We start from the raw sequence: 144,179 nt of genomic DNA on the forward strand, positions 1-144,179 counted from the left end.
AACATTGGAGACATTTATGGCACTTTTCATCCTCCAGAGAGATACCTCATTCAAACACTCCTATTAAGCCCCAGTCGCAACCAGTCAGATAGTCCACAAGTGAAGGCTGAACGCAGGCTGTGTGGGCTTGGTATGACCGTCATTCAGCTCACAGAAACTGAAACTTTTCCCTTGCATCACTTTTCTGGGATTGACATTTCTGATGTCAGTATCTGCACATTTTCCCACAAGACAGGAGAAGATAAACATGATGTTTAGATGAACAAAATTAGGATTTGCCTTTACATGTAGTGTTGCATATCACTAATATTTAAGGAAGTGAACAATGTAAGCATACTTAACTTTGTATATCAAAATATAAAATTCCTCCCTGAATGAAACCAGTTGAGATCTTCTCAATCATATGGGCATTGATCAGTTTCCAAAATTTTGTCTAGGAGCAAGTCTTGAATATCCAGTTTGTGAAGTTCAGTGCATGGTGGAGCACACACACAAGAATGTTTTCAGGTGCTCCCCTACAAATTATCTTAAGCCAATTGAAAACGCAGATTAAAAAGTAGATGAAAGGAGGCTAAATCAAAAGACCATGAAAGGCAAAATAAAATAAAACCCAACAGAGGTAGGAGAAGAAAATCAGAAATGACAGCAGGGGTGGAAAAGCAGAAAAGATAAGAGAAGGACAGTGCATAAAGCAGGCAAAAACAGACAAAGGAAAAATAATAGCAATCACCAGGTGCTTATATACCTGACTTTTCACTAGAAACTAAGTGGGACAGCCAACGTCAGAGATGAAATACAGGATGTGAAAAATGCAACAGTTCCAAGAAGAACATTCATTCATCACTCCTTCACATAATTAGTATTTTCTACTATTGCTTTTTGGGCTAACTGCACAGATCTGTATTATCCATAATACAGAACCTACCATACAGAACAAAATATTAATGTTGTTAGTACCTATCTGGTATTTTGTGTTCTGGATGAATATCACCAAAATACCTAGATGCCTGATGAATATAAGTACATGATCAATCACTTAAAATTAGTTGTTTTAGTTTTGCTTGCTCAAGTCACACTTTGAGTATGGTTTAGAGTGCAATGTTTTTCTCTAATTTTTTTTTAATGGGTGTATGGTGAAGTTGACAGCACACTGCTGGATTTGTCATCTGTGGAGTAATGAAGCAATAGGAGATGGTCATAAACTACCATTAGTCCTAAGATGAATCACAATAACCTCACTGCAAGTCTTCAGAAAATTTTGTCATTCATTTAATGTGTGTCTGGGCATCTCTAGTTCAAGTCTGTCTCATGATGATGTCAGTGACTTAAGATTACTGCAGTTTGCCATCACCTTTGCAAATAACTGTAATTAATGTTTCTGATGACAAAAGTAAGAATCAAGAACCTGCATTTTTGCTTTTCTTTTTTTTCTTTTGTCTTAATAGATATTGGAGAGTTGTCCTCTAGCTTTACCTTTTTCTTTAAAGTCCCTAATGTCATCTGTTAATGATGTTTCGTCCTTTGCATGCCTTTGGCTTATCCCTTGAATCTGGCAAAAATATTTTATTTGCTAGCAAGATTATAATTTTGAGGAACAGATGTGAGTAAGACCTGATCCTACCAGCACATTTCGTATGACTCAGCAAGCCAGTGGCGAATTGACAAATTAAAAAGGGTTTAATTCTAACACTGTTGCCTGGAAAATGAAGACCTTCAGTTTCTCAGAAGTCAGTTGAGTTGAGTGCATTTAATTTTAGAAATCTGCTAGACCTGATTCTGTTTAATTTTTGTTTTGTGGGTTTTGGTTTTTGTTTGTTTGTTTGTTTGTTTTGTTTTTGTTTTTTGGGTTTTTTTTTTTCTGTGAGTGGGTCAAATCAGAGAGTTTTTGAGCTATTTTTGGCTCTGACAGATCATTTTATAGACTGTATTCCCCAGGGCTGGTTGTGGATTCTCCAAAGAGCCTCAGCTGCAGGGAGTGCTGAGGAATAGAAGATAAAGCATGCACACTGCCAGTCTGCATTGTCTGAAAACATCGACATATCCACAAACACACTCTGGACATTTTAAACAAAATATCAAAGACAGCCAGAGGGAGTCAAGCAAAGGAGGGAAACCATGCCAGCACATTCCCTGAGGCACTGATAGGAGCTGGGAAGCTCCTCAGTGTTCAAGTTTAGTGCTTCCCTGCAGCTTTGGGTGTCTGAGCTGCCCTAGAGCCATCAGCTTAGCAGAATAAACAGGTGTAGAGCTACCCTCCTCTCTACTCGTCCAGCTATGTCAGTCTGCACATGTGTTTACTCGCGGGAGTCATCAGGTGGATTTCAGCTTATTTACTTGTGTGAATAGTCTCCCATGCAAGCATATTTGCTGGAGTGATGGACATCATCATAACTAAAACACTTGAAAAGATACTTCAAGAAAAATCCAGTAGGTGGCATAAATAAGCCGTACTTTTTTTTTTCTTTTCTTTTCTTTCATTTGTACATGTGTGCTGTTCTCTTTCATTCATTCTTTATTTTAATCCTCCTTTAACTTACAGAGAAGCTGAAGTTTTGTTACTTGGCTTTTAAAGCACAATCCCCCAGACAAAGTTTTGTATTCGAAGCGGAGGATTTTCTTGATGCTTTTTGGCAGCGTATCGGTTTTTTCCTCCCATTCTATATTCATGTTTCTAACTGTTTCTATTTTCAGGTTATGCGACCTGTAGGTCTCAAACTGCCAGTGCCACAACAAAATGAAAGGTTTTCTTATTGAACATATATCTGAACACAAACCTTGCCTTGAAATGCTCAGTATTTACAAGATTTTAAAGTTGGCCTTCCAGCTGCTCTCTCAGACACTTCTCTGATGATATATGGAGTATTGGCCCCAGGAACATTACTCCAGATCAGTGAAATCTGATGGCTTTTGCTAAAAGTAATTTCAATCAAGCTGAATCTTTCATTCAGACGTAACATTTTATGTACTTCAGTCTTCCTTGCTCCAAAAATATTTCTCTGGCATGGGCATTTAGGGATCTGGAGTTTCAGTGTGCTGCTTTGCTCTCTTTTCTTCAGTCCTTTTTCCTTCAGGGTTGTTTTTTGTCTGATTGTTTGTTTTTTTTTGTTTTGTTTTGTTTTTGTTGTTGTTGTGTTTTTTTTTTTTTTTTTTTTGTTTGGTTTGGTTTTTTTTTGTTGTTGTTGTTGTGGTTTTTTTTGGGTTTTTTTTTTTTTTTTTTCCATATTTTGTTTTTTTTTTTCCTCTGGTGCCCAGGGCTCCACTCTCACTGAGTGAACAACTAAAGCAATTTATAGTGCTGCTGGCATTTGGCTATTTGCTGCCATTCCTCAGTAGTAAGGAGAGTACTTAGGGTGGTGGTCCAGAGCCTGCCAACAGTGAAAAAGCTGCTGTGCCTATCTCTGCTTAGAAAGACCACTGGTTGTTAGCAAGGTGGGACAAATTGTGTATACTCTTCAGCACCCTCAGTTCACATTAATTTCTCTTGGAAAAAATCCATAATCACTAGGAAGATAAGGTGTCAGGGGGCCCTTCTACAAAGAGTGCAAGAAGGAATGTTGGCAAGGGGCAGGGAACAGCATCACGTGTATCCCTAGGTGGAGAACAGGCCTGCCATAGCAGCTGACATGCATTAATGGCCTCTGAAGCAGTGTGTTTATTCATACTCTGCTTATTGGTATTCTCCCAATAAGCATAGGGAAAAAGAACCTTTTCTCATCAATAACTTCAGATGAGCCACAACTGAGAAGAGCCACTGGCAATGGGTGCCTAAGCAGAAACATTTGTTTGTAAGGTACACACTAATCAGAATCTAGAGTTTAATGGTCCAAATGTTAGGGCTATGGTAAAAATTACTTAAGTAAAAATAAAGAAAACCCTGCCTGTTACAACAAATGGCTCTTCCCCTTCATGGCTAGGAACCCAGCCAATGAGATTGGCCCATACTACTCAATAAAAATAGGATTCGCTGGAAACAAAATTCATGTTGTTACATTATGCCAAATATAACACAAAACCAAAGCAGTTTTCAAGTTCAGTAAAGCAAATAGAATGGAGATCTTTAAAAAATGTATATGTTTATCATGTTGCCACTCTGACTAGTTTTACTAATAATATGCATAAAGAAGGGGAAAAAATTACTGTTTTTTACACTAACACCTGCAGATGTAAAGGCTGAAGAAAAAAACATTGACAGCTCCTTTGAAATTTCAATCATTGTTAATAATTGACTTAGATAGCTGTTTGAAGGCATTATTAGGTGCAATGTATAAAATAGAAGTTAAAAAGTGAGTGTGGAGAAAACCACTGAACTGCTTCTTCTCAGTATTCATTGTTCATTTTAGGCACACTTGAAAATTAATGGGACCCAGTGACTTAGAACATTGAACACTGTTGCATGACTCATTAAGCTGACATTTCTAACATTCCTAATTCACAGAGTAAGAATTATAGAGTCGCATAAGCCATCTATACATTTGAGCTCCTTCATCAGGGTAGCACTACTGAAGAGAATGCCCTTACTTCTGAATATCATCATCAATTCAGGTCTAAGACATCTGTAATGGAGCTGAGTTTGATAGACTGCCAGAATATGAAAAACTAAGCTCCATCATCTTAAAAATAGGCAACACAATTAATTGCTATTTTTAAATTTGTGGTCTTCAATGTTTTAATGGATACAGTTAAATTTTCACTTCACTGAGCAAACTAATTAGCATGTAAAGGAAGAAATAGATCATTGCAAATTATAAAGCACTTGCTTTATTATCTATGCCTTCTCTAAATGGTCCAAGTTTTTATTATTTTGCATTCTTGATCTTCAGAAACTTAAAACCATTGAAACTCTGTAATTCTGAAGGTTGGTTACACCTGAGGTAAGGGAAGGGGTAGGTTTTGCTATGTCATTTTACCATCCATCTGTTTTTTTATTTGTTGCTTCTAATTCTGATGCTCAGTAAAAGCAAAGTTATTGTTACAATATCTCCTTCTGATTTATTTTCATCCTTTTTCCTTAAGCCTAAATAAATATATTTTTCACATTATATACTTCTCTAGAGGAGCATTCTGTGAGACTTCCCATTAAAATCAGTGAGTGTAGCACACATGCTTGAGAGCAAAGTATTGTGCTGCTTTTCCCCCATTTCTTGCTGTTTCCTGTAGGAAGCCTTTCAGATCTACAGAGTGGAGCAGGAGTGTCAGAATTGCCTCCAGAAACAGCTGAGCTCTTCCAAATATTTTAATCAAAGTCAAATGACTGTTACTTAATCATCCATGCTGTGAAATGATTTGATGTGAGCTGCTGACCTTTTGTGTCTCCTAGCATGGGAAAGAGGCTTTCTTCTTTGCTGTCAGCCAGCCTCTCTTCCCCTAGAGCCTCTCTCATTCCAGTCTCCATGCCCCAGAGCCCCGACAGTAATTGGGCAGTTCAGAGGTGGTCCCCAAATGCTACAGACAGTGCATTGGGTCTTTCCCCCTTCAAGGGTGTGCTAGAAATCCAGTTCAGAGAAAGGACCTGGGAGATCCGGATTCCAGGAAACATATGCCTATCAAGTAAAGCTTTACTTAGTGCTATCAAGATACAGATAATCAGAACACTTAGTTGGCTTCCTTAGGCAACAGTTTTCTTCTATCACTTATGTTGGTCAGCAGTGTCGGGGTTGATGATCTCTGTACATCATATATGCACATTTGGTAATTAAGAGTAATTGAGTTCCTCATACTATTGATGAGAAGCTAGTAAGGAAGATGGCACACTGTTACAAATTATTTCAACTGTCAAGCTATTCATTTTAATTATTTTTTATTATCAAAATAATTTTATTATTTTAATTTTAATGTAATTTGTCTTGACACTGAGTTACCTTGAAAGGTGAAGGAAACATTGCATAAAAACTAATTAGACACCTTAATTTTATGTCATTCATATGCAAATAGGACCATTTGAAGATGCCAGAATAAAGGTGTTATGAGCCCAGCTCAGTCATCCAGCCAAGTCCATGAAAATATTCACATTGTCTGAGTAAAATATTGTTAAATATCCTCAGAGTTTGAAATTGTAAGAGATAGCACATGATGCAGCTGAGAACAAAGAGTATCTTCTCTGCATGATTGTTTAAGTCATTATTTTCTCTTGTCTGTTTTTAAGAAACCAAGGTATGGAGATTGCCTTTTCACTGGAAGCAGTTTCTGTGAATTCACAATAATGACATCTAAGAATATTGTTCATTAAGCACCGTAAGTAAGGTACACCTCTAGGATTGCCTGAGTCTTTATTATAAACATAATAGCCCATAATTCCTCTCTGCAGGACTCACTGTGTTATACTGTCTGAATGATACATACCTTAAATACCTGCCTGGATACTCACTTTGCTTTATGGCCCATCAGCTTGCTGATGTTTTTTTTCCTCTGTGTGAAGAACACATGCCAATTTTGAGTAGCTGTTTATTTTTATTTGCTGCAATGAGATGCCTCCTATCTTTTTTCAAAACAAATTTGATGAATAGAGTGAAAATTACACGTATAGACACACATATACTTTTTCTTTTTTTTTTTCTTTTTTTTTTTTTTAAAGAATACTCACTTGGTTACAATAATGATATTGTTAAAGTAGGAGCTGTTATCAAGGGTGGCAATGTTATTAACAAAGAGTATCTTGTACTTATCTTTTATTCCTATTCAAAAAGATACCTAAAAGAATTGTTATTATCAATATTACCTTCTAGGGGGCACCAATAATCTTCCTAAGATGGTCAAAATAACTGATGTCCCAAACCAAGTCATGTGAGATTGCACTGTTAATCATACTTTAGAAGTGGACCAATGATGGTGGTAAAGGGCAACAGCGGAACACTGAAATTCAGGAGTGGCCTTAAAATACTGGTTAATACAAGCCTTTTCTTAGCGGGGGACAGAAGGAGTGACTTCTGCACATTTAGTTCTGTTTAGATGCTATTGAAGTAGTAGAAAACACAACCTCATTATTATGTGAGACTCATTAGTTTTCTTACTTCAGGTACTTTCAGGCAGTCTGTATTATATTTCAGGATTAATTGTTTGGAATAGCTAGTTCCTCAGTTCAAGTATTTATGTGTTGGAGAAGTGTACCCAGCTCAGCTTGTTTTCATGTTTCTCAGTAACAGTGCATGCCAGCAACAGACCATTGGAAGCCCTGTTCAGGTCCATGATAGATGATAGCCTGTTTTTATAGGTTTGTTTCTACCTTTAAAGAACCTATTTTCTTGCAGGCTTGAGGAGAATAATACACAAACCTTTCTTCAGTTGGAACAGAGTTTCAGCCATCATCTTCACTACTGTTAAGTTAGGGCAAGTGCCCCTTTTGATCTGCCCTCTTCTAAGGGTGAGGGTACGGGATGACCTGTTTGTGTGAAATATGTCTCCTGCACTAGATTCCATGGCAGGTCATTTTGTTAGCATCCTCGAGAAAATCATCCTGTAATTTCAAGAAAAATTTAATTTCTAGAACAGAGATCGATCTCAGAGCCTGCATAGCTATCCTATACCTCTTGTGTAGACTAGTTCTGTACAAGAGAAACCCAAGATTTCTCAGAAGGTAAATTCAGGCTCCTGAACTTCTTCCATGTTGAATTGGGAGAAAAGCTGTAGAAATCTTATGGTTTAGTACAAGGTTGTATGGCAAGGTTTCTTTCTCTGTCTATGGAGCTTACGTTTCTGTTAGCAGTTGTTTTACAATGCTCATCCCTCCTTCCAAAGGTAGTTCTGGGCTACAGGGCCCAGCATTTTTCCATCTCCTGACACCAGACCTTAGGAGAATACTACTTGATCTCTTTGCACAAAATTTGGGTAGAAAGCAGTGGGCTACTAATTCAGCATTAAATTAGAAAATAGTTGAGACCAAGATTTGCTTATGTCAGGTTATATATGCAGCCCTGATATGTCAGCAGTTGAAAGGGGATTTTTAAAAGAGAAAGAATGAATGAAATAATACCAGAATACTAAAACAAGCAAACAAAACCTCAACTCAACCAATCAGAAAACACCAACCCAACCCCAAAAAGAAAAACATAAACAAAACCCAAACCCCAACAAACCTCTGTAATTAACTGCTCTGTCAGAGAATCTAGTTGTCTCCCTCTACACCCTGCAGCAATGTTGGATTTATCCTGTCTGCAGAGGTCTCCCTACTCCACAGAAAAGTCGTAGGGGAGGCTGTGGCGAACGAGGGTGGGGGGAACATCCAGCATCTTACGGGTTGCAGCTGGGCTCTCCTTCAGATATACAGAGCACTGTAGTGCTCCAGTGGGAAGGCACTGGATTTTGTTCACCCAGCTTAAAGGAGGCATTCACAGTCATGTCTATAGCATGTTTTCAGAAACTCACGCTCACACCTGTTTTCATATGAATATGTCTCTATGTTTTCAATTGTTGACCATATTCTGACCAAATATGAGTTGTGAGAAGGCCAGATGAGGCAGTTACTATATGAGACAAAAGTGGAAACAAACTCAATATTCATTTAAAAACTCACCCAAATTTCCCAAGAACTAAAACCTAGTTTTGCAGAACTAATCTAGAGAACTTTCTGTATCTCTTTGCCTGTCTCTTTGCAAACCATCCACATGGCTTATTATTTCAGTACTCATATAATGTGAGGCGTTCTAAATTCCTTATTTACAGGATTTATCTCTTATCAAAACAAAACTATTGTAATAAACGTCTTCCTTTTTTTTTTTCAGCTTCTATCTTTTTAGCAGCTGTTGTTTGTTCTGTTGAGGGTGGCAGACTTTGGACCTGTCTGCTGGAACACTGTGACTGTAAATGGTGTCAAGTTGCATTATCTCTTCAGTGTCAGGTGCCTCTGCTCCATCTGAAATGGACAAAAAATGTACAGACCATTTTTTTCTTCTCATCACACTGCCAGTTCTTATTTAAGCAGCTCTCTGGCAAGTTCTCTTTCAGCATTACAGATTTCCAACTTTCTGTCATGCCCACAAATTCATAATCTTTTTTCTCAGTTGCTTCAATCTGGTTTTGCTAAAATGAGCCTCATTTTGTAATGCTATGTTTCTAATCTCTTCCAATCTCTTTGTACAGCTGTTCTGCTCACAAATCTCCCAAATCAGCTTTCACTGCAGAAGGCATTAACATGCTTCTTGCTCCTCCTGCTAGACTGGTGATGCAGATTAAGCCACCACAATAAAGGGCCTCTGAACAGATGTATCTGGTTGGACTGGAAAATTCTCATGATAAATTTGCAAGAATGAGTGCATGGTGGTGGAGTGGGGCAAGCCATTTCCAGGGCCAGCCCCTGCCTGCACAGTATGGAGGGATTGTAACTGTCTGACTCCCAAGTTTCACTCATGCTTGGAACTGGAGAAAAGTTGCCTTTCCAGCCCCAGAAATGCCCAAGAGCAATACACGGGTGCTGCAGGATGACTGCCAGACACAGCAGGTGGTTTTTCATTCCTCAAAGAAAGGCATGATAGCATAGCCAGGAAGTAGAGGAGGATCTTTTCCTAGTCTACCTGTTCCACCATGACAAGTGAAATCTCATGCAAATGAAATCTCATGTCTTCTTCTTGGTGAAGATAATGTGGCTCAGTGATGAAGGACAGCATTACTGACGGAGCATGAACTAGCCTTGCAGCTCTGCAGCTAGACAAAGCTCTAGAGAACACAGCAGGGGCTGTTTCTGCAGCAGTACTAAAACCATTAAGTGAAAGACTGAAAAAAAAATTTACCAGTACATGTCTTAGAAATGCCTCTTTGCTACTGACATTCAGCTCTTAGAGATTTCTAAGCACATACACAGCTTTGAAAAAATGTTATCCCTCATGTTATCGAAATAATAATACTGCAAATGAGTGTAATGTTGTTTGGAGTACATGGACATTGAGGTTTGTCATTCACAGGTGAATGTATTTACCCATACTCTGCTTAATTATAGTGAGGCCCTTATTTAAAGGTCTCTGCATAGAAGTCCTTGAAGGGCAGTTTTGTATTGCAAGAAATATTTTTTAAAGACAGTTTATTTTTTCTGCTGTTGGCTAACTGAACGTGCAAAGATATGGCTCTCAAGACTAATGGCTACCACTTGCTCAGTGGCATAGGGTGAAGCAGCAAAGCACCACAGATAAAATGATAAAGAAAGGTGAATCAAGCTTGCCTGCAGTGCCCCATCTGCTTTAAGGCCCAAGGTGAAGTGCTCACAGCAGGCAACAGGCACAGCAACTGCCTAAAGACTCCTGTTTTCCCTAATGACCCTCTCATTCCTGAGATCTCTTCAGGGATGATGCATAGGGTGGGGGTTTTGGTGTGTGGAAACATGCTTTTTTTTTAACAGGAAGAACTTAGAATAGTTAAGGAAATAGAATACTTACAATAGAAGTTTTGAGAATTCATTAATCACCTATAGTAAGGAACCATCTGATATATTGGTAAAGGTTTGTTGTACAGTGTTTATATGGCCAGGTTTTGGTAGCAGGGCTGCTAGCAGGGTGCTTCTGTGAGAAGATGCCAGACTCTTCCCTTGCATCCACCTTCAGCCTGTGCACGGCCCCATGGCTGAGCAGGTGGATATATGGTGGAAGCTGTGGACCCTGTTGGAAGCCCAGTATGGAGCAGTCTCTTGGCAGGACCTGTGTATCGTGGAGAGAAGAGCCCATGCTGGAGCAGGTTTGTTGGCAGAACTTGTGACCCTGTGGGAAACCCACACTGGAGAGAAGAACTGCAGCCTATTGGAAGGATTAATGGTGGAGAATTTGTGGAGGACTGTCTCCCATGGGACAGATCCCATGCTGGAGCAAGGTAAGCAGAAGGAGAAGCAGCGGGAGCAACTTAATGGACTAATCCTATTCCAGTCCTTCTGTGCCACTGGTAGGGAGGAGGCAGAGAATTCAGTAGTAAACTTTGGCCTGGGAAGAAGGGAGGGGAGAGGGAAGATGTTTAAATATTTGGGGCTTATTTCCTTGTTATTCTACTCTGATTTGATTGGCAGTAAATTAAATTAATCTCTCTGAGTCTGTTTTGCCTGTGACAGTAACTTGTGAGTGATCTCTCCCTGTCCTTATCATAACCCACCAGACTTTTCTCTCTCTCCTTGACCATCAGAGGAAGGGAGTGACTAAGTTGTTTTGGTGGGCATCTGGTGTTCGGCCAGGACCAACCCACCCCACATTTATACAGCTGTAAGACAATACTACTTTGAGCATAACTTACTTATGTGCCTTGTTTTTGTTGCCTAACAACCTGGCAGGAAAACAGATGTACTCTTTTACAAACAACCTTAAGAAGTTGTTAGAATCATCTTTGAAAAACAAAAAAACCACCTACAAAATCTTCTTAGCATTTCCTGATTAGTTTCTTAGAGAGAGGTTCCCAAATATTTGTGCACGTAGCATGCAATTCTTCAGCTCCTTCAACAGCACTTTACTGACCAGTGATACTCAAGGTACTGATACACTGGATGATGTTACAGGAACTAAAACCAATAAGGTGGCTCAGCTTTAACCAGGCACTTCTGTTCAGTGTATGTGTGCACAAAGATACTACTGCCAAAGTGAAGCAAGGCAGGAATTTTTAAATGTACTTCCCTAGGCATTGCATTAAGCTGTGAGTAATAATAGCTAATACTTCCACAATTCCAAACTGAAATACAAAACAAACCTGAAACTGGGTAGCCCTTTCTTCTAATCTCACCGTGGCCATTCTTAAAAACACTTAATGTAAAATCCTCCTTGCAGGTCTTCCAACACTGCTCCTTGGCCCCTTACTTCTGTCCCTTGTCCCACATCAGGCCTTCAGAGACAGGCCCAAGTATCACCATATGAACTGAACAACTGAAAGCATCTCTTTTTAGAGAGGAAGTGTTTGTAGTTAACACACCTGGGTGCCCACACAAGAGCAGGAAGGGATGAAGTTTACAAGCCTGCATGCAGGCACAGAGTCCACTGAGGAGAGTTGTCTGCAGCTGCAGTAAGAGCATGAATGCTGTTTTGGCCAGCATTGCTAGTGCCTTTCAAAGGCAGGAAGATGCCTGTAATGTTTGGGCTGCTTCCCTTACAGGAAACAGCTAGTCCTGTGTGTCAGGGATTGACGCCAAGGCTTGCATTAATTCACACCATGGCTGAACTGGACTTCTAACAGACAGACATCTCAGCCAAAAGTATGAGACACCAGGAGAAATGCTCTAAAAAGCTATTTCTAGAATAATTTAAGTTCTTCCAGCCATATCAAGAAGATAAAACCTCTGAAACTATGTCTTGCAAAAAATGTTTTCCTCAGTTGTTGATTTTAGATGAATATTTTGTTGGCTAATTTCCATAATGTAAAACTCCATACCAGTAACTCTCCCTTTCAAGTGACAGACTCAGTGTATGACGATGTAACTGGAAAAAGACAGTGACATATTTTAGAATCTTGAAAAAGTGCCAATCTCTTATATATTCACTGACAGTCAGAGTTCAAAGGTGATGACAACATCAGGCTTGGATATACTGAGAGTCAATCATCATCTAACCTGAAAAACAAATGCCAGTGAGAGTGTGTAGGGGGAGCTCAGGTCAGAGCTGGTATGAATGGTAAACCCCTTAATCCCAGCACTGGTGATAAATGCCATCCAGAATTAGTAGGTGGAATTAAACTTGGCTTGCAGAGGGCATCAGTGGATACAAACACTTTTGGGAATCTCTTAACTATTTCCTGAGTATGAACTGTTTCATGTGTCACCTCTTGGAGCTGGCAAAACCATTTTAAGAGAAAAAAATTTGAAAGGAAGTTATTATTCTTATTTTGTACTTTTTTTTTTAAGTGCTTAATTCATTAAGTCTACCCTAATAGGATTTTAAGCCATAAATGACCATCACTGACTTTAGTAAAATAATCAAGTTAATTTTGTACTTTACATCTATATTCACTAACAAGTCCAAAAATTTGGTTCCTTTTGGCAATCTTCCTGATATGGCATACCACAATAGCCTACTTCACGATACAACTAAAACTGGGGTCAGTTTTCTTTAACAAGGCATTTTAGCCCAGGAAAATGAGGTTTTGGGGTGAAACTGAACATTGCACAGAAATGCAGAGCCCAGAGTTTCACCTAGTATTTTCTGAAGATTTAGGCAGTTAGTTTCTTTTGCTTACCAGGAAAATGGCACCTAAATAAATCCAGGCACTCCAAGTTACATAGTCTGACACTTGTATGGTGCTACGGTGGTCAGATTCCTCCACAGATTTCTGTCAATTAGAAAATGTTTTAATTTCTGATCTACCATTTGTATTCAGGATTGGGGGAAGAAAACAGAAGGAAAAAAGGAACAGAAGTCCATGTGGGAGTCTGTCTTTTTCCCCCAGGAGGATTAACTCTATGACAGGTAGTTACTGCTGTTGCCAGGGCATAGGGTTTGGGAATTGACTAAGATGAGAGAGTTTGTGGGATGCTACAGGAATGTTTATTCCACATTACTCTCCTTATGTTTTTGTTGCAGGTAAAAAAAAAGGTATTTAAGTACATTTAGTGATTCTCCCTGTATTATTAGTCACCGAAACTGGACTAATTGTTTTAAACCCTTCTATGATAGCTGCACATCCAGGAATCTCATCATGCCCAGGACTCCCATTGATTTGTGGAGGGAGAGACAGAAATCTGTTCCAACATGGAAAATAGCAGTCATGGCCCTCTGTTTTGGAAAGCCATCATTCATGGAGATTTCACATTCTTTATTTTTTTTTCTCCATTATGTACAAAGAAGGGGTTAGGCTACAGAATGTACAAATATCATGTGCAAATGAAGCTCAGTAGCACAGCAACAGAGATCATAGTTTAAAAACTATTTCTGGGGCAAAGACCTATTAGACATGTTACTAATTAACCTATTTCCTACAGCAATACAGAGGCACTACTGAAGAGGACATTATCGGGTACCTCAGCATACTCTTCATCAAAGTCAGACTTTGGAGCATAATCTACATGCTGTGTCTACATCACAGTGTCACAGAATCACAACATATCTCAAGTCAGAACAGACACATAAAGTCCAACTCCCTGCTCCTCTAACGATTACCTAGAACTACTGTCATGAGATAAAAGCCAGAGTTAAATGTATGATCACTAACTCCCTTAAAAAAGCACAAGTAGTCTAGTTTTGGTCAACCCAGTGCTAAATAAAAAATTATATTCTTGGTAAAACTGAAAATAGAAACGTCTTTGTTCTCCAAATTCTGTCCTGGCAGCATGTCTCTCTGCTAGACAAGAATTTAATCCTTGAGATATAGGCAAGCATGTATTAAGTAAGTGAACTGGATTTTCTGTAAAATTAGATTAAGTTCTGGAGAAAGATTAAAGCAGTCATCCATTTTCTTCACTTCTTCAGCTTGATTTGTTTATCTCTAGCCCCGTGTGTATTTTAAACTCATGAAGACAAGAACAGATTATCTTGACTTTGCTTTCCAGACAGTTGTTCTAGGGCAGGAAATGTCAGTTCAACAGATCTGAAAAAGACTCAAAAGCAACTCTTGCTATGCCCAAGCCAGGGAGATCCAACTTGCACTAATTCTGTTTAATGATAAAATTACCCAGATCCTAAGTGAATGAGGAATTCATTGGGAAGCTTGCACTACTGTTGTGTACTATGCGTGACACAACCTCAGGTTATTGGGTGGATCCCTATGTACGGCACCCTGCTATGCAGGACAGCCTGCACCCACTGACTCTTGACAGATGGCAAAGTGAGGGGTATTTTTCTGGTGATATGGGGTTTTTTGTTGTTTTGTGTAGGTTTTTTTTTTTTTTTTTTTTTTTTTGTGGCTTTCTTTTGGTGTTTGTTTGTTTGTTTGTTTGTTATTTTTGGCAGCTGCTGCTGCTCTTTGCTGTCAGTCTTGTGTCAGAGGGAACACCTTATTTTCACAGTAATTTGGCTTGCTGGCTGACGTGCCTCTATACCTAGCACGTAGGATCCAGTGAAGAGTGAGAAGAAAAGTTGGCCAGAGAGGTGCAAGAGTAAAAACTGACTGACATCAAGGGCACTGGGGTACTAGTCTGGCACTGGTTATCACACTGTACCTGCTGTGCTGGCCCAAACCATGTCCAGCCCACAGAGACTTCTTGGCATGCCAAGTCACCAAGTCAATGTAGGCCAAGTGAGAATGGCTTCAGTGAGTCCCTATTTCAAAGGGACTGTATTGGAAAAGCTGTTTGATAAGGACTTAGGGAGAGAAGGACAAAAGACAGAGAGTAACCGAACTGTTCAGATCCCTTGAAGGAAGGCACTGAAGTGTATTTCTGTCTAATCAGGTAGGTCAGAACTGACAAGGATACACAGGCACTAGCTTTGGACTTGGTTCCATGCCATCTAAAAAGCATTCCCTTCACCAAGTTGCCACAGGGCTACTTGTAAGATAAAACTCAAAGGCTTTTATTTCAGTTAACTACTTTTCAGTTCAAGTGAACTGCTTGAACACAGTCTGTCAACACCTCCCCAGGATGCTTCACATGGCTGAGAGAGGTCACATCTTAACCAAACAGCAAAGGGTGCTGCAGCCTGTGCAAGACAAGCAAAGGCAGATCATCTTGGGCAAAGTTCTTCCAGTCAGCAGGAAAAACCTCATGTGGGTACTGTCCAGTCCTCCCTGCCTTGATTTACCAATTTAGCTTGTTTTTCTGCTGCAGTTATAATGTGCAGCCTTTCTGGATGATGACAAATCACAAGTAAAACAGGAGAGAAGTAAAACAGCATAATGAAATTTTATTCTGAAAATATGGCAAGAGTCTAAGGCACTTCAAACATTTCAATACACTTGACTAAAATGAATGTGACAAGGTAATAGCATTCCATAAATATGCACCAAGATGTACACTCAATTACACTCAAGGGGAATATACAGCTGGTACCTCTAATTTTATTCTCCAATAAACATGTATGGAGCTTATAGACTGAAACAGTTAATAAAAATATGGTAACAGGACATCTGATTCTTCATGTAGGTTTTAATTATTATGGAATATAAAATGTTGAAAATACTGTGTGAGTTAATTTTATATATACTAGTATCTTTTATATAAAAAGTTATACATTATCCCCAATTAGCAACAACTTATTTAGTGAACTTCAGACCTGACAAGAAGCTCTATCCCCAATACCTACCCACTCACCCACCAGCTCAAGATCCATGGAACTGACTACATAAGCAACTGCAACTTCTGAATTTCAAAGTAATTAAAAACATGAAAGTCATGTTGGAATGAAATTTATGAAAAGTTTACTGTGATGAAGTCTAGGCACAGTAAATATATTTTAGAATTACTAAAAATAAGCCACTGGGACACCCCTGGATGGATAGCTTTAGAAGTCGTAGTCTGGACATAACATAAGGAAGGACAATCTACAACAAAGAAAAACAGGATTTATGCCAGTGTACAGAAAGATGAGTATGTGAGGAAAAGAACAGTTCTGGCTAAGTTTCTCCACTACGCACTACTTAACTACATACTTGCTTCAAGTTTACAGTTTTCTACCTTTAGCACTAGATCTCTGCTTTCACTTTGCTGGTGAGTTCAGGCACAAGACAATTACATTCAGTATCTGTCTCAGTAAAACAGTAACATTTAGCAGCTTAAAGATGGCATAGAGATTTTTTACAGATATTTATACACTACTACTCAAATGTGGCTCTGTGGGTGGGACCAGGAGATGTCCTTCTGCTAAGCCTAGGAGTGCCCTAAAAGAAATAAAGAACAGTTAATTAAAGATAAATTATTCCAGCCAGTGGAGAGAAAACACAATACTCAGAATTACTCTGTTCAATTCTTTACCTTTAATTGTACAGATAATTTCTTTTTTTTTTTTTTAATTTTTGGAGGAAAAGTGCCAGCTATCAAACAGCCTACTAGCTGCAAGTGCATATTGTTTAGACAGTGAGGTGTTTAACAGCAGTTTATCAGGAGAGTGAGTCAGGGCTAGAAGAGAGGTGCATAGCTGCCAAAACACCTAGAAGAGCTATGTTTCAGTTTCCAGGTCAATAATTACCATTAAAATAATACAATAGTACCTCTGCACACTAGCCAGAATCAGTGATAGTGAGCTATCTGTACCCCTTGGTAATTAGGAGGAGAAGCAGGAACTGTCTGTTGCTCAGCCAGACAGGCTTCAACCTTCTGCAGTCAACATGTATTTTAAAAAGTACATTCCACTTAACAGCACAGAAATTGTCTTGTGAATAAAACTCAAAATTTCATGTGCTGTACTGCTGTGCAGCTGCCAGGGAGTAAATTTCTTGTTTACATTTCACTATTATGTTCAACAGTAGCAAGTTAAAACATAACCTTACAGGAGGTTGTGTACTAACCGGTGACTGGGTTTTGGAAAAGTTGACATGGGCATACAGGAGAACTGCTATGTCCTTATGTCCAGCTTCCAGGGCTATTGAAAGTGCTGTGCTGCCATCCTGACAGAAGAAAGGAAGAAACAAGAGAATTAGTGCTTGTATGCTTTAACAGATCTCAGCCCACAGATAAAAAGCCCCATCAGCCCACAGAAAAGTGAAGTTACTAAGTGGAGGCCCTACTGCTCATACAGACAGGTTAATTTAGAGTCTTGTTTAATTTCTTTTGTTTTAAGCCTTGCACTGGTGTTTTATGAGGCAGTCCAGTTATCGAAGACTCATAATTTCTCTAAACGAGGAGTCTCGATTATTGCTGTGGAAGAATGAGCACACTATTATCACAGTAATGTTACATGTAGTGCTGTGCAAGACCAGAAGATTGGGTTGTCTCAGAGAAACTACGATGTCAGTAACAAGTAGAAGAGATTATAAGGGAGGGAAAAATGCTGGTCAGATATAATGATAACTGCCGTGTTAAAATGATAATTGTTGTGGTATAGTTCCCATCAACACTAGGAGAAATTGCACTCATAATTCCAAATGGTCTTTGATGGAAGTCTAAATACAAATGGGCTTTCCTAGTCAAATACTGCCACCTTAGTTTCTCAGAAGATACCATTGCTTTCAAAAAACAACAGCTGTTGAGGGTTCTGGAAGCAAAAAGTGCTATAGCTGAAAGAGTATTTTACTAACCTGCTTTTACTTACTAATAAGAGTATTTTACTGATTTTCCTTTGGACCATGTTTGGTCAAGGAAAACACAGATGTCAGGCAACCTGTGATATGAACTTGGTGCTTGGTTCACTGCCTGGCTTTTGGCTCTTGCACACAGAAATCTCTACAATAATGCCAGTATTTGAAATGTCTCACAGGGATGGAGCACGCATTCCAGCCACTGCTGTAGTACTGGTATTGGAATGGTTGGCACCAATTTTTAAATAGTAAACCCTTTTTCTAGCATGGGACACGATTGACAGCATCCACATGGAAAGTCTTCTTATGGGACAAAAGGGAGCAATTATACATAAATCTAATTGTCCTGAACAGACAGGGAGCTAGAAGAACTGTCTACTACAGTGCAATATAATGCATGACAAATGCACAGTTAACACTCCAATCAAAGTCAACACAGGTTCTTAAAGAGAGATGCTGAATTACTGTGGCACACATTAATGGGATGATACTCAGGTTACTACTGATCATGCAGACTGGAAAAACATCACTGTGACACTGACAATAGCCAGGGGAATGCTAAAAATCTCAATCCCACAGCACAGACAAATTTGTGAATAAGCAGCAAACTGTGCTTGGGAAACTATCAAACTGGCCACAGGAATAGTTAAGTATCATGTCCCCATAAAGACTGTAATTATTGATTTCATATCTGATAGTGCTAACATCATCCAAGCAGCAATAATCTAGACTGCTCCTGAAAATGTTTGTTAGACTGAGGTCTTCTTACATTTTCCTCTCCAGCCAGAAGTTTCACACCGCTAGCACTACAAGGAACTGAGCTGCCTCCTGCAGCAGTTGGGTGAATGAAGTGAAATTATGTCCTTGCCTCTCTGCAACAGCTTCAACAAATACCCACCCACTAAATCCAAACCCAGGCTCCATTTCTGTGTTCAGTGGGTAAAGCAATAGGAAGAAAGGAAGAGTATGCAAAAAATTTTGTTAACAAGAACATAGGAAGAAAAAAGCTAAGTCAATGTTTTCAAGCTTGAGAAATCTACAGAACAAATTGTCTGCTGACAATGTAGGCTGCAATGGTCCCTGCAGACAAGGAATATGCAGGTGTCTCACTTGGCACTGAAGTCACAGTCTTTATCCATTTATTGTCAGGACAGTGTAGCTTCATGACTAAGACTGAACCTATAATCTCAAAAGTCATGGTGTAGGTACAGTGGGAATATAATTTCAAGAGAATTGTAGGGCTGATGTTTGCCATAGGCACAGAAAAGCAACACAGTGAGGCCCTAAGTCACCAGATAAGGTCTTAACTGAAAACTAGAAAAGTCCTTTGAAAGGGGGAAGGAATGGGAGAGGGAAAGGTAAGGAGGGAAAGGGAGAGCTAACACATGTTTTTTTCTGTTCTGGCCACTAAACACCTACAGCTAACCAAAGAAATTGCTACCAGGTATGTCTGTTAGAAAAGTAAAAATACTAGCCAAATAATCACAGTACTTGCTACCAATTAAGCAGAAGATTCATTGTGGCTGGTACTCTGGCACTCTGAGTCAGACATTAACCCAAGCAGATTTCAGAAGCATTGAAAGGCAACTCACATTGTCCTCCAGGGTGCTGTTACACCCAGGCTGAGCCAGCAGAAGCTTTACAATCTCCACATGTCCATGCTCACTTGCGCACATCAGAGCTGTAGAGCCCTCATCATCCTGGATATTGACATCTGCACCACACGCCAGTAAAGCTTTAACCATGTCTATCCGGCCATGACTCACAGCTAGCATCAGTGCAGTCTGACCAGCCTGCATGGAGAGAAGAGGAAAACCCAAATAACTACAGAAACAATCAGTGACAAAGAATGAACACCTTTTTTTTTGAGACACTGTGTTTCTTCTGGGGGAAAAAATTGTTATTTTAAACAGTATTTTCAAGGCTTTGATTGCCATTGTTTAAATACCTCTTATGTATCATATATCTCACATTCACATAGTTATTTATTGAATTAATGGAAGATATCCTATTTTCAGACATCTGTAGTTTATTCAAAGGTGCTAAATGGTGCAGAAGTTGTAAATGTTGCCCAAAATTCAGTAATAGTTCTTTCATACCATGATCATTTTTAGAAGAGGTCCAGACCTGAGGCTCAACTGTTCTTCCACAGCTCCATTTTGTATATAGCAACCAAAGCCATACATAAAAAACCCACAAAAGATGAAAGCAAATGAGAGCAACATTTGAATTGATCAAGAGCAGGGATGGAAGCATGGAAGGAACAATAAAAAGGCACAGGAGTACAGCAGTAAGAACTGTGCCTTGTGAACTGTTTGACTGACCTGGCTGGCTTTAGCATTCACATCCCCACAGCTGAACAGTTCCTCCACTATCCTCATGTCCTTCTCCGCTTCCACAGCTGCAAGTGCAGCAAGCATGATGGGGGTATAACCAGCCTTGTTCTGATGATTTACATTACAGACATCTGCAGAGGGATGACATAATTTCTTCAGAAAGCAAGAACCCAAAAAGCAGTAATTGTGCTAATCAACTGAATAAACTGTCAGTAGACCAGCCTATAAAAAGAAAAAGTAGCAACTGCTTTCATAATGGATGCAATTCAAGGGAAGGTGGAGAAGAAAAAAATTAACAGAGGAGCTCTTGAGCCAGACAAAGAAAAGAATTCTTTTGTACTATGTGTACAACACAAGAGAGAGCACAAAGACATTTTATATATTATCATTTAGGGCTTTATTTTTGCTTTATTTTTTCCTTTTGTAAAAGCAAGTGGTCTGAAATTTAGCATCATATTCAGAAACACTGTCAGGATAGTCCCTAAACTCTTCTCCCAAAGGCATGCATACTGCAGAATAAAAGTGGTCCAGTAACATGGTCGGTGGAAAAGGTATTTCTCTTCAGCACAAAGTCTGTGTCTTTAACACAATTTTCCTGCAATTGGTGTTACTTTAAAAATCTGCAAGTGTACTTCAACATGTTTTGGAGCTGCCAAAAAAACCAACCCTTTAAATTAAAGACTGCTGCCAGTTCTACAGTGTATTTGACCACGAACAAAACTGCTCTGGGAACAAATACAGGCAAGTAAGTGCCTGCAACTTCACCAGTGCCAGCAACCGATATGAGTTCTCCTTTTTGTTCAAACCTTGCCTCCAGTCTGTTTCTGTTCCTAAAATTCTGCAGAAATTCAGCAGTGCTTATTGTTTTATGGGGCAGCAGGGTGCTCATCATATTGGAAAGCAGGGACTCAGATTTACATAAACATTATCTGCAGACTAGAGGTTAAATTGCACCACAGGTATCTTAACAAGCAAAAATGGTTCAGGAAATTCTTCAGACTTACGGCCAAAGGATTTTTTTTTCAGTCAAAAGAACATTTCAGAAGCAACTCGAGTGCAGATGTAAGATATTGCAAAATTTTTGAATGTTAAATAGATGTTGGTGATGATACCTTATAACCAGTAGACCAATACTTCTTTCAGACATCACTTCTGTGAAGCCACTGAAGCCAGAGAACACAACAGTCTGCTAAATGCATTACATCCTGAGTAATGAAAAACTTTCAGAAGTGTGTGCTCCTACTCTGACTAGACTACTTTAGCAGAGTGTGTTTTCTGAGGTCACATTTAGTTGCTTTTCCATATGGCTGAGGGAAACTGTTCTCCTATTTGTCCTCTTGGTGACTCTGCTTCATGCTATGGAGGATTCTCTCATCTCATCTTGTCCACTCTTCTCACCAAACAGACACAGAGTTTTTGGTCTAAGAATCTACCTGTGATATTACCACACTGCAAAGCTGACCACATATCTTGATTTCCAGCAAGAGATGAGCATGTTCCTGCTCCTCTGAGAAACCTAAGGAAGCAGAGGGGCAGCTTCCTCCTACCACACTGTGCTGCAGACCCAGCCTGCCCCATTTCACCATACTCTTGACATTCCCTGCATTCTCCTGCTGTGACTCACTCTTCCCAAACACACACTGCCTTCAAAAGGACCAGAGATTTCTAAGTGCTCACTTTCCTCTTGAAGAAGTCTCTGCATGTGTGACACATGTGCTAGGTTATCAAAGCTGAGATTTGTATCTTTCATATCCTTGTTTATCTGATGTTACCCTTCTGGATTTATGAATATTGCTTGGCTTACACTCCAGACGTGTCATTGGCCTAGTTAAGCTTTCACAATCAACTCTGACAGGTTTTTCAACTAGTTTAGAGAAACAAACTTCACTGAGAGAGCAAAACTAGAATTAAACAGATTAAACATCTGCCTCGGACCAATTCCAATGTGTGATACCTTCTGCTGGATGCCATCTGGCACAGAGGCAGATTTTCCAGAGTAGTAGATACTCTGGAGTCTCTCCTTTGCCACTACTCTTTCTGCATGCGTGTTGCAAGAAGATCAAGAAAATGAAGCAACAAAAGCAACCACATGAAGCAGCATGGACTAGGTCCATGAAGCATGAAGCTTATGGACTAGGAAAATGGTCTCTGTGACAGAATGCCATATTGCTCCAGTTTTTCAGGAAAGTAGCATAGATAAGTCAGTGTGATGGCCAGAAAAAACTTCTGCACTGCTCTAGACAATGCTAGACTAGCTTGTGTATTTAAGATGGTATATATACCTCAATGCATCTTCCTCCATCAACACCCTGCAGAGTGCTGAGCAGCAAGTGTGCTGCCTCCAGAGAAAACTGCTGGAGACTGGTGCTGCTGAACTTGGGACTACAGTGCAAGAGTCAGGAATCTATCTATCTATCTATCTATCTATCTATCTATCTATCTATCTATCTCAACTCTGTATATAATTTACTTAAGTGTTTTTTTAACTTCTTCAAGAAGCATCACCTCCAAAGCTAGTACTAGAAAAAAAGACTCTAGACTACCTAAGTAAGCCACCATATAACTGTTAACAGTTAAAACACCTGCTGGAAGAAGACCAAACTTGGCCTCTAGTCCATAAAGAATTTCACCCATGAGAATTGCAAAACCAGAGTAATTTAAAAAAAAACATAAAGCAAACTTACTTGCATCCAGAAGAAGCTTTACGATTTCAAAGTTAGAATGTGAGACACTGTAATGCAGAGCTGTGTTTCCATTTCCATCTGCCATGTTGATGATATGTCTGAGGACAGCAGAAGAAATCTCTTCAAAAGCAGTTATGTAGTCTCCAACCATTTCGGGGAGAGCTGACTTCTGACTTGAGACACGAAACCACTCATGCTGGATGGTATTTAAACAAAACCTCTGCCAAAACCAAGACAGAAAAATTTACATATGGACAATCTATTTTAAAGATTTTTCCATCCCATAAGTCAGCAATGCAGGTCAAATATTTTTTAGTCCAACATGGGAAGAAAGTATTCAGCTCACAAATAAGATGTACAGACTGAAGTGTCCCCTCTGACTAAAGTCTGCTTTAAAACACCGTTTACTTCCTCTCACTTCACCTGATTTTCACCACTGACAGCACAGAATTTCAGGATGAGAATACTCCCAGAATTAACAGTTATCAAATATTGGTGAATGGGAAAAAAAAAAGAGTTGTGCAATGATTTCCATCAAATACTTAACTATGTTTATAAATCACAAATAAACTCAAGACTTTCTCACTGGACTTAAAACTAAGTCAGATAGGCCCAGTTCTGAGGCACAAATTATCAAATGCACAAAGTATATGAGAACTGTCTGGACAGCAGTTCTGAAGAAAAAGAACTGATCATTACAGACGATTACCAACTGAACCCAACATCACATCGTAATGTAAAAGGTAAATACTGTTTTGGGGTGAATAAGATTTATAGCTTGCATGGCATGTGATGAAGTCCCTTCTTTCTGCCTAGTACTGGGAAGACAACACCTGGACTACTTTGTCTGGTCTGATCACTGAATGACACAAAATATTTGGTGGAAACAGTTTCAAAGATAAGCAGAAAGATAAGGAAGTCAAGGAAATCTGACTTACTGGACAGACAGGAAGGACTGGAGATGCTCTGCTGGAAAGAACCGCTGGGGAAAGAAACTGTGTAACTTTTGTTGCAGAAAAGAGGGAAAAAAGGAAGAACCTGTTCTTCACCTGAAAGCTCTCTGACTTTAGTAATAAGATATTTTAGTTGCAGTGAGAAGATGCAGGCTACACATTCAGGATAAACTTTCCCATGGGTATGGACTATGAGTGGGGGAGTAGGAGCCTCTTAGGCCAGGTGACTTGTGTGTTGTGACAAGGTCGGTAGAGCAGATCTCACTGTGAGCCAAGAAGGCTTCCATATTCACCAGCTCTGACTTTGAGACACTTTCTCTAACCTGGAAGGACCACTGTATCGTGCTCATAAACCCTCACCTGCAAGGCGGCCAGTAAATTCAAGGGCAATTTTGCAGAGAAGACATTCAGAAAGTTTATGCAGCCTCTAGTGAAAACACACCAGTAGCTCTAGAGGTGGTCTGTGTCTGGTAAAGAGAAAATATTCTACCCACATCAGTGCTACCTATGTATCTGTACTACATAAACACATTAACAGAGTATTTTACATCAGTGCTACTATAATGTGATGTATGTATTCTGTGAATATAGAGAGTTGAAATGCAAAGGTGGCCATAAACTGACACAATAGAATTTTAAAATTTATTTCAGGCACTACTGAGTGCAAAATAGCACTAAGAAACTATTTTTAGTTACAGTATCACACACATTATTAAATAAACAACACACTTTTAAAATTCAATTAATCCATCACATTCAAAAAGATGCAGTCCACAACTCTTTCTGGTGTAAACAGCAGCTACAAGAGCTGAATATACTGGAAGAGGCTGGGACACCTCATACAGATCCTTAGCTATACTGACATTTAAGCTGTTTGGACAAGACTTCTTTATCAGCAGACAAAGGACAAGAGCTGATTAGTCTGCAGCTTCTACCTACAAAGCACTACTTGTGCTGGAAAACACTTTAGGTACAAGAAAGAAAAATGTATATTCAAATTACCCTTCTAAGGCAGAGATCATAATCTGGTTTTGCCATTTTTGACACTTTCAACTCCAAGAGGACCTAAAGCATTTGTTGTTTGAATGCCTAAACTACTCCTGAAGGACAAACACAGAATTAAAAACTGTATGTCACAATTGTATGAAACAATCTTTCAAAACATTCACTGGAGCACAGATGTCAGAACTGGACACAGACAGTATTACTGTGTCATACAGACAACATTATTGTCTTTAAGAAGCTGCAGATGCTCTATAGTAGAAAAGAATGACTAAGTTGTTGCCTTTTATATCACTGCACAAGTGTAACAAATGCAAAATTCAATTTCATATTATTAAGCAGCGGTCCTTTGCTTTCAGATTGCCCTCACAGAGTAGCATAGGCAATCCCTATCTGAGGCATTTCCATTAAGGCAAATACAATTTTATGTCTTGAGATTTGAGTAGTATTTAAGTATTAACAATAAATCCTCCTTACTCTCTGCAGCACTGATAAAAACCACCAGTCCAGTAAACAAGACAAACAGCATCCCTGTGCTTACAAGACAGATCACCTAGTGTTTCAGAACAGACTCTGAAGTTTTTTCATAGGATGCAACGGAGTCTTCACCCACTGCAGTCTCCTAATGTGAGGCCTGAAAGCTGTCCACACCACTGCTAAAACAACAAAACCACAGGAATAATACAGGAATGCACAGGTATGTTGAAACTGTACTTTCATGTTACTGTTTTTATGTGTGTGCCTTGGGACAACAGTACTGAAGCACACAAAGCACAGGTATATTCTCTGGATGGAAATGCCGTGGTACAAAGAGCTTTGTGACTCTTGCGGGAAAGATGAAATCCTCTTCTGCCTAGCCACTGCAGTGCTGGTCCTGTAAAACCAGAAGTTACCTCTCCCTAAAGTTTTTCTATTGCATCTCAAGAGAAAATTTTCACCTGTATTGCTTACCACATCTTTGTTGGTTAATGCCTTGGGGTCATCTATGTTGTTTCTCAGCAGGTTACAGGCAGAAAGCATCTTTTCACTTAGCTCGTACCTGAGTGAGACAGCAAAATACATGGCATGTTTCAATCTTTATCTTAGCATTTCAGTATAGAAATATTTGTTTTTCTGCAAGTTCTCTGGGAATTAAAGTTTCCAGGCAAGCCATCTGCTCCTACCATGCAGAAGCCACTCTGGCAGCTCTTCTCACAGACATTCCCTCCACGCGGAATGGAGATGAGTGCGGGAAGAGCAACAGGAATGTAGAGGGGGAAACACATCACTTTCGTGCTGTAAGACTTGGCAACACTTCTAGTGGAAATTCTCACCTACTGCTGTGTGACTGCAGAGCACACTTTATATGCTATGTGCTTTGATTACTTGACTGACAAGGAGAAATGCCAATAGTTAATGCCAAATCTTAATTCTGTGATGGAAACAGAATTAAGCAGTGGGAAACAGCTCAAGAGGTGCCTCCTTGCCAGTTCCCATTCACTGGAACTAGCCCTTCTCATCCCACCCACTCTGGAAATTTACTCTCTTTCTCCAGCCCTCTTTAATTTTTACTCCCTTGACATTACAAATTTAAAAAAAGAAAAGTAAAGAAAGCCTGTGCCACATGTCATAGCAGGCTGTGGCCAGCCATCTTTGCCTAAAATCTGCACAGAGGATAATGGCAGTTTTTCCAGAAAATTCTCCCAAAAACCAGAGAAGCTAACACACTCATGTGTGTAAGATGGGCGTTTTAGCCCCTGTGTATTACAAGCCAGCTGCTAGTGCTAACAGAGCAATGAAATTTCCACCATTGCATGGACCATGGCCATACATGGCCACGTGCCCTGACTCTTCCCCTCAGAGGGCATCACCAGGGCAGTCAACTTGCAAGGAACGTGCTCCTTGAGTACAATGGCTATCTAAGCTGTTCTGATGCTCTTCTTCCCAATCAGCCCTTGCTACTGTAAATACAAATTAGAGAGCTCTTTTCAGAGGCTGCCCATCTTTTTATGCCACCTGTAAAACAACAGGCTATCCTACAGTACTGTATGAAGTAAGCTCAGGGCTCTTCAAATAACACACAGCTCCAGGGCCTCCAAACTCTGAACTATTAATTTCTGCATCTCTTTTATTTAACAGCTGACAATTACAGATAACTTGATGCTAAGCTACATCTCCAGTGAAACGTGACATTAATTTAATTTTAGCTCTTTTACTGTTATTATTCTACCTACATAATTTTCCAAATTAGCACACTGGCAAATCCATTATCTGTAGGATATCCTTTCACTGCCACGGTTCATACTTCCTTTTGCTGTTTGCTAACGAAGAATCAGTAAAAACTCACCACTTTATTCTTTCCATATGCCAGAAAAGCACAGCTTTGTCTGTCAAATTCTACCTTACACAGCAATTTGAAAAGTACCCTAAGACATGACATGTTGAACAAGTGTGTGATGGCAGCCTTGAAAGTGTATTACAGTAAACAATCTCATATCATATGAAGCACATGATCTCAGCGTCCTCAGTGTTGTACCCCATCATCTTACTGTGCCATGCCCAAGATGCTGTGGAAGATGCAAATGCAAGATGCACTCCTAGCAGCCAGCTGACCTGATGTGCATGGCTCAAGATTAACTTGTTTGCTTACAGACCAGGACATTAACAAGGCACTGCCTGCTCCCAAGCAAGTGCCAGTTGTAACCTGGGACAGCCTTTGCTAGGGGAGGCACCAGGGTCTTGCTGTTAATGAATCATTTAAAGTCAATAGGGTCAGCTGCTAGAAAGGATACCCTCTGACACCTTCTTCCTGCTCACACACAGTCATTTTGCCATGAAACTGCTTTTGGCTACCCACTTGAGGAGGAGGGACAGTGGACAGCAGTCGGCCAGTGTTGGGGCTGATGCTTTCTCCACAAGCACAGTCCACACAGCTTGCCCCTTGACACAAGGCAGAGGCGACCTCCTCAGAGGCACACTCTGGAGAGGGTGCAGCCTACCTCTCTCTGATTTCCACCTCCTCGGCCTCACACTCTGGGAGAGGACTGTCTTTCTCTGCTCCCATGGCACAGACCTCCGCAGCATGGGGGGTGGGCTGCTTTTCTTCTGTGTGCTGGTCGCAGGGGTACTCGTGGCTCTCACACTCCTCCTCTGAATCGGAGGAGGAGCTCTCCTCGGAGCTGGAGTCATCGCTGGATGTGGTCTCATACCTACAGGGAGAAGGGGCAGGGGCAGAGGTGCTTGTTCAGTGCCACTCTGCAGCAGTCAGTACCTGCTTGCACCGGCACAAGTGGAAAAACGTCCTGCAAAAGCTTTGTCCTGTTTTTTCCTCGGAGACCTCTTCTACTCACTGAACTCAGTGTTACTGGCAATGATATTGTCAGTATTATGCACACAGTGTATAATGAAAGAAGAACAATCTCTTTTTAAGTCTTACCATTTTGTCAGACCTTGCCTTATCCCCAAACTGAAATTACTTTGTTCAGAGTAAATTGTATTGCCTTACTAGGCAGATATAAGCACGGAAGCTAACAAATCTATGATAACTTTCCCTCACTATATGTAATGATACTTTTAGCTAATATGTAGGAAATTAGGTAAGTGAGATATTTAGACTATATACCGCACAAAGCATTTGTACTAAAGAAAAACTAATCTGAGGAAAGGGCTAGAAAAGCTATATAAAAACAATTGTATGAAACCATTTTAAAGGTCTTTGCAACATTCTGCAAGGGCAAGTAATATTCTAAAAGAAGACAATTTTCCATACTGTCTTCTGTATTTGTATAGGAAGTCTCTGTATATATTTACCACAAAGCCAGAAAAATTAATACTAGGGCAACAGTGTCTCTTGCTGTATTGTTTAATAGTATAATGCTGTGCTTGTCAGCTGTGCTTGTCAGCTACCGAAGATACGTACAAGTTTTTGTTACTACAGCATTGCCTGAGAAATGTCCTCATGGCTGTCTTGAGATTGTTTCACTTTCCTGTGGTAAATCTGGCAGCAATCTAATGTACAGGTATTTGAGACTGATGCCATATATGACTTGCAAGCACAAGAAGATTAAGAGGAGCTCAGCTGATCAATTCTTCCTTCTTATCCTTACACTCAGTGGTTGCACCTCAGCCTGAAGGACAGGCCAAACCTATGCATGTGTTCCTGGGCTCTTTCTCTTCTTCCCACTGTGAAAAGTGCTACAATAACAGATGTTTTGGATACAGGTCTCTTACCCGCCATTAATGCCAGCAAACTGCAGGTTCTTCTTGGTGTTGCTCAAATTCTTCTTCCCGTCTCTTTTCTTCATGATAGATTTGAGTGTGTTCTCATTATTAGTACATACTGTTAGGAAGGGAGATAAGTATACATATCAGTATAAATCTATAGCCAGCTTTGAATGCAGCAGCATTATGGTTGATTTTTCAAAACAACTCTATATATTTTTCAACAGCTCTCTCGGTAATTTACCATCTGAAGCTGGGTTTTCTAATATACATACAGTCATGGTTTGACATGCACATTGGAAATAGAGAAGGACAGCTTCAAAATCAGCTCTGGAAACTAGTTAAGCCTAACTTTTCCATCTTACAACATGCTGCTAATCTTCATGATGCTTTAGAAAACTTAAAGAAAAGACATGAGCTTTTTGTTTTTCTTTGCTATTAGTGAAAAACTTTTAACACTGAAATCAGTTATTCTGTTGACAAAATCTTAATTCTTAGTGTCAGACAGCAGCAGCTTCTTGCCAAAATGAACACATTAATACAGCATGTTTAACAATACATACAGCATACTTAACAAACTATTCAACAGGTAGGTTCAATCAAAGATGGTATTTTAGATTAGTATTCATAAAAAAAACTTTTAAACCAATCTTTATACCAAGGACAGGTAAAAATGCATAAAAATTTAAGTATTTTAAAAATTATTAACCCTTTATCTTTCAGAAGATTTTTCTAAGGAAGACACTAAACTGCATTTCACTGATGTGCTACAACCTGCCATTTAAAACCTAACCACTATCTGCAGACACATGCTGTCACACTGTGAATTTCCCCTCAGCTGCATCTTTGAGAGTATTGAAAACCTTTAACTGTATTTCATATTCAGACTCCACCAGCATGATGAAAAGTGAATGTGAGCCAGTTATTACCATAGAGACCTGAGGCAAGCTGATCATCCGTCAGATTAATTGGAGTGAGAGCTTTATCCTGAGAAGAAAAAGACTTCCTTCCCTGAGCAGCTTCCACAAGGGGAGTCTTCCTCTCCTCCTGAGTGGGCACAGTGTCCTGCTCCAATTTCAGCATTCGCAAATTTGATGTTAAGTGTGTATTTGCAAGCTGGCCATGAGGGATGTACTCCAAAGTAGCACCTGCCAAAGAAGACAGTAGGCATCATGGATAAGTCAAATGATAATATTTCCATCAATACTGTGATCAATAGGAAAAAAAAAAAAAAGCAAAAAAAAAGGAAAAAAAAAAACTTGTCCTTTAATATACTCTTTCCTGAGGACCTAATCGGAAAAAGACTGTGATAATTTTCGAAAAACACAAAAAAAGGCCATGCGTTTTTCTTTTGATAAAGACATACAATACAAGGACAAGCTATGAAAATATTTGCTTTAAACTGCATGAAAGGAATGGTCCTTCTTTTTCCTTCTTTTTCAGTATGAGCAGTGACCTCAGCTCCTGGCACCCTGGTCAGGGTGGGCTTACTGAGCTGCTCCTTGATGACATGCTTGAGGAGCACAGTATGTTCACAGGCTCTGAAGGTTTTTTTCTGCAAGAACAGTAACCTTTTCGTTGTACTCGTTTTTTAAGAAATGTCATTTTCCATGAAAGCAGAAATTTTCCCTTTTTTCCAGTACTCAAACTAATTCTGAAAGCTATGTGCTTTGTCCAGTTACTGAGACAATTGCAATGAACTCCCACACACTACTTTTTTTTTTTTTTTTTTTTTTTTTTTTTTTTTTTTTTTTTTTTTTTTTTTGGTCAGGATTGTACTGAGCTAGTAGTTGTATTTAAATCAAATTCCAAATCTTTGGGTTACACTTTTTTCCCCTCACTGATTTGCTGGCATTCACTCACTTTTGCCCATTGTGTATTCAAAAAGCAGTGCTAATTACACAGACTTCTACAGATTCCCCTGGAGTTACTCCAGCTGTGCTATTACAACTTCTCTACAAATCTGCACAAATGCTTTTGTTTGTGAAACATACTGAGAGTTTTTTTACACACATATGCCTCCCTAGTGATCTTGTTAGCATTCAAGGAAAAAAAAGCTGAAGTTTAACTTGCTTTAAACACTACCACTTTTTTTCCCTCCACTCTCTTCTTGCTTTCAATGATGTGTGCCTCTATATTACTTTTTGCCTTTGTATTTATCAAGAACTAAGGCACAGCCTTCTCATTCAAATATGAGTGGCACTGCACAGGGTGCAAATACACTGTAGTAAGGTAAATTCCAAACATTAATTTTTAGACACACAGCCACATCTCTGTCTAGCAAGCTGTTCATGTTAGACTGCCTTTCCCCGTTGTTACTTCACCTCAGTGAATTTTTCCTACAACAGGACATAACGAAGCTGATTTTTCCAAACACTGTCACTTCCCAGCACCACTTCTTCCTTTTTGATCCCATTCCCACCCAAGTCTCTGAACTTCTGATGAAGTCTCACCCTGCATGCATTTCCCAAAGCATCCTTCTCCAGCAGTGAGGCCTATTGCCTAGTCCCACCATGGCTTATAGCTTCTCCAACATACAGGGGAAGCTGTCTACAGGAAAAGGCATGCAGCAGGGTATTGACAGTCATGTCACTACAAGCACAGCAAAAAAGCTTTTTCTTAAGAGTGAAACGTGTGTGTGTTTTTGTGTGTGTGTGTGTGTGTGCGCGCGTGTAAGAAGGCAGAAGCTTCCCAGGGCACCCTGAGTAGGAGTAACCCTTCTAGAGACATGTCTGAACACCTGGGCACTCATGAAAAGCAAGAGGGAAGTCCTGCCCTCGCTTCCCCCACCACTCCCCACTTTTCAGTACAGACTTTGGTCAGGTCTCTTCCCAACAGCAAGCATCATCCCTCATCCAACAGCTGAAGAGAAGAGGGCTGCCAAGGTGATAGAACACCAAGCCAAAACCAATGATTTTTAAACTCCCTTAGCTGAAAATGAAGGGAACTGTCTCTTTGCTTGCTTGGAGCTGCGACAGGTACAATTAGAGTTTCAAGCACAGTAACCACTTCCAGCTGCAGCTGATGGTGGCTGCTTGGGCTGGTTTTACCAGGTCACCCCTTCTGCTCCAGACTGGCCTCTGAGGACATGGGAAGGAGTGAAGGACACCTGCTCTGAAGCATACAGGGACATGCAAAGTTCCAAAAATGCCCAGGTTTGCTTTCAGCAGAACTGTCTGCATAGTCTCCCAGACAACACAGTTCTCCTACTAAAGCATCTGTGACAACCATGGTGTTTCTGGAGGCACTGAGGGCAGGACTCTGGCAGGGCAAAGTGGGGCTCCAGCCTGAGGTGAATCAACAGCAGGACCTAGTGGACCCTTGTCATGCCCCCAAAGCCTGAGCCTAAATTTCCTTAGGTATCTCCCTCCTGCCCTGGGACAGGCAGGGGAGGGAGCTGCAGGCTAGGACAGACAGAAACGAGGACAGTAGCAGACCTCTCTCCCCTGACTCATAGCCTTTCCTGAACTTGCCACTAATGCAACATGATTTCAATAGGTTCCCCTTCTGGTACATGCATCATTGGCTGAGAGGCACCACACTGAATTCAGGATACAGGGCATGATGTCCATGCCTTCCAATGAAGAAGAAAAGGGTTCTGCTCATCTGGCCCCTGGCACCTGACAAAAAAGGTGACATCAACACTTGAGGGCAAAGAGACAATAAATGTGCATTAGGTAAAAGTGTACTCATTCTCCCTGCAAAGCTCTTAGAAGTTGCATGAACAGTACCCAATGATGAGGGAAAGAGAGCTTTGGGTCCAACTCAGTATTAATGCTGCAAGCTGTTAATTATAATTTAATATCAGCTCCCAGGCCTTCCCCTTTTCAAGACAGCAAACATGAAGACACTTGATAGCACTGAGTCTAATCACTGAGAAAAAGAGACAAAGGAAGGAGCTGTACCATCCAACATTATGGTCCATGATTTAATAGATTAATCTACTGCTGTGCAAACCAAAAAGCCAAATGAATCGAGTTCCTTCTTCCTCCAACAGAACTGCAGGGCTACTCTTATGGCTGGAGGTAGCGCACACCTCTCCAGTGTGGAAATGAAACCCTGGCTGAAGATCACCACCGGTCTACACAGATCCTAAAACAGACTGTTCCTTTTACTTCACAGAGATCTCAAGTATGCTTGAGCAGAATCCTTCTCCAGGTTGCAGTGCACAGCACTGACAGCATATCTGCCAACATGTCAATACTCAGTCAGGCACTACCTCCAGACAGAGACCCTTGGGACCCTCAGAGACTCTCCAGACAGAGACTTGCCTTGATGATATTCCTTAACTTACTGTTCCAGGCAAATACTACAGACTTGACATAAGTTTCTAAGTATTGATATAGAATAGCAAATTACAGCAGGGACTTGTCAAGAACTTCTAATGCATTTTTCAACATAGTAGAGGATTTTGGAAAACTTCAGGAGTAATTCAGAGACAAAAGTATGACACAGCAGAACAAAAAAACTTGCTAACTTCATCTGTACATAAACACTTATGCAGAAAGCTGCTCTAATCAGTTTCAGAGGGAAGCAAGAGATTGGAGCATCTTCAGGGGTTTAGCTCCAGTGGTGTGAAGGAATGAGAACACCTGTTTTTAATTTTTTATACAGAATCTCCTCTCATAAATAACTTGTGCTTCTTTTGAAAATCTCACCACTTTAAACCAGGGTGACATAGCAAAGCTGCTACAGAGAAGCAACAGATTATCCATGCCATTTCTGGCACCTTTAATATCTGTCTACTGTTATTAGGATGCAATTTTCCTTCCTAATTGCAGATCTTCCCTCACATTAATGACAGCACAAGTAGTCATGCTGTTAGCTCGTTCAGGGAACTCAACAGACTTTTATGAATTTGTGATGAACTCATGGGAACAGAAGTCTGGCCTTCACCTGCTTTTGAAATCTTCCATTTAGTTTGACGGAAGCAAACCTAAGTGTTATCATAAAAACAATTTAGCTTGACAATACTTTTATCCTACTGCAAACCAAGAGAAGTGCAAACAAGGCCGGGGGATTAAATACCATCAGGATGAGAACCTAGCTCTCTGGCTGGAACATCATAGCCTTCTAGCTTAAAAAAGCACACAAGCTTTTTTTTATGTGGTAGCTGCAAAAAGATTTTATTTTTAACCTTTTGGTCAGTGCCAGCATATATATGCACAATATCTTTAAAATGGTCAGTGATACAAGCTATACATTACCCACTAAAGGCAGTGCACAAATACTGTCTGGAGCATATATAGCAAGGAAATACTTCTCTTTTACACTGCATGATTTCTTTACAGTAACAATAAGCTCATTACAAAATGATTTTAACTGAAGTACTCTCCTCCAGTGTTTTTAAATTGTCATGCCTTAAAAGTGTTTTTTTAAAATAGAAATTATTTTAATCCACTTTCAATTTGGCCTACTTATCAGAACGGTAAAATAAAACCCATTCTACTAAGGTACATAAAAAGGCAGTAATGAGCAAACATATTATGTTTAAACATTTACAATGATTGATAGTAATCCATCCAACTAATGAATGCAGTACCTTCACAAGACTAGAGAGTGGTTTCATTGTAAAAGGTACTTTTGAGCCATTCTACATTAAAAGCCAGTGAATTTAAAGTTTCAAACCAAAAAATTTCCACACATGAGCTTTTTATACAATAAACTGACAGAAGGCAGATTCTCTTGGAGCCCAAGCATAGGCAGATGTTCAACTAGCATTTAGCTCTAGGGAAAACACTCCTTCTAATAGGATGAAGGCTCTAGTAAGAGAACTGCAAGAACAATCTCATTTTCACTCTCACTTTAACCATTTTCTCTGTGCTGAGAAGTTGTTTTTTATCCCCAAATTACATTGTGAACCCAGCTTGTTGAAACTGGAAGTTAAAACCAATTCTTTTCATTAAACATGACTGATCACAAAAGATCACACATCTTTGAAGCAGCTAATCATCTTATTTATAAAATGCTCTTTTTTCCAAGACAATTGTGCACGAGGCTTGGTGAAAGGCATCCTTCATCTCCCTGAAGAGTGGTGTATCAAAGCATCTCATGATGCTGGGCACAGTAGGAAGGTCAGTGTGGAGTACTTCTTTCTTTCTCATTCATGTGGATTTGATTTTATCAGCTGATGCTTTATTGTTGCTGAAATATGACAACACTTCCTTGGAAAAATGGGAATCTCTTGCTATTAAATATTCATAGCTGAGCCTGTTACCATGGGAGTGGAACTCCAAATAGAGATCAGTGCCTGAACACTACATCCCTTTGCCACACCATAGGGAGAGAACTGGGGCTCTGTCTAACAGACAGCTTAGCAGGCTGCAGATTGCCACTCTATAAGCAGCAATAAATTTGAAGGGAAAAATAATCTATAATCAATAGATTATTTTTTGCACAATTATTTGCATAATTGTGGCAAATTATGCTCTCTGCTAACTGAAGCAGAAGCCAGGAGATAGAGCAGCTTCTAGGTTCAAACACTACATGTAGTGCTACCATTGAGCCAAAGCAGCAAATATTACAACGCTAATAATGACAACAGTAACAAGCTTGTGTTAACATATGACCGGGGAAGGTACATCAAACCTCTTAGAAGAGGTTTATGGAGGCTGGTACCATTTTCGAACAGCATTTCAATTTGAGCTTCCCACGTTGTCACAACTAGCAGAAACCACCTGCCACAGTAAACATGCAGAGGAGGCACTGTATTCTCTGAGACATGAGCCAGACATGTGTAAATAAACAGTACTCATGTAGCTCTTAGGTGGGACCATCTGCATGGCTGTTTTGCATCATGCATGACCTTCCAGGGAACATGGAAAATGCTCCACATCTTCCCAGCAGACTGATGGATGTGTCCTGTTTGTAACACAAGCAAGAACATCTATACAGAAACTTGACCCAGTGATTGAGGTATGCATCTGTGGCAGCTGGAGATGCCTTCCTTCACCTGCCTAGACACAGGCACAACCACTGTGATTTGTTGCAATCCACAGCTTTACAGGATCACCATCATACCTGTGCCATATCAGCACAGGCTTCTGAGCCTCAAGCAAGCCCTGAGTCTTCAGCTGCAATAGTTCGTGCTGCCAGAAGACAAGTTACTAACCTGTCAACAAAATCTTCAAGAGAAAGGTGTCTCAAACAGAAGAGCTGCAAAGAAAACCAGCTTTCTCCAATTGCCTGCATTACAACTGACAGCACAGAAGATGACGACCATGTTTACACTGCCTCATTAGTCCAACACACCAATTTTGGAGAACCAGAGCCTTCTCACATCACCATCATTCTTTTGGTCTTTCCATTGTACCTCAGCCTGCTTCCCCAGCTCTGGTTAAAACTTAAAAGCGGAAAACCTTGTCAGATTTTCCACCAGATGGCACATCAAGATTTCCAAACCCTTTAGACATTCTGACATGACATGCTTCCTATTTTCTTTCACTCCCTGAAGTTTTAACTCAAGAAGCTGCCTCCTTCCTCATGATGACTAAGTAGTGTAATGCTTCTACTGGGACACTCAGTCAGGATTATTCTAAAATGTGACAATAAAACTGATATCTGAAGATCACTGAGGCAAAATAGCAATGCATTTTCAGGTAATTTTTCAGGGCAATAGCTGATCAGTTGTTCTTTAATGCCATTCTTGAAAACTCTCTGCTAGTGAAAGACAGCCACCTAGACTTGTGAAAAGACTTGTGAAAAGTCCATGTAATTAGAACCTGTACAAGTGACATTAGGCTTCTGGCTGGTATCTCGCAAAACAAATCATATGAGCATTAAAATATAACATCGTGAAAATTCTTTAAAAATCTAGTGCAACAAGCAGAGGAGATTAATGCACTTGCCTCCCTTCAGGCTTCCTATATACTGTCTAGTCTAAGAATATGGATCAGTTAGCATCTAGGTTTGTGACCCACATCCATATGTATAAGGTGGACACACAGGTTGCACAGTCCAGCTAACATGACTTTGCAGAGTGGAAATGTGCTCATCTGGCCAGCGGGTTTGAATTCCCTAAGGTCACTAGAGCTTCTGAAAGACAGTACATATGTAAATGTTAATAGCATTTGCCAAGTTACAGAAGGGAAGGTGATTATTTTGCAACAAGCAAAATACTAATTTTATAATAGACTTGACTCAGAGATCATCTCAGTGGTCTAAGGTGTCTGGAGATGAAAACTGCCAGCCTCTGACCTGCTCAGCAGGCTCCAGCTTTCCTGCCTGTGCCTCCATCACCTGCCACAAGCTGTGTCAGGGAAGGTGAGATGGCAGAGGTCCCTGCAGCACACCCAGTCTCCCCAGCAATAACAGGGAGATAAATATGTAAAGCTGAGAAGTCAACTGATGTACTATCTCAGAAGCAGCACAGACCACTGATCAATTAGAACGGCATACTGGTACCCAAATCATATGCCTCAAAGCTAGCTCAGGTATTTTTGCCCTAAAAGAAACTGGCCTCTAAGAGATACTTCCTAAGGATGCTCTTTGAATAAAGCATTAAATATAATGTTACTGATGCTAATTGGAAACTGACACTTCAGCCTGTTTTTTCTAAAAAAATGAGGTGTGTGCAGTCACACTTCTCTTAATAGCTTCAACTCAGTTGCTTATTTGAACTGAAGTGGAATAGAGACTCAGTGGTCTGAAGGCTTTTTGTGTTTATACAAGCTTTACAGAAATCAGTCTGAGATGCCAGGCCTAGAGAAAAGGGCACTGGCTGAGTTCACACACACACCTGGAAAGCTACACCAAAGAGATCTAAATGAGGAAAAAAACTTATTAAGAGTTCACAAGCTATCATGAAATACTGGTGCACGGAAAAAGAAAGGCTTTATTAGTTCCAATGATTACAGAATTATTCAAGTTAGTGTTTCATTCAGCAAAAAATCCTTCTACAGAAATATATAACACATGATCTGTAAAAGCGCAGGAAAGGGCAGCAGGACCAGCAGATAAATGTATTAAAGGCAATATTTTCAAAATTAATAGAAAGAGATAGGGTAACATTTCAGACTTAAGATCTTTTTTTCCACTCCAATTCTCCATGGGTCTAAACTGTTATAGACCACAGCTTGATTTATGTTTGCTGTCCAGGCATCCCTCACCAGGGACTAAAAATAAAGAAATTTTACACTCATCATCCACAGCTAAAGATAATGGCATTACAAGTTAAAATAAAATTATTCCAAAATAATTTTATCAGGAATGTGAAATCTGAATCGACGTATTAACATTTTTAGTAAATATGATCTGTTGCTCCACCTGTGTCTAAATGCTTTCAAGCCTCTTGACTACACATTTGATACTGTGCAGTAAAAGCTAGGAAAGGAATTAAAGATTTACAGCTATTGATAACTCTGGTTCACTGTTTTACAGACACTTTTGATATCTGCTAGATACCCTTATTATTATTATTCTATCAATACTTGTAAGAAGACCAGAATATAAAGTGCATACCAGAAAAATAATAATACTGCTTATACAGTATCATATTGCATGTATGCAGACAGAATATCATATGTTTTCCTTACTGCTACATAAAAAAGTTGCTTATTCCTTCACTGCGAGAACGTAAACCTTTTAGGTTTTTAAACATAGCTTATTACGTGGGTGGTTCTATTTAGCACATCAACAGATGTGCTAAAAAAACAGATTTACCAAGTTGCATTTTAACAAAAATAGATAAAATTTAAGACAGTAAGCAAGTTGCAAGAGCTTTATATAACTATTTGGATTAGCCAATAACATTATGCTGACATTAAATAGTACATACTCAGGGTTTTTTTTCCCTATTCAGCATCTACAGGACATGCATTTGCACCAGTCTTTGCAACCTCCTTAAGCTCATTTCAGTCACTGTATGGCAGGAGCAATAAGAAAGTATCTAACGTCACCACCAGGCACCAGTAATGTGGTTGGATTCACCAATATTAAAAAAAATGGCCAAGTTTTAAACTAGCCTATCAGACGTTAAAAAAAATTTAAAAGTACTCAACTCTACCTCAGGGAATAAAAAAATTCCTCAAAATAATTGTCTATATTTTTACATTAATAAATAAAAGGCAAGGAGTGTTTAAATTAAAATTCTTGCCTTTCCTGAGTGTCACCAAAACCTCCAGCAGTAGTTATGCCTTTCAAACACAAGGTTGTAACTAGGGATTATGACAAACAGTTACTGGAACAGAGAAAGTCCAAGATGTGGCTTCTGTGAAGTGCTCTGGAGTTGCCTATTATAAAGCAATCAGCCTGTTGGAATAGGGAAAGCACCCCACACCTCTCTATCTGAGCAGCACAAGCAACAAAGGCAATGTGCCTTTGGAAGAAACACTACAAAATCTAGGCAAATGTCTGTGGAAACAAGTCAGTTTGATATCAACACTGTAAGTGACTTTTGGCTCTGTCAAATCTTGACACTGTTGTTTTTAAAAACCTGCATGCCAAGTTTGAAATTCCAAACCCACAGGCATTAACCTGAAATACTCCTGAAGTTATAACATTAAATCAGCACATTGCACAGTGGTTAAAACCTTTCAAAATTTTAGACACCTCTCTTGTGTGGTCAGAACCATGGCATCATCATCAACAGAACCTTCAGAGCCTGCTGGACTGGGAGAGATAAAATCGCCTCTGCTTTTTCAGCTACCAGCGATGGCTTGAACGGAATACCCAATGGGCATTCAACAACAATGCTATGCTCTGTGCTTCTTTGGGGAGGGCTACACAGTGGCTTCCAGACTATTAGAGAGCCTAGGCAACTGATCTGCAGCCCTGGGAAAGAGCCAAACAATACGCCAGATGTGTGCCTTGACACTAGGCTTACCTGATGGGGTGCTTCTCTCCATGCACTGCTTCTGAAGGTCCAGACTACGCAGCTCCTCTGTACTGGCATATTTCATGACAGAGTTGATGGAGGTGAGGGTGCTGATGAGCTGTGAATTGAGAGATCCAATCTGGGAGTGGGGCTCCCCAAAGGCTTCTGCCAATTCACTGTAATTTTCAGCAAGCAGCATCTGCTGTTCCTGCAGCAGCTTCTGCACACGTTCAATGTAGTGATCCAAGCCTGTCCTCAGCTCAGATGGAGGCAGAGGGCTCTCTGACTGACCACCGACTGGGTCACACACAGACTCGCCCCCAACACCTATGCTCCTGGTGCCAGTTGGGACAACTGGCAATGGAGGGGGTCCACAGGCAATGCTCCTCATTTTCAGACCAACCAGGTAGTTCTCATAAACACTTATCTGTCCAATGCCACAGTCTTTGGTTTTTATTGCAGAAGGCTTTTCAAAGCCAGGGTGGCTAGAGAGCACGGTGCCCACTCCAACCGAACGCATCTTAGCAGACACGTGTATGTCCTTCACCCGGCCATCCCCTACTGCCACAGTCCGCAACTCCACACCGTCCGTGCTGGTCTGCTTATCACAGCTGCTTAGTGTGGTGTTAGTCCCACAGTCTGCCAGGCAGGCCACCTCCGTCCCAGTGCACTGGCTCACCATCTCCAAAGCAGTGCTGGTTTGCTGGCTAGCTGTGGAAGGCACAGCCATCACCATTGCCTCTGCCCTGGGTACAGCCTCTGTGGCTGTTTCACGGGACACGTGTTCCTTGGGTACACAAACCACCACGTTCACTGAGCAGTCCCCACAGCCCACAGACCTCACTGCTCCAACCGCCTGTGCCATCTGGCAAGGGCTCGGCACCTCTGATGGCTCCTCTGTGTTGACGCCTGTCTCACAGATGCTGGTCTCTGTGCCCACTGACTTATCATGCAGCTCCGTGGACCTCCCTGTACCCTGATCTTGCACCTCTGCCCTCTCCCTCACCAGCCATTGGCTCATCAGCAGCTCGGGGCCCACAGCCGCACTCCGTGTGGCAGGTCTGCAGGAGGTGCCAATGCTGCTTGTCTGCAGATGGTTTCCCACTGACGAATCAGCAACGTTCACGTGGTCTCCCACCATCTGGTCTCTTGTTTGTACAACAGCCTCCACCATCCTACTGACAACATGGGGTTGAGCCATCACGGCTTTATCCAACTTCTTTCTAGACCCAGCTGCCTGCAACTCCTGTTTTAATTTGGTCATTTCCCTGTCATGGGTGGTTTCTTTTAACTGAACCTCTAGTCTATAAATCTTCTCCTTAAGGGCTTCAATGGTCTGCTGCTGAAGCTCTATCTCCTTCTCAACCTCTGCAGACAATCCAAGCATGGCCTCTGTCACCCCAACTCCACACTCCCTCACTTCTTTCTCTGTTCCCACAGCTACTTCTTTGTGTTGCCTTGCAGATCTGTTGTATATAACGACATCGTTCATGTTCTCATCAGCACCCACAGCAACAGATCGGGCTTCTTTTGTGAGGCTTTCTCTGTTCACCCGAAGGTTTGCCGGACTTTCGTAGTTGCTATCTTGGATTTTTTTCTCCAGGGCTTGCATCTCAGCAGTCAGCTGCCTGAACTCCTCTATCCTCTGAGAGCTCTGCTCCACACTCTCCATCTCTTCCTCACAATCTATATACAGTTCTCCACCTCTTCTCACCTGAGACATGTGTTCCCATTGCTCTGCATTTCCTGCACTATAGGATCGCTTTCTGAAACCGTATACGTCATTTTGAGTGGCTTTCCTGTGGTTTTTGAGTTCAGCCATCATGTGCCTCTTCTCCTCCTGCAACACTGAAATTTTGACCTGCAGCACAGGAATAGTCTTGACTTGCTCCTCAAGCTCCTTGAGACGCTTGAGGGCAACTGCCATTTGCTCCCTGATGTGCTGCAGATGCACTGGGCTCACGTTGGTGACTGGTGTGGATATTCCCGAGCTCATGGGGCTGTGACGAATGGAACTACCCAATGAGGAGCTGAAACAGGCACCATAGTCGCCGTTCCCCTGATACCCATTCTGCAGGTGCTGAGACACTTGATTGTACCCACTGGATCCCACAAAAGAGGGGAGGGAGCTTGTGGAGCCCATGCCTCCAAAGCTGGAGAGTCGAGGCCTGCGGACATCTCCAGGCGTGACCTGCATCATCCTCTCCTGCTCCAGTCGCCTCCGTGTTTCCATGAGTGTTTTTGTTACAAGAAGGTTATGCCGAGGAGGCTGGGGGGAGGGAGGAGGAAGCTGTTTATTCTCTGGGACAGTTAAGTAGGTAGGAGATACTTCAAAGGAAACTGAGGGTTTGGCAGGGACAGGCAAGGTTACTTGACACCTCGTTGCCAAAGACTGCTTGTTCTCATCACTATTTGATGAAGAGAGGGACTCTGTGGAGGTCCAGCCACTGCACTGGCCACCAGAGTTCTTGGTACCCACCGAGGCTGGTACAGCTTTCCTCCTCTTTCTTATATTTAGTTTCTTAATGGTATTTCCCTTTTGTATATCATCCACGTACTTCAGAAAATCCAAGTCTAGCTGGTAGCCATAAGGTGTTTCCACAAAATAGGGGTCTTTCCGTTCTTTTTCATCTTCTCCATTTATAGTAACTTCCTCTTTTTCTGGAAAAGAATAAACAGAATCAGAATTCAGTAAACCACATACTCACAACACAAGTGTGGAAAGATGGGTGTTCACTGCATGCCTGAGGCTGAAACTGCTGCTGCAGCTCAGCAAACAGACCGACTTTCCGCTGACTGACCCTTAACACTAAATCCTGATTAACTTTTTAAAAGTTAATCAGTGGGTTTTCATATGCTGAGAAGTGCATACCCACATAAATGTGAACACATGCATACACAGAGATAGTGTCTGTTAATGAAGGGGCGCAGCCAGTATCTCAAATCCTTCCAACCCTTCCTCAAATCTTTCCAGTCTTCCTATGCCTCACCAAGCTTTCACACATGCTATGTTATCATGTAAAAACCACAAGATTACAATGTACCACACAAATAATCTGCAGACCAACTTCTCTAGAGGGTGCATTCAAGCAGGCGATGGGAACTCTGACCCCGCTCCTTATGCAACTGATGCCACTGGACTTTACACAGCTCTGCAGCGCTGTTTCATGGCTCTGGGAAGTGCTGCTGCCACAGCAGCACCACCAATTTGCTCTCACCTCTGCTCCTATTACTTCCACCAGCACCTCTGCCTCTTTCATTTTAAACTCCGTGAAGCTCCCACCACCACGACATGCAGCAAGATCCCCTTCCAGCAGGGTCCTGAACTCCGCTGCTCAGGGACAAGTGTTATACAAGAGGTGCACCCACCTGCCCACCAGCCGCAGGACTCACCTGTTCCTGAAGCAGTCTAAATAAAAAGTTCAATACATCTCCTGGGTTTTCTCAGGCTGCGTATTTATACGCAGCACTGCCATACAACCTGCTCCCCCGGCCTCATATTTGGCAGGAGGAAAAATACAAATAAAGGAAAAAAAAGAAAAACAACGGAAGAACAACTATTGCAAGTTATGTGCTGGAGGAATAATAAAAGCCAGCTTTCTGGTTACCTGACTTAGCCACATGTCTCTGCCCCCACACTGCAAATTTTCCAGCCACGTATGGCTGTCCTAGCTTCATGTGTCACACGCCGGAGCCCTGCCTCCCTTCGGCTTGCTCCTGCTTCACCCCATAAGGAAGAGCCGTCCTCCCCCGCGCTCCGCCCGCCGCGCTGCCCCCTCCGCCGGCTGCTACCGCGCCCGGGTGCGGAGTCAGCGCTCCCTTTCGCTTCTAAAAGGAAAGGTCCGGCAGCCGCGTCTTCTTAAAGGAATACAAGGGAAGGAGGAGGCAGGGAGGAGGGGAAAAAAAGAAGCTCTAGACTTACTGCAACTACAGGAAGTGACTTAATGTTGTACTGAAAAGGTTTTCGGGGGCGGGGAGGGGGGGAGCTCCTGTTTTTCCAATCTCCTTGGCATACTTAAGAATTGCCTGCAAACAGTGTAACTGCTTTCATGGTGACCCATCATGCTTTTGGCTACCGCAGAACATCTTGAGCTATGGCTGGGAGGAGGACTCTGCTCAGAAGAAACTACCATCCACGGTTCGGGAAAAGAGTAGCATAGAGGCACAGACACAGGCACGCAAATGTCAGACCCACAACAGTAGGGCCGACCAGGTCACCTTAGTACCTCGGTTCTGCAGTGTAGACAAACACAAACACCCCCACAGACCACATGTTTCTGCTGAAAGACCAGAGTGTCAGTATGGTGTGGTATTTACTTACAGATACACCCAAAATAGCTATCTAAATACCACTGGAAGCAAAAATACATGCATACAAAAACACTTCAGACACATGAGGACACCCAGCTCAGTGCTGTCCAGTAGGACTGCCTCAATGTCAGGCAGGAGAACAATCTCCAGGACTCCCACTGCCACAGAGAGAATGAGAGCATATTCTCTTAAATTACTCCTTTTCCTCACTGAAGTCAGTATTCTGTTCCCAGATTCTCATGCTGGCTCCATTCCCTGCAAACAAACAACTCTCCTTTCTACACCCCACAGTTCCACAGCCTAGACTGGTCCTGCCTGCACCCTAGGTTTGTGCCCACTCTCTCCTTGACCCTCATTCCCTGTACCCTTCTGGATTCTTTTTGCCTTCTCCTCATACTTTGTATTTCTCAACCATTTTCTCCCTGTATTTCTTAAATACATTTGCTTGAACCACCAATTATAGACCAAAATCTGGTTATACTCAGACCCCTCATCTCAGGTTTCGTTCTAGTCACTTTACTCAGCCCATGTAAATTCAAGCTCCATTGGTTTTACCTGTTGTCCCATTTTCCCCAGTTCCTTTCCTTTGCTTGTCTTGGTCCTTGTCTTCCTGCCCAGCAACATCTCTGATTTTCCCATCACTACACCAGTGAAGTCAAACAGTTTAGAGAAACTGTCCTTGGGCACAATGCGTAAGTGTTGGATGGGGGAAGGAAGAACAGACTCTTCCTCTGTGAAGGGCCTAGGACTCAAGAATTAATGCATCTTTGGAAAAATATTCATAAAACCTCTAAAAAGACATGCAAATCTCATGTTCAGTCATGGGAGTCAAACTGGGATCTCTTATGTATTTTGTTCTTAATGGAATTAAGATTGCTCAACAGAAACTTATAAAAAATAAATAGAAACAACCACACTGACACTGAATCCCTCACTAAACTTCTCTACAACACATGCAGACAGCTCAGTGTCTTCACAGTGGAATCCCTCTGGTCCTCAGCTTAAGCTGGCAGCACTGCCAGAACGCAGTTTTTTTGTGGTACAAGCACAAGACGTGCTTGGAGCTGAGTGCCTGCTGCTTCTCCTTAAAACAACCAGTGAGCATTCCACCCATGCGATCCCAGTATTGTCAACTGACTCCTGGAGAGCTTCTTGATACGTTAAGACAAATGAGGATCAGGCATGCAATCCACTACCACCAACACAACACTGATGCAGCATGCAGGAGCTGTGCCAAGCCTTTGTGCATTTTGTTGGCTCAAAGAAAAGGCCAAAATGGGCGTGCCTGCTAAACATGAAACAAAACAAAATGGATGGCTGTTTTGAAGCAATAAAAATGGTTTTGTTGGTTCCAAAAGGGGGGAAAAAATCTAATAAAAACGAAATTAATAAACACCTGGTAAAGGTGCAGCCTTTCCAGCCCTTAGGTCATGGATAAACCATGGATACACTTAGTTCCTAGCTGTAGTGGGTGCGTACCAAATGCTACACCAGCAGGTACCCCAGAGTAACCTCAGAGGAAGCACTGTCCCTTCATGTCCAAAGACCTCAAGTGAACTAAAGATTCCTATGCCCACACACATAGAAATATTGCAGCAAATACCACATAGTACAAACACTCTTGTTAGGATCCTTGTCTCATTTTTGGCCAGTTGATCATGGATACTAGTGAAGTTAGAACTATTCCCTAGCCTATGTAGTACATCAGGCAAGTATTAATCACATGTGCAGATGAACAAACACATACACTTTTGTCTGTATAAATGCTGCAGACACTCTTCTTTTCATAGAAAGGGAAGGTTGGAGAAGACCTTTAAGATCATCACTTAATGCAATGTCCAAATCCAATGAGACACAAACACATCATGTTTTAAAGCCAGTGCCAGTGAAGCAGAACACACTGTGAAGCATAGAGACTTCGTTGTGGTACTGTCATTATTAATGCATTTCTCCAGAAGTACACAAAGACTTAATTTCCCTCTCCCTGCTACAGGATAACCATGGGCAGGACACAAGTAGCATTTAAAAAATGTACTCCTCACTTTCTGTACTGCTGGGACTGGCTCTGTCCAAACATTCCAGTCTTGCCAATTTCTATGAAATTATATCCTATCCAGTGCACTACAAAAGAACATCAGTATATTAAAATATTGAGTCAGCTCTACCAGAGTCCACACTAATTATGGCAGCTTTCGGGCCAGGAGAACTGGAAAAAGAATAGAATATTTAGTTTCTGTGCTACAAGACTTCTCAGGAAGACAAAAGCAAGGGAAATGTGGGTACACATTGAGTTTTGGTTCTGTGTGCTAGAAAACCTTTATTGTAGAGCTTGCCTTGGAGGGGCCAAGAGGAGCAAAGAGAAGCAACTGAAGATGTATTTCCAATACTGCAAGTCTGAAGAGCCTTGAAAAATACAGATATCATATGTTGAGCCTGTTCTCCCCATCTGGTTATGATATCTGCTCTAATGCATTTTTATAATGGATCTGACTACTACTAAAGTAGTTTTTTAATTGGAATATTGTTATGAATAACAGTCTCCTTACAGAGTTATGGTGTAAGACAATTCATAAAGAATGTTGCACAGGAAAAAATGCGTAAGCAATAGTTGGCATAAATGGAGTCAATCTGTATTTTTGTATGCTCAACTTCAATTTAAAAGCTTATCTGGGGCAGGAAAAGGAATTAAAAAGGAAAAGTTCTGACTTTTTGATTCCTTACTAAAACAGAGAATAAATTGGTGAATTTCCCCCTTGTCCCGCAACCTCCAAAATACTACTTTTGTTCTTTTCTTTTTCTTCACTTAACTATATATAAATATCAGTCTCACCTTCTGAAAAGATCCAAAACTCATGAGGCCAACCACTTTAAAAAAAAAAAAAAAAAAAAGTAAAACTGAATATTTGACCATTTTTCTTTCATTCTCATTTTCAAGTGTTGGGATTTGAATATAAGTTAAACAAAACAATCACCATAAAACCTCTTGGAAAATAGACTTTAACCTTTCACACTCATTTTATCAGTTTTCTCTTGCTAGCAATATACAGGAGATGCCATGAAACTACTTGCTCCCCAGCGATTCAATCTAGGTCTCTATTGTTTTCAAAAGTGCTGCTGGGGAAAAGTCCAAAAACTGAAGTTGACCTAGAAGATTTTTTTTTTTTTTTAATTCCAAGAACCTAGAGAGAAAAACTTACAGAAACATCAAGTAATTTCTGTACTCTTCCAGACACAGCAGGAGCATCAAGTGTTTTATTTTTCTCTTTGCAGTTAAAGCACAAAGTAGTAATGTAAAGCATACCACAGGTGTAGAGTACACATTGTCCCAGTTGGCTGGTCGTCTTCTGCAAGGAGGAAAGGCATGATGGCACAGCAGTCAAGCCAGCAAGCTGCTCATGACCATACCCTGGTGCTGGCCTGAGCCACCCTTCCTGCAGCGCCAGGCTGTGGTGTTGGGATGGCCCAGCTCTGCTTGTACAAGAACACTGCACAATGCACAATCACCCAGAATGCTACACTGTAGTGTGGATGTGGCTGATAACACCTTAATCTCTTTTTCTGCCACAGAAAACCAATAAATACTGCCTTGCAAGGCATGTAATCTGTTTTGCTTATACTCAGCTACAGTCATGCTCCAAGCAAATGTGATTTAACTCCTGATGCACCTGATACTGTTGGGTATGGGGTACTACAGTCCAAACCAGAACTCCCCAACCAAAACAGACCCTGCTACCAAACCCACACTTACAAAGATGGAGGATTCTCCTGTTAGAAAGAAGCATTTACTGCACATTTTACTAATCAAATAAATCTCTAGTGTAAAATGTTTGCTGCAAATTTAATCTGAAAAAAAATAAGGAGAAGAAAACTGGGAAAACACTTACATATGGTTTTAGGTTACTTTTCAAAATTTATGTACCAATACCCCAGCTGGAGAGCTGAATTTTAAATCTGACATCTAAATATTCAGTGCTTAGAGTGGGGGTTGTAATCAGAAAATGGGGTATAGCAACTTCCCTGATAATAACAGAGAAGGGATGAAGCTACACCACTGTACAGTAAATGGAAGGGTTTTATTTCATGTTATAGATGCTTCAGCTCAGGTATTTGCAGTGGTTAAGCCACAGAGATGTGAATTAAGGACAGTACCTTAAGTCAATGAACAAAAGCAGCATCAGTTGAAGAGAGGTGGTTAAGATGGCTGCTGTGTTTTGCTTGCTCTGGGAACACAAACACCAGGGCACTGGGCTAAGATGGCCCATTTACCATGCAACATTGGTAAAAGAAGGAATTTAAAGAATTGATCTGCTCTTTTAATATCATGCTGTTTCTAGAAATAGGATGAGTACAGCAATAAGAGAAAAAACAATCATAGCCACAATGCAAATAACATTAAAAGCATCACTACATGCCCTCATAGAAAGTGCCTCTCCAGCTTTCTTGCAGACCGTGCCGTATGTCCTAAGAATGTTGCTGGAATGTCTCCCTGGAGGCTTCGCTTCTCCAGGCTGAACAACTCACACCGTCTCAGCCTGTCTTCATAGGAGAGATGCTCCAACCCTCTGATCATCTTAATGACCCTCCTCTGAACTCACTCCAGGAGGTCCTCTTATGCTGGGGGATCCAGACTTGGACACAGTATTCTGGGTGGGGTCTCACAAGAGTGGAGAAAAGGCAGAGAATCACCTCCGTTGACTTGTTGGTCACAGTTCTATGGATGCAGCCCAAGATGCAGTTGGCTTTCTGGGCTGCAAATACACATTGCTGGGTTATTTAAAATTTCTTGCCAAACAACATCCTCAAGTCCTTCTCCACCAGGCTGCTCTCAGTCCATTCTCTGCTCAGCCTGTATTTGTGCTCAGGATCGCCCCAATCCAAAACCTTACACTTGGCCTTGTTGTACTTGAGGACACAGGCCCACCTCTCAAGCCTGTCAGTCCTTAGGGATAGCATCCCTGCTCCCTGGAGTGTTGACCACACCAGATGGCATGGAATCCCTGGCAAATGTGCTGAGGGTGCTACCACTGATCACGTCACCAATAAAGCCATTAAACAGTGCCAGTCCCAATACTGACCCTGGCAGGGGGTGTCACTGATTTGGACATTGAGTTGTTGAGCCCAACTCTTTGAGGCCAGACATCCAGTCTATTCTTTATACATCCATCAAATCCATGCCTCTCTGGTTTAGAGACAAGGATGTCATGTGAGACAGTGTCAAATACTTTGCACAAGTCCAGGTAGATGATACTGGATCTTTGATCTTCCCTCATCCCACCATCCACTGTAACCCCACCATGGAAGGCCTGCACATTTGTCGGGCATGGTGTGCCCTTAGTGAAGCCATGTTGGCTGTCAGCAACCACCTAATTTTTCATGTACATCATTTTCAGGAGGATCTCCTCCATGATCTCACCTGGCACTGAAGTGAGACTGAGTGGCCAGCTCTTGCTTTGGTACTGGTAATCAGATGGGTCCACTAGTCTGGATATCCCACCGTCACCTCCTCTTCGGGGGTCAATTCCTCAACCACAAAACTACCTATTAACCTTGTAGAGGTTAAGAAGAGACTCTAGCTTTTATTCTTCTCCTTGGTACATGTTTGCCAGTTATGACAGAGCATTTTGCATTTTGGTATCACAAATAGAAAATGTTCAGAATGCTTACCAGACAGCTAATCAAAGGAGCATATATGTAGTGAATGGTGTTAAAATGGGGTCTTTGGTGTTAGAATGGGGTCTTTCAAGGTCACATTTCCCATTTTTACACCATTAAGTGTTTTCTTTCACATGGTACAAAAAGAGTTACCTACAGAATTTATATCTGAACGTCATATACCCACAGCTAAAAGTTATTTCTGTGAGCTAAAAGCAAAAACCACCTTCCAAAAACACACCCCTTAACCTGCTCTAAACTTTTCATGTCTAAAACTTTTACTTCTAGAATCTGTACTTGCAGCTCAAACAGAAATTCATTTAAACCAGAAAATACATACTATAAGAAAGTTGTGCAAATTAATTAATCTTAAATAAAGAGATAATATTTTTTAAGAGAAATATGTTCCTGGGGAAGTAAAAAGCACAATCATCTTAAGAATGACTGCAAAATGCCCCCCAATCAAAATTCACAAAATCTTCTTTATATTATTGACAACTCCCTTATTTGAGGCTGATAATAAATCTTATTTTTAACATACTTGAAATACTCAATATCTGGCAGTTTTGTGCTGGGACATCTTGTGTGTGCACCACCTCAAGGCCATTAACCACAAAAACTAAGAGGCTAGGCTGTTTTGCCTCCGTCCCAGTTTCTGACTCAAGCGGTCCCAGGGGCAGTGAGTGGCAGGAAGCAGGGCATGGGTGGGAAGGGATACAGTCATTAGCTAAGTGCCCCACCAGCAGCAAGGAAGAGCAGAGCAGAAACCATGGTGGTGACTGCTCCTATTACCAACAGCACTGCCACCTCTAGACAGAAACTACTGAAAACAGTGGCTACTTCAGCAAATTGCTGTCAGAAGTCCACCTGTGGGGTGTCCTGTGGCTTTGAGCATGATCAGCAGGTCCACTGTCAGACAAGTCAGAAACAGCCTTACTTGCATTTCACTGATGTGCTTCCCACATCATCCTCCACCAATGCCCCATTAATGCCCATGTCAAGCAATGTAACTGAGAAAAATAAACACTGAAAGCAAACTATGAACACGAGGTTGACTCCCAGTGTTGGTGAAGCACCTTGCTATCCTCTGTGACACAGGAGAAACCCCACAGCTCCCCTACCTCCCGTGGCAACCCTTGAAAACATGGCACACCTGCCCCACTCTTCCAGCAGTACATCATCTCCTGTTGCTTCATTATCACTTTTATATCATTATCATTTTATATCATTATAAAAGTGACAAAGGAAAAAAATAGTTATGAAGTCCAATCAGGAATCCACATAGTAGGCTGAGCTTCACAATACTGAGGTAAAAGGCTGGTAAAGCAAAAGAGGAGCAAACTCCTAAATTCTTCTCTTCCTTTCTTACTTATCCAAATCATCTCCCAAAGAAGTCACATATGCAAGCAGGGAGTTTGCTTGAAAATGTCTTTTAACACAAAGGTGCATCAGTCTTACCTGCTGAAGCACAAGCAAAGAAGGCTGTATTTGCTTTCTGTCCAAGAACAACTGAATCACAAAACCAAAATATTTAGATTTATAATGTCATTACCCTTCTGTGCTTATAAATCTCTGAAGAGGTGAGAAGTAGAGAAGAGATACATAGGGCTATTGTAGCAGGAATAACCATCAGGAAAGAACCTGGACTCCTGGGATATAAACCTGCCGTGGAGTATTAAAACTGATATACAGTTTCAGTTTTGTCTTACAGCTGTGCACAGAGTGGAAAAAATTGAAGAACTGTCTTCTGCAAGAATGGTTCAACAAATATTTGTTTTTATGAGTCCTGGAAGGACATTATTTTGTCACATGCTTACCTCCATAAGAAATATCGTTTATGCTGCATAATCAGTATGATATTTCAAATACTGGGAATTGTTCCCTCCTCCCCTTCTTTATATTAATCTAGTACTGATTCCTTCTATGGGATGTGTATTTCTTTCCCAACTTCAAAAGCCTAAATGATTTGCATTTGCCAAAAAATTTGAAAGTTTTCCCTCTAGATTTAAAATAGTTCAGAACAACAAACTGATTTTCTGAAAAAAAGTTTTAAAATAACTAAAACCAATGGCTTGTAACTGAAAGTCTATGAAAAATATTCAAAATTACCAACTTTGAGGGCAACAGCTGCTTTCTGCTTCTGAAGTGATGCTTTGCAGCAAATAGGTGCACAGCCCCTCTCCCTTCTCTAGAGCTTTCACAACACTGATCTTCCATGAGAAAACCTGGACTTGTTGAAGGAAACAAAATACTGTGTGTGTAAGGAGTAAAACAAAGAGGCTACCAGAGGTGCCTGAAATCCCAAGTGCAACCTCTCTTCAGATGGCAGCACTTGTGAGACAACCCGAGTAACCCAGCACCATTAAAAACATGAAAAAAAACCCTCTACCCATACCAGCTTAATATCATGTCAGAACATCAAGGGCTGGTTTTGGCAGAGCCAGCCCCTCACCCAGGCCCATTCGAGGGTCTCACTCACCAATCCATGAGAAGCAAACCCTGGATGTTACCCCGTTCAGTTTTTCAGCAAATTAAGGCTGAAGCACACTTTCCTTTGCCTTAAAGGGACTGCACAGTCCTGACACATCAGCAGGCAGGGAGCCCAGTAGTTGCTACAGAGCATTTATTTATATTCATTTGGAATTTCCTGAGACAGTCCCAGCCCGGCAGCCAGCCCAGCCCAGCGCCAGCGGTTTCCTTCACAGCACTTCACATGTTGTGCAATGCCTCTGGTTCCTCAAGGGTTAAAATACATTAAATCGGTAGCAGGACAAAAGGAACTGTACCAAGTGACACACTAAAATGATGTTGGGTTTCCGAGGGTTTTTTTTGGTTGGTTTTGGTTTTTTGTTTGTTTGTTTGGGTTGGGTTTTTTGTTTTTGTTTTTTGTTTTTGTTTTTGTTTTTTAAGAAGAAGAAGAAGAAAAAGAAGACAGATGTAATTCTCAAAAGGGAATTTTCAGTTTAGGTCACTTCTCTTCCACCCTGTGCTCTCCCTGTGCTCTCCCTTCCTCCCCAAGCCTTTCACCCCCACCCACCTCTCATTTCTCACTCCCACATGTGGACTGAGAGCACAGAAAGGTTCATTGATATAATTTGGGCAGAACAATTACCCCTGTTGTAGCCACCACTGCTTGCAATTTTGTCTGTGTTACATTCAGTCTTGTTTTATTTATGGTTCTCATATGCAGGTTATAATTTGAGGGATAAAAATAAAGCTTTTAGTATATGTTTTCTGTTTTTTTTCTGAAACATATCCAAAATATACAAGATATCCTTCATGTTACTAAAAGTACTTTGAAAACAATGCACAATTTTCCCATATTCCATTTTCTTGTTTCCACGTAACACCAAGTATTAACTCAAATAAGGATAACTGGGATTCTAGATGCAAGAAAACCCACTTCTCAGCCTCATAAAAATGTCCTCAAAGCCCCTCAGCTCCATCACTCTTCACCTCTACTTACAACAGTTGCTTTTAAAAGACACACTCATTTAACAAGGGCAAAGGTCCTAAGACTTCACAGGACTAAAGGAAAATAACTTTATTTTCATGTTTTCCATGCCGATTCTCAAGAACAGTTTAAAAAAAGTGTGAGGGGAACATGAATTCTCAAAACAATTTCCAAGTTCATTGCAAACTGGAAGAGCTGTGCTTCAAACAGAAGTAGGATCTTTTGCTGAATTGGCAGAAGCAAGGTCCAAATCCTCCACAATACCTTCAGCTAAAATTGCAGACTTCTAGTAAAAGTGTTTCCTGAATATCTTGATAGTTTCAGTGGCATTTAATATGAATCAAAGTAATATACAATACTTCCAGGCATCAGCTTTTGGTTGTTTCATCTATGTACCATCTTGTTTCATCTATGGACCACAAAGGTATTGAATTTTAAATGTACTTGGTTTGGTCTGTGCTCTAACTACCCTATGCAAGATGAAAAGCAGCTCCCCACAAAATATTATTTAGGAACAGTTCCTAACCATGGTTTGAAGCTTCTGCTAGAAGACAGAAAAACTAACTCTAGGGCAGCTGACACTCAACCCATGTTGTCAATTCAGGAAAAAAAGCAAAATTTCAGCCCTTGAAACACTGCCTGGCCTGCAGCCACCACTTCGTGCTTGCTGCTTTTTAAGCCCTATCTTTCAACCAGCCAGGTGAGAGTAAGCAGTGCAAAGCAGTAGTGTATTTTAGTGGTGGGCATCTCTAGCTCCATCAGCAGGGCAGATCACTAAAATAGCCATGTAGTTTTCTGTTATGAAAACAAATGTGAAACTTGGAATACAGAAGCAAAGAGAAGAGAATGGCCAGAACATTCTTCTCAAGAGTTAGAATTCTGCTCAGAGAAAAAAAAAATCTGAACATTATATGGTTTCATTTTTCTAAAAAAAGACAGCATGATATCCTGTTTAGAGAAGAACAGATTTTAGCAGCTGTCTACACATGCTCCATCTGTTTATCATTACTCTGCGGTTTTGAGGGCTCGACATTTGAACAGGCACTTCATCAAGTCATGCACCTTGAGTGGACTGTCTTCAAAACTCTGTTAACTCAGCAGGCTGAAAAAGACCTCATGAGTGCATATAATAACCCATAGTGTGTATCAGCACATCAGCCTTTGTCCAGCAGTTCAAATATGGAGGCACATGTCTGGGTTAGCACCAGTAAAACCCAAAGGCAAAAAGCATATACATATTTATTTTCTTGGTCTTTGAGACCATTAAAATGTCAAATAAACTCATTCAGCTACTGTTTGCAGTAGAAACAAAACTGAGGTCAGAGCACAGCTCCCCAGCGACCAGAAAACCTGACTTGGTCTGAAGCAGAGGGAAGGTAAGGTTTGATGCATGGGCAGCCATCCAGCTGATAAATTCTTATCTAAAAAGCAGGTTATTTCACACCCTTTTTGAAAACAAAAGGCAGAGAGAGCACAATGGATCTGTGAAAGGCAATGGATGAAACACAGCTCTTTAAAACACATGCTTCCAACAGACCATTTCCTCAGCAATGGTGTGGCTCTGCTTGGAAAGAATGAAATAATCTGCCTGATTACAGAGATCCAGTTCAGGGGAGCACAGAACTTGTCCATACCCACTACTGTCATGTCAGGTTTATGTTCCTATCCCCAAAAACTGCTGCTGCATTTTGATGCAGATTAGATATGGGGTCTTCTAGATTTTAATTTGTGAGAGAGTGGGCACATGCTATTTTGGTTTTTTTCTTTACAGCCTTCCAGAATTTGGCAGCTGGTTTCCACAGAAGGATTTAAAACCTGCTAGCCATTGAGGTCAGACATGAAACTGATCTGCCCAGCCATCTCTTCTCTAGCAGATGCCTCTGAAGGGCATAAGAAGTAAGCAAACATACTTCTTCCCTTGGTGTAGAGAAACCTGCAACTCAGAGACTTCTCAAGCTGGGGTGGTCCAGGATGTGTTTTAAGTCACAGTATCAAATATATGTTTTCAGATGCAACTGATAAATGCCCCCCATATTACTGTTAATTGTCCATCTAGTTTGGCATCACACAGCATGAACTTCAACTACTTGGTATTTTGTGTGTCCTTGGGTAAGTAACGCCAATGTGATTGCTTGGGAAAGCTTATGCTAAGAAGTTTTGTTGTGGGAGCAAGTGGACAATTCAAGCCTTCATATCTGGTGAATTTTTTTTTTTCCTTAGAATCATAGAATCACAGAAATGTTTAGGTTGGAAGAGACCTTTAAGGTCATCAACTATTAACTCAAAACTTCCATGTTCACCACTAGAACATTGGTCTGTTCCCAAGCACTGCATGTACACATCTTTTAAATACCTTCAAGGACTGTGTTTCCACCACTTCCCTGAGAAGCCTGTTCCAAGCTTGGCAACCATTTTGGTGAAGAAATTTTTCCTATGCAACCTTTCCTGGCACAACTTGAGGCTCTCATCCTGTCACTTGTTCCCTGGGAGAAGAGGCTGACTCCCACTTGGTTACACACTCCTTTTTGACAGTTGTATAGAGTGATAAGGTACCCATGAGCCTCCTTTTCTCCAGGCTAAACAACCCCAGCTCCCTCAGTTGCTCCTTAAACAACTTGTGTTCCAGACCCTTCTCTAGCTCCATTGCCCTTCTCTGGTCTCCCTCCAGCACTGCAAGGTCCTTCTTGGAGTGAGTGGCGCAGAACTGACCACAGGATTTGAGGTGTGGTCTCACCAGCACTGAGTACAGAGGAACAATCCCTGCCCTGCTCCTGCTGGCCACACTATTGCTGGTACAGGCCAGGATGTCATTGACTTTCTTGGCCACCTGGGCACTGCTGGTTCATGTTCAGGCACCTGAAAACATATATTTGACACTGTGCCTTAAAACACATCCTGGACCACACCAGCTTGGGAAGTCTCTGAGTTGCAGGTTTCTCTACACCAAGGGAAGAAATATGTTTGCTTACTTCTTATGCCCTTCCAGAGGCATCTGCTAGAAAGGAGATGGCTGGGCAGATCAGTTTCACGTCTGACCTCAATCACTAGCACCCCCAGTTCCTTTACCTGTGGACAGCTTTGCAGCCACTCTGCCCCAGACTGTGGTACTGCCTGAGGTCGTTGTGACACAACTGCAGGACCTGGACTTTGTCTTGATGAACCTCACAGTACTGGCCTTGGCCCATTTATCCAGTCTGTCAGATCCCTCTGCAGAGCCTTTCTGCCCTCCAACAGATCAACAGTTCTGCTGGAGTTGGTGTTGTCTCTGAACTGCGTGAGAGTGCCCTTAATATGCCCTCATCCGTATAATCCATTAAGAACTTAAACAGAACTGGCCCCAGTACTGAGGCCTAGGGAGCACCACTGGTGACCGGCCACCAGCTTTATGTAACTCCATCCATCAGCATCCTCCAACTTGAGGCCTGGTCATCCAGATGGTTTTTTACCCAGTGAGCAGTGGGTGAAGCCACTGAGACATGAGCAGCCTCTTTCTCCAGGAGAATTCTGTGGGAAACAGTGTCAAAAGCCTTACTTAGTCCAGGCAGAAACATCCACAACCTTTCTCTCATTCACTAAGCAAGTCACCTTGACAGAGAAGAAGATCGGGTCAGTTTACCAGGACCTGCCTAATGGGATCCATGGGCAAGAATCCATGTCCTGTTAATGTGCCATGTGACCAATAACTGATAAACAGTGCATGCAGTACATCACACAGTAGCAGGATTGATAACGGACAGTAAAGCTGAACTGGATGAGTAGATGTGACACACAGTTTCACAGAGAGCTGTCTCTCCTGCTGCTGTGGTGGTGACTTGTCCTGTGGGCTGAGATGGTGTGGCTGAGCCAGATTTATCTTTGCAGAGTTGTAGTCTTACAGTTTTTCTCTGTAAAGGGACAGATAAGTAATTTTCTCAATATTGTCAACATTGCATTTTCCACAGCACTGAAAATGGGTTGTGAGGAAGCAGAGGCAGAGCAAGGTTGGGTATCAGTCTACACTCTTCAGGGTACAAACGTGGATTAGTTCCTTTGCATCCCTGGGGAGAACTGGGGTGAAACTAAGCACTGGGAAAAGACACTGAGTATTAGGGAGCAAAAAGGGAAGGACAAGCATCCTGGACGGCAGACACTCTGTCTGAGAGAGAGGAAGGGAACAGGACTATAACTAATGATGAGGGAGAATGGTGAAACTCTAAAGGGCGATGCAATGGATGCACAGCCATGTAAGCACACTTGTGTCTTGACAATCTTAAAGCTATTTAACAGCCATCTGTCTCTACATATGAAAAACAGACAACAGGAGCAGAAGAGATGAGAATGATTCTAGACAGGAATACCTTTTTTTTAACTTTATAACTTAAGATATGGAAAAATATATCTAAAATTAAAGAATCACAGTTCTACTGGAGGGAGGGGAGAAGAGGGAAGGGGGAGAAAAGACTTAGCCATGGACTTACTGAAGTAAAAAACCCCTGGTGATATTTGTAAGTCCTTGAAACCTGACTGCCCTGATCTTGCCTATATGCTTGTATCATATGCAAATATTAGTCCACTTTTTTCAACCATAGCCATGCACTTCACTTTATTTTCTTGCAATGTACTGGGTTTTTTTTGAAAGCTGCACATTTTAGATTTACGAAGCAGTGTATGTGAAGTGTTAAAAATTTACTTATTTGCTGGTATTAGACCTGAAATTCCAGTAACAGCAGCAGAGTTGCACAAGTGTTTCCTTTCTATTACTTGATTTGCAAACCATATGACAGTGCTTCAGGCAGAGAGGTTAGTTGTGTGAAGCAAGGGTAGGGAAGGGGCTAGGAGTACACCAACATGCCCCTCAGCAGCAAGAGACTACTCCAGGCAAGGGATGTCTGGTTTATATAGGGAGTACAGTCTGCTCCCAATTATCAGGTTATTTGATCCTCATCCTAATCTGACCAAACCTTCAAAGCCAGATATTAAAGTCAGTGTCCCCTGTTTTCCCCCCTGCCCCCCTGAACTTTCAAACAAATACAGAAGGGCAAAAATATCACGGACAGGCCCTTATATGTTGAAGGAAATCAACATACTGTTATAAAGGGAAAAGATACAGGAATACATTAATTTTAAAAAGAGGAAACAGTTACATAAAGTTACATAAAACATTAATGACAGTGCAAGATAACTAGGGAGGAGACATTGGGCAAAATAAAGGGATGGACTGTGAGAAGGGGTAAGGGTCACATTACCTACTTCTACAGGTAAGAAGGTTTTGCAAAGGTAGGGAAGGAGAGACAGAAAACATGAAAGAGTATTATTAGATTGCACACTCACTTACCTCTCCAAGCATCTGAGCATTTAGTTTTGTCAAAGTCTGTGTGAAGAGTCAGAAGAAGAAAATTCTCAAGAGACAGAATATGGTCTAAATAGTTTTGAGACAGATTATGCTCTAAATAGTTTTAGAAAGATAGGGAGCAGGAGAGCCCTTTTTGGACCTGGTTCACCTGCTAATTCTCCCCAGACACCCCAACCTATATCCCACAGCAGAGGTCAACCACTGCTTTCTGCCAATGTGGTAAGTGTAATTTCTGGATGAAATCAGAGGAGAGAATGGCAGAAATAAAAAGAGGAGGATGGACACAAGCATGCTGCTGTCCCAAAGCTCAGAGCTGGTTACACTGGGACATCCTGGCAAGAACAGTACTCTGCTACCAAGGGGAGTCATGTTACCAGAGGAAGGAAATGGAGATACAGCAGCAATGCCAATGTGGGAAGTCAGCCCCTAAAAGTGCTCTGAGAACATGATACAGGAAGGGCTGCTCTTCTGTCATCTCTAATACAAAGCTTTACAAATGGCTCAGAAGAGGGGGAGGAGAGAGGTGGCCACTACAAGAAGCTTCTCAAGGACTTCTGCTCCAGTAGTAACCCTTTTGTAAGGAACATGTCTAAATGCAGGCACTCACATGTTTACAAACAGAAGGACAAGCAACTATCATCAGGCTATTTCCATCCAAGTAATTTTCCTGAGGAACCATATTCTTTTAAAGGGAATAAAATATCTTCCCTTCCCACAGGGAGGAGATTCATATGCATTATTCATTAACTGCTTTCTGCAGAAGAATCTGGGAAGTGAGGAATACTGTAGAATAGTTTGGGGAAAAATTTACTGAGTTGTGTGTCTTGTAAGTGGGGAAAGGCAGACAATGAAGAGAGAATAATTTTTCAAGTCTGGAAAAAGTTTATTCTTGGTGTTTTTCCTGTGACATGTGCCTGTCCTGTTTCTGGGAGCAGCAGCAGGTCATATGAGAACGTCCAGGTGCTGCCACACAAGCGCATCACAATAGCGCAGAGAAGGAAAGCCTGCATTGCTCCATGTTCATTTCGTCAGAGAGAATGAACACAGTCCTCTGCCTAGGTGAGATGTAAGAATCTGGGCAGCTGCAGAAGGTAATCCAGAACAAGACACAGATGCAGTAATCTCTGACAAAAGACAGATCAATTAAATGTTTCACTTTTTTCAAGGCAACTTTGTCCTCCTGCAGAGCATCAGCATGTGCATGTCATTGTTTTGTATCTTGGACCATCTCTTTCCCACCACATGCGATTTCCATTTCTAAGGACTGGGCTATCCAGAGCAGACTCCTATGTCACCAAACTTCCAATGACACTGTATTTAACTTATTCTTTCTAACTTCTTCCTGATCCCTGCTTTTCCACTAGCATCCAAAATCAGACCTGTAGCACATTCTTTGGACAACAAGTCCTGAGTAAAAGATGTGTGGTCCCTGGCCCTCTGCATTCTCATAAAGGCCTTTAAGTTGGGCAAATGTAAGTCAGTGAATTTTTAAGCATTCTGCTGCAGAGGCAAATGCATCCTTGGAGTACAGTCATCAACTAGCAGTTGCAGAAGCAATTATTAATTAAAGTAAAAAGATAGCATTCACTGTGAGATCATGTGCTTCAGCTTCAGCCATCTGTCCTTAAGGCAGATCTGGCATCAGTGAATGTACTACAGCATACTGATGAAAATTTTGATATGATTTGTGATAGAGATTACATGAAATCACTGGAGCCTCACTCACCCTTCTCCCCATAGATTTCAGGGTCCCACCCTAGCTTGTTTTTAAATACTGGGCTCCACCAGAGTGACTCACAGGATCACTTGTGGGTGAGGCAGGAGCTGGATCCCAGTGACAGCTATCTGCCCATCCTGAAAGCTCAAGACTGCAGGCCAACAGAGCAGGCTCTCTTGATGGCAAGAGGCTTTCACCAGGTACTAAAACACACACTTGGGCATACACCCATCTCCATTAATTCTGAAAATTATTGAAAACAGGTTTGGAGCAGGGAGCATGGTAGGGGAGGAACAGGTTTAAATAGTCTGTCATCACACAGTCCCAATTCAAACAAATTTTCCTTGCATGACTGATTAGGTAAAAAGACAAACTCTCCTGAATCCTGGTCACTTGCATCTGCTAAACAAAGTAAACTCAGAGGCTGCTGAGTGCAGAGCTTGGTGTGTCAGTAGAACTGCAGCCATGCCACAGTGACAGCCACCATGCAGGAAGCAGTGAGAGCAACTGGCAGCTGGGCTCCCGGGGCAGGAGCAAAGGCTCCAGCGGATGGACGACTAACTGGCAATAAAACACTTTTAACTGCTAACTCATTTAGGTCTGTAAGTTCCCAGATGGATGATCTGTAATGAAGAATGGTGGATATTCTGCTAAAGTTAGTAACGGTGGTAATGTTCTGGTGTACACTTTCTGCCTAGACTATATTTACATCATGAGGCTAGAAATAATGCAAAATTCTGTGCATATTACCTAAAATTAATGAGGAAAATGGAATCAAAGGAGAGACTGTAAGTCAAATAATACAGTAACTGAAAGAAAAGTGTATCTTCAAATCTTTGGTAAGAGTTGTTACAAATCAATGCAGAGGATGTGTGTGATAAAAACATTTGCTCTTAAGTAAATGTTCTATTTACTGGCCTCAATAAAAGGGTTAATAAGTTAACTGGGGTTTTCATAATACTTTTCAACAGTTGCTTAAGCATTTATATACCAGCAGATGGAAAACACATTTATTAAACATTTGGTCTTTGAGTCATGCTGACGTTAGATTCTCAAACAACATTAATTCAGGCAGCAGCTTTTTGTAATGGCCTCATTCTCTGACTAACTGGTGTATAGTTATAACTTCACGTAGGAGCTAAGAAAACTGCTCAGATACAAAGAAAATCTGATCAGAAGCCCACAGAGTGCTCCAGTGTAACTGTGCACATATAAAATAACTAGAGGATGCCAGCCTGCTGCAGAGGAAACAGCTGTCCAGATATGATTTCCATCTCTCTCATCAACCACCTGTGGTCCCACAGCCCTGGCTTGCTGCAAGGAATGGAGGTGGATGCCCAGATCAGCTGCGAGTGAAAAGAGTACGCTGGGAGCAAAGACACTCGACAACTGCAGACTGGCTACCACAGCAGCAGTTCCTTGCTTTGCAGGTACAAGGAGACTAACAGTAAAAATGATGTTCCGTGCTACAATGCCACTGCCTTAAGAATTGTGCAGGAATCTAAAGCATGGAGCAGAGTTAAACATGCAGGTAAACACTTCAAATGAAAGTGTGCAGGGTGCTGTGCTTCTGTATGTAGAGAAGCATGTTAAAAATGGAATGGGAAGGCACAGAAACATAAATCCATACACTAGACTGAGGAGAAGGCAGAGACAAAAGGGAGGAAACAGAAAAGAGCAGGGAAATCTCTGATGCTGTGTACAGAAAATAATATGCATTTGCTTTACAGCAAAAGTAAAGAAAGGGTTTGTGCAACAGCCTTGCTATACTGACCCCTGCAGCTCACCCTACTCAAGAAAATTGGAAATGCTTTTTTATGTCTGTTAAGGAACGACTAACAATTCTCCAGTCTCTGGATATAGAGAATGAGGTGCTTAGGGAAGTCAAATAAAACATGTTTTTTATTATGGTTTGTGACAAAACCAGTTTTTAATCCTTTATCTTTTCTAAATCAGTCTCCTATGTTTATTTTGCTGCTTCCTTGTTTTCCACATCAGAATAAACAGAATTAGACTGGAAGTTTATTCCATGCAGTGCCTTTCAGAACATGTGTTTTGAAAAGAAAGTTTTCACAAAGACATTGTTAGTGAATGGAATGAAAATCCATCCAGAGCTATTTCCAAACTGCCCTGTAAGTTTTCTGCTCGTGCACTGTGCTTTTCATAGCTGACTGGAAGACATTTCTACACATATCACTACAGAAATGTTAGCAAAGCCTCATTAAATAGATGAATTATGCATTAGTCCTAGCAAGCACAGAAGCTAACAATTACTGGAAGTTTCACCCAGCAGTTAATGGAGACACTAATACTATTTAGAGAAACAATCACTTCATTTATTTTTTTCTTGTACTATGCAAAGAGAAATTAATTTGTATCATGTACCAAACCAACTGCAGAATCCCAATATCTTCCCACAGACTGATGGTATTTCCTCATAAAATATAGTAAATTTTTCTGCAAGCACCAATTTATTCAGCACTTTTCTGAGCAGACAGCACAGCTTTGACAGCCTAGTCTAAAATCAGTAAGAAGTCAAAAAAACTCCCAAATTGGATAATAAACAACAAATAAGCTTGCAGCCCAAAGAAATACAGTTCACTACAGGACCTCCGTGCAATGAAACTGAACAGAGTGATAAAATTTTGAAGTCAGCAGCAAACAAAACTATTGACAAACAGTACTGAAGCATAAATCACAGACTGTCATTTATTCACCACATTTAAGGTTAATGTCTTTACTGAGATAGGCAAGAGACGGAGAAACTTATGATAGGTACTTTCATGATAAAGTCATCATTTGCTTTGTAGTTTATCTCCTACACACAGTCACTAAAATATTTACAGCAAATCTACTTCCCATAAATATCCCTTTAAAAAAAAATCTCTATACAAATGCGAAATAGCTAGATCCTTTCCTGGAAACAAGTTCCAAATTCAAGCATTCCTCTACAGATTTCATCTGCAGCAGCAGTAGTTCATATAGGCTTGTACACTGAAAAAAAATTACCGAAATGGCACATAGGCATAATTATTTGATAGTGCAAGTACTCACATTCTCGAGTTAACCAAAGCAAACCACTGCTTGCTTCTTAGTCACTTCATACTTGAATAAAGCTGAACACGTGGTCAGACTTGCCAAAATATTCAAGTAACGTAAATGCAGCTTAGTAGTCCCTAACAAGTCTTTCTAGTTCTTTTTCCTGCTGCTGATTGATTCAGAGGGCGCAGAAAACACCACCCCTGAAGTTTGTCTTTCCACTCGTAGCACTCCTTGCAATTAAGAAACTTGCTTCAATACCTCCAACGCCCAGATCAGTTCCTGCTCATCCAAAGGCATTCTCTCCCAGGCAGCACAGCAGCACAATAAATCATAGGTATTTGCCACCCAATATTTTGTCTATTATAAACTGCTGAGGATTTGGAGAAACGGGCGCACATAGCTGCATGTTAGAACACCGGCCTCAAGGGTTTGCAAAGCCAACAAGTCCTGACAGTATCTGCAAAATGTTGTCCAATTTAGTTCTGAATTAAATACTTGTAATTTATTACAGCATCTTTTTATGAATAAGGGAACAAACAGATTTATCCTGCAAGAAGGGAACAAACAGCTTTATCTTGCAAGAAGGGAACAAAGAGCTTTATACTGCAAGAAGCCTTCTTTGTTTGCAAAAAAATCCTGAAACTAAAACTTCATCTTGCAATAATAGTACAAGCATTTAGCTTCTTTTAGACTTACATATCAGCCCACCAACTTTTTCAATAGAAATTCTACTGCAGGGAGAAAAAAGATTAGTAAAGCAATCAGTAACACTCCATGCACAATTTTTCTTTCCTTGTAAGCAGAGGAAATTTTTCTGCATGACTTAAGTTAAAGGCATATTACAAATAAAAGTCAAGTTGCATGGGGGTTTAGGCAGCAAACAGCTACAGTTAAGTCAAACACCAGAGGTTTTGCAGTCCATCTTCTCAAAAGGATTACTGAAGGTTACAAAAGGATATGGTTTCTATCTTAAAGATATAAATCTAATTATATAAAAAGGGTGTGGGGGAAGGGAATAGAAATATCTTATTTCAGCAGTCTCAAGATTTAACCAAGATTTACATTGGTAAATTTAACCTTAAATCATCAACAGATAATAGTAATTCCAAAGACTTAATTCAACTTTCACTAGCCTTTAAAAAAGACTTCTTGTTTTGCATAAACTGCACATAGTGGCACTCCATATTTCTAATATCCTGCACACAAAATGTTTTAATCCCATGCTCTAATTAGAATAATTCTACAGTGAGCACAGTGAGTAACTCACAAGCTCCTGCCATGCACTTGACGTTTTCTGTGTAATCCTACTGTGACAGCCTCAGCTTTAGTGGGCTAAAACTATGTTTGTGCAGTGATCAGAAGAGGAAAATATTGACATAACCACAGGAGGAACACTGCTGCTGCTGTGCTGTTATCAGTTGTTCTGCAATTTCTGTCCCCTCCTGACCTGCCAGCCCTCCTCAGCAACCTTTGAACATGCCAAGCAATCCATATCATCACACAACCAAAACAGATAGTTCAGGAACTCCTTAAAAATAACAAATAAGTGAACACCTCTTCAGGATATTATTGAGAAATGTTTTTAAGATTTGTGTAGAAGCAAGCAACAAAAATTAGACTGACCAGTAAGGGTAACCAGGAAGGGCTGGGTATTTGATGCATTAAGAGCGGGTTAATCTCACAAATTATTACAGACTCAGTGTAATAGCCACATGATTCTGCAGAAAAGCCCTAGGCCTCCCAGAGTCTAGAGTAAGTCCCTGTAGGTCCTTGAGAGCAGAGGACACTGCATGCTGAATGAAGGAGTGCCAGCCCTTAAGTCTTCCCAAACTACTTTGCACAATATAATATATAAAAGATTATTGGGGTGAGGGATGGGGGTGGGGGGAGGCAGAACAGATGGTCTCTGATCTACCAGGAAACTGTTTTTCAGTATTTAAACTGCCATTACTTCATTTTCCTGCTCTCACAATGTAAGAATTCTTTTAATTAATAATCCAAAGGGAGAAAGCGTTCTGTTCAGTTACCTGTAGCACTGCCGTTAGTATTTGCTGGGTAGGCCATGTTTGCTCAGTGACACATCCACAGCTAGGCTGTTTGGTGTCATGCAAATGCCATGCATCAAGTCCAACCAGACATGCAACCTGGAACAAACAAGTAAAAAGCAGTTAAAAACATGTTGTTTTAAGAAGTTAGGTACATTAAGCAGTACGCATTTCTGACTGTTTAAAGTCTCATCTTCAATACAAACTTCAGCCCTCAGCATGCTCCTCTTAAAACAGCGTCCTAGCTATCACAAACCCCAAGGGTGTCCAAGTGACTGAAGCTGAACCATGGTTCTCTGACAACCTCTGGATCTGTCATCAGTGAAGATGTAACTAGCTGAATCTGCAACTGGCCTTGGTTTTTCTGGCCTGTCTTCAACTTTTTTGCAGCTGGTCTCTAAACTCCCCTGTACCACCACCGATTCCTCATTTGCAGGCACGTGTATAAAGTTTTAGATTACCCAACATCTTACGAAGGCAGGGTTAGAGGATTTTTTAGGTGAAGAGCACCTACAGAAGCACTGTACCAGTGAGCAATTTCTGAGCTCAGATGTCCCCCTGGGGAGGTGAGGGTAGAACCTCAGATGCAGCCAGATCAGGCATCTCTGCCTGACAAACCTAGATACCAACAGCTACTGTATGGAAACCAGCAGGGTGGCACCGACAGTGTCAGGAATGATGCTCATCTGACTACAAGACCTCTCCACTGCAAGTTCCAGCAGCAACGGGTTCGCTGGGTGTTGTGTTTTCTTCCAACCCACACATGGGAGATTGAACCAATAAGCAGCATTTGCCTAAAGCTCAGGCTGCAGGTACAGAAAAAGGGCACTGTCCTTTTGGGTGGGTGGCTGCTGAGATGAAGCCAAATGAGAGGCAGAAGCCAAACCAGCAGCAGTTCTGTGGTTTGCTGACTGGCTCGGCAAAGCCAGAATTGTTGGCTCTGCAGTAGGGCTCAGGTCCTTCTTCCCTGCCCATCTTCAGTGCAGGGGGCAGCCTGATCACAACTCTCATCTTCAGGGCAGAAGATCTGACTCATCTGGGGCTGCAGAGATGCCTCTTCCTGAGTCTGCTTTGAGTTTTCTACAGTCCAAACAGCATTTTATTTTGTTGACTCAGATAGATGGAGCTTAGGCATATGAAGAACATGCTGCTTTGCTGACCCCCATCTGACTTGGGCTGACAACTCCTCAAGAAACTAGTCACATTTTTCCAATTATATTTGATTTAGCTTTGACACTACGTGCAGGAAAGTATTTAAAAGCTAAGCAGATTAGCAATGTAAAAGAAAATCAAGAAATTAATGAGGGCAGGCACCACGTGAATTTGTCAGAGATACATTGACTGATTGAGAAGCTGGCTGTCTAAAATCTGACAGAACTCAATCATACAAGCTAATACAGCTTTGCTTTCTCCTTCAAGAACACAAATACCTTAATTTTTAGCACAATCCTGATATAAAGTTTCCAAGAATGCAGAAAGAGCAGCATTGCAATTTCTCCTCCTCTAGCTCTGGCTTATACACTGATGTTTACCATCTCTTGTTCAGTGGAGGGCAGAGCATGAAGCTGCTATAAAGATTGTATAAGTGAAAGGCTATGAACAGCAATATAAGGCAGGAATCCAAGACAGGCCATGATGCATAGAGGCCCACCACAAGAATCTAGGCCTAATGATAATTATAAAATTTCTGAAACAATGAAACATGGCAAAACAAAAACAACAACAAACAACAACAACAAAAAAAACAAAAACAAAAAACCACCCAACAAAACAAAACCAAAAACAAAACAAAAAAAAAAAAACAACAACAACAAAAAAAAAAAAAAAAAAAAAAAACCAAAAAAAACTAAAAAACCCCAAAGAACATGTTGCTGGCAGAGTTTGTAGAAGTTTTAAATCTGTGAACTTTTAGGAAAATATTAACTACTTCCTTTCAAACAGAGAGATTTTAAAGCATCACTCCCATCTCTGCTTGCTATAAGGATATAAAGTTATGCTTTAAACTGAAGACAGGCAATTTTTACTGAGTCCCAGTGAATGCTTACTGAAAAATTATCGTCAGCCTCCATGTGAAGTTCAGGATGTGTTCTGAAGCTCAGGACAGCCACTGTCTCAGGGCAGGCTGCACATAGCAAGGTATCTATCTCTATCATTGTAACCAAGGGTAAAGAAAACTGAATTTATTCACCCACTTCTAATTTGTTCAGCATAGCTCTGTGCTGTCTCAGTAGCACTGTAACAACAGGTTTGCTTCCCTGCTTTCATTATATACATTGTACAAGGGGAGACCTGAGAGCACAGCATGCATCCAGGGATGGGTATGGACAGATGGGTGGGAGGGGATCCTGGGGGAAGGACATGTCCCCTTTAGGTGCAGTACAGTCCCAAATATGAGTGAGTCAACCACGAAAATGAGGCCCAACTGTGGTGTGCCTCATCATGGGTTTAAAAGTAAAATCTGTTATAATCACCATTCACAGGCACAAATGAGGTGAGCTTCCTCATAGCAAGAAACAAAGGTAATTGAGGTGAGAATTGACAAAAAGTTAATAAAAATAGTGCTGAAAATCCACTGAAGGCCTGAGATCTCCATTTTGTTGTGGTTTGAAGAGACGAAATTGACCTAGTACAAACTGCCTTGTGAGTATGCTTCTGCCAATTTTAAAGCTATGCAGGCTTAAGTACCTGAACCAAACTCACTTGCTGCTTCTGAGCTTAAGTGAGGATTAATAAAATAATTCAGGAAGCAAATTCAGTCCAACAGATAGAAGAAAATTTAAAAAAGAAAGGAAAACATAGAATCTAATAATTTGTTAGCTAAGTGAAATAATTGATTCCTGTATTTTTTGGTATGGTAGTGTTCTAGGTTGACTATATGATGCTTTTATCCCCAATCGTCTGTTCTGTTTATGCTGAATAATAAGTTTTGCACCTTTAAGACTTGTTCCAGGAGTGAAGGGAGGCAGAAGAAGCACGGAGTTTGTTTTCAGAAACTGCACTCACTCCTCCACATTCCTGCTACTGGACTGTGTTGTCTGCAGACGGACAGACAGCAAGACAGAGCTCTCCTTTGCTTTTAGTTACTTTTAGCTAGCTGAGGCAAAGAAGTTCCCTGGACTGTGGCTTTTCCTTTTCTTTGGACCTGTTTAAACCTGCTCAGGACTGAACACCCAGAAGAGCAGCAGCAGCTTGCACCTGTGGCCCACTGGGCTGGGCCTGGGCCGCAACATTTCCAGCACCAGAGGGACTGATCAGAGACTGAGTGAGCTGAGCTGCAGCCCGGGCAGGGGGGGATTTTTCTGAGTTTGTCTCTCTTTTAAAGCGGCAAGAGGTTTCATTGTTTAATATTGTTTAGGTTTGCTTGTTTAATAAACAAGAAGTGGAAAGTTTTTTCCACTTTTCTCCAAGGAAGTATTTTTTCCTGAACCGGTTGGGGGGGGGGCTCAATTGAATCTGCCTTCTATAGGAACCCCTTTGGGGGTTCTCTCCCAAATTTGCCCTGAACCAGGACAGGTAGGGTGGTTTACGTTTGTTTTGTTTTGTTTTTTGTTTGTTTTATATTAAATGTAGCAAGAATTGAAAATCTGCCTGTTAAACAGCCCTTCAAATACAGAAAAAAATCTGATCTAGCTCAGCAAACTCAGGGAAGAAGGGAATTTTGTTAAAATGTGCTTTGAGCCATCCATGGGGAACCGAATTCCTGAAATTGCATCAACACATACATGGATCATTTTTAGAATGGTGCCACATGTGATTCCCCAGTAGCACACTGCCCAGAAGCTGCATTTGGACACAAGTCTCTCATGTGGGCGAGGCGCAGCAAAATACCAGAGACCAGCTAGAATACAGAGAGGAAGAAAACTTAATCTCCTCTACAGCAAAGCATATTCTCCAGCAGAGACATCTTACACAAGAAAATTAGTAGAGGAGCTTGTATATTCCATTCCTATGTCTTCAACTCTTTGCCTATGTGTTTTTACATGCTCAACCCATGCGTGCCTGTGAATACTGTGATTTACAGATCCTAGGGCAAATGCAAAACAAGCAGAGACTAGCTGTATGAAGAGTTATTGCTCAATGAAGCAGTTGTTAAAAGTGTTTTGCATTAGATATTCAAACTCTCTTCTGCCCTGAGGTTCAATAGCAAAAACCTTAAACACACATGATCCTCAGTTTCTACAAACATTCATGACACCTCAGCTTTTACAGGTTTTTCCAGAATGGTGATTTTTTAGGCAGAACATAAAGCCTATGTCCTAATCCTGTCCTAGTCACAAGGGAAAAGAACCTTGCTCCTCTTCTGTGCTGTGTCTTGCTAGGTCACTGACACCTACTCTGGTGTTTCAGCACCAGAAGTATCTGAGTACATACAGATCAGTTCTGGCATCCATACAGCAGAAATGCAGAAATGCAGAAGCCTCTAGAGGCACAGACCTTGCAGAAGATCCAGACTCGCACTTCAGTCTGATGTTTGCAGGAGACATTTAAGGTAGAAAATGGTTGAGGTTTGGTCTAAGAGCAGCTGTAGAACAGCATGTTGGTAACACAGTAATTAGAAGAGAAATTTAACTCAGCTCTTAACCCAGAAAAACAATCCTGAAAGTCCTCCTGTCCAGGGCTGAGGTCACATGTGGAAATAGTGATGGGCACACACTGGTTTGTGGGATTCAAGGAAACAGATTCTGGCTTCCCAGGCAAGGAGGCTTTAGGCTAAATAGATGCATATGTAACTTCTTTTTTCTCATGGCACACACAGATACTTAAGAGCAAACAGTCACATCAACCACTCCAAAAAAGCTCCAGATCAGGACCATATTTTGAACCACTCACAGAGTGAATGTGGTTCAGAGAATACAATTCTGTTGTTTAAGATCTGGATTAAAAGTGGGAGTTCTGTAGGTCAGAACTGTGAAGGATTCAAAGGTACGGGCTCCCAATTGTTCAGATGGATGTAGTCAGGGAATGGTTGCAGGAGAAAAACTAGCTCTGCAATCCTATCCAGCAAGTGCAAAGTGGTGATTAAATAGGTCTAGGGTAGGAGGGTTTGACAGAGCAAGTTGACCCATGAGATGCAATACTCAAGAAGAACTGGTACTGCTCCATTCCTGCTATACATCAGTGCAACAAGACTTCTACCTGAGACTTTGCTCTCACATGTGGGTCATCCTGGCAGTAGAACTTGCCCCGTTTCATTCTGCAAGACACTGATATAATTTGCAAACAAGAGAGAAGATATATGCAAAACCAATCTGAAAACACAGATAGTAATTTCTCTAGCTGTAATAAGAAATTGGCAGTGGGAATCCCTCCTGCTCAGCTAGAGTGGCAAGCACTTTTCAAACTTGTGCTTCTCTACAGGAAACAGGAATGTCTGCAACCTACATGTACTAAGTGTGCCAGGTGCAATTTAAATGAAGCAAGGTCTGAAGCCAACAACAGCAAAAGAGAAAGTATGTGGGGAGTCGCTCTGTGGTTGGTATCTATGCTGAGATAATGACTGTATCTCAGTGATACTTTCTTCTCAATCTTACCCCTACCTTGGCTGTGTTCTTCTTATCTTTATGTTTATTAAAATAAGTGGCCAATAAACTGAAAGGTAACATTTGTGAGGGAGAAATAGATTTTTTTTTTTAATAAATGCTGCTTTAGAATTAAAAGCAAAAACCAAGTAAGAATGCAATGCCTATAAGGATTTTTTTTTCAGGTCAGACATGGAGTGATCAATGTTGAGATAAGGGTAAACTGTGAATGATTTTAAATTTCACTTAATTATTTATTCATTATTTAATTCACCTATTAATATACTTTCTAGAGCAAATGTCTTTCTAATGTTGCATCCAAATCACAAGCAAAATAATGCAAGTTGCTGTTTAAGTCTCACTAACTGAACAAAATAAATCAGTAGCTAGGCCACCCTAAAATGCAGAACTAAAAATCCCTGGAACCAGTGTTTCCTGGAACATCTCTCAGGCAGCAGTCAGTTGTGGTTCTGTCTCTCCATCACAAGACTGAAACTATTCTTACTATATGCAGTGTGACAGGTAATTTATTTTGGACAATATTTAATTAGTCAAGCAAAAGAAGTCACCTCTCATTATGTGTGGTGGTTTTTTTTTTTTTTTTTTTTTTTTTGTTTGTTGGTTTTTGTTTTGTTTTGTTTTGTTTTGTTTTTGGTGTTTTTCTTTTTTTTTTTTTTTTTTTGTGCAGAATCTGCAGTATGAATAGAGCAAAAGAAGCCTTGTAAATCCTTTCAACAAGTTAATTAAAAAGATACGGCTACGGTCAGCATGAATTTACCTGCCTGCCTTCCTCACTCCCTCCCTCCACTTATGGCAGTGGTCTATAAAAAGGTCTTTCTTTACAGCAGAGCTCCAGGCAAAAGCTGAGCTAAGCTCTCTTAAGAAGAGAGTGATGGCTTAGAAACTCTTGAGACCTGAGTCAGCAAGCTGAAGAAAAGAACAGTCAGAGTCCTCCTACCCAGGGCAAATGCTTCCCTTCTGACAAAAACAACAACAAAATATCAGACCCAACTCTAAGCTTTGTTGCTTTTGAACCCCAAAGACTGAGCTAATGCCACGCCAGGCTCCAGTTCTCAAACTGTGTTGGAAATAAAGATAAATCAGTTTCATGGGGATTCCCTCAATTGTCTTCCCCCCAGCTCCTGCCTTAAGCAGACTTGGATTAGCTTGTCTGCCCACCTTGTTACTGCTGCAAGCAGAGAATAAATGTACAGCCTTCAGTAATGTAGGGTTCTGAGGGGTTTTCTTCTATATACTTGAAAATGGTCTTCTCATCTCCTGAGCTGAGCTTCTACAAAGCCTCTGCTTCACTCTCCCAAGCCACCTACCCACTGTACAGGAACAGGGCTTTACTGAGCAGGTTTCAGTACAGAAAATGCCTCAGAAAATGGATATATGTGAAAATATTTCAAAGATACTGGGTCCTTCCAGCTATTTGAAATATCCCAAAATTTTCTGAATGTCTGCAAGTATTGCTTTGTCACATTTGGTAGCAATAGCAGAAATAGCTGCTGGGTTTTAGTTTCCCTTCCCTGAGTAACTCCATGGAGTTACTCAGTTGTGTCTGGAGGATTCAGAAGAGAAATCAGCCGTTCTACACAAGCCACTCAATGACTTGCTGGGAAAGGAAAAAGAAACAATTAAAGTGTAGGAAATTGATTTGTAAAGAATTTTCAAAACTTGATAGAAAGTTTATATAGTTTTGTACATCTGTATGGAAACACTGAGATAAGGTGCATTAATTTAAGAAGGTTATAGAATAGAGATACCCCATCTCTATAAAAACTAAAAAATCCAACACAGAAAGATTTCAAAATAGTACCCAGCAGAAACAAACATAACCAGCATTCTGTAGGGTCAGATAAATGATTCATCCAGACTATATTGTTTTCAATAGTAGCAACAGCCTTTATTATTTAAAGACAGTTCAAGTGCCTTATGATGAATCCGTGCTTCTATATTCTCTGAATACCAACAATTATTGGATTGGGGATATTTAAAGGTATGTCCTTAGCATGTAATTTTAATATTCACATAAACTGCCTGTGAATTTAACTAGCCTCTTTCTGACCCTGCTGATGCCACCTGCTTTTGCTGCCTTGTTAGGCAGAAAGTCCCAGGCTGTCGATACCTACCCACAAATGTTTTTCTCATTTTAAACTGATGTTTCACGAATTTTACTGCTACCAAATTCTTGCATTGCAGGACTTGGTCAAAATCAGTGCAGATTCAGCTTTTTCAGATTCAGATTCAAACCACACCCTTTCTGATTTTATGAATTATAATCTTCTCTCCCAGCTCATAGGCAATACAGTCCCCAGCTCATTTTACTTTGCCTTTTTTTTACTCTTTCATATATAGTCACCATGTGGAAGATCCTGGTCATGAACAGCATCTTACTAAAAAGTTGTTTGCAAGAACAATCTTACAAGATGGGGTAAGGTACATTATTTTCTTTTTAGTATAACCAAGCTTGGCTCTAACAACTAGCTAATTTGTGGGAAGGTAAACCTCAGTTCTAGTAATTCTTGTCAAGCAGTTAAGACAAAACATAACTTACCTGCAAGCACAAGCAGCTTTCTCTAGCATAGGCCAGAAGTTGGACCCAGCCCTCCAAAGTATCCCAAAAGACATCACATCAGCCTAGTGGACTTTTGGTAACCATACCTGTTCTCAGAGGTCCAGCAGATTCATTGCCAGCCAGAAGTGGCAGCTCTAATGGCAGTGGCAGCCCTGTGTTCTTACTATCAGGATCACCACTCATTAGCGGAAGGAAATCTTTGGATGGATTCTGTGAACCATAGTTGGGATGCTTTTGTCACTTGTAATAAGGAAGACATCCCATCCATACAGAACTGGGCTACAGTCTGATGACTTGGTGGCCCTTGTCTAATGTGCAAGAGCATGCTCTTTGCTCGTGATGTGAGCCTAAACACAGAGAGGTATGTTTGGATGACACCCATCACACAGTGCTGCAAGGCCCTTCATACTCTGCAAGCATTCTCAGACCACCCATCTCTTTTGGAAATCATTCCTGACAACATCATTGTCATCGTGTTACATTACAGAAAGAAAAAAAGCCACCTTCAGAAGACTGAATGGTACTGCAACTCAGAAATGCATTTCTGTTTAGATTAGAGGAAAAAAAAATTCAACTAGAAAAAGAAAAGCTATCCATGGTAGAAAAAGCCAACTTTTTTTTATACCTGAAATTCCTAATGGATCATGTAGAAGACACTCCCTTTTATTTATGCCAGTGAATAATGAGTCACATAATAGTACATTAATTCAAACGGTATGGCATTGCTATGGGTTTTAATGCTTGCTGTGACAGGGAGCCCAAAGGATGAAACTGGGCTATACATATTTTTCTTGTGGAAAAGCAGAAGGGATGAAACTTCCACGGCTTAAAATAGTTCAGTCTCCAAGAGGGAAATTAAATGTGTGCTGAGCAGCATTTTCATCTGCTCTGACAAAGACTGAAATCCAGCATGAATAACAAATGACAAGGCTTAAAAAAAGTTGGGAGAGGAAAGAATGCATCTTGGGGATGATGCATGCATTCCAGCTGTAGTATACCTGTGGCCTCCCAGAGCTGACAACCCTGGAATTGCTCTGCCAGGGACGAGAAGCAGTTCTACTTTCCTCTCCACAGCATGTATATAAACTGTCCATTACATCTGTTCACTCAATGGGGCAGTACAAAACACTGCATCCTTTCCACTCTATATTTAAACATTAAAAGTTGAACAACAGTTGGAAAAACACATACGCAGATCCCAATAATTTAAAATTATTTCACTTATTTAAAGAGAATTTACAGGTAGATAAACTTGAAGGCTCAGATGAACAAACCAATCAAGGATGTTTACAAACAGTTTATGAAATGGACTGTGATCTTGTTTAGACTTTGTATCTAGGACAAACTGCAAGGATTTTAAGGCACAAACTCTGATAAATAGACAAGTCTGACTCTTCTATAAAGTACTCAAGTGCTTAGTCTTCAGTGACATTGCATATATAATGGCACAAGCATGAAACTTATTTAGAGGCAGACAGTCAAATATCAAGTCTGTCTCTTCCTCTGATTTTAGGTCTGAGATGCTATACATAACCAGACCAACCATAAAGCTGATATGACAAAAGGGCAATGATATGGGACAGTTGGCAAGTTCAAGGACAAATACTTTTGTCTAGCAGCATTTGTTTATGTAACTGTGACCTCAGCTGAGGGTGTATCTTTACCTGAGAAAGCTCCAGCAGATCAGCTTTGTCCCCATATAGCCCTAAATGCTGCTTTCCCCCTGCAATAATGCCTAAATCCTGCTATCTCTCCCTTTTTTAAACTACTAATATGGTTGGTACTGTGGTATCAACCTTACATGAACAGAGAAATCATAGGCTTTTTCTCCAATGAAAGTGGAAAACTGTAGGGGCAAAGAGACAATATTGCAAGGACCAGGCTCTTGCTTTTCATCTACTACGGTTTACAAGAGAGGACTTAAAGTGTCAGTCTCCATTAGACTCTGTCTACAGCCCACACTGCCAACATCTATCTGCAAGTGTTAGACTGTATCTACAACCTCAATACTAACATGGGCCCATGTCTCCTCAAGCTGTTGAAGGGACCCTTCAGCAATACAAAGGAGCCCTACTTACCACAACTTTTCTAAGGAGACCACAACCCCACAGCTTCAGCATGGCCAGGGAACACACTCCAGACATGCTCCAGGCTGCTGTTCCTTCCCACTCCATCACAGCATATCTCAGAAACAGCCAGCACATGTGCACTATTATTTCTACCTCCTCGCTAAACCACAAACCATCTCTTGTGAGGCTTTCAACATTCATTCCAGGGATGAGGATGTTTATCTGGTCCTGCCTCCAAAGCCACCATATGTCCACACCACAGTCTATGAACTGCAAGTCTGCACACTCTGGCAGGAGGGAGGCCGGATATCGCAGCAGCAAAAACCTGCCAGTCACCTCACCACATGCCATATGGGCTCTCATTACTGAGCATGCAGAATCACCAAACCATGCTAACACTGTGATTTGGAGCTGGCATGAACCAGCTGGAGACCATCTGGCAGCAGCTGCAGCAGAGCGTGATGGAGCCAGTCTAGCTGGGTATCTCCATAGTCTTCCTGCTCAACAGCTCATAGAGAAAGAAAAACTCATCAGCCTGTCAGGCAGGTGTCACTCAGCCTCCGCATTGCATGCACCCAAAACCATTTTGCTACATGTGGACACCTGCAGGGAGCTTACCCACCCAAAGGAGGGGACCACAAGTTGGGGCAATGCACTTGTCCCTCAGAGGGGATGTTCCTCTCTGCAGCCTAGTCAAATCAACATTAAAACAACCTGTTCCTAATGCTCTGGGACTTTGTAATTTAATCAGAGTAATTGAAATCAGCATAGAGTTCATATAACCGGTCTTCCTCCTTCTCAGTGAGAGAGTGAACTAACACTTGCATTAATTATTCACAGCATCTTCTCATCCTCATCTTTTTCTAACAGATGCACAATGGCAGGAGAGTTCAGTGCAGACAAAAGTGTAGTGATCAACTTACTGCACAAGAATTTTTCACCTTAGGAAGCCAGGACTCAGTGAATTATGTCTCTCCCCTGAAAATTCTAATAGACAGCCCTGCATCTGGCAACTGGTATGAGGCACACCACTATGGTGCCACAGGGTGCCAGGAGGCAGAGGTGCTGAGAAGCTCCTGGGATGTGTGTGGTATGACTGCCATGTGCAGAGGCTGGCAGTGCTAACTCATTTCTGCCAGTCACATCCGAATAAACTCAGCCTTCATTCACACTGTCTGTCAGCCAAAACTGTATCTCAGCGCTGACATGAGCTGAAACAATAACAAACAAGGGGCCACACCACGTGTGTCTTACACCACGTGTCAAGTTAGAATCAAATCTGTAATTCCTCAAATGGTGTATGGATCTGAAACACTCACCCTGTTATAACCCCGAGACAGTGGAGTCCACCATAATCTGCAAAAATCATACCTTTCTATGGGGATCCATAAATATGTTATCTTTAGTCTTTTTAGTTATCTCTTATTAGATAGCAGAATGCTAGTAAAGAAATAGCAAAATAAGGTATGTTTTTATCAGATGCCATATGAGCAAACAGACAAATAGATGGCAGTGCATCTTGCACAACAAACCAAATTCTGGAAAAAAAAGCAATGCAAGAAGCTTTAAGCTTCTGAAGAGCAACACAGCAGGACTGTCATTGAAACAATGCATCTTCAATGTGATTCATGTGTTTCTCCACAGAAAGCAAGTCCTAAGCAGGAAATTATGTGGTGTAAATAAAACTAAAACTAAAACTGAATCAGATGTTCTTAGTAACAAAAGAATGGCTTTCATATTCACTTGTATTATTGAGAGCAGAATAAGCTCAATTATCAATGCCCTCCTGAAACCATACCATAAAGGTCCTAGCAGAGGGCTACTTTTTTTTGTTCAGGTTATTCCCATCCACATGGCGCTTCCCCAGAAAGCTAAACCATACTTTGAGCTCTCCTCAACCCCAGTACCCACAAATTTCTGATAAACACACAGCCACAGTGAACAAATCAATACAGAGCTTAAAAGCACATCCATCTATCTTCTTGCAAGAACTGCAGAACAGAAAATACACAATTTATTTATAACTGTCACCGTTCTCCCCCATTCCATGCATAATCCAGAAGACAGCAGCTGAATCGGAACAAGGGCAATCCCAGTCAGATAAAAAGGAAAATTTTTTAAGATTTAGGTTCTGTTTTTTTCAATCTGAGCAGAACTTAAGGGTCCCTTCTGCAGCCACTCTAATTTCCTTACAAAGTCTAAAAATAACCCTTTTTAGCAATACAGATAATCTTTTACTGATTTAAAATCTTGAGAAAAGTTCTTATAGGAGAGGACTCTTAAAAGAGATGTTCTCTCCCTAGCTTTTTTCTTAAGATATGCTGAATTTCCTTTTCCCCACTTACTTATTTGGAGGAGCTGCTTATTTTTACTGTTTTGCCACCAAGGATCTCTCACCAAGCCTCATTTGAGGCTAATCTTACCTACTCCCATTCCTTGGAGCACATAATTTTATCTGCTCCCATTCCTTGGAGCAACAGGCCCACTACCTAAGCAATAGGAATTGTTACACTTCTGTATATTTTTGCTGCAAGGGAAGACAAGAGACAAACAAAACCATTACAAAGCAGCATCACACAACAGGATTAAAGACCTTTGAAAGTCCTCCTCTTCCTTTTAATTTCTTAAGTTTCTAAAGCTACTTAATCACCATATGAGGAAATACTAGCATTTACTTTTTACTATTCTCTGCTGTACTGAATGACCTCTTCTTTCCCTCTCTCCTCAAAACAATAGCAAAAGCAAGAGGTTACAACTGAATGACTATGGACATATGTATTATTATTAATTATTAATCCATGTTTTCCCCTTTGTTTCTAATAATGTACATCCAGTACATTGGCAAGTATCATCAAAATGTTGCCAAGAAAATGAACACAATGAAGGCTGTGTGCTGATGTCAGCCTGCAGTGAAATTTCAAAAACTGAAAACATGTAAGCAGGCAAAATTTTCCTTAGGTAAACAGTTACTTTTCCATTCTCTAAATCTAAATGCCATCACATATTTTGTATACATGTGCTTACACAAAGGGCATTTTCCTTTGATATTAAGCAATAGGGTAAATAATAGATTTAAGATATTAGAGTGCACAGTATTTAGAAATATCCTGTATTTCCCTATTCATAAAAGCATTTCCTCTTTCAGGGAGGAAAGCTGCCATCTAGGTGGGAAGCTCTCTGCAATCATTTAAGCTGGGGAAACACCTTGTTAAGAAGAATGTGATCTGATTTTACACAAGTACAGGCACAAAAACAACTTCAGTTTACCTCTACCAGAACAGTATTGACAGTACAAAATACTCACTTTTAAACCGGACAACAGTATTTCCAACACAATATATCTGCTTCACCAGAAAAATGTAAAGTTAAAAGAGAAGAAACAGGCAAATGATACTAAGCTTGCAGAAGACAAGCCTTAAGAAGTGAAATAAACACTATGTGAATTATTGTTTCAAAAACATTACTTAAGAAACAGACTATATTTATGTATTCAATGCAGCATTAAAATTCAAATGCATAATTTTTGCTATATATTGATTATTTTATAGCACATTCACAATTGGGGGAAGAAATACAAACCCAAATAAAAATTATTTTGAGTTATCTGAGGACATTGGCATGCTTCTTACCTGCTGCCATCACACTGAAAAATAATTGCTATGAAAATAGGACCTTTCAAAGGAAGAAAATACTGGATAGGTCACACATCAAAAGGAAGTTCTTAAAGGGTGAAAACAAGCATTAGTTTCCTTATAAATGTAGCTAAATTCATCATATGATCGCTCAGGCACATAAGCCTTTGAGGGCACATAGACAAGCACTATTTTCATCAGCAACTGTCAAGTAAGGCATGTCCTTTAAGACCCATTTTAAGAAAGCTAAATGGCACTTAAACAACAAAATTCCTATGGAAACTTACTCAATTTACGTTATCTCCACTCCCACAAAAATTAGAAAGCAAATGTTAAACATGGACATGTCTAAAATTTGGTCAAGCTTTCCTGGGCAACATGCACCTCACAAATTGATATGCCAACTCACACCAACTTCTACACTGTGAACCATGCTTGCAGCTCACAGTCAATAAAGAAGTGGATGGTTGCAAATTTTATCCTTAATTGAAGTCTTGTAGCTGCAGCTTAAGACTTCAAACCTTTGCATGTATCTCTCTGTTTGCGTAACTAGAACCAACTCTCAGCCGATTTTTGCTTTTTGTTTGTTTTTTGGTGCATAAATCATACATCACACATCAACAGTTGCTCTAGAATAATAACTAGGTAGCTATGATTGCTGCCAAAATTTTTAGTGAGTGGCTTTGTTGTTGTTGTTGTAAATAAATACATGGGAGCTTAACATACTGTGAAGTAACATAACATAAAATCAAGATTATTTTATTGTTTTCTAACTCAGATACCAGAATACATTCTTTAAAAAGTGTGATAGAAATAGGAAGGTTTAATGTAGTGGCAGACAAGTCTACAAAAAGTAGACTGCAGATTTTCAGCAGTATTCATCCTTCATTTTCCGTAGGGAGCTCATTGCAGGACTTGCAGAAGCCAAAAACGACTTTCAAAGCTTCCTTGGAGAACTGCTGATAATCAGATTACAGCATGGACTACCAGAGCTGCAAGATAGGTGAACATCCCTCTCTGTGATCTAGTCTGCTCCCAGTTGCAGGGAAAGGAGTAGCATAAAAAACAGTTGAAACAAATTTCTTAGCATCACTGTTTAACAGCAAGATTTTTTGGTCCATAACTAATGAGATTTTTGTCTCAAGTAGGAGTTGGCCTCTCACACAAGAGCTATAGAGATGAATCAAGGTTTTCAAGGTGCCTCCCACCATCATTTCCCTATCAGCTCAGCGACACCCACAAATGCACTGCTTTCATGGTGTTTACCTCTCTGCTGAGAGCTTGAGGCAGCTGGCCCTGTTGCAGGATAGGCACATAAACCCTGACTCCATCCATAAGGTGACCTACAGCTGCTATGGTGGTGCTTCCTTTATGGCTGTGCATTTTGGAGCTGGGAAGTTTTTAGCTCATATGGAAAGAAACACAGCTGTGTGTGTGAACATCATTCCATCTCCTCCCCTTCTGAAAGATTTTACAGGCGGCTGCTATGTTCCAAAAAAAGCTGCAGAAACACTTTTTAATTGCCAAAAGTGCCAATTAGTAAGGCAATGTGGGAAGGCAAAACCTGAGCAGGTATAATGTTTGGCATCAGCAGCTCTTTGCTCAGAAACCAAGAAGTATTAAAGGTTAAAAAAAGAAGAAGAAAAAAAGGACAGCTTTACAAAATTCCACTTTTGTTTTATTGACTTGGCAGCAGTGAACAGTGGCAGAAGGAATGCAGCTGTGGAGAGAACATTTTGTTCATTCTCAGCAGCACACAGGTTTTTGAGGCAAGGTGGGACAGAACAGCAGAAATCCACTCCCTACACTCTCTAGACCTGTGAAGACACCAGCCAGCCCCTCCCATGAGATTAGTGTGTATTTACCTTGCTGCAATAACAAAATAGTATTCAAAGCAACAATGATGATGACACACTTAAAAAAAAAATCCTTTAGGAATCACTGCTACTCTATGCATATGAATATTATCTGTAAATATAAATTTCATCTTATTAGAAGTGTTGATAAATACTGCAAGATAGAGTTGACTCATGAGGAAGACAACTGCTATCTAAAGAAGCAATTAATTTCTACCTGTGAATATCTTTAAAGGCATTAGTTCCAGAAAAATAACTATTGCAGGCTGAGCTTTGTAGTTAGAAATCCGATGTTATTCCATTTGCCTGTTCCTGAAGGGAGGACAGAGTAAAATCAGATATAATAAGCTCGAAGATACTTGGACAGTCCTTCAGAAACATTGTTAGTTTCATCCATTCATCATGCAAAGTACTGTAGGAAAGCATGTTCACCAAGCCACTGTGCTCATACGCATTGTCATTCATGACGAGCATGACAGATTCTTGAGCTCTTTTCTCTGCAGCACTGACAAGCACTGGTCTTGCCAATTCCAACTGCTGATACTGAATAGATCTCATCTTAACAAAATCCAGTTGGGCTACTGAATACCATCCTTTCTCTAAAAATGGGACACACTCACCACAATGCAACTGCAATCCTGAGTGGTATCAACAAGTGGCAGCTGCACAGCTTTATTCTGTGAATAAAAGAACTTGGAAAAACCTGACCCCAAATAAAAATAGCACCTCAGAGTCAGATTTCAGAATACCACAACAGATTACTTCAGAACAAAAGATGGTTTCCACAAGAACAGAAGTTATTCCAATGTACCCCAATGGTGATCACATTTTCAACAAAAATTAGCTTTTTTGTTTTTAAACAAAGTTTCACAGTTCCAGAAAATTACTTCATTAAAAAGTTAACCATGTCTTCAGCATCCAAACAGTGACTAATGACAGTAACAATTCACTTCTAACATTTAAACCACAACACTTAAAACCTATTTGTGGGACACTATAAAGCAATTACTTTTTTTTTTTTTTTCAGCTTTGGTATAAGGCATGTGGTTTCTGCTCCCAATCACCTGGAACCTACACAGTTCATTCCCAAATTTGCCAAAATCATCAGTGGGCATAGCAGTGCATACCTCTACAGAGCAACCACTAAATGGAGTAGTGGGGGGATTATTTCATGCTTCTTACCATCCCTCAGGGCCAGCTGTGTTTTGCACCAGCTCATAGTTACAGCATGGGTGGAAATTTGCATTAGAGAAAAGTAGGAGGAATAAGTAACAGGAATAAAATATAAACAAATCCCCCAGTGAATGTGCTTTAATTATTTCCTGCCAGCTCTCTCACACCAACCTCTAATCCCAGATGAGATTATTATTAATTTTATTTATTTATTGTCTATTCTTTATCCTAATCAGTCCTGTTCTTGATCTTGCCAGATCTGTTGATTAAATGACTGTTACTTATGTCTATTACAAAATCAAAATGCATCACAATGACCTGTGGCATCCTAGCACTAGTTTTTAGCAAACTTTTGTCAGAAAATTTCTGAGTCTCTATACAGGTGTAAACAGGGAAAAACTGCTGCTCTTGGAAGAACTGTAGCTCCTGCTCCCATAGCGCAGGTGCTGAAGCAGACTGCCTAATATTCCTAACTAATGCAATTCAAAGAAAAACAGGATAGGGAGATATGCTGCAAGCCAAGAAGTATGCTGTTTTTACTAGGAACATTTTCTATGTGAATATGGAGATTAGTCAACTAACAGCAAGATTTAATGGAATAGCGAGGACCCCATTTGATTTTCAAAAGGCAGGAATCCACTAAAGCAGCTAGGCTAGCAATGCACTAGGAGAGACTGCTACACTTTAACACTCTTAAAAGACTCTGCATTTCAACCCAAATACCAAGATCTGTAAGCCTCACAAAGCAGGGAACAAGTTTCACAGGCAATGGTTGCTGCTCCCACACAGCTTTTGGTCTGTACCACTACTGGTTTGCAGTGCCTGCCTTTGCTATTGCAAGATGGTTAAGATCTCACCACAGGGCCATTCAGAGAGTGAAAATAGCAGCAATAACATCCACAAGGAGACACTGCCAATTTAATAATTGAGCAATTTATTTCCCAGACCAGCCTGCAGCGCTGGAACCTGCTAAAAGCAGTGTGCATATGCCCCAAACCAAAGCCTGGGCTGCTCCATCCTGCCCTCCAGCCCAGTCATTTCCTTTAGTTTTATTCCAGGGGATATGGGGAGCTGATAAACTGAAAACTAACTGCAAGCACAAGGTATTATTATTCCCCCCTGTTTTGCAGAATGTCAGAGGGAATATTTACAATAGGCAAGCACAGGATGCACAAACACCCAACTTTCCCAAGCATCAGCAGTAAAAATGTGAAAGCAGTGACCCATGCCAACTGATAAGCAGCTGTTTCAGTAAATTCACAGCAGAGTTGAGCCCAGGTTCAGAGCAGTTGATAAGTGTAAGCTCACACGAGAGCACTGTGGCTGACCTCATACATATGTGTCTGCTTCTTGGGGTGTAACTCACTCTGAAAATGGTTTAATTTCCAAAAAATTAACTGAATGATTGAACTTCATTAAGTGAAACCAGAATTTTCCAGCAAAATTTCTCCCACATAGAGAAGTCAAAGTTGTAAACTCTAACTTCACTACTCTTTTCCTAAGCTTGGTCACCCTCTCTGGCCAAAGCATTCAAAGTAACGACCCACCCTTTCAGCGGCAGATGCCCCTAGCATTTTGCAAGGTGTGACCATTTTCCATAAAGTAGTCCAAGTCTCAATACATAAAATAAGAAGGTATATCTATTTTTTTGCTCTACCTGGAAAATACAAGTTTTTCAGCACAACTTAAACTATGGAGTGCAGAACTGGCTAAGGCCAGTGTAAAACCTGGCAGAAATATCAATCTTATTTACTGACAAATGGTGAATAATCAACAGATAAAAGGACTACAAATCTCATTTCCCAGCATTATGTCTACTTCTTCAGGAAACTATATGTTCATCTCAGTTCAACTAATTCAGTGTGTAACCATGACAATTTTCTAAAAAACTGTGCTGAGAGTACTGGGCACAGTTTTCTTTGCAATAATCCAATCTTTTCCTACCGAGGCTTCACTTCTGTAGGAGATGTTCTATCAGTGAGATGCAGCTACACAAATCAAGCTTCCTTTTGCCTCCAGTGAAGGCACAGACATTTAACAATTGTTCCTGTCAATAAATTCCTCTTCTCTTACTCACAGAAATATACTTGAATTCAAGCACATTCAGCCTAGTGGTTACAGTATAATATAAACCAGTTATTACTCAATTTTCTGTAACTTCTATATTATAGCATGTCTGCATTTCCATTTATCCTTGGTAGACCACAGTCTTTTCATTGGCACTGCTAGCTTACTTTTAAGGCAATTTGTAACTCCCATCTGGAAGGAGGGGTTGAGTTTTCTATTTGTTTGTTTGTTTAATACCACAGTGTGAAATAAAAAGCAGTAATTCTTAATAAGCATGCTTGGGGAAATGGTCATCCAGAAATATTCCCATATACTGCATACAGTAACAATAACATCCTGGTAGAAGAGATCATGAAAGAGAAACAAAACAGTATGTGTATTTTTATTTATTTATTTTTGCTAAAAAAAGGAGAGAAGAAAAACTAGTACATGCTAGTTTTGTTATCCTTTTCAAATACAAGACAGACAGAGAAAACAGATGGCTTCTATGAGGTGAAAATTGAAGCATCTTTTCTCCATATTTATTTTTTTAAACATGGACATGTTGTGCAGATCATGTATCAAACCGGCTGCCTTCTCTTACCCAGAATATCTTTCCTAACTTTTGCTCTGAAACTTGTCACTGCTTATTCATTTCAGAAGGACAGCTGGACACTGAGATATATGCACACTAATCTGACCACATAATATGTTGTGGCAATAACCTCTTTATCTATCTCAAAACAAGATAAAGCTTGGTTTCTTCTGTATTTAAGCAAAATCCTAGACATTTAGAATGTATAACACAGAGTCTTCTCATGATGACAGCTGAATTAACTGTGCCCTTGTTTAAATCACAGCATTAATTAGTTTAACAGTTAAGCAAAAAATTACATTATTTAAATGTCTGGAAGTCCAATTTTATTAGCAGAATGAAGGATAGCAGCAATTTTCAGCATGTCTGTGAATTGTGGCAGAGCCATTTTTAAAAGGGGAGCTAAGGCAGGGGTGAGAAATCAAGCAGATACCAGCAGAAGCACAGACTAGTACCAAGTCTCTGCCCAGCAGCCTGCAGAACCATCAGAAAGGTTAGCTGAGGCTGCATTCACAAGCTCTGCTTAGATGAGATGTGCTTCTTCAGCGAGAGCCTAATCTTTCTCTATGTTTTCTGTTACCTTGTACTTAGAATAGGGCCCTTTTTCAACTACAAATATTCCCTGGAGCAGCAAGGTAAGAGTTCCATGTCCAAGCAGTAATTGTTTTACACAGTCCTCTACCTTTGCTACTCAGGGAAAGCAGAACAATTGCAGAAGAAATTCCTTTATAACGTCTTGGCTCCTTCTTTGCCTGCCACGTCTCCCCATAGATACATTTTATATCACTGTCTAGGAGGACACAGCTGTGACAGAGCACCAGCATTCTGCAAATTTTCATTCAAGGCATTGAAATGCAGACCAATCCTCAGCAGTGTCCCTTACAATCATTTAGAGAGGGCAAGAAAATGTCACTCAATTTGTTGTCTCTGCTTGAAAGAAATGTAGTCTGCATCTGAGTATCCAATTGCCTATACCACAGAGCAATTTCTGCCTAAGAAACTTTATATTACGAAGTGTAATATACAGTAGGCAAAGAGCGATGGACAATAGGGAATAATTACTCATTCTAATAGCATACATGTGTGGACAAACGCTGAGTTGTATTCATATTAAGGAATAATGCAGTATGTTAACTAGCAGACATCTGAACAAGACAAGGAAAGAAAAGATCCTGCAATTACAAAAATTAAGCTTGTTAAGTGCAGCATTCTGACCATTTTATTTCTAGTTAACTGACATTATGGTTAAAACATGTTTTTATCAAATATATTTTAAATATTTAAACATATTTAACATATTTAAACCAATAAAATGTACTTTGATACATTAAGAACATCAATTAAATAATTTTATTCTGCCCAAACCTGCTTGCTATCTTCTCAGTATTTTTACAAAAACAAGGTGCATTTTTATTTGAAAGGCTTTGTTATATAGACACATATAACATTACATGTGTGCAAGCCAAGATTTATTCCTACTGTTGATCACCTTTTTTTAATGGTGATTATTTTATCTTTTATACTTTTTATCTCATACAGATAGCACAAGCCATGGAAAGATGCTGGCACTTTAGTGTAAAAGCATCTAGGTACTGGATGCCTATTTGCAATTAAAAGTTTCATAGTTCTCTCCCCAGCAACATAATCAGCTTTACCTTAAAATCTTTCTGATAATCTGTCTCAAATCACTAATCTTAATTTCTTATTTGCATTATGTATGAGAGCTAAAGGATATGCCACAAAACACTTGGTGAAAATACATTTTTACACATCTAAGACAAATTTTTGCAGAGGTGCCTGCATAGTACTTTTTCTAATTATACCTAAGGGCTAAGTTGAGTAGATAGCAGATAGCAACTTTTTTACCTAACTCAGAATAAATGCAAGTGGATTTGCCAGTTATTATCTAGACTTTCTTTCCAGGTGAAACCCCTTCTCTCTTCTGGTAAACTTGCTAAAGGTCTTGCTAAAGGGAAAATGTGAGACCACAACTCCCACCATCTTGGCATAAATGGCTCAGAATAGGGACCATTATTTTTTCTAGCAGACAACAGGTTCATGACCATCTAGTCAGAGAAGAATTTCAAATACCATGTATCAGTTCAGATCTGCCCTTCAATTTCTTTCAATGAAAAGTAGCACTGCTGAATTTCAATAAAAGATGGCTGATGTTCACCAGGATTTTACCCTCACAGTGGCACTCAGGTATGGGGCAAGCATCCTGACTTAAGTTTATCTACTACATTTAATATTTCATATGTATAGAAGGATGTTGTATTTTTCTTAATTATAGCTTAATTTTGATAATTTGATAAAGTTTCTTCAAGGTATGTACAACTTGATACACCTATTGATCCACTGCTAACCCTTGACCAACAATGTGTAATTACACCCAGTCATTCTAGCACAGTTCTCAATATTTAGTAATTGTCACTCTTCATTCAGCAGAATCCTCCCCAAGCTTGTGTTTTGAACAAACAACAGCAACACATCTTTAGAAGTGTGTAGATGAACATTCAGCCCAGAAGAACCTTAGCTCTTCTGAGATGTAAGAGGAGAAAAGAAAAGGAGAATAATGCAATAATTTGCAACTCTGAAAACTGGCACCTCTTACACAAGCTTTTCAGGCCTGGAATACACATTTTTCCCCAGCACAAATGTGTGATGGACAAACAACGAAAAGTGATTTTGCCATCACTAGAAAGTGATTTTTTAAAATGTTGAATATTTTCTATCATCATCTTATGATTTTTCTAAATAAAACAAGTTTCCCATTGAACTATCCACACTGCCATCTAGTGCAAGAAGCTGGGTTTTGTTTGTTTTTTTTTTTTTTTTTAAGATGAAACTGCTAGTTTTAAGGGAGCATATTTTCAGCATGTTTCTGCCATACAAAGCAGCAAAAAGAGAAAAAAATTGAAAAATGATCCTGTATTTTCAGTGGCCAACAAAAATATCTTCTACTTTCGTAACTGCAAACCATAATAGCCAAAGTTGTGAGATCAACATTGCAAAAAAAGACTTGTTCACAGACCTAAATGAGAGTTTATTATTAAATCAGGTATTGGGAACAGAAGAGGTTTTTCTGTTCCCTTTTTAATAAGTACATCAATTATACAGACACACCAGGGTGTGTCTGGGAACCTAATGAAATCCATCCAGCAACTGTCAGCCCACAGGTAAAACACACAGCCTCACCCTGAGAGGATGGCAGATGTTACAACAAAATTATTATTTGTGTGTTATGCTAATCATTACACTACATCTGAAGCCAAAGCTCTGCTGGCTGTCACAGCTGTCAAAAACAAACTGCACAGGACAAGGGTTACACAGCTCTCTGCTTCCTGCAATGGCTTGTGAGCTGCTGCTGCATAGGGCACAGAGGGACAGGAACGAGCAGGATAAGGCAGCGAGTGGCACCTTGGGTCAACTTCTGCCCATCTACCTGCTGAGGGCAAGGCAGGGACGTGGGACACGGCCCTGGTCACTTGGTGCTTTACACCCTGCCAGAGCCAGTCATCATGGCTTACTGAGGGGTCCACACTTAACGACCTTTCTGGCCAGCAAGATGAGTAAGGAAATAGTACTGCCAACCAGTCATAGAGTCTGGCTGTTTCAGGCACCACTGTCCAGCATCCAAAAAAGATGCATAGTGTTAAGTATGGGTTGGTTCCTCTGAAAAGTTTTCATATCTTTAACGTTTGGCTTCCCCTTTAATATTAAGTGTGAGGGCCTTCTTCTGTCCAGGAGGGGAAGAGATGGAGCTCCTCCCAAGAGCTGGGGTCAAAACTTAGTGAATGCTCCAAGTTAACCACTGCAGGAGCCTGCTGGCTTCCTCCACCAACTCATAAAGCGGATGAGGAAAATGATGAAACTGCCTCTTGGATGACATGTCCAAGTTACGTGACATCTATAATCCATGATGCTTGCATTTCACTTGGGGTAAGTGATGCCTTTACAGGACCCTGAATGCACCTAGCTTTTAGTATTTTGAGTTTTTCTATTTGAAAAGCAGGACTGTTTATGCACAAATTAATGCTCTTCTCTTTATGGCATAAAAAAACCCTACCTGTAATAGTGAAAAAAAAGTCCTTCCACCAGCAGCCTGCTCACTTGTGATTTTTACTATGTGCTGAATTAGTCACAAAAAAAATTATACTAGAAGATCTGGTGTCTAAATAAGCCTCCCTATGCATGGTTCTCAAGCAGGACAATAACACAATTACATTGCTCAGTAACCCTGCAAGATCAGAGTGCTTTTCTTGCTATGAAAAAATGGCTCTCCTTAGAGCAAGCCTTCTACATGAGATTACTTCCCACCTTGGGACTGGAGACATTGAGAGCAGTGACCCAGTGATGCTCACTCTTGCAACAGCATCCCAGAAAACAATGGAAAATTCTTTCAATTTTGTTACAAAGAAATAAGTTCCACCAGTTTACAAAAATCACACAGGTGTGGAGTCTAAAGCTTCTTAAGAAGGACAGCAGAAGGGTAGATAGAAGTGACTGGTGCCTTGTCCACACACAGCAAATTCTTTGCTAACTTACAGTCTCCAGGAGACCCTATACTTTTATCAGATATTAGAGGGTTTCTCTGTTGTCCCTTAAAAATCATTGGAGGGGAGCACGTAAGCATTTGTATACCATGGAAAGAGGTTGCTTTCTAAGCCACTTAGCTCACTTGCATGGCTGAACAGCTCAGAGAGGTAAGATCAGCAGTCAGTGGACATACGCCAGTCTGGCACTTTACTTTCAAGTGAAATTACAAGGTTTTTTTCTTGGTAATAGGACAGAGTCTACACCCAGGGACGTGGATTGCACTGCAGAGAAAAGTAAGCTAGTCCATGGCACAGACAGCTGCCTGGTAAATCCTGTCATCTTTGTGATCAAAAGACTACAACTTACTGTGTGTGGACAAGGCACCAGTCACTTCTATCTACCCTTCTGCTGTCCTTCAACAAAAGAAAAGCTTTGTTTAAAACTTCACAGATCCATTACCTACAGTTGAGCCTTTACCCAAGAATAACTTTAAAAAACCCAACCCTCACCTTTGTGAACTTAGTAAAAAGTATCTTAATGACACCATGGTAACTAAGATGACAGCAGTAGTTGCCCTGAAGGCAGTGAGCACTAGTAGTGCCCAGCTGCAGAGGCCATGGTGGTTACCTGATACAGTCTCTCTCAAAGTCACAGTGATCAGCTGGTACAATGAATTTAGGAGACTTTACCTGCATCTCTGTACCTGGGTCCCACCTAGTCACAGCCCATCAGGCTCCAGGCCATATGGCCACCAGGTCACAACATGGAAGGACAGTACCCAGGTCACCTAGCACCAAGCAGACTCCTCAGAGACATGTTATCCTGTGAACAAATCCTACTGAAAATTTGATCAGTCATAAATTAGTTGGTGGGAAGGGAAACAGTCTTTTAGTTTGGGAGGGAGGAGGATTTGGCAACTCCTTGGCCAGCTCACCAGATTGGCAACTCAGGTCTCACCATCTGCAGGCAGAGCTGATGAGTGGTGATGCTGCTGATGATATGGCAATTAAGAAATCAAACCTGAGCTGCAAGGAAGGGGAGGAATTTCACTGTCAGAGAGTTTCCTTCTCTCTCACACTAAAACAATGACTACCAAATGCTATGAAAAAATAAGCAAGTCTTTGTTATAAAATCCCTAATCTCTGCTATTGTACGCATAAGCAGAACAGGATCTCCTTGATTCCTGCACCCCCCTCCTCCTTAGTCAGTGCTAGAAATGCTCAAAATATTTCAAAATGGAAGACAAAAGAAATATATCTAGAAGCTACACAATCATATTTTTACAGTTTAGCAAGAAGCCTTCAACAGCAGCAAGGAAAAACAAGTATTTTTCCTAGTACTGAGCCATCAAAACAAGACTGGGCAGAAAGGAGAAATAATGTATATTACCAATATACTCCACTACACCACATTTTAAGTATTCTCTAATTTCCACTTCAGGAATTTTTTAAAATTATGATCTGAGACACAACAATGCTGCTTGCCACTGTAGGGAGAAAATTCGTGTGGCCAATGCTCAACTGGAATTGAAGCTGGCCAGTTCCGTGGGGGATAATTGTTGTATTGTGTTTTTATCTCTTTGTAACAGTCCTGTAATGGTTTGCCCCTTCACCCCACATTGTCTCCCAGTGGTTACACCCTGAGCTTTCCTACCTTTCCCTCAATGCCAATCTCCCTGAAAATGCTCAGTCATTCCCCTGTCCCCTCCCTGGCACCCTGCCCATCACTCGACTCCTCATCCCACTCTCCCAGAATCTTCCACCTTGGGCATCGAGTGAGTGGACGAGGGCCAGAGGTCGCTCCCTTGAACTTCCCCCATTGGTTTGTGTGTCTGTCTGTCCTTCACCTTCCACTCCCCCGAATCCCCCCATAGGCTGGTGGGCGTCCCTTCCCCCTTGTCACCACCCCGGTACTTAAGATGATTGTGAGAGCTTCCAGGCCACTTTTGGCTGCCGGGACAATGGCATTCCGAGCTCCTCGGAGCTTGCATTAAACCTGAGACTGTTTTCCCAGCCTTGACTCGACTCCCTCATTCCCTCCTCGGACGCCGCCTCTCCTCCATACAAGGCAGACAGCGAAGCGCTCTGTCTTAGCCGCTCCCCGAATCTCCTCGAGAAATAGGGGAGTGTCCCCCGCAGCTGACCATGCCTCGGCCGGGCAGGCGAACCCAGGGAGCTTCAGGGTAGGCATGGCAGCAGATCATAAAAAGTTTTTTAAAATACATTAATAACAAAAGATAGTGCAGAAGTAACACTGGCCTGTTACAGTATGAATATGATCACAGAGACATGAACTTCTGTGAGATCTGCTGCTCCAGCTGGACCACTGTAAATCTATGGGGCCTAATAGGATTCTGAGAGTATTTAAAGAGCTACCTGATGTCAACTACAAGGCCTCTCTCAATGATTTCTAAATGGTTTTGGGAATCTGGAAAGGTCCCGATTGACTGGAAGCTGCTTACATTTTCCCGGTTTCCAAGCGGGGCAAGAAGGATGGATGAGCCTGGAAACTACAGGCCTGTCACAGTCTCATTTCAGTGACTGACAAAATTTTGGGGATCACTCTGTGAGGTATTGAAAAACATCTGAAGGACAATGCAGTCATTGGTCACAGCTAAAACATGTTCATAAGGGAAAAATCCTTCTTGTCAAACTTAATTTTATTTTATGACAGGGTAATCCACATAGCTGATCAAGGGAAGATGAGTGATATTTGGCAGTCAATAAAAAATTTTGATACTGTCTCTCACAGGATCCTTCTGGATATGTCATGTGATGGGTTAACAGCTGCTTTAGTGGCCAACCACAAAGGGTTGCAGGGAATGGGGTGGCATCAGGCTGGTGACCTGTCACAAGTGGGGTTCCACAGGGCTCCTCCTTAGGGTCAGTGCTCTTCAACCTCTTCATAAATGACTTGAGTACAGAACTCAAAGGGATACTCAGCAAGTTTGCTGACAATTGGGAAGAGCTGTTGAAAGCAGAGAGGCCCAGCAGAGAGACCTAGGCAAATTGCGGGACTGGGCAATCACCAGTGACATGAAGTTTATAATAAAGACAAGTGCCACACCTAGCACCTGGGACAGGGCAAGCCTGGATGTATTGACAGACTGGGACACAAAAGGCTGGGAGAGCAGCCCCTTGGAAACGCACCTTTGGGCCCTGGTTGATGGCAAGCTGAACGTGAGTCAGCAGTGCCCTGGCTGCCAGGAGGGCTAGCCGTATCCTGGGGACATCAGGCACAGCATGGCCAGCTGGGCAAGGGAGGGGATTGTCCTGCTCTGTTCTGCACTGGGGTAGCCTTACCTCGAGTGCTGGGGGCAGTTCTGGGTGCCACAGTAAAAGTGAGATATAAAACTACTGGAGAGTGTCCAAAGGGGGGCCATGAGGATGGTGAAGGAGCTTGAGGGGACCCCTTATGGATGAGAGGCTGAGGTCACCTGGTCTGTTCATCCTGGAGAAGAGGAGACTGAGGAGAGATCTCATTGCAGTTACAACTTCCTCATGAGGGGAAGAGAAGGGGCAGTCACCACTCTTCTCTGTGGTGACCAGTGACAGGACCTGAGGGAATGGACTGAAGTTGTGTTGGGGAGGTTTAGGTTGGATATCAGGAAAAGGTTCTTCACACAGATGGTGGCTGAGCACTGGAGCAGGCTCCCTAGGGAAGTGGTCACAGCACCAAGTTTGACAAAGTCCAAGAGGCCTTTGGACAACACTCTCAGGCGACCAGTCACATGGTATGATTATTGGGGTGTCCTGTGCATGACCAGGAGCTGGACTTGATGATCCTTGTGGGTACCTCCCAACTCAGGATACTCTATGAACTTTTACTGATGTGAGAGAAAATAAAAAACTTCCATAATGAAAAAGATATTAAATATGTGGTTTAAAAACTATGAACAGATTTACAGGAAGAAAATGTTTCTCAAGTTTGCAAAAACTAGGGGATGTCAGGCAGGATAAAAAGAAAAACTAAAAATGAGGTGCATTCACAAAACCCAAGTAGTTCATGAAACTCCTTGCCACAGGATTTTATTGACTGTGCTAAAAGTCACCCATACCTAAAAAACCCCAGATGGTTTTTAAATACAATGTATTTGTCCATCAAAAGCTATTGAAACAAACAAATACCTTCTTGTGGCTTAAGACAGTGCTGGAATACAAATTGCTAGTGATTAGTGGTATATTCTAACAATGTACTATGTGCCTACCCTGATCTTATGTTATATTCCCTGGGCACTTTTCTCTGGTCACTGTCAGGGAACAGACTGAACCCTGTGGACCTTAACCTGATCCAGTAGAGACAAAACAGTATAAACAAAACAGAATAAAGTGACAGAGGGAAAGCGCCACTTCAGATCATTTCTTCCACTAGTGGTAGCCTTAACAGAAGTGGTTTGAAGTGACTGTGTAATTTTGAAGTATTCAACCTCATCCTTTTATGGACAAATCCATGCTAAACTCTGCAACTCTAGAAAGAGTCCAAGGATAATGTAGCATACCTGCACTTCTGTGAAAGCTTTCCAGACAGCTGGCTTCCTGGTTTCCTTTTTTTTTTTTTTTTTAAATCAACACTTAGCATTTTTAAACAATTTAGAACAACATTTCAAAGAAGGCAAAAGCTCTGCATCCCATCTCCAGACACATGCCAAAACTTATCCATAATTACTAACTAAATTTCAAAGACATGGAAATATTTTACTAGCTCTTCATCAGGTTGTGCAAGTGTCCAGAGACAGACGTTGTTTGTGGGGGTGTTGTTCATCTACCAATAGGGCATTTTGCTAAGGAATGCCTAACCTAAACTACACATTTGAGAGAAACCTGGCAAATCTACAGGTTATCACAGACTAGGAAATAAAGGAACTTTTTACTCCCACGGCAAGCTGTGCTGAAAATTTGTTTTTCTGAGATGGAGAAGAAAATCTGCGCACCTTTCTAATTAGAATGATTTATTTATATACACACTATGTTATGAAAAACAGTGTTTGCAAAGGAGGCTATCCTGTTGAACAGAGACTGAGAACATCCTTCAGGGCACACTCATGCAGATTTTCACTGATATTACCTGATAGCTGAGTCCTAAAGCAGCCTGGGTCTTGAGAAAAACAGAGGTGCCTGCTGCCAAACTGCTGAGGCTGCTCACCCTCCTCACGATTGTTACATAGACTCCTGGGAACTTCTGAAGGTTTCTTTGTTCATTCTTGGCTTTTCTTCACTCTAAGTTTTGTATCTTGATGATTATTTCATGCAGCACCTTCTACTCTGCTGAGCTACCTATTGTATGGCATCAGGATTTTCAGCAAGGGAAGGACAGAGCCCTTAAGGAAAGCCAAGCCTCTGGAGCAGTTTTCTGCCTAGGATACACTAACACTTAAAAACTAAAGTCTTTAGCGTATTTTTTTAAAAAACTGTTCACACAGGTTTACCACGAACATGCATGAATCCCAAACTGCATCATCTGCCATCTGCAGGCAGAGGGGCAGCAGACTTGTACGCACAGAATGCATGGTTCTCACTCAGGTATCAGCTGTGTCCTCATCACAAATGCCATGGATGAATCTCTGGATTTCAGTTAACTACAGACCTATGAATTCCATCTCTGCTCACCTTTCTGCCCAGCTCACCCCTTGTGTTTTCTTTACTAGGAGACAAGGAGGCTAGCAGGAGACTGATTAATAAGTCATCCAAACATACTCTTGCGTATGATATTGAAGCCAATGCAGAATGATTTGTATGATATTAACACTAATTTTTTTTTTAAATGCAGACTAGATTAAGAACACTCCTATTTTCACACTGATCAAAACTGTCAGTCTTGCAAGGCATCTGACAGCTAATAGATCCATTCATGTACAGTATCTTTCTTGGGGATCTGAAGTGGAAAGACTGACCAAGGACACTCCATCCTATAGAACAGACACAGCTGTGAGTTGTGGAAAACCTTAAAGAGACACAAGGAAGCACATGGGTAACACGTAGAGACATGTAGATAAACATAGAGATGATGCTGCTGAGTGCAACAGCATAAGCAATGTCCCACTGCAGCCAAAGGAGGCCAGCAAGCCTATGGCGGGAGCAGGAACCGCTGCATTCAGAAAGACATGGAAAGTACTGCACAGTGATAAAACCTCATCAGGCCTCCAGACCTGTTCTGCAGACAAGCACAGAAGGGGACTCTAGGATGACACAAGATTCCAAGTGCCCACCAGTGAATGGCTGCCGCGCTCACTGGGGACATTCCTTTGCTCAAAGTGCAGAAGGCACCGGGAATTAGGAGAGGCATTGAAGTGCCATGATGATGCCAGCTCTGCTGCCACACAGGTGTGCCAGGGAGGGCTTTGTCTAACTCCCAGGATGGAATCCAGGCTCCTCGGGTGCTCCTGGACTGAGGGCAAATACTACAGCATACCTCTGATTTCCTTCCAGTTCAAGGCTATAAGTCTCAGTAGTCCATAAATAATGCCACGGTCTACCCACTCCCCTCTTCCCCCTAGCAAGAGCATTTTTGGCAGCTTTGATATGGATCACTTAGAATCCCCTGGGAACTGTCTCACTATATTTCGCTGCCTTTAATGCTTTCATTGTGAAGTGAACCATGTTTCAGAAACCTTAAAGCCAAGTTTCAAAACTTGTGATTATTTTGGAAGCAAGTTGTGCTTTTATGCATAAATACCAGGAGACAATAGAAAGGCTGACAGAATTCATCAAGAAGCCAATATACACACGTGGAATTGTTTAAATGCAACTTTTAACCTTCTCATTGCTCAAAACTTGGACGTACAAATACATATGCAAAAACCTAATAAAATTTTAAAAATCCAAGCAAACCAACATGGAGCTTTCTCTCATATCTGTTGTTGCTGCAACAGCTCTGCCATAATAATTCTTTTTATTAAGGACAGAGTCTGTAGGAAACACAGAAGAAACCGGGAGTTTCTTCTGCAAACCCAAGCACATTAGAGCCGCCCAACTGTCTGTCCTGTTTAGACTAATTTTCCCATGATCCATGTGTGCCTAAACTCCCTCCCTCCCTCCCTCCCTCCCTTCCTTCCTTCCTGCCTTCCTGCCTTCCTTCCTTCCATCCATCCATCCATCCATCCATCCATAGTCTTATAATGGAGATTTATGAAAATGCTTTCAAGCATGAAGTACCACACTGTTGGGATTAATACAAAATTCTCTTAACAAAAGAACATTCCACCAGTGGAAGAGTTGTTGATTACTAATCTGCAATGACTGAAGTTGTACAGCAAACTCTACTATACTTCCATATATGCTATGTAGAACATCAATAAAGACAAGTACATCAAATAAAGATGAGTACCCAAGCAGTCTTGCAGAAATTAAACCATTTCGACAGAGCTCCCTAGTCTGTGTACTGTCACAGAAGACACACAGGGAATCGTGCATACCAGATGTGTATGCACAATGTAGAAATTGTGTATGCACAATGTAGAAACTGTGTATGTTGGCTGAAATAAAAACACCAGTTAAATTTATCTGCATACTATCTCTTGGTAAGGCACCAAACTCCACAATAAATAACATTATTCCTTGTAACTTGTCTGTACTTTGCCACTGATATGTGATTCTTAATATCTCAGTTTTTTTTAAATCTTATCTCCTCCTTACAGAAACCCAAGCCAGGAGCCCTACTTTCCTTCAGAAAGCTATTTGATACAAGTGGACCGAAAGGAAAAAGGGCCCCATTTCCTCTGCAACCTCTCCTTCAAAAAGTGAGGCCTGTGCGCTGGCATGTCAGTGGCTAGGAAAACCAGCACCTCTGCTGCCTAGACAGGGCAGAGAGCAGAGCAGGCAGCAACGCATCCCCTTGCAGACAGCCAGCAACAGTCTGTAACTCGAGTCCTGCACACACCTCAGCTCACCTCACTGCTGTGGAAAGAAGTCTTTCCAGCCCTGCCACTCTGCCTGAAACTGGTGGCCCCCTGTGTGCCTTTTCTACAAGCTAATCAGGCAGATAAACAGTCAGATCTGCCACCTTCTCTGGCTTGTGCCTACTCTTTAAGATGACAGCAGGGAACCAACAGGAAATTTTTGCTCTACCTCCCTCCACTGTCCCCCAAAAAAGTTTGTTTGTCCTGCTTGTTGTTCAGGGTCAAGGCAAGTCAATGCTTCCAAGATTTCTCCCTGGGCTTGCACAGATATCCAAACTGTGGAGGGGTCTGGAAGATGAAGAAATAAAGTCTGTGGCTGTGCTTCATGGTTGCAGCCTCAGGAAGCAGAGGACTGTCAAATGCAGCCATTATCTTACTTTCCTTCTCTCACAAATATTCAGAGCAGCACCTCTGGCAGTACCCGCAGTGCTGTGACAGGCAATTTCAGCAGTGTCCCCTTTGGATGGAGGACAGCATCTAAAGATCAGTCTAGCCATCAGGCATAAACCATGTAACTGTCCCTGTGGTAATTCCAACATTTTTGAATTTCAATTCTTACTTTCCAGGATTAATTGCCCAAATAATTGCCCAAATGGGACAGATTAGTCCACTCAGTGGTTATCCCAGCATGTCTACACATTCACAAGTGTGAGTATCACCTGCTCCCTCATTTTTATATCATATTTTAGTTTAAAGAATAAACAAGAAAGTGGCAGCAGAATTTTGCAGCAGCCTTGCTCCACTTAGGAGAGAGTCATAAAGGGCTTTTGTTACCTTTTTGGTTTCTAATGAAAAGGACATTTTTTGTAATGCAACAGCATAACCATTTTGCAGTGCCTTGTAACAGACAATAACGCTACCTCCATCTTATCTCACTTGTGGAGCCTGCAACAGAGAACATTTTACAACAACAGCAGTAAGCAGAGACAGGACAGTATTTGCAGAACTATTCAGGATACCAAAACCTATCAGCTTTTGAGGAGGTCTGAATTTATGGCTCTTGATTTGTACTAATTGCCTCACAGGACACAAACACAGCTAATGCCTTTTAAAATTAGCTTGCATGTAGTTGAAAATGTATTTTTCATAACCGAGAGCCACCTAATGGACAGTGTCTGCCACATCTGCCCCAAGCGCAATTCCAGGTCTTGAAATCATCTTTATAGAGCGCACATAGGATAGCACTCTGCTCCTACAGATCTGTTACTGGGTTCATGACTTTGGGAACTGTAACAGCTCAAAATCTCCTGAATTCCACAACAATGTACCATTTTGCAAAACAGACTCACACAGATTAAGTGACAAAAGCACACAAATAGTTTCCTTCAAAGAAGTTGATTTTCTTCCTATACATGCATGTTTTTCATGCAATGTGTTAGATTCAAGAAAAAAATCTCTTGCTTCCCAAAAGAAGAGGGAAAGCAATCAGAATGTGAATATAATCATGGCTATCAGTATCTGACATAGAGATGTCTGAAAAGCCCGTGCTGGTATTCTAAATTTTCCTGATCACACAGGAGGAAAGAAGATTACAGGTGCCCAAGATTATCCATAGTCTGATGAATAACAGCTTTTATTGGTTACAGTAAATGAACAAGAGATTGCACCCATGACCTTTGACATGCCTGAAGGTCATTTCTCTAAGAGATTATTTTTATTGGCCAAAGCATTAATTAACAGCTACTGTCTCCTGAAATGAAACTGAGTAATTTTGCATTTCACTCTTCATTGCTTAAGAATCAAATGGACTTTTGCAATTGCACACTGAAACTCAGCACTCCTGAATTCCTCTGTGTGAAGGAAAAAAAACTAACAGTGGACGTCAAAACAGAAAACAATTAAAGTAAATTAGCATTGTCATGATGTTCTGTCCTATTCATTACCCAGGTTCTCCCTCCAAGTCTTACTCAATTGATTCATTTCACTAACATGGTAGAAATCTTTCTTTTGTCAGGTTAGTTTTCTGAGCAGAATGCTGAATTAGCATTGCTCACTTTCCAAACTGTGCATTTATCTTGCTCTCCCTGTCTTTCCTCGGCAGAACTGTCCTACCTTGCTCAAACTAGGAAATCTCTTCAGCTAAAGAACCTGCTGGAGGACAGTCTTCAGTATGCAGAATTCAAACACATACTTTGTTTTACATTTTCACTAAAGAAAAATATTGTCTTAGTATTCCTGTCTTCCTGTGACATCTGTCCAGCCCAATCTGCACCTTCCAAAACCACAGCACAATACAAACATGTACTTCCTGCACTCAATAAGAGTGATATCTACTCAGTCCAAAAATATGGCTCTAAAACATATGCTAAATATTTCCAGGGGGAAGCAAGGCCACTCTGGTTTATAAGTCCAGCACTAAAGAAAGGTGTACGTTTTATAACCTCAGTAACTATGAGGTTGCCGGTAGGGTAGGATATACAACTGCTAGATCTCATTGATAAGCTGAAGAACACAAACAGCTTTGCAAGAACTGTGATCACTGACCATCTGCTGAGGTACTGCCCCCTGAGGTCACTCACCTCCTAATCAACAATCAAGGCTGTTCTCCAAGATCAGTGCTGCCATGTCTCTGCAGCACACAGGGCTGAGGAAGCTCAATAAATCTCGGCATGACAATGCTGTGGGACAACTTCACACATTACCAATTTTGGGGAAAATCTACTAAACGCCAGAAGACTGCCTAAAGTCTGCATCTCTTCCCTTCCTGCATGATTTTTGTGGTACAGTATACTGAGACGGAGAGAATATTCATACAGGTTGTGAAGTGACAGTTCCCTTAAGTCAGTTCCCTTGACTTACTTAATCCACTTTATGCCCCTGCTTTTCAATGGGAACATTGGCAAAATAACGTGCTGCAGCCATGCTAATGATAAAATACAGTTATTGACTCAGAATGCTATTCTAAAACACTCAGTGGAGAAAAAATGAGGAAGGCACGTTCTAGAATGTACAGGGAAAACCGAAGAAAAAGATTACAGAACACTAAAAAATTCTTTTACTTTCCCTTTTCTCTCATGATGAAGGAGGACCCATATGCAGCAACACAACAAATAAAATCTTCTGCAAAGTTCTTGTGTTCTTACTGAAGCTTGTTTTGCATTTCCAGTTATTAATTTCTCTAGTGCCACCATAGTATTTATTGAGGTTTACAAACAAAAACAGCTGTAGGCTGCACAGATTAACTGAAATCAACACATTTCCAACTATAAACCGGTTTTATCCACATCATTACTACACAGGAACTCTCACAACTTACATTTGGTATTTACAAACTACTGCCAAATGGAACAGCTTTCATAATTTTAAACACTTTTTTTTCTTTTTTTTATATTCTTCCCTGTCCTCATGAGAGACAGTTGTTCCTTGTTTCAGGAGAAGTCTCAGTCACTGCTAAAATTCATACAAAGGACAGCATCACCTCTGTTCTGATATACTTCACTCGTTCTTAAAAAACCCAAAAACTTACAATGTACTTCATCTACCTCAGTAGAATATCAAGGGTTTGTCTGAAAATTGTTCCACACAGTAAAAGGCATGAAAAAACCCAATTATATGAATTTTTATCAAAAATTAGAAGGAAGGCTAGAAGTCACTTCTGAGACACAGAATGGTACTTCACCTCTGGGAACTACTTCTGACTTTGGTTTTTCAGCATTAAAAAAAAAAAAAAACACAAAAAAACAAAAAACAGTAGAATGGGAGATAAGCATGTGATTGGAAATATGTGTGCTAACGTCTTTACAAACAATTTGATGGGCGAGTGCTTTCAGAAGGAATGGGTAGTAATATCTTTGAAATGGGTCTTAATGTCTCTACCAACCTCAAGTTGCAAGTTTGTTACAGAACCTAGACAGTTTGGCTCCTGAACTTCAGCATAACAGACAAATGGGCCCACACAAAATCTACTCCAGGCCGCAGATAGCCTGAACTTCTGAACCTTGGGGTAAAATGACAGGCTTAAGGAGGCATATGGGGTAGGCGATTTGGGAAGGCTGTACCTTCCTAGCACCTCAGCCAATGGGGAAATAAAGAGGGAAAGCGCAGCCGGGAGTTTAAAATAAAAGGAGGCTGCACCCTCGGAAATCCTGAGAGAAATGCCCACAGGCATGTGCCCCAGAGGACTCTCCCCCTTTATTCGAATAAAGTTGCAGGGCTCCTCTGTCTCCTTCATGGACACTGGCTTTTCATAGTATGATTTTCTGCACACATGAAATAGGTAATAATCTGTTAATTTGGATTTAAATGCTATGAAGAATATTAACTTTCAGATCCTCCATCTCTTTCTTCTTGACCTTCTTACAGACTAGTTCTGAGATATTTTGTGTGTTCAGTCTTCTGTATCAAGTAATGTAAATATCCTTAAGTTTCACAGAAGCCTGGTTTTCTACTATGATCTATACACCATTACACACTACACTCCATCACAAGACTTCACAAGTGCAACTCTATTTGGGCTTGTGGTCCTCTCTTAAGTCCTATTATCTCCTACACATCCTTCCTATCCTCTTCTTCCATACTCTCACATTGTCATTGTGCTTCTGCCCATATTATTAATTTCTTCTGTGAGTAGGACACATGCATTTGGAGACCAAAGCTCAGAGTAGAGTTCTCTGGATCACAACTGGTGTGCTCAGCTCATATCTGACTTAAATGCAATCTGCCCATCGCTCTTGGTAAGCCTTTTCAGAAGTGCCCTACCCAAAACCAGAAGATTTTGTAGTACTGCGTTAGGCAACTCTTAATTACCTACACAAGAGGAAGCATGCAAGTCAAACTCTGAAGCTCTTTACAGCTGAAATAATTGCTTTCTAAATCTGGGATTAGAGCTTTTGTTGCTCAATGCATTAGCAATCTAGAAATTAAAAATACCCAAAAAAACAATTGCCCATCTCTAAAGCACATACAGAAATCTTTACATAATTAACATCAAAAAACACTGTAAAGGCAGGTTAGCACCACAGCTAATGCTGAGCTAGGATGACCTAAAGTAAATGACTCTTATGAGGAGCAAACCTGATACAGAATAGGTGGCCATAGCTGCAGAGTGAATTATCTTCTCTCTCAACTCCTTCAGACCAGTTCACTGCCAGTGTATATCCCTAAGTTCTCCTGTGTTTATAAGGCACCTTTGCCTTCAAAATTCCTTGAACTTCTAATCTGTTTTTTTCCCCAGGTGTCTTGGTTTGAAAAAAAACAGGTGTCTTTTTTTAAGGGAGGCAGGAGCCTCCCTTAAAATGGAAAATGTAACCCCTCTCCCTCTGAATTATTATTGAAATTAATTAAGGGGCTCTCAGGCAAAGATATGGGAATAGGAATAACAGTTCTTTACTAGGAAAATTAAAATACAAATGCAGTAGTAAAAAAAAAAAAAAAAAAAAAAAATCAAACCACTGACAGCATCAGAATAGGACCTGACACCCTGTGGGTCAGGGTGCTGGTAGCAGGCCCATTAAATGGTGGTTCCAGTCTTCTTGGAGTGACAGATGTGGTTCTGTTGAAACAGTGATCCTATAGAAGGGTGCAGTTTTCCTCTGAAGGTCCAGTGGTGGTGTAGATGGGCCTGGTCTTCCTCTGGGAATCCAGTGGGAAAAGGCTGCTCTGGTGTTCCAGGTAGGAATGCTTGGCTCCTCCCCCTGGGTGGAGCATCTCACAATGGGATGATGTAGCTTTTATCAGTCATGCAGTGAGATTCAATGGCCCATTAACAGAAGATATTTCCCAGAGGGAGGATTGGTTGTGGAAGAGATAAAGAAAACTGCCCCACATGGTTTTAACAGGTGGCACAATTAACAGAAGATAACTGCCCCACCTCTAACAGATGGCAATAGAACACATAGTCCCAGCCATATCTTGTAACCCAAGACACTAGGTGTCTACAAGAAAACCTATTTCTAAAACAGTTCAAACAATTACTCATTGATCACTGACAGATTGTTTCAGATACCTAGCAAAGGACACAATGCCCTAGTAGCCACCCTTCTTTTTAACATAAAGAAAAATTGTTTTGTGTTTCACAAAAGGAGATTTCAATTTTAAATACATTACTTATTCTTACTTTTATGCATTTTCAATTAAAAGAGAAGCCCAGCTAACAATCCTCCACAAAGGCACATTGTTCTGCATTTAAACCTGTGATTACCTGCTTAGTTTGCTCTCAGTCATGACTAAAAGGAATGTTACAGGTAAAACACACAGCCAAAAGTTAAATAAATACAGACACAAAATAATGAGATGCATACTTCTGCTGTAACATTACATTAACCAAGCCAAACTCCTCCCTGAATTGAAATGCCATCAGTTACTGACTTTGAGAGGCAGTCACCCAGATTCTCCATCTCTCTTTAAAACACTGTAAATCTTTCTGAAATGTGTTTTTTATTATTATTTTTAAAGCAGAGGGAGATAGAATTTGAAGCAAAATGATGGGAGCCATTAACCTGAAATGATAGGACAGAGAGACAAGTTTAGGGTAATAGCATTTCTCACAAATGAAGGGTAACCTGGCAAAAAATCTTTTCCTCTTTCCTACAGTTTCTAATTTGGTCAGAACAAGCCATAATCCATCCTTCACAGAAGACAGACTTAAAATAACATCTCTTGCTACTCTGTTGAATTTGGCACAGGAACTCTTTTACCCTTTGGGAATCATGGACACATTCCAGTAATTGAATGGAAAACATATTTTTAACCAACCTTTTAAAACTTATTCTAAAGTTTAAAAATTGAAAAATCAACAATGCAACATTACAGGTTTACTTATCAGGAAATTAACTTTAAAGCTTTTGATGAATATGTCAACATTGTAACTATTAGTCTTTTAAAAAACTCAAGGACAAATGTTCCTTTTATACCCCAGGGACTGCCAAATACATTCAGCTAAAATAACTCCTAAGTGCCTGTGCCCAGATTTGTCTTGCATGTTGATGACATTGTTAGCAACTGAAACTTCATTTTGATATTTGGAAAGCAACCGTGTGCATCTTAATTTTGCACCCTTCTTTATTATGGAAGACAATTTATAGTTGCTGTTGCACCTCTACTGAGGCTGCTGTGGAAGAAAGGAAACAAAAGATGCCAGAACATTCAAGGCCAAGGCAAAGAAAACAGAAAAAGGTGGAATAAAACCTGAAATCACTTGTGAATTTACTCCAAAGTAAACCACAGGCTCCTTAAGGTGGTATGTACCTCTAAACTGTTGGGGGAAAAATTCCTTGGATATAATACACATTATGCCCAGTCATTCATAGTGTACCTTTAAAAGTGACTTCTTCAGCCTATTCTGCATCTTGAAACCTCACATGCCAGCACTGCCTTTCCAATAGGCAGCCTACAGAACGTTTTCAGGAATACAATTTGTCTAGCACAAAACAAATAAAACAACAGAAATAAAACTGTATTTTTATGGCCCAGTTTTCCAGGTACACAATAATATCCCAGGTTAAACCAGAAGGAGGAAGGGAACCTTGAAGAACAGCTGAGGATCATGCTGGATCCAAACTTTATTTACTCAATTTTCTATCTCATAGCAAATTTCAGCACTAAAAAAAAAACCAGATCATGTTTCAGATACTTAAAGCTTGCAGTGAGGCAACACATAACCGCTCATTCAATTATTCTGTAATTAGCCAGAAGTGCAATCATTTTCCCAAACAACATAACTCAGTTTTTCCCTACCTAGCAATTCTTCTGCCATATCTAGTAATGTTTTGCTTTGACTGCATCCAGCTTAGATGTGTTTGCTTTGATGTATACTGGGAAAATCTATGCTGCCATCCCCTAGCACCTCATTGAGAGCAGCACAAAAGGGAGGAGGAAAAGGGGAACAGGAGGAAAATACGAGAGCAACCTACAGCTCTGTGTTCTGTACACATAGCAGACAAGTAACACGCCTTGACCACCACATTGCATGGAAACTGCATGAACATTGCCAGCCAAAATGGTTGTTGGGAGAAGAAGGGTTAAAAAGTGCTCTGCATTTTGCAAAGAGGGTCTCATCAAGTTCACAATGGAATGATCATTAATAGAGTCTTCTAGAAGGACAAAACGTTATTAGTTATTGGCGTTACAGACATTAGGCAAGGACATAGCTCTACTTAAAGTGTGTTTTGCAGAGAATTAATTATTTTTACAGCTGAAAGTTCGTGGCAAATTCAGTAAGAATCAGTTTCTGCCAGTCCAGAGCCTCTCAGAGCAGATACTGCTGCAATGTTGACACAGTAATTTGAGAGAATCAGAGTAATTCAGTGTACTCCCCATCTCTTTCAAATTAGTGGAGGACAATATAGTGTAACATCAAAAAGGAGAAAAGAGATTTTTGTCCACAATGATGACCGTTTTGTGATTCACAGAACAAGTGTGTATTGCAGCCTGGCTGGTTGGGGTAATGGAAGCACAATGCACCTGTGTTAGATCCAACACAGGTTTTGTACTACTAATCAAACCTGGAAGAGGCCTCTGGAGTTTATTCCACCCAAACAAGCTTAATACATTTTTTTTTGCACCAAGAGAGGGGAAAGCACTTTTCTTTCCCCTATAGTAGAGCATACTGCAACTTGTCAGAGACAAAGCATTTGGTGTTACTCCTGGGTGGGGATAGATGCAGCAACATGTTTTACTCTCCTACCCTATGCTTTTTAAAAGAAAATATTTTAGGGTGAAGGATTCCACCTCGCCTCCGTTAATTCCTATACTGGAAAGAAAAAAATTTAACATCCTCTTTCAGTGCATTTGAAAAGGAATGGGAAATACCACATTAAAAGTAACAGAAGGTTTTCAGATAACTTCTCTTCACAAGTCACCAGCCTCACTCTTCCCCTACCACCTTCTTGTTTATATTGACTGCTAGGAAAAGTCTCTGGTTTTCCTTAGAAAAACTAAGCTTTTTATATTTTATTTACTTGTTTTTAAATCAATTACTTTCAGGTCCTTTTGCATCATGCCAGTTCTGCAGCATATGTAGCTGTCCCTGTTTTTTGAGCATGGCCTGCAGAGATCAGCCATGTGAAGATGATTTCTTACTGCCTCATCCATCCCACCTTCCTCCACAACAGCCCTCCCAAGGGACAAGGATTTTGGATGGTAGCAAGCAACACTCAGGTCACTTTCACAGTACATTTCTAATCTAGTTAGCTTTCCAAAAGTCACTCAACCTTGATGGACCAAGGCATATTTTGTTAGTATGAACAAAATAAATTTATTTTGTTAGTATGAACAAAATAAATGTCAAATTACATTAAAGCTCTTTTGTGTTTGTCAGACTACTGATTGACATAAATGAAGAGGTCTGAATAACACCATCCATGCACTGCCTGAACAAAGTGTAGAGATGTGGAGGAGAATCCAACCCCATTGTACTCTGGAGTATTTCCTTATGTTACCATTTTTCATTACAGTGGCTTCTAACAATGCCAGTGAAAGATGCTCTTTTAAACAAACAACAGGAACAAAGGATTTTCAAAATTGCATTTCACTACCAAGTATACTTGTTGCCAGAAGAAATTACACACACACTCATACTCCCAAACTGTCTAAACAGAATTGTAGTAACATGGCTGAAGCCTACTCTTCTCTAAAAAAATACAGCTGTACAGTTGCTCCAAAACCAAAATCACAGGCAAGTCAATGGCCACTTTGTATTTTCTGTAGGATCAAACCAAAGGTATCCTCTTCAACCAGCAGAGAATTTTTACATGACTCTGTAACATCTCAATTGTGTAAGTATTTAAACTTTGCTACTTTGATTTATCAAGTGAATTGCCACAGATCTACCAGATGACCTATGGAAAAAATCTCCTGTGCCCCTTCCATGACAGCTTTCTATGCAAGCCCCATAATTAATGATGTTGAATATCAAAATAACCTTCTTCAAGAGTTGAAGCTTTCATTTAAATATTCACAGCCTCAAGACTGCTTTAAGATAAATGATTTTATATTAACAGCAAAGGAGTCATACAGTAAGAATTCATAAGTTTTGCATTTTAATCACTCATAGCCACTGTATTTGGTTTACTCCACAATTTCCATCAGAAAATGAAAAAGTTTTGAAGAATGAATCATTCTCAATGTAAATCTTTAGCAAGCTTCTGTCAGTCATGTTAGTCCTTTTACCAATGGTTTTTCCTGCCTTCTGACTGCAATGACACAACCAGTTTAATTACTTCATTACTTAATGACTTCTAACCTTAAAACACTGCAAATATACGGAAAGTTAAACTAATACACATCAATTCCCCATGGAATATAAGAAACCATTATAAACATGAGTATAACTTGTGAATTCCCTACCCGGACACTTTTACAAAGAAAAAACAGACAGCAAGAATCTGTAGGGGTCTGGAATGCTTCTACCAAAGCATATCTATCTACAAACATAAAAGACGGAAATAAAATTCCATAATTCTAATACAATATTTCCTTGGCACGAATTGTACATTCTCTTGGCTGTATTACAATAACAACCTCTGGGAAACTACTCTTCCAAAAATTATAGCTTAAAAAGAAGTTTCAGTGCTGGACATCTGTTGGGAAAACTGAGCGCCTTGCAGTTTTGCTGGCAAGTTTTGTTTTTTTTTACTTACATATTTATTAATTTCCAGTTTTCACCAGTTCACTGTACCTTTGTTCAACCACAGGGAAAGAACTGTTCAGTTTACAGCACAGTTTTATATGCAAATTATATTCAGTAGAGTCTCTACTCATCATAAGTGTCAACAGGAGAAAAGGCATGACAGATTTAAGGCTTGAATTTTTTTCATAAACTTTGAAGGAACACTGAAATTGCAAAGCACACTGAGCTCACTGTAAAGCATTTTCTCTAAGCATGTGCCAAATGAAGTATATTAAAGCATTTTTTCTTCTAAATGTACTGTGAGACTTTATGATCCATTTTCTATTTCTTAATATTTGAGATAATTAGGAAGGTCCTGTCTTCAGTGTGGAGTCAAACTTACTGTTTGCTTAGCTCCCCCTGATCTGAAGTTTGTTTCTATTCTGTGAGAATATTTCCATTACATTTAGTGACACTGGAGACAAAGCAAGTTTTCAACCCCAAACAAATCAAAATTCAGAAAACTCAGAGTTCAAAATGAAGAGATATTTTACTGCCAATAGGAGGGGAAAAAGTCTCAACAAATCAGCCAGTTGTTGCACTAACAACATCAAATAAAGAAATTGTAGAGCTTATTCTACCCTTTATCAATAATGCATGGCTGCACACAGACAATTTATAGCTGTTTTCCATCACTGGGTATTGTGCAGTACTAAATTAAGTTGACAAAATTCAAGGACAGTCCACCCACACAGCTACTCTGAGCCAGCCAGGCCACTTAGAATAAACATTTTAAAGGCATAAAGTGAGTTTTATTAGCATGCTGAGACACAGTTCTAGTGGACAAAGCATCTCCTTTGAAAAAGTAGAAGTACCTTTAGCAGAAAGAAAGATGAGTTACTTTTGTGCCTTACATGTAGAGAAACAGCAAAAGGGGAAATAAAATATATATAGGTAACAGCTCAAAACCTGAACGCGTTAAGATTAAAATGTGAAACGAGAATTTACTTTCTATACTAGCAACTGATTATCATTCTCAGAAAATCCAGAGAGATGCTGAATTGGTGTCAGGTTCTGACAGCAAAAGCACTAAAACCCAAAGATGTTTTGGTGGGATTTTTTTTTAAGTTTAGGTTGCTCCAAAGATCAATAGATTTATTTTTTTAATCCTTCACAAGTCTCATAAATCAGAAAAGCACACAAGCCTTTCATCAGTATAAAGAACTAGTTACTGTTCTGAAATAGCTCAGCAGCATTTATTGTGCCAGTAAAAAAGTGAGGAGTGGGGTCCCTTCTACAGACCAAATTCACAATAATATGACACAAGTTGTTTGCTCTTGGTCAGTAACACCACTTTCAACCACAGTGGTCCCAGCACCTGAATGCCTGAAATGCAAGAAAGCATCAAGGAACTTGGAGCACATGTGTTGGCCACCAGCAGCATAGGATGCAGACAAAAGATCTGCACATCCAACAGTTTCACCTGGACTCTGCTCTGGCAGTGACCAATACGCAGATGAGGCCTCTACTTGAGCCCTCCTCAGCTTGGTTTCAGACATGGAGTCAGGTGCAACCAGCCACAAGATGGATGGCAACACCACCAGGAGGTCAGTTTGGCTCACACTGCAGACTCCTGTTTCTTTTACAGTCAGGCTGTTTCTTTTACAGTCAGGCTGCACAGCTGGCTTCCCTCTAGAAACTGGCAAACACAAGGTGACATTGTGACAACTTTTTCATACCCAGAGCACCACTCCAGGTGGGACCATCCAGGTCTCTCTGGCAACTGGCATGACAAGATGACACCGAAAAAATCCTTCTGTACAATGTTGGAAGGTGGAAGCTGTAACACAGCATGGCTGGGCAGCTTGATGGCGTTGTGGCATATTTAAGCACAACCACAAGTAAGGGGAGGAAGGATGAAAGAGCCAGAGCTGTTTTAAGTTAGTCAAATGGAAATACCTGGTCAAATAAAAAGAGTGACTGCATTTAATTGTGCAGGTGCTGAGAGGAGAAAATCAACTCTTTTCAGTGGTATTTGTATTTGAGCAAAGCTTAACTGCACTTACAGTACACATATTTTCTCAAAAATCAGATCTCCCTTGCACATGAAAATATACTGGGGACCTCTGAAGCCAACTAATCAGTGTGTAAAACTCCAATTTAACTGGTCCAGCAAGCAGAGAAAACTCAGAAAGACCAGATAAAAAGAATAAGATAAACAGCAGATAACCAGAAGTGTAAAAAAACTACAGCTTAAGGATCAGCTAAGCAAGGTGATTGTTGAGCATTTGTATTTCAACCAGTCTGTATTTTCATCTGTCAGAAGTGAAAGACTTTCTTCATAACGTTAGTTGCAGTTTTGAATTGTTTCCCTCTTAAATAGGCTGAATTTCTGCTGTGAAAAGTGAAAATGCTGTTTTCAGTCTGATGATATTGCAGTAAATCCTTTCTTTTTACTAAAATCAAAGCTAAATTAAGGCTACAGGACACAGCTTTGAGAAACCCCAGGCAATCCCAATGAAGCAACCATGGTTTTGTAAGTGGAAATTAATTTTAATAAGTCTGTTGCTCATCTCACATTGCCAAAGTCTGTGATCAAATTAGAAGTGCAGCACTTTAATCATCTGCACAGGGATCACATTCACTGAAGTTCAGAAACAGACAAAATGCTCTTGGGCCTTTCTCCATGGAGTATATAACACCAGTGAGATGCTGGCTTTGTAACACACAGGTAAAAAGCACTGAGGTGTTCACATTAGTATTTCAAGGTATCAGTATCAGTACAAATGCAAAATACCTTGAGCACAATGAAATGTTGTGTTACATGCCATCATACCATACCCAGTTTTCAAATACTATGCTTTGCAGAGAGAAATTAAGCCCACTTCTCCCAAGACTTGCTAAATTAGTAACCCTACCTACCTTGTGTGCTGACATTTAATTGGTAGCACACCTTTATGCTGATGGCTACTGCCAGTAATGCCTGTACTGTCCTGCCCTCTGTAAGTGCCCAGAGCTACTGATGCAACAGGACAGCTCACCATGCCACTCCATGGTGGGAAGGCACTGGAGAACTGTTCCAGGAGGAACAGACACTGCCCTATGAGCAGAAGCCCAGGGCCAATCCAAAATGTGCTGGTATGAGGCCTGCAGAGGAAGTGCACGCAGGCTTCCCAGTCATGGTAGCTTGTCTATTGCAGAACCCTCTGCCCCTTTTCTGAAGTGCTTTACACAACAGAGCCAGAGAGAGTCAGTGGAGTCTGGGTGTTTCCAGCTACACACACAAACACCTCAACATCTAAATGCCAAGTTCATGGAGTAATGAAAAACGGCAGGAGATCTGCTTTTCCACACTTACTGAGTTTCAAAATTTGAGGAAAACCAACTGGTGTCCTCATGTCTTTGGAATCACTAGATTCAGGAGCCCTTTACTTGCCCCATAAGCTGGCAGCAATTCAAGTCCACATCTGTAAGCACCAGATTTACTCCACAGTCAAAAGCAAAACAAACTCTCCACACTCAAAAGCCAAACAAGCTGTCTCTACTGCTTGTATATGCTCTGCTTAAAGCTGCAAAAGCAACAGAAGAAAAGCAATTAGCCATCCCAGGTAATTACAGCTGTCAAGCTTCCTCTTCAAAAGAGGAAATTCAGTTGTAGGTGTGTCTTACCTCTCATCCAACTCTGCAGCACATTGCAGTGCATGTAATAAGGTGGGCAGGCAGTGACACTAAGTGTAAATAAAACCAGGATTCAGCTGCAACTTCAAACAGCAGCTGTCAAACCTGAGGCAATTCAGGAGTCAGTAGCAAAGAGCCTTTACACAGCCTTTACTTATCTGGGTTTCCTTTTTTAGAGATTTAATTCAGGCCATCCCTTTGGTGCTGCTCTTAACCTGATCTTTGCACAGAAAAGAGAAAAAAAATCTATATAGCCCTTTCCTGCTGGGGTACTCAACACGCAGTCAGTGGTCACCATAACAACTTTGCAGCAGTAAGAGGCCATGCTGCTCACTGGGCACAGCATAACCATGGTACTGACTCACTGTCAGTCTGGTCTGTGGCTGGTCTGCCATGCTGCTGAGAAAATGCAGCAGCATTACGGTGGTGACAGTGCCATCATGATTCCAAAACATGCACAGAAAACATAGGTAATTAATGAAAGATCGCAGCAGCAACTCTAGTCAAAGCAGAATGGTCACTTTTCTAGTTACAGTCATGTTTAGCTTCATAGCCTTATTTTTCCTGGTGGTGAATTGATCACAGCATGCCATTCTATAGGGACTGAAGACCACTACTACTAAATCATTCTAATACATAGATAGAAGAACTAAGGTGTCCGAATGGAAAGATATACAAGCACTTAAGAGTGCAGAATTAGTGATTTAGGAAAAGAAAATAAATTGTTTCTTTGTGGATATTTCTTGAAATTGCATGGATTTTGTCTTACTGATATCAGTGAATTTGCTTATAACCAACAAATACCAACAGCTGGGTCCAATACAAGACCTTAGGTTCATCTAGTTTTGTGCTGATTTCGACTAGGGTGGAGTTCATTTTCCTCACAATAGCTGATAAAAAGCTATGCTTTAGGTTTGTGCTGCTAACAGGATTGATAACACATGGACATTTTAAGTTATTGCTGAGTTCATGCATAGTGACAAGGCCTTTTTTTCTCCTCATACGATGCCACCAGCAAGGAGGCTGGGGGTGCACAAGGAATTGTGAGGGAACACAGCCAGGAAAAATGACCCCAGATGAACAAAGGGATATTCTAGACCATATGGCATCAAGCTCAGCATATGAAGAGGGAAGAAGGAAGAGGGAACATTTGGAGTGATGATGTTTGTCTTCTCAAGTCACCTTTATGTGTGATGGGGCCTGGCTTTCCTGGGATGGCTGAACACCTGCCAGCACATGGGAAGTGGTGAATTAATTCCTTGTTTTGCTTTGCTTCCATGCACGGCTCTTGCTTTCCATATTACACTTCGTCTCAACGCATAAGTTTTTCACTTTTACTCTTCTGATTCTCTCCCCCGTCCCATTGGTGAGTGAGCAAGTGGCTGCATTGGACTAAACCACAATAGGTTGATTAGAGACCAAGAGTGGGGCTAGGACAGTTTGTGGAATCACATCTGTCTTCTTCTCTCTGCCCTGACAAAAGAAATAACATCTTACCTTAAAAGACTGTAACAGAAGTGCCAGTCTCTTTCCTTTAAGCCTTTGTAAACATCAGAAATAATGCAGCAGATTCACCTAATTCAGTGTGTCAGCATTTGACACCACATTCAGGAACCTGAGACTCATCCTACAAGAAGAGAAATTAAAAGCACCAATTAGTTCATATGTTCTGCAATAAATCTTGTGCTTAAAACTGCTGATGCCTGGTAGAGCCATGCTGCTGAACAATGAAGAAATTACCACAAAAATGAAAGGTTAAGTTATTTTTTGTTTCCAAGGTGAAATGCTCAAGCACATTTTGAGTACCACACTGTGAGGAGAAAGCATGTATTGCAAATAGCTGTGTCACCCTGCCTTCCCAATTTAAATCTTTGTTCAAACAATGGTCCATGTGAATGCACAGTAACAAAGCTCCAAGCATGTCAGGATACACCAGCCACACCAGTTACAGAAACATAGCAGAAACATAGATGTTAGTAACCCGGATTAGTTTGAACTGGGCAATGCATCAGAAGCCCATGTGAGCTAAGTATTGGCACATTATAAACAAGGATCTTGATGTATGTGGAAGACACATGGAGGTATTACTATTAAAATACAGGAAAAGAAGAAACATTTACAGAGGGACTTGGTTCATTCCCCTGGATAGGCTTTTCACAGAATTCTCATCCTGCAAGCACTCAACCTACACTGAGTGAAGCTGCAGCAGAGTTAATGCCTGCACCACTGCAGCACATAAGGCAGCTCTCTTCCTCCACAATTCAGCAAGGATATTCCATCACTAAGGTTTAGATACTTGTTTTTCAGCTTCAACCCATTTGGTTTGTTTAATCCTCCAAATGAGCAAACTTCCCAAAACTAGAGGCACATCCACACATGCAGGACAGGGGTCCTTGCACTGAGATAACCTGCCTCAGAGCCACTCACAAGTACCATCCAAGGCAGCTGCACCCTAAGGCGGTGCTGATGTGTAACAGCTGCACAATGAAGCCACTTTGACATTTGACAGCTACAGAGTGATGGCCCAGCAGAAAAACTTTTCTACAGCATGGTTATTCAAGAAAGCTTTAAAGATTATTTTCAGGTAAAAGACACTTCTTAATATCCAAATTATTAAGTACTTCCCTAAAGCATTTGTACAAACATAAAAAGTGACCTCTGTCCCAGTTTGTAAGACTACAGAGATGGGGGCTTAATGGAGTGGAAGCAAATCATATCAGCTAAAAAATTAGTTTTTACTATAAATTAATGAAAAATCTACCACTGAAAGCATGCCACAGGCCAATGTGCCTATACAGATAAATATCTTGTTCTAATCCTGTACTATTTACAAATCCTTAAAAAAGCCTCGTAAGGGTTAATTATCTTCATTTGAAGGGAAACTGCAAGGGTCCATGTCTTTGGGAGGAGTGGAGGCAGAAAAATAAGTTAGACACCTACATTTGTTAAAAAACCCAGAAATCCAAAAGCTCCAAGCAATTTCTTCCCCCTCCTCTAACACTTTCTCAATACATTTAATTTTAGCTATTTGTATAAAATATGAATGTTTTATACAGCAAGTTACTTATTCATGATACCTTAAAAATGCCTTTCTTATAATGGGGGTATATTCTAAGCTGATTACAAACATCGCCATTTACATAATAATCAAGACTGCAACTGCATGCGGAAACTTGAGATGATAGGAAACAAATCATATCCTTGGAGCTCTATATTCACAGATTATAGGAAGTACCACAATCATTGCTTTTTTCTATAACCTCCTCCACTATACTTCTGTATAAAGCAGTACAGCACTTTCCAGATGTTCAGTCTGGAAAGTCATAGTTATACACAATCATACACCCTGGGCTACTATTCAAGGATACAAAAACCTGACTTTCAAACCCTTGCTGCCATGTGTCCCTATACCATTGAGTCAAGATCATTCAGGTGTTTCTCATGAGTTATTTTTTTCCAGCAGATGTCACATTCTGCTCAATGTCCCACAGCTAGCATAAACTCCTTACCAGATACTCTGTGTAATTTAGCTGAAGAGAGTTTATGCCCATACCTGTTCCAAATTAGCCTAAAAACACAGTAACTGTTCAACTCCAAAGGCTAGAACCAGGACATGGCTTGAGCCCCAAGATGAACTAGTAACAATGTTGGGGGAATTTTTCCTTTTTGTTAAAGAGAACTGATCGAAAGTTAGAAATCCTTTGGGAGCTAAGACTTATCATGTACCTGACTGTTTTCCACACTAGATGGAAAGAATGCTTCTGTTTCACTTTTTACACCAAACAAATCACAGCATGCATGTGTACACAATCATCTGACTCCTACACATCCAAGCATGACCAAAACAAAAAACAGTACACTGTATACCCATTTTTTCCCTTAAGGGGAGAACAAACCACACCTAACAGGTATTAATAAAAACACCAAACATCAGAAGACATTCTGTTACAATGGGTATTTAAAATAACATATGTAACACTAAGCAAAATTTTAATCTGTACAAAATGGATGTATGTATCTCACATAAAGTAATTGTTCTTCTAACCTGCCTCACAAATGGCAATCTCATTTTATTTCCAGACAGAAAATTTACTCAGTGATTAGCATAACTGAGTATTAAGCACAAGGAAAGAAAAGTAGAAATGAAAACACACATGGTCAAACAGTTAAGCGGCGATATTGAATATACAATGGGAGTGCATTTACCGATAATGTTGTAATTTTTACATAAAGTTTTAACCTTCATAATATTTTAGATTTAAGCTAAACTTGCTATGCAACAGATAGTCCTTAAAGTCCCAAAGACATGGTGTCAATTTTTAACAAAAGGTGCACATGTTTCACAGTATACTTCACTATCCTGACAAGTCACCAACCAAATGGGTAATGCATGTATTGCATCTTCTCTCCATTTCCATTCTAGCACTGTTGAACACCTCCACCCACATGCTCCTCCAACGCACACACTTCCTTCCAGCAGCCAGCAGCCTGATTCACTTATCTAAGATGAATTTATGCTGGCCTGAAAAAACACCAGCCCCCTCAACTGCAAGGACATGCCTAGATTGCTTATTGAGATATGCCTCAGATATTGTGTCCAACAAGCAATGTGAAGTGAGCCAGAGATGTCCTGCGTATCTCCAGAAGGGTAGTCACATTCTTGGTGTGAAGGAGACTTTTTTCAAAAATAAATTTGAATGTAACATTTTCAATGGTGAAGGCACTATTTCCTGGTGAACATGTGCTACATTTTGGGACAGGAAAGCCTTTAAGTAGTCAAAAGCACTACTCAGCCTTGGTACATTTCACTGACATAAGCTCTCATAATTACTGAAAGAAATAACTAAGGCTGTGTCTGTGTGGCACAGATATGCTAATTACCGCTTCAGAGACACTAATTAAGCCGGGCAGGGCACCACAGTAACATGACTGCTCTGCCTTGGGAATCTCCCAGTCTTAATGTATTGCCATTTGGATACCCGACTCCCACCCCAAGCAGTCTTTTCCACATGAAAGACTCTTACACCAAAGAGGAGCCCTCCATAGAGGAGTGTTTCCTCTCAGAAGCTGTGTGTTTTACTGAAATCTACCACCTTCAGCACACAATACCGAGCTCTACACTACACCAATTCTTGAAAAGCAGTAAAATAATCGACAAGCAATTACTGAGCATCCTCGGCTGCTAGGAGGAGGAATGTGAGAGGGTATACCTACAGACAGTATTCTGGGTTCCAGAAGAAAAGATTCAGGTCAGCATCTCACAGGAGCTACGTGTAATGATAATGGTGATTGTCTGACAATCAGCTGCGGCAATTCACACCACATTTTAACAGACACATTTAAAACAGACCAAAGAGAAGCTCTCTAGCACTAGTGTAAATGTTCTCCATTTAGTAAGCTCCAAGTAGTGGTAATAGTGTGGCTGTTAGTAGGGTGGAAGTTAAATTGTTGCTAAAGCGACTTTGTTTTCAACTTTCTGGTGATAAAACAAGTCCTGGGCTGAAGCCAGAACATTTTATCTACTGTACCGGATGCCACCTCTTGGTACCAAGGCATGCTCTTCACGTACTTCAAATGGACTTTGATCTTCTTTTGAATTGTTAAAACACATACAATAAGGAATAACGTACCCAGCAGTAGCTTAAAGCACCTGTCCCAATAGGAACTCTTTTTTAAACAACCAGAGAGCAATAGGGAAGGGGAACACCTGATACCAATACAACCTGCAGCAGAACACAGCCTCATACCTGTCCACAATAAAGACTGAAAGACACAGAAGGGTCATTCCCTGTCGTACAAACAAACCATAGTCAGAGAAGTGCTTTACTGCCATGCAGAACAGAATTTCACATACTGAAGAGCCCCTATCCAGTCCCCTCTTTCTTCTCCCCACAAATATATATTTTTAAATGAGTACTTTCCAAGACAATCCTGTTCTTAAGGCTTCTCTCAACAGACAGAGACATTCTGCAGAACACAGTCCCACGAATTCAGGATTTACTTAAGATGGCTCATGTTGCAGGTAAATTGTATACACCAGCTCACCTAGAAGCTGGCAGGCAAGGCTGGCTTCTCACATGTCTGTCAGTTCTGCAGAAGTCACAGCACAAGGAAAGACAGCTTCACCTTGGGTTTGTACCATAGTGTTCAGAAGTTGGTGACTGGTTTCAGCATATAGGCTGTTTATTGTAGCAAAAGCACAGTCTATTGTAGCAAAAACAACCGTCTAACAGAGTGCATTGCCTTGAGACAGAGAAATCACATAGATTAAATAGTATCAAGAGTCCTTGAGATTTTCATGCTTTCAGCAGAGAGGACAAATATTCAAATAAGTCTGCACAGATGAATAAAACACTATAAAAAGCATAACAATTCACTTATTAGTAATTAAATTGCATTTGATTTAAATAGGTGTTAAAGTAGCAGTTTTCACACTTACAAATACTTCAACTCATGAAAAAAATAGGTGCCATAGAAGACACATTTGCTACCCAACCCGTTTAAAAAATACTCACAAATGTTGTCAAAAAATACAGTGTACATCTGAGTTTAACACTGCCTAATAAAAGGCTCTCTCCTTCAAAATATTTTTTTTTACCCACAGGCTGATTGTGAATTGTACACAGTATAAGTGGCAAAAGTCTCCAAACAACAACTACTAGTCAAGGTGGTGACAAAACCCAGCAAGCCATAAAAACGTGCGCTGAATCTTAATAGCTTTAGCTGCCACATCAGCTGAATTTAACTCAGCATTCAGTGGACACTCAGAGGTCAGACACATGTCCCACTCCCTCCTCCAGAACCTTCCCTACAGAAACTGCAGAGCTCATGCTGGGTTTTGTGAGAGGAGACCTTTGCTTGGGTAGGACAAACAATACCATGACACAACCACCACTGCAATGGAGAGCTTCAGCTGGCAGACAGAGATCTGAGTCTTAACCAGAAATGAGCAAAGAAACAGGACGAACATCCACTCCAACAACCAAGGCTGCTGCCAGAGATGAAGCTTCACTGACAGCGCTAGAATTCACTCAGACTTTCTTTTCTCCCATCTGCAGGGAGAAAATCTTTTGTTTTGCAATGAAAAGGAACTGCAAAGGCAGGAATGAAACTGAAAGGGATCATAAAACACTATTTTGCTTGCCTTGTTCCCAGGTAAGATACATGATACTCCTGAGGAGAGCCACTTGCTTACTCCTCTGGTCCCATCTCAGCTGGACTAGGAGAGGAAGGGAGGAAAAGGGGCCTGGAAACTTTTAAAAGGCAGAAGATATTTCACTAGATATCTTACCCTTTAAAATTCAGTTAAAGATATATAATATCTCCAGTTGCAGCAGATCTGAAACACTAATAATCTTTATAACTGCCAAAAATGTTTAGTTGCTAGATTTCAAGTGACAGAAGCAAATATCTGTAAAAATTCCTCTTTGTGCTGTTTTCCCATCCTCACATTCCCCAAATGTCAGTCATCACTACATATCTTCCTGGGTGTAACACAGCTATAGCTAAAAATAGGTAGCTGGTCATGCCAGCTAGAAACCTGCATCTTCATGAGGGTATTCCTGTCCCTCAAATATCCCTCCCCATATCTAAGCCTAAAGGCTGAAGCTTCCCTTACTTAGGGACAGGCAACATCCTGAGACTTTGAGTCAGAATCAAAATCAACAACAGAGCTCACATTTTCCTCTGGCACCAAGTCAAACCCTGGACCAGGTCACCTCTTTGCAGCTTGGGCTTTCCATATGCATGTTACCTAGCTGCCTTTATGGATCTTATGACCATCTTCCTAGTGATATTCTAAAGTTTATATTCCTAAAGGATGGGAATTTTGGAAGGGCTGTGGTGGACTAGTGTTCAAAATCCAGCACTGTTTGGGAATGATCCTCAACACTTTCCAATACTCCTGGTAATAGCTCTATGGAAGTTATGACACTGAACCAAGATGAGAAAAAAAGCCTCCATCATATTTTCAGCCTAAAGTTCTGAAAACACAATGAATTTATGAACCCCAGGCTGCACAGTGCTATTGGGTGGCACACTCCTCACTGCAGCAGACTGTAATGAAAAGTGTCCTCAAAAGTCACATATCACTCAGGGCCATCGTCATGGCAATACTGTTTCCCTTGTACAAAAAGAAAAAAAAAAGCAGATATGACAGCTGTCTCATCAGATGTTCTGAATCAATTGCTTGAAGAACAGCTAAAAATAAGGTAATTCTGAATTTACCTCCTGTGAAGCAAACTAATCTGGAATAACTACTGTATGTTCCTATGCCTTCAAGAGCACTGTGTTCTAGACAAAAGAGTAAACCAGACATTTTAGATTAGAGATGGTAGACAAAAAAAGCACTTCCAAGGGTTCAACAACCAGGAAAATTAAACAACCAAGTATATGGCCTCCAAGGAAAAGGACAGATTATTCCCCAGAGTTCTACCACCATCTCTCAACAGAACAGCTTTCCCCAATTAAACTTCAAACCCAGTCACGGTAAGACATTTGTCGGTGTCCCTAGGAAACAAAGCAGCTTGTCCTAGCAAAAGGAAGACAAGGGGCGGAGAAGCAGGACACAGGTAATGGTGGTCAGGATGTTCTTCTCTTCTGAAACTTACCATGGCTTGCATATTCATCAATGGCATTGATCAGGAACTCTACTAAAGACAGCATACATAAATGGCAGTATTTTTGGAATCATAAAATGGTTTGGCTTGGAAGGGACATTAAAGGTATCTAGTTCCAACCCCCCTGCCACGGACTGGGCAACCTTTCACTAGACCAGCTTGCTCCAAGCTCCAATCAGCCTGGCCCTGAACATTTCCAGAGACGGGACATCCACAACTGTTCTGGGCAATTTGTTCCAGTGTCTTACCACCCCCACAGTAAAGAATTTTTTCCTAATATCTAATCTAAACTTACCTTCTTTCAGTCTTAATCCATTCCCCCCGTCCTGTTGGTACACACTCTTGTAAAAAATCCCCCTCCATCTTTCTTGCAGGCTCCCTTCAGATACTGAAAGGCAACAATTAGGTCACCCCAAAACCTTCTCTTTTCCAAGCTGAACAATCCCAATTCTTTCAGCTTTTCCTCATAGGACAGGTGCTCCATCCCTCTAACCACCTTAGTGTCCCTGCTCTGGACTCCCTCCAGCAGATCCATGTCCTTCCTGTGCTGGGACCCCAGAGCTGATGCAGCACTGCAGGTGGGGTCTCACCAGAGCAGAGCAGAGGGGCAGAATCCCCTCCCTGGCCCTGCTGCCCACACTGCTCTGGATGCAGCCCAGGACACGTGTAGCTTTCTGGGCTGTGAGTGCCCATGGCTGGGTCAGGTCCAGCCTCTTATCCATTAATATTCCTGTCCTTTCTGACAAAAAATAAGTTTTGAGACTCTCCTTACAATATTAATACACTCTCTCTCTCTCCACATACAGAACACCACTGCCCCTCTCCAAAACCTTAAACACTAGATTTTCATGCTCCAGCTCAAAGACATTAAGGTTGCAGTCTAACAACAATCTTTCAAAGTAGATTGTGGAAAACACGTGTACGCACAGTGTGATTGTCACTGTATGTTTCTCTTGAACTGCTAAAAAATGTCACCTACATGCAAAAGTTCCGTCTACCCACACAGTGCATGAAACATGAAGGTCACTAAGCAACGTGAACCTCAACCATTTCTGCCTGAAAAGTTGTAGGCTCCCACTGCCAGCAAAAGGCAGGGGAGGCAGAGCACAGAATGGAAACATAGATGAAAAAGTCAGCACAAGCTTTGCAACACTGCTTTTATCATCTCAGCGTGCTTGCAGGTACCCCAGGCCATCATGGATGAAAAATCACCAATTTAATTGTTGTCCCACTACCACTTCTGCCGAGCAGAATTTGACTTGTGTGGGACTGTCCGTGTTGCTGCAGCAGTTTGCAAACAGTTTTTGCACCATAAAGAGACACCGACCAGGCACACACACACTTTAATACTCCTCTAACATTAAGTACTGCTATTCAAAAACAAATCACCACTTCAAGCCACAAGTACTCTCCCATTTAGATATATTTTAAATAGTCCATTAGACTGTAAATTCAAAACCTACCCAGTGACACAAACCTGATCTGATTTCACTATTTCCTGAAAGAGCAAAAAAAAAAAGCTGTATTAAAAACTTACAGGGCTGTTAGTCCACCGTTTCCCTCTGGCACACGGTACATTATTTAACTGCAATGCCTGAAACAGTAACTTGACCTCTCTGGGAAGGTGGGCGGTATTATTCAAGCTGAAACATTAGAAACATGCATAATTACTCTGGGTATTCACCACACATTCTTTCATCCGTAAATCAATATGAATGAAAAGTCACACTGACACTCCAGGCTTAGATCTTATCCCAACCATCAATTATGAAATTTTTTCATGAGGTCTCAGAAGAACAGAATTTCTTAGGGCCAGAGAAATTTTCTCTGGACTTAACTGTGCATATGTTACCAAGATAAAATATCAGTGCTGCCAAATCAAAGCCAAGACTTCAGCGGGCTAAACCATGAATCTTGAGCTTTCTGCCCCAGCACTGACAATACTGTATTTTTGTTTTCCTTCAACCCCACAAACCCATTGCATCCATTCATGTGGCACTTCTAAGGATGCCTGCTGTAGCACCAACCACATCCCATCATTCATCATCCACCCATGCCTGCAGGGTGATGCTTCACACACCTGTGTATTTCCTGCCTGCTTCTCAGCAAACCCAAGGACCTTTGGTAGAATCAATCCACAGGGCTGGGTGGGATAAAAACCCACTGGAAGGTAAACAGGCAGATGAAGCAGGAAGAAAAGAGACCTTGCTTGTTTCTGACTCCAGAGGCATCCACTTCTTGCATCATGGCTACTTATGCTTATGGCAGTTCCCCCTTTGCATCAAGCATACCGAGTGTCCTCCCTATACAGCCTTGTCTTCCCTTCAAGGATAAAGCAGTAATCACCTTCCAAGTTTTGGGTGGTGGAACCACCACCAAGAAAAATGAATTACTACAAACTGATATTCACAGCTGGAGCTGTGAAATATACAACATTTTCAGTGCTTTTAAAGTTTTCAGTACTTTTCAAGGCTAACAACATAAAATGCAATTTTTTGAAGAGGGAGAAAATGCTGTTCACAAGACAGAAGAACTGCACACCCATGTCAAATAACAGTCTTCTCTAGCTAAGTTCTCATACTCCTCAAAATCAAGACCTAGCTGCACTCCTGACCAAGTGACATGCAACAAATTCTGAACCCAGTTGCCCCTGAACTTATTTTGATACCAACACCTACATGTTGCTGTTCTGGACAACTGACCTAACCCCTTGCCTATAATGGAACTTCCAGTGTTCTTGATTCAGCCCATTTAGCTCCTGGTGCTTGGCACAAATATATGTGGAATACAAGGTATTCATTTCAGCTAATTCCCCAGGCATTAGGGACAATGCATTCATCTGGAACACTGCTCCAGCAATGATACATGAATAATTCTGGAATCATTCTTCTGTTTTGTTTTTCAAGCAGTCCAGCTCCCTGCATCCCTGCTCTTGTTCATTATACTTCTAAAACTTTGGAAATCATAGCAATGCACACAGTGAAGCACCTCTTGATATTTTAAGTCAGATTTTGTAGTAAACAATGTGTTTTCCCTTTATGCAGAATAACCATGTATATCAGGGAATACAAGTTGCCACAGCAACCTCATAGAAAGTAAAATTTCAGGGCAGTATTTTCCACATGTATTTGAAATCTCAAGTTAATGAAAATTGGCCAGTGTTGTTTTGACTATATAATCAGAACTTGGAGATTTTTTGCAAGCTTTAAGTATGTTTTTGTAAACAATGGTTTAATGCAGAGTGTAACACCTGTGTACTTTCTTACACACTGATGCAAAATGTGGACAGCTTTATTTTGAAGATTCTCTCCCTCTTCCACATAAACTAAAAAATAATTAAAAGATGACAGAGTGACCATCTTAAAGCATTACCTAAAATATCTATTCAAAAGGTCTGAAGTATGCAAAGAAAATGCTTTAAGTCAAATAAAAGTGGCTTGTGGTAAAGAGAGGAAACAGAAAACGATCTGAGTTTGCAACAAATGTTGGTTGCAATCATTTAATTGCCACTGTTTAAGAGCAGGAATTCCTGCAGTCTATTTCAGCATTTGTTATTCCAGTAAACACAAATAAAGGGAAAAGTCAACATTACGGTTTTCCAGTTTCCAAGTAATTTGATAACAACCTTCCCCAAGTCATTCTCCTGGGAAAGAGCTGCTAGAGAACAGAGCTAATTAGGGCTTGTCAGTTAAGCTCTCTCTCCTGTTTTGTTCAGAAATCGCAGACAAATAGCTTATCCATGGATAGACCTGGGGGCCTTTCACAAATATTTTGTATTCCACAGCAAGCTTAGGCACATTGCATAAACATCTGGAGTACGCACTAGAAACATGAACATCTCCCTGCTCTGCCCTGCAGCAAGTGCCTTCATGACACCTTCATCAGCAGTGACAGAAAGAAAACAGTATTATTGTGGGCTTCCATCCAAAAAAATGTTGCCATGTATAGTCTGTCTGTATGCACACAAGGATCTGGGGTAAAAGGAAGGAGGGGTAATTTAGGTGCATAAACAAGTGTTTCAGTCTTCCTTTTCAATACCTAAGTTCTGAGAGAAAGAAGGAAAGAGCCTTGTATCATTATTAGAAAATAGACTATTTATGGAATGATTGGAGACTAAGCTGCTTTGGGGGGAAACAGCAGGTAAAACTGATATGTTCATATTTTCCCTGGAGGTGCAGTCCAGCTTGGAAGTGCTCTTAGCATACAGAAGTTAAGATAAAGACAAATCATCCTGAGGTACTCTGGCACCACCCCAAACCAAGAGCACAGAGAAAACCACAGACACTGCATGAACAGGGGCACCTACAAAATCTCCCTGCTCTGTTGACCATGCCAGGGCCAATGACCGATAAACCAATTGCTCACAACAGAGCAGATACTTTGATACCACATTTCACAGTGTAGCTGGATTGAAGCCAAGAATCTACTTGCTCTGGGAGCCAAGCTATATATAAGGAGGGAACGGCATAGAGTTCCCTGTAGCATGCTTTCCCCAAAGTCCTAGAACAGCAACATCTGCGCCTTCAGTTTCGCTGCAATTCTGCAGGCATCTTTGCAGTCTATCAAGCCTAACCACTGGACAATTTTTTGTGTATTTATTCTTCAAATCTGTAGAGCTGTACCTTACTGTACATTACAGCAACTGCATAATAGCTGCAGTTTAGCTACCTCAAAATATTACCAGGGAAACAAAGTCTTTCTCTTCCCTGCTACTCCACAGGAGAGCACTGAAGGCTTCTGGTAAGAAAGACAAAAGCAATAGCAAACAACCAGTGTGATAAACTACCATTCACATTTTATTCCAAGAAGTAGTAATTAGTCATTTAAAAGTATATAAAATCCATGCATGTGTTAAACATGAAAGAAGCTGTCCTGAGAGCTAGATGCTCTGAGATCACATTTCAAAGCAATGCAGTATCATTCTGTTAATCTTTTGGGGAAACCAGCATGGATATTCTGCTGCAATGTAATTAAGGCAGGAATTCCAGCTCCTCCATTGTGACCTTCACAGAAACCCCAGGGGTCAAGAGTAGCAGCCTTTACCCTGCTACAGTGCTAATATAGCTGTACTATAAACAAAAAACCTCTTGCAACAATAGTAGCAACAAGTTTCAGGAAGGTAAAGGGGGGACATGTAGATACACTCAAAGACACACTGCCACAAAACAGCTTCTACCACAAGCATAAGTGAAAAGTTGTTTTTCTAAAGGTAGTTGTAGGAACTTCATTTTTACTGTGTAGGTGGAAAAAGGTTGACATATTTACTTTAATGTTTTATTCTCAACAAATATCCATGCTTATCAAAACAGTAATTAAAGACTTGATTTCTTAGAGCAATGTTTAGTGAATAAAATGAAGCCAAGGGAAAGGTGACTTCTTGCTGTAACAGTGATGTTCTACACAGAGAGAGGGAGGGTTTGGAGAAAGTGTTGGATTTTTTAGCCCTTGAGCCACAGTAACTCCCTGGTGAAACCTCATGGGCACAAGCAAAACTGCAGCCTGCAGCGACAACCCTGATTCTCGCCCTTCATACTGCAGCAGTCATGCCCTTTGTCCCCAACACTTGCCAGCAGTGACCGACAAGGACTGCACCAGCCAAAGGACTGCATCAGAGGCTAAGTGCATAAGGTGGGAATGGCAACACCCAGCTCTGCAAAGGCCCTCTGGTGGAAACTTCAACTGAACTCTACCCAGAATGCCTGGCATAAACTGTCTGGGGTGGGCCAACATGAAATCAAGACAAGACATAACCAGGTAGGTTTTTTTCTTATTCTTACCCTTTGCAATCTGAGAACAGTGAAAGAGGACACCACCTAGCAAGAAGGTTGCTAATTAATTCCTCCTCACCCAGGCATTGCAAAGCTTCTGGCTGCAGAGTACGTGCTTATCTACAAATAAGCACTTGATAGCATTTTAAGAACCGGCTTCATTTGTTTTGAAAACTGCCATTAAAAAGACACAATCATCCCAAGATTTTCTCTATCAGCAGCGAGAAAGAGTGAAAGTAAAGCACCATTGCTCTTGCCTGACTAATTTTCAGGGCAACCACTTTCACAGTGAGTTTGGTGGGAGGTCAGCATGCCAAAGGCATAGATACTTTCAAACGTATAATGAGAGGAGATCTCATATCTCTCAGTTGAACAAGTTTCCCTGAAATCAACTGTTTCTGAACAAGTTGCAGCAGGGTAGAGATGCCTTGCTGTAAGGGCAGGACCAGAATGCAGTTGCAAGTGACATGCCAGTTTAAGACATGGATAGCTAACACACTTTAAAACCAAGGAAGCAAGACTCTGTTGTTTTAAGTGTCAGTTATCTTGGATCAAAGGCTAAAAAATGCTGCTTGGATATAGCACTAAAATGAGAGATTAGTCTCACAGAAGCAACAATGGAAAAATACTCCGCAAAAAGAGTTCAGCACACTTTTCACACTGTGAATCTCAGGCATTCTGTGAAGACTGCTCTGTTAGTACCGATAGCAAAAGTCAAAACTCCAAGCTATCATTAGGCAGATACCTCCAGTAGTCAAGTATTCTCTGGAACATCTCCACTCAGCTGTAGCATTTTGGAGAAGCAAAGGGACACCACAATCATTAAAATGTAAATAAAACATCCACCTGCCTGAATAAAGACTCAATAATCCAACATATGTTTCTCCTTTTCATTCAGTTTATGACTGAGATGTCCCTCATTTTAGCTAGGACAAAAACCATGCAGTTTCTTAAATTATTATTTTGGGTTTGTTTTTTTTTTAATGAGGAAGGACAAGCTATAAACTTATGCCATACTCAAAGTACCTCTAATCTCATTGCCCTTTTCCAGTTACAGGAGTAGCTCCCATCACTACTTCTCTTCATCTCTGCTTTACCCAGAGTAAAGCAGGAGCACCAAGACCACATCTTCACAACTGCATGAGTACAACTGGGCAACAGGCCAACTGGACAAACACAGGTGATGGAAACGATCTTATTTTTTGTGTTACCACTCTTTAGATACACAGAGCTCAATGCACTGGAGATATGCAGCCTAGCCAGCTGTGCTTTCTCACACAAATTTTTTATCCCTTTGTCCCCATCCTTTTCTTTATACACACCCACACAGCAATTTCAGCCACCTATTTTTCCCTGGGAAAAAAATTATTATAGTTTCTGGTCTTACAGCACACAAATTTCATTGAAATCTGAGAAGCAAGAATGTTCTACTTCGTTTGAACCTGAAGACACCTGCAGCTCAGTCTCAGGTGAGCAATTCAGAGCCAACAATAAGAAAATGAAAATGTCAAAGATCGGGTACTTCCTTGAAACAAAACAGACTTTGTGCTAGGCAGAAAACAGGAATACTATTTGTTCTGCTTTCTTTCCTTTTAAAGGAGAGACCTTCATTGTAAGATACATCATTCTAGGTTAATGAGTCCCTCTCTTCAAGTTCTTCTCTGACAAACTGACTGGCTTGAAGCCCTCCTTTGGAGAAGAATTCAGGAAGAGGTCATTTAAAAGAGCCCAAAGATGCAGCAGGCTGGATCAAGAACGCAGATGTCCAGAACACAGGCTGGGTAAGCAGCTGCCCTCTGGTTGATTACCAAGCACTTCACACCAAGGCTATTCCATCTGAAGGACATTACAGAGAACAAAAGGCATAGGGTCACATTTCCTACTACATTCTGTTACTTCTTCTCAAAAGCAATAAAATGCCCCATTTTTGAGTGTACGAATGAGGGCAAGTCCTTCTGTACTTGGAATAAACACACTTGTGCACATTCCTTCCTTTCATACTGTGTACATCTCTACTTGGCATTGCAAGCTGTTGCAAGATGACTCAGCTTGTTACTGATTAATATCTCACTTTATGTCTTTTCTGTGTGCCTCAATCCAGCTGTTCTCCCATCCATCAGGCATCCTGACACCATGAATTTCTTTCCATTTCACCCTCAGGTGTACCAGACAGACATGAACTTAACAGCCAGAGTTCATAATGTACCACCAATTTTCTTCTCCCTTCTCCAGAGCACTAAGCCCTCTCCTTTCAAGCTACACAGTGCTGCAGCACAAGCCATTCACATCCCCAAAGGCACTGCAGGAGCAGAACAGGGTTTACCACACCAGATTTCCATGCCTTCATTTCCTTCCATATGGAGTCAAGAAGAGGTGTCAGATGCCTGAGAGATACTGGCAGCTGAGCCACCATGCAATGCATCATCCATTTGTTTCTGGAGAGCAGGGCCTGGCCTTCTTGCCCAGAGAGGGTTCCCCACATTTGGGATGGGGAATTACTTCGGAGTGACTGGGAAACTTCAAATCAGAAAGCAGGAAAAGAATGTGTAACTTGAATTTTGGGTATGTTTCACCCAAATACAATTTTTATACAAAAAAAAAAAAAATCCAGTTGGTTCCCAAATATTGAAGAGAGTATGTTCATCCTTCATAATAGGACTGCTGTCACAAATAGTCATCTAGAGCTGTGTGCTCTCATGGACAAAAAGAATCACCACCCCCTGCCCCCAAAAAACTTTCTTGTAACGGCTTCTTAAGAGTGATGTTACCCAGCCACTACCTCACTGCCTTGCACCCTGACCTCCCCCCTCCCACCTTCTCCTCAGGCATCAACACAACCTTACTCAGCTTTATTTCCTCACAGAACACATTCCCTAGCTGAAGACCACCTCAATCTGTGCCTGTAGCTCATGCTTCTCCCACCAGCACTGGCACCTGCACAGACATGTGCATGCTTGTCCAAACAACAGCACCCTGTGTTCCAGGGAACAAAGGAATCCCAGGCACTGGATCTCATCCCTTCTCTCACAGCACGGCATTACCAATAAAATATTTGCAAACACACAGGCACATAAGCCAAGTCCTCCAAGGGGGTCTTACTTCCCTGCATTTTTGCATGGCAAAATGAGCACCCAGAAGCAATTCCCAGAAGCCCTTAGAGCAGTGCACAGGTGAAGTCACATGTCCATAGTGTCACAAAGCCTGCAAAGGCCAATGCAGTGCCAAGTGACATGCAACTGTCTTTCAGAAAGGGAGGCAGAAGAGGCAGCAAAGAGAGGAGTCACTGTCAACATTGGAAGTTTGTTCACTGCTTGCAGAATTATATCAGGAGATAAGCTAAGAGACCTTTTGCCACCTGCATGCAACTTACTGGCACACCTGATCTAATTTCCAAATGTGATCTCTAACAGTTCATGCAGGCTGCTCTGTAAAATTAGCACTGTCAACCCCAGTTTTATTCGAGTTATAGTCAAAAATCACTCCTGTGCAAGGATCACTTCATCCCAATAAATATCAGACAATATTTACATATGCATCAAAGCTACAGTTTGGCAAAAAAAGTTAATTCACCCAAGAGTGCTTTGATCCTCTGACAAATAATTTCCTGATTAAAGCTGAAACAACAAAAAGGACTTTGGACACTAACCAGCTGTCACACTTAGGTTGTGAGCTGGCACTAAATCCCACAAAGCCTGGGAGGAAAGATTGAGGTGGTGGGAGGGGAGCAAGTGGTCTATTTGCATTCACAGCATGCAAGAAGTTCCTTCTGGAAAGGTAATTCTTTCTGTTGCTTCCTATCTGAAGCAAGCTAACAGAACAGGGATCCATTAAAACTCATCAAAAGGAAAGCAAGCAATTGTAGGACACTCTAGCAGTACTGAAGTATTGCAAAACTTGTTGAATGTACTACAGCTGGGGGTGTTGTGTGTTAGAGGAGTTTTTTGTTTTGGTTTTTTTTTTTTTTTTTTGCTTTGCTCTCCAAAGGATGTTTAGAAACTGAAAAATTTCCAAATGCAATGACCCATTCAAAACCTTAGGGCCTGAACTGAGAGAGACAAAACCAAAAAATGAGCTTAACAAAGATCTGAGACAGCAGTTGGGAAAAGTGAAGGCAGAGCTGAGATTTAGTACTATCTTCTTTTTCCCTACTAAAATGAAGCATTCACAGTTACTTGTAACCATAAAAAAAAAAAAAAGTCCTGATGCTAGCAGACTTCTTTCAACATTCTTCATCAGATAGTCTCTCAGTTATTAATATTTTCCCATGCTTCTACTGGCAAATAGAACATTTGGCAATTAAAAAGAAATGCAGCTTGGAGGGCTGCAGATTAGAAGCATATTTTGCTACATAGTTCTGGTATGATGCACTCTTAATTAAGAAAAACCAACAAAACCCAAACATTATTAATCCAAGGTGTTGAAAGAAACAGTCCACAAAACAAAATAATTTCATCCAAATTTCAGCCTCATTTTAACTGATGTGTTTTATTACCAGGCTTTGAGAAATTGGTTCTACAGTCTCATTAAATCAATAGGCCATAATACACAAAATAGAAAAAGAAGAGACTGACTAACCCTTCAGATGCTCTTGGTATACTGATGTTTATTAACTTACTTTTACTAGTGATGTCATAAAACTGAACTCCTGAAATCTGTCCTTGTGACAGACTTGTTACTTTTCTATTCTTTCTCATTAAAACAAGTTTTCTCAGCAGGCAACTCTCAGATGGGCTGCTTGACCTGCCACCTGCCTACTTCCAACGAGATCAGTATCTTCAAACTTCGCAGCACAAAGGGACCAATTTGATAAAACTCATGCCTGGCACTTTGAACTGCCTAACACCAGATCCAGAGCTGACATTACTGTAAGCCTTTCATAGGGCTCTGTTGTGATGCAAATAAAGTACAATCCCCAGACACAAAAAAGTCATTAAACCGGAATTAGGAGTTATAAGTAACTGGCAAGCTGAAGGAAAAATCTGGGTTAAAAGAAGCACCAAAGAAAGACCTACAAAGAAAATGGGAAACGGCTGTTTACAATTACCCTTCAGCAAACACAAGGAAACAGGTATGAGGACCGCAGTGCTCAGCAGCTTCCGCCGCAGGCTCAGTCGGCTTGGCTTCCACAGCGTGAGCTGTGCACTCACATCACCCTTAGCTTGACAGACTGTGCCATCCAGCCCTGCCCGTGGGCTGAGCGCACTGACAGCATTCTAACTTCGCAGCCTTCTGCTCAGCTCGCCGGTCACATCGGCTGGCAGACGAGGCTAATGCCAGCAACGAGCCAGCTCTGTGAGTGACCTGGAGCCAAGGCCAGCAAAGCTCCCAGCAGCTCCCCAGCTGCTGACCAAACAGGGAATTGAGCAAACTGTGCAACAGCAAAAGCTCACATGGTATTAGGTCAGGAGTTAATATATCTCAATGACCTGCAACTTCCATCATGAACAAGGGCTGATAAATGCCAGAACCTTAGGGAATACAAACTCATCTACAAAAAAAAACCCACCCAGGCTCTGATGCAATTTCTGGCACTTCCAATAGACAGCAAGACAAAAGTAAGGGGAGTTTTCCTTCATTCTGAAGAAAAAGAAAAAAAAATTTAAATTGTGATGTAAAATGAAGTTTTCAAGAAGGGATGGATGGATCTAATGGAGACTTCCTAGAAATCAGAGAGAAGCTCAGTATAGCAAGACAAATACTTCCCCTTTTTCATGGTGAGAAGTCATGAAACTAGGAACCTCTTTGCCTGTAACTCCATCTTCAACATCAGCAGTAATCACCTCATCCATCAGCACTGTCCAACTTGAGTCCTGACTGGGCCATGCAAGATGAATTGCAAATTAATCATACAGCACAACAGCCAATTCTTTGCACAGCAGCAAAACACAATTCATACAGGAATAGTCCCAACACACTGGGGCTGTTCGTGACCCAAAATGTACTCAATCCTGTAACAACCAGCTGTGAATTAACATGTTAACAGTGAAAGGAAATCAAGAGATCTGCTAAAAAAATCATACATAAATCGGCCTAGAAGAGTGTTCACAGCTAAGAAAACACCAGATTCCTGCAGCAAGCAGGAAGAGCTTAAAAGAGCACGGGTCACAGCCCATGGCCAGAGGAGAAGGCAGTGACGGAGCTAATCCATAGCCCCCCACTACCCAGCTGCAAACAAGAGAAATCACTAAAGCAAGCATGGCACATTTGTGCTGTGACCCCTAGCCACTATGTGGTTTATCCCAGGTTGTGTTCTGCTGAGAAGACTACAAAAATGCAAGTTCTCAGACACTCAGGGACAAGACAAGGTCATGCCAACATTCCTTACCAGAAAAAAATTCTTTCCGCACACTGCCAATAAGTAGCATGTATACCTTTTATTAGCTACACGAACTTTCTTTGCAATGCTGAGCCTTGAACTCAGTACTAAGAATAGTCCAGTATATCTTCTTTTTTAATTTCCAAACTAGAACATTTTACAAGACTGCAATAGCCTAAAAAGTCATAGCAGTCACCCACTGCTGCTGTGTTAGAGTGAGAGATAGCTGAGTCTTTTTTTCCCCCTCTCCACTTCCAATGACAAGAAAAGGAATTGCACTACTGGCTCATTACTCCTGCTCCTGCAACAGCCTCATGAGACAAAGTTCAAAACTAGCAGAAATTTGATGACAGGCTGAAAATGTGAAGCAAAGGACAGTTTCTCAAGAAAAAGTTAGTTATACTTGTCAGATTAGATAGCGGAGCCTGAATTCTGTCAGAGACAGCTCTTTCACTTCTCCCTTTTATTTCTTCCATTTTCTTCTTGGTGACCCCCCCCCCTTTTCTGTATTGTCTTAAGAGACTTTGAACAGAGCAAGCATTCAGGGGCAGGGTGAAAGAGGAGGAGCAGGCATGACTTGATGGGTGCTGAACAAAGTGCGCACTAGATAGAAAAGTTACAGGAAATAAAAGGAGTCCGCAGAGCTGAGACAAAGGAATAGCAAAAGCATGAGAACAGCCAAGATGCTTCACAGACATGTCTGGGCAAACGTTCAAGGCCACAAGGTAAAACTGTCAGAAGCCAGGAGTTACATTATGCTTCTCTGTACTCCAGTAAAACCTACCCTGAACAGCTCCAGGGAGGGATCCACGGGCAATACCACAACTTCCACTCAGTGACTTACTCAGAGATGGGAGAAACCAGCTGTGTTAGACATCCAGGACTCCCCTAATCCCTCTTAATCAATAAGCAGCTGCTAATCAACCTGAGTTAAGATGAGGCAATGGGTACAGATGGGCAATGAATTCACAAGCTTAGTCATGAGAGTGGCTGGCCAGCAGGGACTACTTAGTGCTGTGCACTGAACATGTTTAACCTCCAGTATGAAAACAAGTATTTCTAGAAAGGATATTTTCAGATTCTTCATATCACTGCAATGCAGTCAAAAACTTTTGGGCAACTCACAGAATTATTCCCCAAAATATTCTCCAATTCTCCAAAACCAGCAGGAAGTTGATTTCACTTTTTCTGAGAAGACTGGGCTGAAACCCATATCACCATGAGTGGCTTGGCTATCCTGCTCTGGGTACATGATGTTCTCTGTGTGGCAGGCTAAGCAGGTGGCCAGAAGTACCATTTCAAAGGTATCTGACTTGAATTTACCTCCATATGCAAGTCAAAACCACTTCAGCCATGGTCAGCCTCTTTCTAGCATAAGCCAGGATAACATACTATAGTTAAATCTGTACCTGAAAGCCACCATTGCTTTAATTAGATTCAGTCAAATCCAGGTCTTTGCAGTCTAGACATGGTTTAGCAAGTGCTTTTATGTAAGTAATTCATTAACAAAGAGCACATGTTAAGTTATATCTGGAGCTTACCTCAGTTTTAGCAAAAAATACCAATATCATGGATTTTGACAGGCCAAACACAGCTCAACCTAACTATTCAAGCATTGGTCCAAGGGAAGATTCTACTTGACAAAGGAAGGAAAATATTCCTCCTTGCGCCTAATTCTTTTCCAAAGTTTAGCCAGCCACAAAAGGCTTTTCCATTCAGAGCAAGAGCAATAAACAGGACAATTTTGTAACACAGCACAGACATGAATCTTGGGGCAATACAGAATAGAGACTCCATGCCTTACTCTGGCCCCTTCTGCAGTCTCTGTAATACTCTGGAGTTTTAGACAAAGGTCCAGAGATTAATAGAAAGGAAAGAGAAAAAGCACATATGGAGTAACTACTGCTTCTGACCCATGGTACATATACACTGGTCACACACTTATTTACAGCAACTTTATGCAGGAATGTCAGGGCAGTCTTGTGGCTTGACAACTTCTGCACTGAAATCAAAGTGATGAGATGCTCCAACTCCAGCAAAGCCAGTTTGACTAAGCATTAATATAGATACAAATGGCTTTTGGCTGACAGAAAATTGTTAGTGCTCCTAGCTGTGTATAAATACATTATTGCTATTTTTTATTTGCTCAAAAAATCTCTGGCTTAGCAGTAGTAAGACATGGGAAACAGCCCAGTGTTTCTGAAGACAGGATGTGCAGGAAAGTGCCTTACATACCCAGCTGGCTCTTCCACAGGGACCACACCAGTATCACAGGCCAGACAGTCCTCCTCCTTGCAACGAGACTCTCTCAGCACTGATGAAAACCTAGCTGTAACTGGACATTGTGGTAAAAGAGTATTAGGCAGTTCAAGTAACAGTTGTACTTGAATGCACCAGTATGCATAAAGCAACCCATAAATCGTGCCATTTTCGCTCAGAGTTGAAGACAATTGGTATTTTCTGAAATATAGTAAGGACACAACCCTGGCTCACTTTTGTGATGCAAATTAGCAAGTTGCTTGGAAGAGGAGGTGGGGAGGAAAAGTCTTTAAACTGAAATTACAATGAAACTTCCTCCCTACACAATAGTCACAGACACCAGCTCCAGTGGTATCTCCTCCAGGACCCCAACATTCTCCTTCAGCCCCGTGCACAGCCAAACCTCTGGCTCCTTACTGCACACTGTCCTCACTGCTACATCTGCCATCTCACTCACTTGCAGTCACCAAAGAGACCTTGAACCACCCAGAACAGCCACCAAGTGTGTTAAACAGGGGGTCATAAACAGCTCTCTTCCATGAAGATATAGCTACAAGGAAACTTTTTTACCAAGCAGGAACAGCCTCCAAAGCAAAACACCATCCCAAATGAAATTCGGCTCAGGAATGTGAGCTATGTGGGCAGGGGGGGCTCTGATGGATATAAAGGGAAGACAGGAGCAGGCAGGCTGTTTTCACAACAGTGGTTTCCAAGCCAGAGCAGAGGACCAGCTTAGCCACCTCCCTCATCCCACTGCGTGCACGCAGAGCTCGGGAATGTGAGCAATGCGGACTGGGGCCAGGGGGCTTTGCTGCCCGGGAGAGAGGGATGGGAGGGGCTACCTGGGGAACAACGAGAAGACTAAGAGGCAGCTGAGGTTGCTGAGGGCTCCTTTTAAGGGGGGCGGTCTGTGGAGGGGTCAAAAGGCTCAACTGCAGGCTGCAAACCAACAAAGGTCCCTTCCTGTCCCAGTCACCCTGTGCTTGTGGAAACAAAACTACAAATGTAGCTTTGTAATAAAACTGTCTTTAATCTCTACCAGCTAAAACAAACTGCAGGCCCTCCTGGTTTTTTGGCTAGCTGCTGGCATGAAAAGTATACCAGCATTACGACTAATAAATCCATGCATTAAACACTTCCTAAGCCAGAGATTTAATATTCAGCTGTACATGCACAAACCTCTGCCCCAGGCCAACAAAAGACGGAATTGCTACAGGTAACAACCCTGAAACCCTCTCAAATCTGCTTCAGCCAAAACCAACAACCCCTTACAATGTGAACAATATTCTGTCAACTGCTTATTTATAAGATTCTTGAAGAACTCCATTTTATTTTGACCACATTTTCTTGACCACCACATCCCAGTCCAACCACTAAGTGACTGAGCACTGCCTATCTGGCTGGAGCAGCAGCCTCCCAGGAGATGCACCTCCTACCACTGGGTCTCGCTGGAGTGAGCACCAACTGCATCTCCTTAGCATGCCTACCCCGCATAACTCGTGACAGTCATGTGTGCACAGATACAAAGAGGGGTTTGTTTTCCTTAAATTTCCTCAGTGAGAAGGCTCCCAGCAGCCACTAGTATTTTCATTTATGTGATCCTGCAACACTGCTTACAAACACGACAGTGGGCACAAGCAGCAGTAGTGATGGGATGAGAAACACAAAGGAGACAAAAGACTCAGTGCTAAATCACAGATGGGATCAGGACCAAGGCAACTTCCACTACACACATCAGAACCCTTGTCTACTCAAAAAAACCCCATGTGTAAAGCGGCCCATAACAGCACAAGAACAAAGTAAGAAGCATACATCAAGTTTGTCAGCCCGGTTAAAGGATGCTGACAAGATGCATACACTGTAGCTAATCATGCCTACATCATTTCCAGCACCTCTTTCTTTCTGAGAGATCTCACCTTGGTCTTGCAGGTGATTATAGCTCATCTTTGAACGTTACTGACTTGTCACATACAGAAAACTGCCTGAGAAGGCTGCTGGTAAAATGTAAGTTGAGAAAATGGTCAGTGATGCCAGAGTAAGACTAGCAGTCATCTAAGGAAAGAAAACCCTTCAGGAGCTTATCAACAGGAAAAAAAAAAAAAAAAAAAAAAAAAAAAAAAAAAAAAAAAAAAAAAAAAAAAAAAAGCAGAAACTTGAAAGTTTAATAACAAGTTCAGCCCCACATATCAGGAAGGAACTTAAGCTGAAAATATCTTCTTGTATTGCATTTTCTGAGTCTTAAGATTAGTCTGGGAAAAAGACTATTGTTTTAAAAGTGAAGTTATTACTTGAAAAAGGTGAAGTTTTTTTTTTTAATTTTTTTAATTTTTTTTTTTAATTACCAGCAGCTTAATTCTAATCACATTCCTGTAAATCCAAACTGAACACCTGAAAAGAGCCAGATGACTTTCAGTGCCTTAAAAAATGGAAGAAAAAAACCCAAAACCTGTCTCCCCTGCTCAGGAACTCTAGCATTTTACAGTTTGGTTTGGATTTTTTCCCCCGTCTCTTATTTGGTTTATTCGTGCAAAACTAGGTATTATGAACAGAGTTTAGAGCAACTCCAAAACTTACATTTCTATTAAGTTCATCAATTTTCATTCAGCAAGCCTGAGTTTTCTGTTGAAAGCAAGCAATCTTCTGTTGCCAGACTCTACAAGGCAAAGTGCTACTGTCAGACAGGTGAAAAATACAGAGCAGCGAGAGAAGGGCTCTGAAAAATCACAGGAGGCTATAGAAATTCTGCTTCAATATAGCTGCGAAGTCCCACCTTGGTGAAGCTGCATGATATTCTGTATCATGCAGATCAAGTTTTGACAACGGTCCTCTGTTTTGTTAGGATCTCTCCAGCCATTCTGCACCCATCTTTTACTTCTGCTCTCTTGTGCACTTACAACACACAGAACAAAAAAGCTAAGCCTGGCCTGCCAAATTACTTCTGCTTCCTGTCCCTGTTTGCCCCAGAAACCCAATTACAAAGTTAACTCATGCTAATGGAGCCTGAAGGGACAAGGGACGTGCACTCACACTCAGCTACATGACAGGTCGCAATGAATGAACAGCCTGATTTTCACCCTGGTTTGGTATCTGAAATGTAAACAATGCACACTGAAGCTATCTATTGCAGAACGGCAGGTACATCTGGGTGTATCTGTGGCTAATCAGAGTGAAAAGTCAGATTCCAGCAAATGAGTCATAATCCACTAAAGCACTCTCTTTTAAAAACGAAACAAACTCCCCAGAGAAGGATTCACCCCTGATAGAAACACCAGTTTCTACTCTGAAGAAATATTCAGCTAAAGTAAACATATTTTATTAGCAGGTATTTTGCTGTGTCTCGAGGTAGATACACCCTGGGGGAAAAAAAAAAAACAAAACCGCAAGGCTCTTCTCTACTGCAGCCCTACAAAAGCTGAACTGCAGTGGGAAGTAGATTATATATTAATGTATCAGTCTACTAACACTGCAGAGGAATACTGATGAATTGAAACAACCTGTCTACTAACAAGTGAGTTAATAACAAAGCACTGGTCAGAAAATATCAACAACCTTAAATTGCGTTTGCCAAGCTGCAAAACTGAGAAGACCTATCAACTCTTTCATTTTGATTTCTCTTCTGCTGGAAGTCTGGAAACTGGGAAAAAAAATCTGCAATATTGTTTCATTTAATGAGAGACTTTTTTCATTTAATGAGAGACATTTAATAAGAGACTTGCATGAGTCAAGTGCCCCCGCTTTTGTCTCACTATCAGTATCTTGACTGTCCTTTGTTACTTTTCATTTTCTAAGTTTAAAACAGTCAGAAGTGTCTACCTAAATAGAAAGAAAGCTTCCCTAGTCTGAATCTAAATATTACTTTCCCCAATCACTGCACTTTGCAAATTCCGTCTGGAGAAATACTGAAGAGCCACATAAAAGAGCCACACATACTCATGTATGTATCTTTCGCTACCGAAGCTAGATTAGTTTGGTATAACTCTCAGAGATCCTCTGCGTCTCGATATGCTGAGACAGAGATGAAAAGAGCATCATTCGCAGAGAGAGAGTTCACTATTGTCCGAGGTCCTTGGGGGCTTTTTGACACAGCTGTTCCAAAACAGCTCAAGAATGAGCACCATCCTTTTCTCATTTAACAGCTCATGAAGTGAATGAAAACACTGTGATGGAAGCCCCACCACGCACAGCCATGTTTATGCACCTAAACAAACACATTCAACCTCTTGACATTATCTCACTTCAGGGAAGACTTCCAGCTGTTAACTGGGAAAATAGTTGTGGTTAAAAAAGAAAAAAAAAAAAGAAAAAAAAAAAGAAAAAGAAAAAGGATCAGAATAGCTCGGGAGAGACAAATAGGTTAGTTTTAAACAGATAATTAGTTTCGTTTTAAACTAAACTCTTCATCTTTGAGACTAACAGGTTGCAGGCTGGTAGCACAATGAATAGAAAATGCAAGGCGAGGAACTCTCCCAGTCCCACCCACAAATCAAGGCTTTGATGATCAGCGCTTCTGATCATCATCTGCCAAAAAGGTTCTAATGGACCACATCACGTGGAAATCCACATCACATGGATTTCCAACTCACAGGCTCGGGAGGCAATCACAGTACCGTGATTTCATACCTATTAATTTCTGACACATCCCCATACTACCGCTGAGGCTTCCCACCCTCTAATACTGTGTTGGCACAGCCCATGGGACACATCAAATAGCAGGGGGTGAGGGGAGGGAGGAAGGTATTCCAGCACATCTGTTTCCAGCCAGATCAGTGTTCCAATCTGTTTTGTCCCACAGCCACATTAATATTAGCACCAACAGAAAGAAGGTGGCAGCAAAATTGCAAAACACGAGCTCGCTGCTTTCAGCCAGACACAGGTTTTCTGCCTACCTGCAACCCCTGTAGGCTTCCCTGTGGCACAGGCAGAGTCAAAAGGAAAGAGCCAGGAGGTGTGGAGATTGGTATGGGTGCTGAATTAAAACAGAAACATTTCTGGCGCCTCTCAGCAATTCGTGGCACAAAATTATCTGAGTCAATCTAGGCAGCATCCTCCCCCTTAATAATGACACTGTAGAATCAGGAAGGGATCAGAAATACTTATAAATCGTGAAAAGTGGCATCTTCAAAAAGAAGAAGTTCAATCTTCAAAGAAGTTCAAAGAAGACGTTCAGACCAAATTACATTATTGGAAGGGGCTGGTGGATTATGTAAAATAATAGATGGTGCATAAAAGCTAAATCAGTGTTTGTCCTTATGTCAAGAAGTGTTGATCAAGCCATACAATTAGGAGGCTGAAATGTGCACACACGTGCTACAGAACTCATTGTCAGTGCACAGCAGCCATAAAGGCTATCAGCTCAGTGAGACCAAGAGAAGGATTGATAATTTGTGTGGGTAACAGCCCTGTCTGGAGCTAAACTTGGGAATACTACTTGAAATAGTAAAAAAGTAGGAAAAAAGTCCAGGGACTTGGAGTTTAAAAGTCAATGTTAACCAATTACAGACTCATACAAGACATGCAGGATTGATTAGCCCTCATCAGTCTCAGATGTATAGGTACCTCACATTTGATAAAAACCTCTGGTACAGAACCTCTCAACCCAAAGCAGCCTTACTAAGGCTAATGCCTTGTCCAATAACCAACATTTTGACTGTCTGCATCTTCTTGGAAACCTTAGCAGCAGTGTAACCTACTCCTGCCAGGGCACTACTGTTTCCTGTAAATACACTGGACTCTCTGGGGTCAGATGATGGCAGACCAGTAAGAAAAAGCAATGTCCTTGGGATGAGCAAAGGGTACCTTTAGATAATGAAGAACTCAACAGTAAATTCTTCTAGAATTCCACAAACAGCAGCTTAGGGCATCTGCAGGCAGGAAGGACATCCTCAACTTCAGAGCACTAACATATGATGAAATAGGCTTAATAGATCACCAGGCCAGCGCAGACCACCAATCCATCCGCTATCTGTGGCATCACAAACATTTGTCCAAGAAACCCAGTGAGGTACCCCTACTGCCCTTCTGGACACCAACCACCCCCAAACACCACAAAAAGCTGGTCTGTAGCTCACAGCACACATGGCTGCAGAGAAGATGGAAAAACAGACATATTATGCATGTAGGAGACTTCCCCCACTGACACGTCTTTGTCTTGAGCTCTGTGTGTTACACAGCAACATCCCAGTGCTCCAGGATGGCATAGAATCTGTCTGTGTGAGGAATGGGACACAGGCACTATTCCTGAGTCCCAAAGCAGGCTGGGACACCCCCAGTGCCCAACATCCTCTTCCTTCACCAGAATATTTTCTAGAGATGCCTTGTTTTAGGGAAAGGTAGTTACAACCTCCAACCCGTCAGGGCAGATATCTGGGTCTACTTTTGGCTCCTGTGTGCAATAGGGAGCCCATACATCAGAAAAGTATGTGAACAGCAGTTTGGCTTTTGAACAGACCAGACTCAGTTTGACAATGCTTATCCACATTAAATTCCAACTGATCTTGTCCAACTCCTCTGTCTTCAGTCTACTCACATCTCTAAAGAATTAAAGGGACATCCAAAACACACATTCATGACTCATGTTTAATTGCCAGCTATCCTTCCTCAGTACAGCTCTAATTAGAAATCAGAAACACATTTTTGAGCTCAGAAAAACACAAAAAAAATTGGCACTAACTGACAAGGGAAACCTGTGGGAGTGCTTTAAGTCCAACAGGATGTTGCCTTCTAAGTTATGCTTTAGCCAGACTAGTCATTGGGCTTAATACAGGGTTAAGAGCCCAGAGTCTGTGGCAGCCCAAAAGAGAGATCAGATGCTCTTGCCACCCCTCCTGAATGACAGATGTTTTTCATTGCTATCAAAGCTCAGAAAGTATTTCCCATATTCACTACAGCACATTAAAAGCTATTTCCTTTTTTCCTCATCATGGACAAGTACACCATTATTGGTGAAAAAGTGACTATCACCACATACATCTTTCTGCTTTCTGGAGTTTGCCAGGGAACCTTTGGTGCAGTACAAATATAAACATGGCCTGAATCAGCATTCAGATTTAAACACAAATCTCAACACTAGTGTCATGACTGCAGATACAGTTTCCCAAAGTAAAATACATGGGCACAATTCAGAATTAGAGAACACGCTAGATAGACCTTACAAGTACAATTTACAATACAACACTGCTAGGAAAATATATAAACTGAAAAAAAAATCAATTATGCCAATTGCTCATTCCTGACATGTATTTATTTATCTTCTGGTACCAGTCTTTTGATAGCTGGGAACAGTCATATAATTTGCATGTTATTTATCCTCAATAGATAGCCTCTATAATGGGAACAAGAGACAACTGTGGAGTGTTAGAGTTGTCAAGCCTAAGTAGCTTCCCTTGAGATGCCTAAATACCTTTTTACAGCACTGCCAATTATTCAACCATGCGAGCAGATACTATTAAGATACTTAAAATGAATCATTTCCCACTAGACTCAAACACATTATAAACCTCACCATAAATCTCAATCTCTAGTCAAGATTAACTTATTGAATAATGTTCATAAATACTTTTGTTTCATAAAGGCTTGTGAAATAGTTATATATGAAAGGTTTATAAAAATACAATGTTATTTTTTGATATATTTATATAGTTTAAACAAAAGACTTCCCAAATTCTGTAAAAAGTTACAGCTGGCATTTCAAGTCATCTGTAAACTATATTTACTGCATCTTTAAAAAGTTAGGTGGAATCATAGTTTTTTGGAAGTAGTTCATTGCTGCTTCTTGTTGCAATTCCACATGAACTCCTCCTCATCATTACAACATGTAAACCTAGTCATCAGCTAAACACATGCCATCTTGACACAACCCACAAAAATTTTAGATAAAATTCATACTTGTGCACATACATACACACAAGCTTTCAAGCCACCTTCCAAGTACTATGTTTCTTCACTTTCTAAAGTGCAGAGGAGAATTTGGATGGAGAAACAGTACAAGCAGTGATGCCTGAAACACCTCCTTTGGCCCATCAGTCAATTCCATTAGCTAAATGACTAGGGAAAAAAAATCTTTCATCTCCATGACCTACCACTTCAACAGGTGCTGACACCACAAGAAAATCTGCAATTCTCCTCAGTTAACAACTAATGCTTTAGCAACTAAAAGCACAATCAGATGCCCATTCCCAACAACTCTTTACAGCAGCTCGGCATCATTTGCAAAACTGACTCTTCATTTGGATGTTTTCATTTCACTTTCATCATCTATTATTTAGACATGCAGTGCACTGCAGAAATTGAGATGACAAGCTGTACCAGAAGCTTACAAACCTGAGAAAACTGCTAGAGTGAGAAAAGGCAAACAGATATTGAGGGGGAGCTACTGGATCAACGCATCTCAAACTGAAGTCATTTGTGCTAGAATAAATACTTCCATTGCAGGTTCTCCCAAGGAGGTGGGATTTTTGAAGACACACTGAACTGACACCTAAAACCAGTTCACATTCAGTGTTCAGCCAAGGCTTTGTCCAGTCCAATTCTGAAGTAAAGCCCAATCTTAAAAGAAAGCAGGTATGCACAAATTTAAAAATTAAGATACTAGGGACTCCCGTATGGGCTGGAGTGCTACAGAAGTTGTCACTAAAATACTTTACAATATTAATTCTCTTCTAGTTAGATTGCTAGCAATACAAAGGGACAAACCACACTGTGATGTCAGACAAATGAAACAGAGTAAAATGTAACACCAAATTCCATTAAACACATGGTCAGCAAAGCTACAGATTTTGAGGCACACAAGAGCCTGTATCCACCTATCCTTCAGCCCAAGCTGCACTCTGCCACAACCTGGGGTTGTGCCACTGCCTCTAGCACTGGTGTGACCCACACTCAGCACTGTGTGGAATGCAACATATTTCCACACCCCATCACCCCACACCAGAGCCGCAACCTCTCTCAAAACCAACAGAGGAAGGACACAGGCTGTCCCATCATATGGCAATATCTCATCTTCTGTTGAGGAGGCAGTTTTGGGGTGGAATCCTATTTCACCTAGTCACTAATACATGGCAGATGTTCCCAGCCAGAAGAGAGACAAGACTTCAAAGATATTGCTTGCAGCACGGATTGCCTGGGATTGCAGCCCTACTCCTGTCAGGCAGCAGCACTGCGCGCTACTGGCACCCACTCCCTTTGGAAAACTGACTCTGGACTTGAAGACCCAAGTAGCACTTCTAAGGACTTGACACACCACCTGAACAAAAATGTCAGGGCTTTCTCAGCACATCATGAACATTTTCTAAATCAGTTTGGCCTTTCTAAAATTCACACATTAACCCAACCAGCCTCCTCTCAGTTTTCCCATGTTTTCCTTCCTTCTCAACAGACACCCACACAACCTTTAAGAAGTCAGTCTGACAGAAGGGGTGAAATTAAAGGGTAAAATACAGCCGATATGTTTAATCAGCAAATTGTCATGGTATCTTTTATGGTTTGCCAAGATACAAGGTAGTC

General features: G+C 40.9%; 1 protein-coding gene and 1 long non-coding RNA gene across 2 annotated transcripts; one reads left to right on the forward strand and one right to left on the reverse strand.

The window, feature by feature from the left end:
* Positions 1 to 15,699: 15,699 nt before the first annotated feature.
* KANK1 (KN motif and ankyrin repeat domains 1) lies at positions 15,700 to 42,691 on the reverse strand. The gene is made up of 10 exons (XM_053932191.1): positions 40,046 to 42,691; positions 30,153 to 30,371; positions 29,233 to 29,341; positions 28,002 to 28,211; positions 25,975 to 26,062; positions 23,069 to 23,288; positions 20,373 to 20,515; positions 19,641 to 19,841; positions 17,320 to 17,418; positions 15,700 to 16,692 (listed from the first exon to the last, which is right to left on the reverse strand). The coding sequence occupies exons 1-10, from the start codon at positions 42,267 to 42,269 to the stop codon at positions 16,630 to 16,632; spliced, it is 3,576 nt and encodes a 1,191-aa protein (XP_053788166.1). The 5' UTR covers positions 42,270 to 42,691; the 3' UTR covers positions 15,700 to 16,629.
* An 84,469-nt stretch (positions 42,692 to 127,160) lies between these two features.
* Positions 127,161 to 128,039, forward strand: LOC128782527 (uncharacterized). The gene is made up of 3 exons (XR_008428832.1): positions 127,161 to 127,283; positions 127,493 to 127,572; positions 127,735 to 128,039. It is a non-coding gene; the product is annotated as an uncharacterized LOC128782527 (long non-coding RNA).
* The last annotated feature ends 16,140 nt before the right edge of the window (positions 128,040 to 144,179 follow it).

This window comes from Vidua chalybeata, chromosome Z, assembly GCF_026979565.1.
Source record: "Vidua chalybeata isolate OUT-0048 chromosome Z, bVidCha1 merged haplotype, whole genome shotgun sequence".
NCBI classification, from domain to species: domain Eukaryota; kingdom Metazoa; phylum Chordata; class Aves; order Passeriformes; family Viduidae; genus Vidua; species Vidua chalybeata.

Excerpts from the sequence above, each read along its gene's own strand:
- KANK1 (XM_053932191.1), bottom strand. The coding sequence starts at position 42,269 with ATGGAAACACGGAGGCGACTGGAGCAGGAGAGGATGATGCAGGTCACG. Across the intron at positions 29,342-30,152 it reads GCTTGCCTCAGGTCTCTATG|TATGTACTAATAATGAGAAC; the intron begins GTAATAACTGGC and ends CCTTCCTAACAG. Across the intron at positions 16,693-17,319 it reads TTTCCAAAACCCAGTCACCG|GGCACTCCTAGGCTTAGCAG; the intron begins GTTAGTACACAA and ends TATTTCTTTTAG.